This window comes from Rutidosis leptorrhynchoides, chromosome 2, assembly GCF_046630445.1.
Source record: "Rutidosis leptorrhynchoides isolate AG116_Rl617_1_P2 chromosome 2, CSIRO_AGI_Rlap_v1, whole genome shotgun sequence".
In the NCBI taxonomy this organism is placed as follows: Eukaryota; Viridiplantae; Streptophyta; class Magnoliopsida; order Asterales; family Asteraceae; genus Rutidosis; species Rutidosis leptorrhynchoides.
Genome location: NC_092334.1, coordinates 627,135,742 through 627,279,920, shown reverse-complemented (window position 1 = coordinate 627,279,920; position 144,179 = coordinate 627,135,742). Strand labels below are relative to the sequence as shown.

At 32.4% G+C, this 144,179-nt stretch overlaps 3 protein-coding genes across 3 annotated transcripts; all 3 read right to left on the bottom strand.

The window, feature by feature from the left end:
• Nucleotides 1–3,326: 3,326 nt before the first annotated feature.
• Nucleotides 3,327–5,200, bottom strand: LOC139893618 (LOB domain-containing protein 1-like). Its single transcript, XM_071876787.1, has 2 exons — nucleotides 4,934–5,200; nucleotides 3,327–3,662 (listed from the first exon to the last, which is right to left on the bottom strand). The coding sequence occupies exons 1-2, from the start codon at nucleotides 5,198–5,200 to the stop codon at nucleotides 3,327–3,329; spliced, it is 603 nt and encodes a 200-aa protein (XP_071732888.1).
• A 6,512-nt stretch (nucleotides 5,201–11,712) lies between these two features.
• On the bottom strand, nucleotides 11,713–12,598 carry LOC139890076 (uncharacterized). Its single transcript, XM_071872978.1, has 3 exons — nucleotides 12,511–12,598; nucleotides 12,250–12,428; nucleotides 11,713–12,189 (listed from the first exon to the last, which is right to left on the bottom strand). Exons 1-3 carry the CDS (start codon nucleotides 12,596–12,598, stop codon nucleotides 11,713–11,715), a joined length of 744 nt encoding a protein of 247 aa, XP_071729079.1.
• Nucleotides 12,599–23,697: 11,099 nt separating this feature from the next.
• Nucleotides 23,698–117,651, bottom strand: LOC139890075 (secreted RxLR effector protein 161-like). Its single transcript, XM_071872977.1, has 2 exons — nucleotides 117,408–117,651; nucleotides 23,698–24,053 (listed from the first exon to the last, which is right to left on the bottom strand). The coding sequence occupies exons 1-2, from the start codon at nucleotides 117,649–117,651 to the stop codon at nucleotides 23,698–23,700; spliced, it is 600 nt and encodes a 199-aa protein (XP_071729078.1).
• Between the last annotated feature and the right edge of the window lie 26,528 nt (nucleotides 117,652–144,179).

The following is a 144,179-nucleotide window of genomic DNA, read 5'->3' as shown; positions in this document are numbered from 1 at the left end:
AATAGGGGTACTTATTATATAGACGTTAAAGTTTAGTTACCAGGGTGCTCAATCTTGTAGAATATTTTGATAAACGTTTCTGGATAAAACAACTGAAATCTTGTGATCCACCTGTATATACAGATTATGCGCAACATTAAAACTATGAACTCACCAACCTTTGTGTTGACACTTTTAAGCATGTTTATTCTCAGGTTCCAAGAAGTCGTCCGCTGTTTGCTTATATGTTATACAAGCTATGTGCATGGAGTCTTACATGCTTTATTCGTGAAAACTTTGCATTCACAAAATCATCACCATGTATCTTATTTTGACTGCATTGTCAACGGATGTAGTATTGTAAACTATTATTTACGGTGATTGTCTATATGTAGAAATCATCAGACGTCATAAACCTTGAAATTTGATATTCATTTATGGTGTGTCTTTTCAATAGAATGCAATGTTTACAAAACGTATCATGTAGATGTCAGTACCTCACTGTGAAATCGATGAATGATGTATTCGTCCAAATGGATTTGGACAGGTCATCACAAAGTATATTGAACGAGTCATTTCACGATTCAATATGAACAATGCCAAACCTGTTAGCATTCCATTAGCCAATCATTTCAAGTTAAGCAAGAGTTCTTGTCCCTCATCCAAGGAAGAGATTGGGGAGATGTCTTCAGTACCATATTCTTCAGCAGTTGAAAGTTTGATGTATGTGATGGTGTGTACAAGGCCCGATATTGCTCACGCAGTGGGAACGGTGAGTCGCTTTCTCTCCAACCCCGGGAAAGAGCATTTGAATGCGGTAAAATGGATTCTCAGATATCTTAAAGGTACAACGAAGATATGTCTTTGTTACGGGGGAGTTGATCCAATCTTGGAAGGTTATACAGATGCGGATATGGCTAGAGATCCTGATAGTAGAAAATCTTCTTCAGGATTCATTTACACTTTTGCAGGGGGAGCTGTTTCATGGCAGTCAAGACTACAGAAGTGTGTTGCATTATCCACAACTGAAGCAGAGTATATTGCTGCCGCAGAAGCTGGAAAAGAAATGTTGTGGTTAAAGCGTTATCTCCAAGAATTTGGAATCAAGCAAAAGGAGTACAAGGTACATTGTGACAGTCAGAGTGCTCTAGATTTGAGCAAGAACTCCATGTACCATTTTCGTACAAAACATATTGATATTCGCTATCATTGGATACGCGAGGTAATTGATCGACAACTGTTGAGACTAGTCAAGATCCATACAAAGAAGACATAACCGGAATGTTTTGTTTAGATACGTCTGGAGGGGAAGAATTGATGATTTCCAGCCGTAATCTAGTATCTTCTAGATGTCGTGTCATCTAGATGCCTTATTCTAGTTTCTTCTAGATGCCATCATCTCATGTGGAAGAAGAAAACTTGAAAATAATGACGGCTTGCCAACTTTGAACAACTAATATGGAAGAAGCAAAATTGGAAACAATTACGGCTAACCACCATTTTTTGTGTTCACACCATTTCCGTTCACACCTTTCCACCCCCTCAAAGCGTTCTATAAATAGAGGTGCAAACCTCCATTGTATGGCATTCAGAAAAGTGTAATCACACCTAATTAGTGTGTGTGAGTTAAAGTGTAATCATAACCAAGAGTGAATACATCCTAGATAGTGGTGAGATTCCTAGTGTGTTAGTTTAAGAGTTTTTTGTTTTTTGAGCTTTGTAATACTCTGTAATCTATTCTTGTGAGTAATAGAGTTATTTTCTCTTAAAATTTGTGTGTACCAACGTCCAGGGGATCCTCTTATAATCACAACAATTTTAGCTGTTAAAAACTATTATTTTAATATCTAGATGTGTATTAATTAAGTATTCAATCAATACATGTTACAATTACCTTTGCATCTTTACACATATTTGACTTTCAATATTAACAATATAGATACTAGTAAGATCATTCCCAACAGCCCGCCTTCAACCTTTTTTCAGAGGGCGTCGATGGCATTGGTACCACTCTCGGCCGGCCTCCCACGCAGACCAGCTCTTCGCTCTCGAAAATATCATCAAATAGCATGTTGCAGGGCGATGTTTTGTTGTGTAACGGATACATTTTTAATTGCAACGGATATATTTGTTTTAATCATTATATATATATATATATATATACATATACATACATACATACCATATACATAAACAAAACGCTTCAAACTCAAAACACAAAACACTTCAAAATCAAAAACACACACTTTACACACATCTTCAAAAATGTTGACAATGCCCCCGATGATCGTCTCATTCGATGTTTATTACAGCAGTGAATTCGACTATGAATCCAAACTTTACGATTACAAACGTGGTTCAAAAATTTCTTTTGAAGACATTGACATTCAAGACGTTTGTTTAGAAGAGTTGTTTGAATTTTTGAAACAAAATGTATCATTTCAACACACAGACGTGTTATATTATGACGACGACTATATTCTGGAATTGTCCGCTCTCTACCTTCGTACCGAGGATCAATGGTATGGTATGAAAGAAACTTTCGCCTTCCGTTCAAATCGAATTTCTCTGTATTTGGAATTTGATGATGATGTATCTTATGATATGTAAGAAATTCAAAAAGAAGACGATGAAGATGGACAACATAATGTCCCATATGAAGATGATACATCTCATCCAGACTATCGTTGAAAATAAATCGTACGTTTTAAGTTTCAGGAGTTTAATAAAGTAGTAATTGTATTAGGGCTTTTTAATTATTGTAATTTTTAATTTTTTAGGACTTTTAATAAATTGTAATCGTTTTATTTTTTTATTAAATTAAGTGTATTTTTGTTTTAACAATAGTATTATTTGAAAAAATGATTATATTATCAAAATTTAATAATAATAATAAAAATAATAAAATGTGAGGAAGGATGTCATGGTTGACAATGGTGTGTTATGAGAATGTGATTGGAGGAAGTGGTGAGAAAGTGGAGAGAGAAAGTTGATGTGATGCTGAAGTGACAGTAAAAAAGTATGTCATGGTTGGAATTAGTCTAATAACAATTAAAGTGTAGCATATAAATAATAAATAAACAAATGAATAACAAATTGTTATTATTATTTTTAAAAGGTAGATAAATATATATAACTACTTCGAAATTTATAAATAACAGTACTGATGTAGATAATTAAAACTACATAGAAGAATACTAATTTATAGTCATGTGAATTATGATTTAAGTATCATGAATGGACTAATTAAGTATGACAAAATCTAGTACACTACATTTGATCATATATTATGCTAACTTAGTATAGTGCCCCTTGGATCTTGATCATACCACTACTCGTTCTTGAACTCAAGTCCAAAGAGGTTCAAGGCTGCTGAAATTCGCACTATCGTCAAAGAAATTTATGTTCTCATAAAGGTTTTGTAGTTGTAGCGACGATGAGATTGCTGGTGGTGGTGATGGTTGTTCCATTTGCATACGAATCAGGGTTAAAATATTGGTTTGTCGACATTGCAATGTAACCATCTCAGCTTGTGCTTTAGCTAATTCCGCTTGGAGCTCGCTCACTTGCTTTTGAAGTTGACAAATTGTGCCTGCACAACCATAAATCGGATCCCTCAACCTTGCATTCGCTTCATACACCATACTGCTCACTGCGTCGATTCTATGAGACTCGGGAAGTTCCTATAAAATTTGTTGTGTCAACACTTAATATTAACTTATTAAAAAAGACATGCAACATGCAACTACGTGATCATGACTATAATCACATACTTCGAGAAAGATAATACAACATGAAAAATGTAAAACTTATTATTTACAAAATATAGTTTGTATTTATTACTCCATTCATGATACATAAGTGATAACTCTCTACGTCGTATGAAATTTTATGTCCATTCAAATGCTTTTAGCAAAAGAAATTAGACAAAACATGGAATGATTAAATTTTTCTTTAAATAAAATAAAAGTAATGACTAATTCTAAAAGTTAAATAAAGTGGTCAAACATGTAAAGCACGGATATTATTAATTAATTCAAATTTTTATTTTACAAACTTGGAATATGTATTCACACTTCAGAGCTTAATTCCAAATGAACTATTCTACGTGTCTAACAATATATGCCTAAACTTGTACGCTCATGATCATAAATTAATTTTTTCTTTGAACAACCAATTTTATGAACAGCCTCACTCTAGTATAAGTACATGGATTTGATAAACCAAGCATTTCTAGAAATATTACATTTACCTTGCATCTTACCCAAAACAAAGAAAAATTTCGTATCGAATCATCATTACTAGAGTAAGATTATTTTCGCATGACCATACATTATGTGACAATGCATTATATGACATATGGACTATATACTACTTGTTTCTCTTTATAAGGAGTAACCATTTCAACAATTAAACGTGTAAACAAATAAAGTTTTAAGTTATTCATAAAGGAAAAGTAACAAACGGGTAGATAAGCAAAATTTTCAAGGTATTCGAAAAGAAAAATTATTTTTGAATGTATGCGATCTAGCTATGTTATCCCCTAATAAGCTATAATTCACTACTTCGTATAACTAATGAATTTAATCGTGTGTAATCCTATTACCTGTAATTTAATAAATCAATTTGACATATATACCAATGCACACTTTTACCAATAATTTAGGCACATCAAACACTATCCATATAACATTTGTTCAATTTTTCGGATTACCAGTAATTTTTGTTATTCTACTCTTATTTTTTTTATTAATTTTTTTTTATCACCGACTATACTATGTATAAGGGTGCATTTTTTCATAAAACAGCATTTAGGGGCCAATTCTTTTACAATTTACAACTATAGCCCAATTATCTGAGTTATGAACGTACCAAAGTTTTTGGCTACCGCTCTACATTTATTTAGTGTATAATAAACTATTGACTAACCATAAAAGTTGTACCACATATATACCTGCAACAGCTTAATAATGTTACTAGCACCAAATACTCTATGGGCAATTGTGAACTTGTGTGGGTCAGTTGGAGGGAAATAAGGCGCCAACATGCATTTTTCGATACACCGACGTCGAAGGATCTTGCAGGCGGCACAAGGGCTTAGCACCACCGAATGAATCGGAGTTAGCACACTCGTGGGACTAAGTTGCGAGTGCGAGTATTCGGCCTTTTCGGTTAGTGTAGGAATAGTCATTGGTGTGGTGGTTTTAGGGCAACTTTCCATGTTTTTTGTAGAACAAAAAAGGGTTTATAGGAATAGAAGGGAGTAATTATAAGGTGGGTTAGATTTTGTTAAAAGAGAGTGATGGAGTATATATAGAAGTGAAGTGGGGGTGGTTATGACGTCATTGATGGTTCATTGGATGCTATGGTGATGTTATCTAGATTGGAAGGATTTTACTTGATGCGGCGGTTTAAAAGTCAGCTCTATGGACCCCACTTGATAGAAGACCAATTGAAAATGAACCATGGACGTCAAACCTGGTTATATTTTCACACCTTTTTCAATTAATTTACAACACTAGTCTAAATGTTAAAAGTTACAAGTGATTAAACTGATAAGTCTGTAAGGTATAGTACGTGATTTAAAGTTATATTTCTTGAAACTGAGGTGAGTATTGTTATTTTGAGGTGACTAAAAAAGAGGTTAGAATTAATAGGATAACTACTAGTGAGTAATAATTTCCTTCCTCCACTATGACACTGATAGATTTAGGATTGGTAGTCAGTCACCGGCTAAAATCTACAAAAATTTTCTAAAAGATGTCTTATTTTAATGGTGTAACTCAATACACTATCTAATAGTGTCACTAGTTAAAAATTCCAAAAAAAATTCACTACATTGCGTATTTCAGTAGTGTTCGTACAAACACTGGCCAACTGTAGATCTGCCCCTGTAGATCATGAAGTGTCTTTTAATAGATTTTTTTAATAGATTTTACAATTGTTGTATAATACAAAATTACAAATACAAAATTTTATTAAAAACACAAATAATTGATCTAACAAAGTCAACATGCATGCAATTCGCATTTAAAAATAACAAGAAAATAGATAATCAGTTGAAAACACAAATTAATTAATACAGAGTAATAGAATACGTGAATGCCTTCGTCTCTAGTTGCCAAACGTATTTGTTTGAACATATTAAAAAATATGTTTAAACTTTATATATACATACCTAATTATATTGGAGTGTCCTAATTAATTTTCTTAAGTGAAATCTCAATGTAATAGCCCTAAATGAAATATTAGGAGGTATAATATGATTTTTTTTTTAATTAAAACTATCAAATCCTATTACATACTACAATATATTGGTATGTGCATTGTTAGATTTTAAAAATAAAATAAAAAATCAAAAGACTTAGTTACAAGAATAGTGAATGTGATTTATCAAATATTGCAACTTTAGTTATTATGATTTTTTTTCAAGTTTAGTCATTGTGGTTTCAAATAATTGCAATTTTAGTCACTAAATTCACAGCCGTTTATTTGCTCCGTTAAGTATGTGCCTAGCATGTGAGGGTATATTTGTTGTTTTACCTAAACAATTTAACTCTTTATTTTCATAACAAATAATAATAATTTCTTTCTCCTTATTTATGACAAACCTAATCATATTTAACCTTAATTCTCCAAATATCCTCATTTTCTCAACATGCACGTCAAACACCTTCATATGTGCCACCTTCATATTTCATCTCATCAATTACATCTCCAAATTCATATGTCACGCCTTCATATGTAAATCCCTTTAGTCAAATTACATGCTGCCGTCAATGTACTGTATGATCTAACGTCACAAATTACTGGCTCCCCTTCTCAGCTATACTCCGGCCAAACAATCCGACGCTTTTTCAGTCACGTATATATATCGGTCACCTGCAAAAGAGAAAACCTGTCGCCGTTAACGGATGGTCATCGTAAGTCGTCGGTATTTCTGCAAATGGCAACGGTAAAGATAACGGATGGTCATTATGTTACAATCGACGGTGGTTCCGATCTGTTACTTCACAATAGTCATCTGTTGCTTCCGATCTGTTGCTTCACAATATTCATCTACTTGATTTATCGGTCGGAGTGTAGGTATAATCAGGTGAAGTTCCAGCTTATTCCGATATGTTTGTAAGTCATTTGATTTTTGAATGTTTATGTAATTGGAGTATATAACTTCCAAGAGATTCTGCTTCATAAGGTTCACAATTTATTTTGATTATGTATTTTTTAGTGTTTGAAGATGGTTTGTGAGGTTGCTTGAATTTGGGAACAAGATAATTTGTTGGTGGTCGATTTTCTTGAAGATTTTGATGTAATGGACATGGTGATATTTTTAATTTTTTAATGATTGTACAAGTGGCATTGCATATGGTATAAGTTTGTATTTAAACTACATTATTGTAGGTGATGAAGAGGCATGGTAAAAAGATTAAAAATACCCTCACATACTTGTCACATGACGGTTGTGCAACGAACTAAACTAACTTCTGTTAGCTTGAGTGACTAAAGTTGTAAATTTTTAAAACACTAATGACTAAACTTGCAAAAAAAGTCTTAGTTATCAAAGTTTTAAATATTTGACAAGCCACAATGACCATTCATGTAATTAAGTCAAACCAAAATAAACCCTTATGCTATAGTAGACCATTCATAAACACCTAAACCATATGAATATGGTTAGTGGGTTGTGTTAAATTGAATTTGAATGTTTTTCTTTTTGATTTGGATTTACATTGATGTTATAGCCAATGGGGCTTTGCCTCATTGGTAACCATGCTTGCATGGTTTTCGAGGAGACCCGGGTTCGAGTCTCACTAGGGGGTTTTCCCCACCTGCCCGTTTGGATGGTGGCGGTTTCCTCCTGGAAAGTGCGATGCGATGCGATCTAACCACTAACCGTGCGATGAAAACTAACATGCCTTTCAAAAAAAAAAAAAAAAAAAAAAAAAAAAAAAAAACATTGATGTTATAATTTTAAATGCAGCCGGTTTAATTTTGAAGATTAAACATGAAAAAAGAGGATACATATAAATTTACGAAAATACCCTCATGTGCTTGTTACATGCTATGAAAAAGGTATTTTTATCATCATTCTTCACTCAAAACTAACAAATTACAAGGTCCGATCTATTGTGTCATTAGTATATTACAGTAATTAGTATTAGTAATAATATATATAATAAAATATAATATAATAGTTCTAAATGACGTGATGAAATAAACATTATCATTGGCCGGCCTAAATTACTTCTATAGTATCTAATAAATTTTTATAATAATAATGTTATAAATAAAGATTATCCTAACTTCAAAAAAAATTTAAAAATAAAGAAAAAAAATCTAAACTCTTCATGATTATGTCATTAAAATAATTTATTGTATTTAATAAAAATATTAACATATTAATTGTATAATATATGAAATATTATGTACAATCTTATACTACGTAATAAAACACATTCATGATCATATATACAATATTTAAAGTATTATGTAAAACCTTATGGTAAAACACCTCAATGACCATATGTACAATATTTAAAGCATTATGTACAACCTTATGATAGAACACCACATGACCATATGTACAAACTTTAAAATAAATTGTAAAATTCTTTACAAAACACTCCATGAAAATATGTACCAACTGTATTTTAATTTTTAAAAAAATTTCAACAGACATTTGTTATTACTAATAATTATTATTAAAAATATAAATACTTAATTTTTTATTATAATAATTATAATTATTATATTATTATTATTCAATATGGGTCCTATTTACGAAACTAATTACGTTACATATGTATGCGAGATACATGTCTTAATAAAAGGTAGTAATGTAGGCTTTTATGACAAGAAAATAATAATTGTGATGAAAAATTGGAAGAGAGCGGTGAGAGAATAAATATAGTTTATTTATTCTGACCAAGTTAATTACATTAATATGTTTGTAGAAACAACGAGAAGTTTCTTTGTCAGAATCCGTGATTCCACGAGTCATTAAACCAAATGAATTTAACATTTACATTCATTTAATACTTAAAACATATTATTAAAATGTTTCGTTTAAACAAAATCGTGCTCTCACGGGTTAATTCACAAGTTTATTAGTATAATATTAGTCACATATATATAAATATTAAATAATTTATGCTTCGCAAGTGAGAAGGTTTTTTTTATTTCGTTTAACCTTATTTTTTCTGCTTTTTAATTTATTTACTACATTATTATATCAATATTTTGTGTCTAATTTGTTATATTTTATAAAAGAGTGTTACATTTTTTTAAAAGTTTATAATTGTAAATTTTTTCCTCTTATAAGTACATATTCTTTCGGATTTTTCAAACGTTAGCCTATTATATATGGTTAACGTGCATAAATATATAACAACCTAATAACGTGTATTTAATTTGTTACAGTAAATTATATAAAAAAAGTTAAATTATGCGGATATGATAGGTTATATTGAGATTTATTTATTTATTTATTTATTTATTTATTTATTTATTTATTTTTATTTTGTAATTTTGTTATGACATAACCATTTCGCTCGCGATAAGAAGCGGTTATTTGGCCGAGTGAAGCGGCTCTATATACCACTAGTTTGGATCAAAATCTAAAAAACCTACAGTATATTTTAATAACTATAGATCCTTGGGTTCATCATCTCCCTTTTCTAACCTTGCCCAAATTACAAATTATCACACCTACATGTTCATCACAATCATCCAATCTCGATACCATCCCCGTATCACCAACTCTTGCTACTTGCAAGTATTGAAAACCAAAAATTGAAGTCGATTAATCAAATTAGCAGCTTTGAGCTAGTGACAACCCGGAAATTTCCGACCAAATTTAAACTTTATTTTTATATTATTCCGACACGATAAGCAAAGTCTGTAATGTTGAATTCTCAAAAACTTTGAACTATGTTCATGTATTCATTTACCCTTCGACTGCGCTCGACGATTCACGAACATTTATGGGTACATAAATATGTATATATAATATATATTAATTGAAAACATTAACAAAGTATTAGATATATAATACTTTACATGAACGTATTTGTTTCGATATATTTATCGACGGAATTAAGAGATAATATCAAATGATTGAATTATCAGATTCATTATGATATGAATTACGTGTCTCTGTTGAGAGGTCCACTTTAATTTAGGAAACCTTTCCTTTTTAACAATATTTGGAATAATTGAAAAAGTGATTTACAAGTAAAAACAAAAATGTCAATTAATGAGTGTTAGACAAAAATTAGTGGAGATTCCTGTACATGTTACGATAATTCCCTCGTGATTATTGATAAGTTAATTAGAATGTTTGAGAAGTTAATAACGCTAGTACATACATGAATTACATCAATATAAGTTTTAAAGTGTAAACGCTACTTGATATTAAACTTTCTATTATTTAAAAGATTTAGAATTCATATTTTTATAAACTTTAAGTATAATTAGTTTTGAAAAACTATAAATTATATCGTTAGATAAAGATTTTGAGTACATATATATTTGTTATATAAATTTCTAAACGATAAAATGTATATTTTATAAAGACAAAATTTCACCGTTGGTCCTTATGGGTTGCACCAAATTGCACGATTTGACCAATACTTTAAATTCGTTAGCGTTGATCCTTGTGGTTTCAAAATTGAACCCGTTTGGTACATCCAACAAACGGACGTTTAAGTGGACTGTTACCTCAAGTCACATGCTACTCACATGAGGGTATTTAGGTAATATGGCTATGAGAGATGGTTTATAATTACCTCAAGACTAGTCACGTGCTTATAAAAAGCCCCTTTACACCTTTAAACCTGCACCAATTGATAAAAACCCTAATTTTGGAAATAAATCCCTAAACACCTAATTCACGATGGTTAATTGTTGGTGTGGGAAACCTGCTGTTGAACAATGTGCTTGGACAGATCTAAATCCAGGTCGTCGATTTTATGGGTGTAATACGCAGGTAATCAACACCTAATTTTATGGGTTTAATTTCGCTGGTAAGTAAATTAACTACCTTTTTTTGTTTATTAGACAAATTGCAGGTTTTTCTCATGGATTGATCCACCAATGTGCCAACGTGCTACTATTATTATTCCCGGTTTGTTGAGGGCAAAGAATTATTAGGAAAACAAAGCAAAAGAAGAAGCACGTAAAGCAAAAGAAGAAGCACGTAAAGCAAGGAAGATGAAGTTGATGATGGTTATTAGCTGGTTTCTTAGCTTGTTTCTGTTGGTTGTTTGTTTTATCAATAATGATGAATGAATGGTGCTAGTTCTGTTGGTATTTTTTTTTGGTTTCTTTTGGTATTAATGTATGGTTGTTATGTAAGTTATGTTGGTACTAGTTCTGCTGGGTTTCCTTTCAATGTATGAAAAGTATTATGAATGAAAGTAGTTTTGTTTGTCTTAAAGAATTTGTCACATTTGTTTTTGGACATTGTATACAGGTTATTGCAGTCTTGCAGATATGTATCAAAGTAGTAACACAACTACACAAGTTTATACTAAATGCATATGTAACAAAGTAGAAACACAAGTTTATTGATAAAAGACATTAACACAACCAAGTTCAAAAGACAATAACATGTTCAAAAGACAACAACACAACCTAAGATAAAGTACTAGAACAACTAACAAGTAGTTCAAAAGACAATAACAATATTAGACCAACAAACAATTTCAAAAGACATTAATACCCACAAACAAACTACTTGGACTTGTTGACTCTTCCACCTTCACTGCTACTAGCTTTCCTTTTTGTTCCACTGGATTCACCAACTTTCTTACCTGTGCAACCTCTTTTGTTATGACCTTGGTTGCCACATTTTCCACAAGTAACTGTTTTTCCACTCCTTGAAAGTTTAGAACCAGAACCATCATCCATTCTCTCCTTTTCTTGAAACCCTTTCCTTCTAGCTTTCTTTGGTCTTCCAGCAGTAGCAATATATTTTGGTGGTAATAGCATTGTGTTAACAGTTGACTTGGGCCACATGTCTCTTCCATTCACAGGATCAATAGTAAACTCATAGGTTTTTTTCCATGTACTCATCCTATGTACTGGGTCTACCCAATGTTCTGGAGGCCCAACCCTTTCATCATTAATTCCCATATCATGTAAACATGCAACTGCATGCTTACATGGTATGCCAGTGGGTTCCCACCTTCTGCAGGCACAAGCCTTGTTCTGCATATCAACCACCACTTTTTGAGCATCTTTTTTAATGGCTTCAATCTACTTGGTTACAGCTGGTGTCAAGTAACCTTCACTCTTAGCAATGTGGTTGATTACATTTACTATTCTCTTAGTCAAGTACACCCTTACATACTCCAAACAAGTTATGATTAGCTTATCTCTTGCATCCACTAGCCACCTATTAAGCACTTCACACATATTGTTGAGTAGTACATCTGATTTTGCTCTACCTACAAGTAAGTAAAGAACAACAATGATTAATGTTACTATGATGACTAATGTAATAATGACTAAGTAAATAAAAAAACTAACCTGAAAAATGGCTTTTTGCCCAGTGTTTTGGATGGATATCAGATAAGTACTTGTGACAGTCCAAATTAAACTCTTTAAATTCAAGCATGTTTTTTTTTTTCAAAATGTGGGATGGTTGTTGCTCTAGCACACTTCCAGAGTAGTTATTTGTAAGCAAGGCCACTCCAAGTCTTCCTCATATTCTCATACAAATGCCTTAGACAAAATCTATGCTCTGCACTAGGGAAGACTCTTTCAACTGCTTTAATGAGACCCTACAATAGACTGAATGTTATTTACATACTTAAACATAATTAAATTGAAGTGCTAATAATAATGGTACCCATAACTACACTATCTTCATTCCATTCTAATAATAATGGTATCCTTTTCTTTTTCTTTAAAGGTACTGGTGCTCTTGGTTCATCAACTAGTTCCTCTATCACCACACTACTCTTAACTGGACTTGTATAGTTGTTCAACCTATTCTCTAAATGTTCAATGAATACCCATATTTCCTTATGAATACCTAGATACTGCCTTAGATTATTAACATCATTGTCACTGCCAAGTGGTTCTAACCCATAATCAAGATTAGTATCAGGTCTTAAAAAATGGTAATACATTCTAGTAAATCCGTCATGACCCAATTCTTCAACAATATCATTTAACAAAAGCACTGAAAAGGTATCCTCATCAATCAAGTCAATATAAGTAACCTTACCATGATCATATCTTCTATTTGGTCTATCAGTGAAATGTCCTCCATGATGTAATTTCATGCTAAATAACTGAGGATGAGTAGCTGCAAAATTATGAAAATAATAAAAAATTAAAAATCAGTTTCATGCTAAAAAAAACCCTAATTAAATACCCTAAAACATACCGTATACAAATGGAAGATCAATTTCATCTCCTTCAACACGTATATTGTACATAAAAATTACCAGCCATCTTCCTCTGATTTTGATGAACAGACCAATTGTAAAGATGAATATGAGAGGGAACAGACGAAGCGTTCAATAAAAGATGAAATTGAAATTGATTTCAGAAGATTTGGTAGGTATAAACCATCTCTCATAGCCATATTACCTAAATACCCTCATGTGAGTAGCATGCGACTTGAGGTAACGGTCCACTTAAACGTCCGTTTATTGGATGTACCAAACGGGTTCAATTTTGAAACCACAAGGATCAACGCTAACGAATTTAAAGTATTGGTCAAATCGTGCAATTTGGTGCAAACCATAAGGACCAACGGTGCAATTTTGTCTTTTATAAATGACAAAATATAATATTTATTTAGTTATATAACTAATTAATTATATTTATCTTTCTTATAATAAAGATTTTAAATAATATTATTTAATATATTTTAACAACTATCGAGTAGTTGATTTAAAGAAGCAAATGACCAAAACACTTAAATGAATAAGTTACATTTCAATTAGTATAATTATTGGTGAAATAAGTCTAATTATTGATAAAGGTACGTGTCACGAAACGTAAAGTACAAGTTTTCTAAGGGTACGAAAGGACGTTCGAAAAATTGAAACCGATACGTAAGTCGAGCGTCAACGTACAATTCATCGGTGCTAAAATTACAAATCAACTATGCACGAGAATATAATATAATATTTAATTAATTCTAAAGATTAAATATATTATATATTAAATAATATTATTTATATTACTCAAATGAGAAATGAGTGTCGGCAGGCATGTGAATTGTATTTTTAGGCATGCAGCCATATATACAAAATCCCATGTAATCGCATGGGGGGTTAGGTGAGGGGAGGTCCTTCAATTCGCTCGATGTCTGGATTCATGTTTCATTTTCATCATCTATCTATCTCGCACTCCCTCTGTATTTATATATTTATTAATATTATTATTATTATTATTATTATTATTATTATTATTATTATTATTATTATTATTATTATTATTAAGATTTATATTATTATTATTATTATTAGTAGTATTATTATTAGTATTATTATACATAAAATACTACGACGAGGTTCTGCTCGCATATTTTTAAAAACGAGTTTTTCGAGAGGGATAGAGCTAAGTAAATTATGCGTTATAGCTATGGAGGTTATGGGTATGGTTCGGGAGTATAGCTTGGGAGGTCAACCTAGCGTTTATCATCTCTGTTGCGTCTACGTACTTTCTTGCAATATTGAATCATAATATTGATACGTGAGCACTCATATCTTAACTTTTATATATTAATAGTGTATCCCTGACTAGTGCTCGAGTATTTAGGATTATGCATGCTTGTATGCTAAATTTCATCGTTAAATAGTTTATGACAGATCACGAATTTGATACATATGCTACTGATATAAAGTATATGATATGCATGTTTTTGGAAAGCTGGCGAAAAATTATTAACTTTTCATTTAGAAATCGTGTGATTTCGATGAACGGATTAAAAGATATGGTCAACTGAATTATGTTTAACGTTAATTGAAATTGTGTTTGAGACTGTAAATTAATATTTAAATAACTTGTCTATGAGATTGATAAATTGGATTTTTAGATATTACTAATCGAGTAAATGAATCTCTATATAGGGCACGTCTCGTTTTGTTGAACAATTGTCAAAGTTGACTGTCTTATCATGTTTTAAAGCTTTATAAACACTATAATATGATTTTACAAGTATTGGAAAGCTATGTGAAATAATAAAATATTTTCAATTGCCATGATAATTCAAATATAATATAGCTCCTGAAATAAATAATATTTGGAGTTTGATATACTATAAATTCGTTCAATTATCAAGACTTATATTATATTAATAAACATGTATAGATTTAAAGATCATATTGGGTCAGGTTGACTTTTGAGATGACTTTTGTTAACTTTTGCATGTCGGTCTTGAGCATTAGGATTGTGATACACTATGACTCGACCTAGCTTGTTAGACATTTATTGACCAACATATGTTCACTAGGTTGAGATCTATGATTACTTTGCATTCTAAGTTTCAGTCACATTTCGGTGAATGAATTTATGTGCTGCTAAGGTGAGTTTCATTTGCTCCCCTTTTAATTGCTTTTGCAATATATATTTTTGGGCTGAGAATACATGCACTTTATTTTAAACACAATTGATACAAGTACATACTAAATTCTATACTGAGTTTGAACCTAAAATCCTTTAGCTTTGGTAACTAGTAACTGCCAGTTATAAGAACTGGTGGGCGCGAGTAGTAGTATATGGATCCATAGCGCTTGACATCCCCGTCTGTTCCAGGTATAGAAACCCTAGCCTGAACTATAAAACAGACGTATGCTATTTGAGTTTAGTACACGTTGGATTGCGTGTATTGTACATGTTGGTTGCATGTATGTTAAAACAGGGGTACTTATTATAACGTTAAAGTTTAGTTACCAGGGTGCTCAATTTCGTAGAACATTTTGATAAATGTTTTTGGATGAAACAACTGAAATCTTGTGATCCACCTTTATATACAGATTTTGCGCAACACTAAAACTATGAACTCACCAACCTTTGTGTTGACACTTTTAAGCATGTTTATTCTCAGGTTCCTAGAAGTCTTTCGCTATTTGCTTACACGTTATACAAGATATGTGCATGGAGTCATACATGCTTTATTCAAGAAAACTTTGCATTCTCAAAATCATCACCATGTATCTTATTTTGACTGCATTGTCAACGGATGTAGTATTGTAAACTATTATATACGGTAATTGTCTATACGTAGAAATCATCAGATGTCAAAAACCTTGGATTTATATATTCCTTTATGGTGTGCCTTTTCAAAAGAATGCAATGCTTATAAAACGTATCATATAGAGGTCAAAACCTCACTAAGAAATCAATGAATGATGTATTCGTCCAAGTGGATTTGGACGGGTCATCATAGAGCTTCCCATTAACGGCTACAAAAGACTACGGGAACGTTTTCTTTTCAAATTTCATGCCTCATTTACTCAAGGATGGTCCTAGTGTTGGTTGCACACTTGCACTATGATAATTTCTTTATTGTCCCTTGCAATGAACAAACCGGTCAAGAAGAACCTAGCTAGTCATGACTGGGGAAGTAACTCTCAAGGGTCGGATCTTTCTTGTGGGGTGTGTGCTCTTAAATATAGTCCTAATGTTTGAATTTGAAATTCATTATTTAACTGTGTCCATGAACGTTATGATATTTGATTTGGCACATGGTTAAATGTGTACATCATTCTAGCTTTTCAGCCCAGAATCTCGGCGTGAGTCACCATTATCTATATATAAATGAATTAAAAAATACTGTATGTTGATGCATATTTGTATGGCCGTCACTGGGCGAATAACATTTATTATTCTATTGTACACCTATGATTGTATTAAACAAGTAAACTCTAGTCACATGAGCATATGCGACAAAACGTCCTATATAAAGAGTTTCTTGGTTCATTTCTCATTAGAGCACCTCCAAAATATATGTGAGAACTTGAAAGTTAGAGTGAGGTGAGCTCAAGTTTATCATTTTCGAAACCTTTCTTTCATAGTATTCACTAAAGCGTTAATACTTGTAGGATCGTGTAAACAGGACTAAACGACCTAATCTACTATATCGAGTGCGAAAAATCTCGATATAGGGTTTTATACTCAAAACATACAAATATACTTTGATCTTTAGATATAGAACGACTTTAGGGTGTTAAAGATCGACCTAGATGAATGCTAGATGACCAGAGAATCAGTTTAGACATTTTAGTGCAGCTAGGATCGTTAACCTAATCATGAAACCGAAGTTCTCTATATATATACACAGCGTGTGCAACCGTCTCTATATATATACACAGCGTGTGCAACCGTACGGTTGCACCCCTGCAACCGTCCAGTTGCACTGTGTATCCGTACGGATATATTCTGCATCCATACTGTTGCATTCCAAAGGTGAATATTTGACGTTTACGTATTCCAACTGATTGCAATGAACCTGGGGACTATAATGCATCAACAAACTCCCCCTAGGACCCAGTTCATTGACCAGATCAATAAAAAGCTTCACCTGCAAAACAAACCAACCAAACTGCAATCTAGCATACATAATAGTACATAGATAAACATTTAAGTCTAAGTTATTACAACCAAATCAAATAAGAGAATTTAACGTTCAAGTTCAAAGTTCATAGGTTCAAAAGTTCAAGACACCAAGGATAGACATCTAAGCATGAATATCATACACATAGCATGTACGAACAGCACAATTGAACTGAATAGCCTGCTCCGCATTAGGCATTTCATAAAAGATTGGGTGTCTTCGCAGCACCTTGATATCCTCCTTGCACAGATTCCTGATCCACCTTGGATCGATCATCCTAATCTGATCTAAACTTCCATTTGAATTATGCAGCAAAATAACAGCTTCTTCAGTTCACCCATAATAATACCACCATCGAAAATGATCTCCAAAATTTTGTGGCATCTTGCAAACTGGTTCCGCTTCATTGTCCTGGCACGCTTATACTTAACCACTCTTACACTGTTTCCCGTAGATTGATCGGTACGATATGAGACCTTAGGAAACTGCGGCTCCAACACAGACCAGCCGTACTTGAATTCTTTCTTGATCTTGAACTGCATCCACTGCCCCCATTCATCCGATTCATGATATAGTAGAGGCAGTCTAGCGAATTCCATCATTTCAAAATATGGAAGAGTTTTCATATCAACAGCATGCTTGAAGAAATCAACTCCACCTTCTCTTCGTACTGCAAAGCAATTCAGGTCTTTCAAATACGCCCAGCTCAGAATCTTTCCACCTGTAACCTTACCTGTTCTATCATAGAACAGCTTATACTTCGGTTCCAAAGGCGCTTTTGTAAATCAAGCTTTAGTACAAGACTTCTGATACTCTCTCCATTCTTGGTTTTTCTATTTGTTGACCTTATCGATATCCTCACCATCCTTGTTAACACCTGAAGATTCACCTTCTTCAGCAGTTCGCTTCTCATTCATTTTACGATTCAACAGATCATCACTTTGCTCTTTGAACAGATCAGCAAACTCTGGCAAGTTCTCTTCATCAACATTTTCATTCACATCCTCATCATCAGAAGCATCTTCAATAATGACTTCTTCAGCACTATCGTCACCAGTATGTTTATTCTCACGGGTACCAGCAGTATTCGGAGCTTTCTCCGCAGCAATTAACTGTTCAGCCTCTATTCCAAACATCTTTGCTACCTCTTCATCTGTCATTGTATGTACAATTTCCCCCTCCTCCACATTGTAGTTTAGCGAGCTAATCACTGTACCTTGATTGTCCAAAAAATATGTTAACTTGTGAATATCAATAGACAGAGGTTTAGGGAAATGTACCTCCTGAATTTTACATACGTTTTCAGTCCCCTCAGATGAAGAATCTGATGAGTATTCACTTTTGGTAGATAAAAGGTCATCATCACGAGCTCCATTTTCAAACGAATCGTCCCATCCTGGGGATCAGCTTCCAATTTCCTTTTAAACTTTCGATCACGACAATCCAATCGTCTGAACCTTTTAGCCTGTTTCTCTGACAACTGTTTGAGTTCAGCTGCCTCCTTCCTCGATTTTTCAAGTTCTGAGGTCAAGAAATTAACTTTCTCTTTCAAATCATTTACCTCCTTTTTCTTCTCCTTGTTGTTGGAAGTCAAATCATCAACTTTATTAATTAACCCCAATAGTGTAGTCTGAAGATTCACAAAAGCAGGATTAGTAGTGGCAATTGCCAATGAACTGCCTTCATGAGTAGAAGTTGCTGGTGGCAGTAGCGCTTGTCGGGTTGACTGAGTAGATTGCACTGTAGGAGCCTGAGTTTATTGAGTTGTAGTAGTAGTGGCAGCAGCATTACCCGAAGGATCAACAGCTCTTCTCACATGACCTCTTACCCTTTTTGGCTTTCTCAATGGTTCATCTTCAGTAACCTCCTTTTGCTTCAAGGACATCAGTAATTCACCACCTTCAGAGACTTCATCTTCCAAACTATAATTGTCCAAGTCCTCGACTGCACGTCTAGATTGAGAACCAACTTCCACAACCTCTTCTTCATCATCTGACTCAGAGAGATCAGGAACAATATCTTCTTTGTCATAATCACTATCCTCATTCCTCCACATCCTTGGATTTTGAGCTACGTAGTCGACCTTTTTCAAGTGACCAAATAGAGGACGGTTTGGTGGTGCCACTTTTCCTTTGTAATAAATCATTCTCCTCACATGTTCATCCGTCACCACATTCAGCTTGATAAGGTCTTTATCATCCTTGACTAGTTCAGTATGCTGAGAATTTATAACGAGCTGGAGGAAACGAGGATAAAGCAAATAAGGATCCGTCTTGAACTTGCTATTCTCTATCATGTAATTGAATATAACTCCGGAGAAGTTAAACAGAAGATTCAAGATCAAAGCTACCATCATGGACTGCATTACGAAGTTTCACTCATCATGGCCCTCTCTCCTTGAGCTTAAGTAATGAACAAGAACATGAGCCAGGTATTTAAAGGTAGGACAGAATCCTGACTTCAAGACTTTTGACTTTGACAGATCACCAGAGTACTTGCATCTCAGAAAACAACCTTTGACAAGTCCAAAATTCAGTCTTGTTTTCATATCTGCTGCATCATGAAAATTTAAAAGCCTCCTGATGTTCCCTTCAGTAACAACAATGTCCCTACCCTGAACAACGCTGTTTAAAACATCGACTCGACGCTCCCCATCCATAGTCTTTGTCAAAGCAGCATTCTTCCAAAATTCACGCTGATGAGTAACATACGCTGGCACATCAAGAGAGATAGCTGTGAAGATGCGAGATCTCTCAAGGAATTCCATAATTTCATGATAGTCAGACAGATACTCAATCTTGTTCAAATTTACAATCATGTTGTTGTTGGTTCCCACCTGCAATTCATTATTGTGCTCAGTAGCTTTCTTAGATCGGGACTTAATAACCCTTCGAGGTTTGGACTTCTTATTAGCACGTGGTTGACCGGAACCAGAGCCGGTACCCTTTGCAGTAGGAACATTTGAAACTGGAGTCCCGGACATGACGAAATCTGAAACAAACAAGCACAAAATTGCAAATACTAAAACTATTAGTTAAGAAATCACAATTAGGGTTTCTGACGAGTACCGTACGGTTGCAAAGAAGATAGACACGGTTGCATATCAACCGTACGGGTGCAGTCATATTATATACGGATGTACCACCTCAGATATAGAATTTTAATCTGTGGTACAACCGTACGGTTGTACAGAAAAGTATCCGGTTGAATACACAACCGTGCGGTTGCAGTGTGCAACCGTCCGGTTGCATTCATTCGAACAGTTAGGGTTTTTAAAACCCAAATCCAGCGAACCTTGAGTTGATCATTGAAACGATGGTTGATAAAGGTCTAGGGACCTCCGACTAACACGAAACAATCAACAATTTCAGTTTTAAAGTCCTAAATCTAAGTGTATTGATTCAAAGTTTAAGACAAATAGAAAACTAATCAAAACACACAATTTAGTGCACGAAATACGTACCTGTAATGATCAATAGTGTCACACTAATGAGAAGAAGTTGAAAAACACGATCAAAAGCTCGTTATAACACTTTGTAATTTTTCTATGAAATAAGCACTTAGACAAATATGAAAGCACAAGGGTTATACGGTTCAGATTTTGAGTATATATACCCACTTTGCAACCGTGCGGTTGCAATGGTGTAACCGTGCCAAAATTATATAACCGTGCGGATGCATATTGTACTCGTGCAGTTGTACATTAGTTTCACTAACCCTTTAAAAATTACCTATCCGGGCGGTTATATGTTGTAACCGTGCGGTTGCACATTTTAACCGTCCGGATGCATATCAACAATTTCAACAGATTAAAAATTTTACATTTAAAGCCCTTTTGTTCTAGCCTTCGACTCACATCATATACAACGATTTGATCAAACTTGAGTCAACTAATTGTGCTAGAACTCTCTAAATAATCAAACATTTCCAAGATCTCGTTTCTAGTCAAACCAAGTCAAATAACCTAATATCCGACCTATTCAGGTTAAAACAGATCTATCTCCCATGCTTACTCCCCCTGGTCCACACATATGGAGTTTATGAAATAACCACCAACTGTCATGCAATCATGTACAATATTAACATGCTTAACGAAGAAACTAAACAAAATTCTAAAATCTTTTTGGCTTTAACAAATTATCATGCATAGAAACAGAAATAAATGCAGACCTAAATCATCATGACAGAATGAGCTGCTCAATACGACCAGCATGGAAAATTATGCAACCATGAAGATGATGATAAAACATGATTTAATCTACTTAACAAAGAATAGAAATAGCGTCTAAAGAAGCATTAAAACATATTTTTGTGAGAGGATGACTTTGTCAGATTTTTCTTGGGATCAGAAATGAACTATCTTTTGCAGTTTTGACATCGTTAATTCTGTCGAACTGATTAGTTCTGATCCTGTACCTACATACTTAGTCTGTGAAAATCAATAAACTTATTCGATTTTCCTTCCGGACTTTTTGATGATCACGTTAGCGTTTAATTACTTGAACACATTTCTGTGTCTGCTTAAATCTTAGACTCAGTCCTCATATGAGATCGTACAAATTTATTAGGTAGTCAATTGAGCACAAATATATTGAAGTTGTCCACTATCACTTCGATGTTCTTTCGATTTAATCAAACAGAAAGCACCTCACGATGTTTCTAGCAACCCTGGCAGCCATGAGCTTCTACCTTAAACTCATACCTTTCGCTTCGGAGAGCTTTGCTTATTTTATTGCATACTCCGAAAGAACTCAAATACCAGTCGCTATAAACCCCATGCTTGAGCGGAAAGCTAATTCTGATGGAATGATATGATATTTGGAGTGATGGGATTCTAAGTCAGCATATTCTCCAGAATACATCCCCAGCTATCTAGATCAATCAGCACAACCCATATCACAGATAATAGAAGCACCATCTCACCAGATAATAATTTGAGATTCAAATGATTAGAGTTTTCTAGATCTGAATCTATATGACACTTCTCCCCCTCGGATATAGATAGCTTAAATCAATATTGCTCAGCACATAGTGTGTTCTACTGTTTCTTATGTGATGCGTAATCCTTATTGTGATCTTAACATCATATATACATGATCATCCATTTTTTTTTGGATTTTCTGATGTTGCATTTTCGCTATAGCTGACATAAATAGGCTATTCATTGATGATGATGCATCATTTCTATTTTATGGTAGATGAATCACACTGCAGATCTAATCCTAGGAGTTGAAGTAGCTTTCTCAAACCAAAAAAAATGTCTGTGATACAGAATTGCACTTCTCAATCCTTCAAACCAAGAATACCCCCTTTGAATACCTGAATGACCTAATGAAGCGTTTCGGCCCAAGCAATAAAGGTGAATAGAAACAAGTATACATTCTAACAGAGTATACTCAACTTGTTGACTTACATGGCAGTCCTTCACTAGAGTACAAATCATAGTAGGGGAGACCTCAACCGTCTGTTGAGTTCCTGAACGATCGTTTCTCAGTACATTCTCAGTGATAGTTAGGTGACTACCGTCAATCGCTTTAGACCTTTCCATGAATTCCTTGTCAAGATTATTTACTTGATGTTTGTGTGATCATCTCATTCCAAAATTTGATCATCAAAATTTATCAACATTCATCAACTAAACATGTATTACATACGTTGTGCGCAAAACGATAAACATGCAAGTTCAGTAAAACAATCATCTCCCATTTTCACAAAGCACCTACTCATTTTCGAATTTTTCTACTTTTTATGGGATTTTCAACTTTATATTTTTTTTTTAAAAATCGAGTGTTCCCGTTTTCTCAATTAATCTATGAAACAAGCAAATCTTTTTGGGTTTTTCATGTTAAACATGCAGAACATAAATTGATATAGAGATAAACATGCAGGCAGAAGCAGAACTAAGTAACATGCAACAATGATGCAACATGCAGATGCCTATCTACAAATGAAACAGATTGGATGGTTACTCTAATAACTCCTTATCGGATACAACATCTGCTCTCTCTCTCTCACACCCAAAATAAAAACAGGAAATGTGGTCGATCAAAAGCTTTAGTGAACAAGTCAGTACGCTGAGTCTGAGTACCTATCTGAAGAACATCTATTAATCGCTTTTCATAACAGTCCCTAATGAAATGTTACTTGATCCCTATGTGTTTGGTCTTAGAATGATTAACAGGATTCTTAGTTACAGCAATAGCAGCGGTATTATCAACATAGATAGGAGTGTTCAAAATATGTAAACCATAATCCCGCAGCTGCTGTTGAATCCAGACAACCTGAGATGCACAGCTTGCCACAACAATATATTCAGCTTCACACGTGGATTGTGCAACAGCAGTCTGTTTCTTACACTGCCAACTCACAAGTCTGCTACCTAGAAACTGACAGCCTCCAGCGGTAGATTTGAAATCTATTTTGCATCCTCCATAGTCTGAGTCACTGTATGCAGTCAACTCAAATCCGTCCTTCCGTGGATACCCTAAGCCAAACTCTGTGACGACCCGAAAATTTTCGACCAAATTTAAATTTTAATCTTAATATGATTTCGACATGATAAGCAAAGTCAATTAGATTGAAATCTCGAAAAATTTGGAACTATGTTCATATATTCAATTGACCTTTTGACTAGTTTCGACGATTCACGAACCTATAATTGTAAACAGAAATGTAAATATAAATAAATATAGATGTAAATAATTATATATTATAAATTAAATATATTAATAAACTAGTATGTGATTTAGATAGAAAACTTAAAATTGATATTTAAAACATGATTATATATGAAGTAGTGAAATATATAAATGTATAAATATATATACATATATGTATATATATATATATATATATATATATATATATATATATATATATATATATATATATATATATATGATTAATATACATAATTATTAATTGTATGTATATTATAATATATATAAAATGTGAAAATATTAAATATTAAATATTTTCTATTATTTAATATATATTATATTACATAATTAATAATATGTAATATTGATATATCCAATTTAAATTTAATAATAAATATAGTTGTTATACTAATGTTACTATTACTTCATGATTATTAATAGTAATATTAATATCAGTATTATTAGTATTACTACATATAATATATAAATATGAAAGTTTATACATTTAAATTGTTATAATATTATTATTATAAATTAATTATTAAAATTAATTAAAGATAATTAAAATTAATAAATTCGTACAATCTGTTTGTGTCCTTGTCTGTTTTAGTTTTTTTCCTTCATTCCCTGCTACTGATTGAATCATGTCTCAAGTTTGTTACACTTTACATCATATTGTACGAATCTTTATCAATTAGTCATGATATCAAACAAATTCAGTTTCAATCGATTGTAATTATATGAATTTTCTTCTGACAGGATACAGAAAGTGTCGAGTAAATCAAGCTATCAAACAGACGTTAATTTAACTACATTAGCTGTAATTATATCTTAGTATCCATATAAAGATCTACTAATACAAATCAATGGAAAGAAAAACAGAAAAATTACATTAAAACCTTCCAAGTAACATCACCTTAAACCATCTCTTCTCTTTCACTTCACCATCCTCTTGCATTTTTCTTTCTTCTTTCTTGTTTACCAAGCATCAACTAACCACCTTACCACCACCATGTCATTAAGACCGCCACCATCACTTTCGGTTCATAACCTCCATGATACCATCAAACCCTCACTCACTCGCTTGCCTTGTTTTTATGTTTTCTTAATCATTCGAACACCAAAACCACCTTAGATAAACCACCACCGAGTACGATCACTCACTTCAACCCAAACTTGCACCACTACCTGCATCTAAGCCGTCCTCCATCAACAACATATCACCACCACTTTCCTGTTATTATATTATGCGCAACGTAACCATCAACCAACCATGACCCATCGTTACCCACACCAAGATCCATCCTCACCTTCTAACTACCATCTACAAATCGAAACCCATCCCAATACTTGACGAATTGATACTTCTCATCGTTACCAAACTCAGAAGCAAAGAACCTATAACCATCACACTTTGAAAATCGCCTTCATTAAGAATCATCAATTTCCCTCTTCATCTCCATCTCTCTCTTTCCTCTCTCACTTCCATATATTTTATTTACAGACTACCATAAAGACCTTTTGTTTCTCCTGGTTCTTTTCGTTGAAAAACCACCATGACAATAAACTCAATTACCATGACAATAAACTCAATTACAAAGTCTACAACATATGTTAATTATTTTAATAAGGGGTTAGATATTAAAGTTAATGAAGAAGATCTTTATGCGTGATATTTTCCTCTTGATTTGCTATAGGTGGCTGATAGCCTTCACACGTAGAAGACCCACCTCCATCCCACTAGATGACTATTAAATTATTAAAGGGACCGAAATTCTTTGAATTACTTTTAGCTGGAGGACTTAACTATTTAAGTAGGACCGTAAAAGACTTGTCATCATTACTAGGTTGTGTTATGGTTCCTGTTAATGGACAGTGTTTCAAATTCTATTTCCTTGATGGGCCGTAACCCTTGAACCCAACAAAAACATGCTGTTGGACCGTAAATTGGATTTTTGTATCTTGGGCTCCTTTAAACTTAAATAGACTGCCTTCATGGTTGCTGTACGAAACCTGCAGCAAACGAAACCAACATGATGATAATGATGAGGATGATAACGAGTCATGGATAATGATGATAAGGGTCGACGATGAAGATGATGGTAAGCTGTGATGTTAATGATTAAGATGATGTTGTTAGGATTATGATGATTATGACAACGGAACATGAAAAAGATGATATTATGGTGATATATGAGGGTGTATGTTGCTGATGATTACGATGATGGAGTTAGTATTAAGATAATATTAGATGATAATCTTAGGATTTACGATTAGGATGATGATGATTAGTTAAAGGTGACGATTTAGATTCGAGTGATGATGACTAGTGTGATGTAAATTATATGATGAAGATGATAGTATAAAGATGGTGATATTAAGATTTTATGATGATGATCATGTTAGATAAATAAGGATGATGATGGTTATGAAGAAGAAAGGAAACAGCACAACATCGAAACCCTACTTATTCCCCCACTACGGTTATGAATCTATCCATTTTACAGCTTGTGGACTGTTATTGGGCCGATCCTTTTCGTGGTTGGGCCAGAAACGAGGAGTTGGGCCATGTATTAAATCTGTTGGGCCGAGTGATTAAATCAATTGCTACTTGGGCCGAGAGATGGGTTAAATAGTATTAGGCTGGGATTATAATCAGAAAAGCTGGGGTAGAGGAGTGGTGTGGGGTGTTTTCAAATTAATGTAAGGTCGCGGGTTCGAGCCTCGTCTGGGGCAATTCTTTTTAGAAAAAGCTTAGAGAGGGTATACACTTTTATATTTCTATCATTATTATTATTAGTTGTTATTATTATTATTATTATTATTATTATTATTATTATTATTATTATTATTATTATTATTATTATTATTATTATTATTATTATTATTGTCATTAAAATAAGTATTGGTATTATTATTAACATTATTATCATAATTATTATAATCTTTACAAACTAAAAGACATTTATATAAAAATATATTTTTACATCTATACTAATATTAAGTACTATTTTGTTATAATAAAATGTTATTATAATTATGTTACAAATAATATATAAATATATTTTTAAGTTAAATCATATATATAAATATTAATTCTAATACATTTTAAGCATTTATATATAATAACATATATTATATCCTAATTAAAATACTTTAATAGAAATCTGTTATATAAAAATATTAAATATTAATTTATTTAAGAAAATAACATATAAATTATGAATATAAGAAATATATTATTAATATTAATATAAACTTGTTAATTGTTGTTATGTGTTTTAATATATATAACTGGTATAGGTTCGTGAATCCAAGACCAACCCTACACTTGTTCAATGATGTCATATGTATTTTTACTACAAAATACAGTATGGTGAGTTTCATTTGTCTTTTTACCCTTTATATTTTTGGGCTGAGAATACATGCGCAATTTTTATAAATGTTTTACGAAATGGACACAAGTAATCGAAACTACATTATATGGTTGAATGATCGAAGCCGAATATGCCCCTTTTGCTTGGTAGCCTAAGAATTAGTAAACCGGTCTACTAATTGACGCGAATCCTAAAGATAGATCTATTGGGCCTAACAAACCTCATCCATGGTTGCGGATGCTTTAGTACTTCGATGTTGTTTTATCATGTCCAATGGATGTCCCGGAATGATAGGGGATATTCTTATATGCATCTTGTTAATGTCGGTTACCAGGTGTTCAATCCATATGAATGATATTTTTGTCTTTATGCATGGGACGTATATTTATGAGTAATGGAAATGAAAATCTCGTGGTCTATTAAAATGATGAAAATGATCGATTATGATAAACTAATGAACTCACCAACCTTTTGGTTGACACTTTAAAGCATGTTTATTCTCAGGTATTAAAGAAATCTTCTATTGTGCATTTGCTCATTTTAAAGATATTACTTGGAGTCATTCATGACATATTTCAAAAGACGTTGCATTCAAGTCGTTGAGTTCAATAGAGATTATTATTAATTAAATGACGGATTAGATCATTTATAGGTTAGATATTATGAAATGGTATGCATGCCTATCAACTTTCGATGTGAAGAAAGTTTGTCTTTTAAAAACGAATGCAATGTTTGTAAAATGTATCATATAGAGGTCAAGTACCTCGCGATGTAATCAACTATTGTGAATCGTTTATAATGTATATGAACGGGTCTTTTCAGGTGGTATCAGAGTGATGGTCTTAGCGAACCAGGTCTTACATTATTGTGTCTAACTGATAGTTGTTTAGATGCATTAGTAGTCTGGACTTCGACCGTGTCTGCATGTCAAAAGTTTTGCTTATTATTTCGTGTCAAAAATTACCTGCTTATCATTCTTAGGGAATCACTTGCTTATCATTCCTAGTCTAGACACGTCTTACTGCCTCTATTGCATATATAGTGTATAGATAAATTCATATCTTAGCGTATCTGTTACTGTAAACTTTGCCTGACAGCTTCCGTAGATTCCTCCGTAACATATGGGATTTTAGTATTATATATGCATATGTAAATTATGTATTGCAGGGTACTAATCTACATCCTATAATCTATTTCCTAACGAAAATCCTTCATTTGATCGTATGAGATGAATCCCTCAACCAGTTCGAGTCCTTCGAATTCCGATAAGCTATTCCGATAGTCGTTCCGATCGCTATTCTGATATGGATGTTCACCTAAGCTCCGGAAGCAGCGTCACCAGAATGAATCAACCAATCAGCCATCCCCAATTCATCTGATGGGTTCGTAGCCTACTTAATCATTGGAGACAAGAAGAAGGTGATCCCTTCCATCCACCACATTGCCCTCTTGACAAAGAACCTGAAGCACTTACCGGCGAACCTGTCCGAGACACCATTTTCTCTCTCATTTCCAGAGTGTCTCGTTACGATTATATATTATCTCAAATTCTAAACCTTATTCATCCGCTCGTTCCGACCGACAATCATCCCGGAATAATAGAAAAAGTCAACGAACTTCGCACTCGAGTAATCAATTTAGAAAATATGGTGCTGATGTGTGCGAGGTGTACTAGGAAATAGTATTATTTTTACAACGAAATATAATTAAATACGATACAATTTTACACAAGATATTTATTTATTTATAGAATGGATATACCTAAACCTTGCTACAACACTTATAGGCAGTGTACCTAATCGTACAGTAGTGTAGTTTTTAGTAAGTCCGGTTCATTCCACAGGGATACACTTAAACAAAGCTTAACGCTATATTAGTTTAACTTATAAAAATACAAATATATATATAAGTAATATTATTATTATAAAAAGGGGGTTTTTACCGTTTAATGACCGGTTTGTTGATTTTTAAAACTTTAGTCGCAGTTAAAACCTAATGTAAAATATTAAAAATAAATATAACTTAATTTAAAGCGTAAAGTAAATAACTATAATGAAATTGCGATAAATAAAAATACGATAAATAAAAAGTACGACAATTAAAGAGTACGATAATTAAAAGTGCAATTAAATACAATGACAATAAATAAAAGTGCGATAATTAAAAGTGCAACTAAATATGAAAATAAAAGAATTATGCTTATTTAAACTTCCATAATCATGATGTTTGACGTGTTGATTTTTTAGTTTATTCCCATGGGTTAATTGTTCTTTGTCCTGGATTATTCGATATGTCCATACGGATTTGTCCATAATAGTCCATCAGTCATAAATATAAAGTGCGAAAGTCTTCGTCAAATTATTCTTATTCCCGAAGTCAAATATTCCAACTAATTGGGGATTCGAATTGTAACAAGGTTTTAATACTTTGTTTAATGAATACACCAGGTTATCGACTGCGTGTAAACCAAGGTTTTACTACTTTGTTAACAATTACACCAATTACCCTTGAATGTAATCCACCCTTGTTTCAACAAGTCTATTAACTATTAATCCAGTTCCGTGTCCGGTAAAATGAACAATTATTGGTATTTATAGATATCCCGCCCACCGTGCCCAGTCAAGCGTATGTGGTTATATATAAATACGTCAAATTATAAGTCTATATATTAAATTAACGAGGTATCATTTAGTTAATATAAAGCCCATTAATAGCCCATAGTCTAATTTCCACAAGTGTCGTTCTTTTGTCCAAACCCCAATTATGGTACAAAGCCCAATTACCCAATCTTAATATTTTTAGCCTAATATCATGATTACTTCGTCTTAAATAAGCATAATAATAACTTAGCAACGAGACATTACGAGACATTAATTTAAAAATAACATTAACCATAACTTACAGTGATTAAAAATAGCGTAGCGTTACACGGACAAAATTTCAACTTACACCCTTACAACATTCGCTAACATACCCTTGTTATTAGAATTTAAAATTAAAATTAAAATTATAATATAAATATAAATATATTTACGTATAGATAGAGAGATGGATATATGATATATATTGAACCAAAACACGCGAATTTATAGCAATGTGGCCTGTCACCTACCACCATGCTAAGAACTAAAGCTTCCAGGCCATGCGATCGCATGGCCCCTTTTTCCAGCTCACATGATTTTGTTTCTTTGTATGCCGACGGTTTAATATATAAATATAATATATAAATAATTATAAGAATTATTTAAATATTATATTATATTTATGTGCATAGTTGACTTATAATTTTTAGTCCGTTGCGTCGAGCGTTGAGAGTTGACTTTGGTCCCGGTTCCGGATTTTCGAATGTCCTTGCGTAGAATTTAATATCTTGTATTTTCCGTTTTGCACCTTGTATTCTTGTAATTTTGAGACGTTTCTTATCAATAATTGGAACCACTTTGATTATATTTTGTACTTTTGAGCTTTTTGGTCGTTTGCGTCTTCAATTTGTCGAATCTGTCTTTTGTCTTCACCTTTTATTATTTAAACGAATATCACTTGTAAATAGAACAATTGCAACTAAAAGCTTGTCTTTCTTGAGGGATAATGCTATGAAATATATGTTCGTTTTCAGCATTATCAAATATTCCCACACTTGAGCGTTGCTTGTCCTCAAGCAATATAGTCTTGAAATAAAAATACTAGAATCACTTCTTTATTCTTCACACTTTGTATATCAGTGATATCTATACGGCGGTATAAACAATGGTAGTAATGTTGTGGTTTACAGTCTCACATGACTATGAAAATTTAGATCCATTAAGGAAATTGGATCTTTATGAAAACATTTGATCTTTTTAAAATACAATCTAGCTTTTACCCTAGATAAGTTTTCCGGAATAACCCTTCACCGGTGTTTGCAAATTATTTTTGTGGGTTTGGTGGGTTTCAGATTTGAAAATTTTAGCTCAAAACTTGTGGTTTTGTGTCACCCACTTACTAACCTTGTATTGGGAAAGCAACACGTCCAGTATACTTGCTCCGTATACTACCTTTCGGTAAACTACCGTCCGGTTGTAAAGGAAAGCATTGAACAAGCAACTGTTAAGGCAATGTCCCCTGACATGCTTTTAATTATGGTCTATAACGTGTCAGATGCAATTATTATCCTTGGTAGGAGCAATAGTAAAGCTCACCCTTATAATTTTCCGGTCTGGCACAAGGTCCTGTCTTTGACCATGCTATGCAACCACCGTTCTTACGGTTGACACCCGATTTGATTCAGGTGACCTAATGAATTCTAGGTGAATCCCTAGGATTTTACATTCAATGGTAATGAATGCATTAAAAATGGGTTTTTAGAAAACAAATCGGTTTGTAATTTTGATCAAAATATTTTCTCGTTCAAGCTCGAGTTTAGATATCATCGAATTCCATGAGTTTGTAATTCTCAATCTTTAAGATCAATCTCTAGGACTGAGTAATATCAGGCTTAAAAGCTGATTTTTGATCTTTAAGGAGATTATCCTTTTCTGGGGATCTGATTCATTAGTCTTATCAAGCTAATTTGCACGGCGTCCTCCCCATTGTACGAGACAGATCCTCTCATGGTTAGGATAAGTCTGACCACTTGGCGACCTTGTTTGATCCTGAGGTCCGTGGATTTCCTGCTGATTTTAGAGATGACTTTTCTAGATTTTTCGTCAACCTACAGCTGGTCTGGATGACAACTTCTTGACCTGAATCAAGAAGCGCGTGTCTTTTTCGGAAGACTTTACTTCCTTTTAATGATGGAATTGATTCATCGTGTAGATCCATCTTTCTTTCAAATATCTTACAATTTACAGGGTAAAACATTTAATTTTGTCTAAAACAAAAGTATCTTCAATTATTTGTTACAGAAATATGTGATATATGTTTAAAATATCTTGGTAAATTTTTCCACACTTGGCTTTTATTTTCCTTTTTATTGTCCTCTATTCCATTTTAAATGAATTCTAACATTTTGGGTTGTTTCTCAATTTATGTCTTTTCCGAGGTAACAATAATTTCGGTGTTTAACACCTAGTTTTATCGTTCATAAATATGTATAAACATGATTTTGAATTCATTTAATTGAAAATTTTGAAAATTTTACTAGAATCGGGTAGTCATTATATAAGACTAGGGTTGTTCTTTATTATCAGAGAGCACTAGATTCTAATACAACTACTGCGTTACTAGTATTTTTAATGGTAACCAAGTGTTTAAATCAAAAATTTTTAAAATTCCGAAAGAATTTAACCCCTTCCCATACTTAAGATCTTGCAATGCCCTCATTTGCAAGAAATCAGTAACAATTTAAATTATTGAGGGTGATTAGCGTAGAAAAATGATTAAATTTTACCAATGTTTCCAAACATATTGGCGTTTGTTTGCTGAATGATAAATGGTGCACATCATTTGTTCATTTCGTCTTGTTGTTACATCATATTTGTTTTTCGTTTTGTCGTCAAAATTAGTAGCTTTTGCTGAACTTAATGCCAGTCTTTGAAAATGCGCTGTTTTACCCTGTTGTGTACAATTGACAATATACATACATACAAATATAAACAAGCATTGTAATTTGAAATGTGACTTAAAATCTCACTTTCAAATCAAATATGAAATACTAGTACCAAATAATAAAAATATTAAACAATACATTAATGTATCAAAATATAATGTGTTTAAACATAAATAAACCGAAATAATAATAAAAATTAAAAAACATATAAATTACCAACCGGAACTAAATCAATCTGGATAGGGGTTCCAGTTCATGTCATCGTCCGGGTTCCATGGTTGGTGATAGGTGTACTGGTATGCCTGGTTAGGGTCGTAGAGTGTATAAGGTGGTCTCATCTCGGGCTGGTGTTGAGGATAGTAAGCGGGTCGGGTCGGGACGTAGTGATCCTGAGGTGACAGCCGGCTCATAATCTGACGCTGATGATAGTCCTATCTATCATGCTGTCGTTGCCTGGAATGCTCGTAATCATTCCGGGCTTGCCACTGCTCCATCTGATGAAATCTCTCCGCGTTTGTCATGTCTACCTCATCTACACACTGGTAGACATCAGTCATAGCCTCCCGAATGACATCCCTAATGTCATCCGCTTCCTCCATCTCCTCATCTGAGCCTCTCTCTACCTGAGGTTGACTACCTACATAGGGTATTGCCTGGTTGCGTCTACTCTTCAATACCTTAGCACCTGCATAAACTTTCAATCCTAAAAGCTCTACCTGTTCCCTACATTCCATAAGTGGACCCCCTTGGTCCTTATCTACACCCAAATACTCTCCAATGAGAGTAACATAAATACCTCCTCCAATTATCCCCCCTTCCTGTATTCCTTCAACCATCTTAGATAAATAAAAACCAACACAGTAGGGGATATTAACAAAACCTCTTGGATCTCGAATACACTTTAGGTAAAATAAATCATGTAAGGTCAATTTTTCCTTGTTGTGACCTCTCTGTGTAATCGAGTTAGCCAAAAATCTATGAATTATACGAAGCTCGGCTTTCTTAATATGTAAGTAGGTATGTGTTCCTCCCCGCTCAAAAACATTATAATCTGACATACGCCTCCAGACGGCGTTCGCGTCAAAATTCCTATCTACTCTTTCACCACGATAAATCAAATTCATACAATCGGGTAGTAGCAATTCAGCGGGCGTATATATCTGTAATGCCCTAGCCATGTCCAGCATGGACATCCTGTACATCCTACCGCCAAGTATAAACCTAAGAAAACTTCTATCATCTAATCTATCTACGTCTACATTTAACGCTATAGTACTCATAAGTTTTACACACCATTCCTTATATACAGGTCTACGAATGGTGAATAATCGTTCCCAATCTGTAAAAGAAGAACTACCATACCTTTGTATCAAATGCTCCCTAACACGGTCAGCAAGTTGGACCCTTTCCAAAGGATCCCAATTAATTACCCTAGGCACCTCCACATCTTTCGTTATTAATTTGAATTTATTACTTTGATATGCCGGATAATCTCTCCACCGTCTATCGAATCTCAGATTAGGATGCAATGTGTGTTCAGGAATAGTTGGGTATTCTACAGGCGGATGCATCAGAAATACTATGAATTCAGTAAGAAACTGTAGCGGATCATAATAAGGTATATGTTGATCAGGCTGTTGTTGTGGTTCCTGTTGTGGTTCTTGTTCGGGTTCATATTGCATCTCTAGTTCAGGTTCTGGAGCTGGTCGTCTAGATGATGACGATGATGAACCTCCAGTATCGGCTCTCTGCAAAACACATTAAACACAAAATTTGTGCATCCAAATATGCATTAGTGTTAGCAAAGTAACAACTTAAAACGATCACAATAACATGTTCAATCAAAATTAAACTTATACACATTTTCACAATTTTTTTTTACAATTTTACACTTTTTCAAATAAGCACATATGAAAATGTATACAAAGTTCATAAGCATTTAACTCAAATAACATGTTAAAACAACCTTTACTAACAATTAAACAAGTCTCAAATGGCAATTATATCAAATTAATCAAGTTCATGAATTTTGCACCAAAAAAGTCCACTTTACTCTTCAAAAATCATGTTTAGGATTAAAGTTTGGATCATTTAGCTACCTAAACATGTTACACTACTCAATTTGGCAATAATTCATGACAAAAATCGGCCATAACCTGTTTATATCAAAAAGCCCCAAATTGCTCAAAAACACAAACCCTAGATTTCTAAAAAATTTTAAGTTTTTGGCTTCAAATCATGTTAAATAGCATCAATCTAGGTTATACATGCATAAAATACTAACAATTTAACTCTAATCACACTAGAAATTAACAAAATCAAATTAGAAAAAATATAGCTCAAGAACACTAAAAATTAAATTTAAAGATATTTAGGGGTGAAATTGTTACCCTTTTTGATAAACTCCTTATCAAATTCATGTTTAGAGCGGATTGTAGCGAGAAATTTGGTTGAATTTGGTGAAAATTTGATGAAAATTGAGAGGTTTTGGGGTGTTTGTTCGTGTATATGTGTGTGTTTTGTGTGAAGAATAGACTCGCTGGTCTATTTGTTTCTGGCCAAAAATCCAGGGCCATGCGATCGCATGGCTGCAAAGGCCAAACTCCATGCGATCGCATGGAGTCCGGGTACAGTGACTTTAGCTTCTTTTTTTTTTTTATAAAAATCTTATACTTAATAAAACAAAAACTTAATAAAATTTTAAAAATTTGTTTCTTTTTAGGATGAGGGCGTTTCAGATCATTGTCCTAGTCCGTCCCTCGAAATTTTTTTAAAAATTTGTCAATTTAAATCGTGGTTTTAAAATAAAGATTTTTGGGGTTTTTAAATGTTTTTGGCAAACTTTAGTTCAATAAGATTAAAAATAATGATAATAAAAGTTCTCGTCCCTCCCTTGGGTAGAGCAATTTCGGTTCAACGACCTAGTCTTCAACTCACGATGAATTTTAAAAATCAAATTTTTAACTTAACGAAATAAAGTAAATTTTTGTTTTTAAATTCACACCAAACTTAAATATAAAATGCATAAAATTAAAAATTCATATTAAAAATTCACGCCAAACTTAAATTATATATATATATATATATATATATATATATATATATATATATATATATATATATATATATATATATATATATATATATATTTTATACATCAAACTTATATTAAAAATATTAATTTTTCAAATATTTACAATTTTAAATATATTAATTTAAAAAGTTTACAATATTATTTTAATATTAATTTTAAAACAAAGTAAAAATAAAATTAAAAATCTTTTTGGTCTTTTATCCCACTTTAATCAATCAAATATTATCAAAAATACACGCCCCTCTTTTCGGTAAAGTAATTTCGGCTATTTTACCTAGTTTTACTCCTGACGAATTTCTGAAATATTTTGGGTTGATTGATTAAAGATATTTATACCTTAAGAATAAACGGTAAATTTCGCAGTGATGTAATAAATTTTTATACGATATCAATAATTTCGGTCACGCATACCTAATTTTATCGAATACCAATTTAATACTTTATAGCGAACAAATTAGTGTTTATTATCAAAAGGTTAAAAATAAAAATAAAAACTGTACATACTTACCTGTGAGATAGTATTCTTAGTGATATGCTTTAGCCCACTCATAAGATAGTCGGACTAATTGATTTTCCATAGCTACATAGGCGTAACCTCGAGCATTTAACGTTTTTTCTTCTAAACTTATGAACGGTCCATCTCTGCATAAAGTAACAAATTCGGTATTGGAATATGTCTGATTCGTCGAACATTTTCCTTCGTGCAACCATTTTCCGCATTTGTGACATCTTTCAAAGTGTCGTGCTCTTCTTTTCGCTGCGAATTTCGATTTTCCTTTACCAAACTGTAACTTATTATTTCTGTTCCTGAATTCTTTTCTTACTCCGTCCAATTTACATCTGATTAATGATACCAATTCACTTGGAAGGGTGTCATTATTACGTTTAGTGATCAAAGCGTGTAGCATTAGACCATGGTTTAGTTCACAGGAAGTCATCATCTCGTAAAACCTAAAAAAAATAAAAATTCAGAATGGGGGGAGAAGACTAGTTCTTTAGGGTCTGCTAGGGAAAGACCATTCAGATTCCATTCTCGAGAACTACACGAAAACAGAATATCTAACTCTAACAGAAATACATATTACCCTAAAAAGATTCGATTCTCCCCACACTTAGTTGAAATTGTGATTAACTTCGTTGTCAACTTCCATCGGACCATGTATGTAATGTTTAATTCTGTGACCATTAACCTTAAATTCAATCCCATTTGAATTTATTAACTCTATCGTTCCGTATGGGAAAACTCTTTTGACTATAAATGGTCCAGACCATCTTGATTTCAATTTTCCAGGAAATAGCTTGAATCGTGAATTGAAAAGAAGAACTCTGTCTCCTTCTTTAAATTCTTTTGAACTTATGATTCTTTTATCATGCCATTTCTTCGTTCTTTCTTTATAGATTAACGAATTTTCGTATGCTTCATGTCTTAATTCTTCTAATTCGTTTAGTTGACTTAATCGTAGACGTCCGGCTTCATGTAAATCAAGATTACATGTCTTTAAAGCCCAAAATGCTTTGTGTTCAATTTCTACTGGAAGATGACATGCTTTTCCGTAAACGAGTTTAAAAGGTGTGGTTCCAATTGGAGTTTTTTAGGCTGTTCTAAAAACCCAGAGTGCATCCTCCAATTTCATGGACCATTCCTTCGGATTTGATCCTACGGTTTTCTCTAAAATACGTTTCAAAGCTCGGTTGGTATTTTCAACTTGTCCACTTTTTTGTGGATGATAAGCAGTAGAGATTTTATGAGTTACTCCATATCTTTTAAGAACTTTCTCAAGTTGATTATTACAAAAATGAGTACCCCGATCACTTATTAAAGCTTTCGGTGTTCCGAACCTTGCAAAAAGATGTTTTAAAAAGTTGACTACAACTCGTGCATCGTTAGTTGGGAGGGCTTGTGCATCCGCCCATTTAGATACATAAACAATGGCAACGAGAATGTAGAGATTATTATGAGATTTTAGAAATGGACCCATAAAGTCAATACCCCAAATGTCAAATACTTCACATACTTGAATGACATTTTGTGGCATTTCATCACGTTGACTTATTTTTTCGGCCCTTTGACAAGCATCACAAGATTTGCAAAGAAGGTGTGCGTCTTTGAAAATTGTAGGCCAATAGAATCCAGTATCGTAAACTTTTCTTGCTGTTAGTTGAGGCCTGATAATGCTAAAAACGAACATATATTTCATAGCATTATTCCTCAAGAAAGACAAGCTTTTAGTTGCAACTGTTCTATTTACAAGTGATATTCATTTAAATAATAAAAGGTGAAGACAAAAGACAGATTCGACGAATTGAAGACGCAAACGACCAAAAAGCTCAAAAGTACAAAATACAATCAATGAGGTTCCAATTATTGATAAGAAACGTCTCAAAATTACAAGAGTACAAGATTCAAAATGCAAAGTACAAGATATTAAATTGCACGCAAGGACGTTCAAAAATCCGGAACCAGGACCAGAGTCAACTCTCAACGCTCGACGCAACGGACTAAAAATTACAAGTTAACTATGTATATAAATATAATATAATATATAATTAATTCTTAAAATTAATATATATATTATAATATATTTATAAAACGTCGGCAAATTAAAAGACAAACCTTTGTGAGCTGGGATTACGAACTCCGCGAGTTGCGGAGTATGGAGGCTAAAAATGCCGCGACTCGCGGAGCAGCCAAATACGAAAATCCCTATAAAACCCAACGAATTCTGATCATTTTTATCATCCAATATATCAATCTCTCTATATCTATATACGTAATATTTATATTTATAATTTATATTTTAATTTTAATTTTAAATTTAATCCTAATAATAAGGGTATGTTAGCGAATGTTGTAAGGGTGTAAGTCGAAATTCTGTCCGTGTAACGCTACGCTATTTTTAATCATTGTAAGTTATGTTCAACCTTTTTAATTTAATGTCTCGTAGCTAAGTTATTATTATGCTTATTTAAAACGAAGTAATCATGATGTTGGGCTAATTACTAAAATTGGGTAATTGGGCTTTGTACCATAATTGGGGTTTGGACAAAAGAACGACACTTGTGGAAATTAAACTATGTGCTATTAATGGGCTTTATATTTGTTTAACTAAATGATAGTTTGTTAATTTTAATATAAAGATTTACAATTGGACTGATGTGCAGCCGGGTGTATATAAAATAGTTATTAATTTTAGCAGAAAATACTATTAAATACGATACAATTTTACACAAGATATTTATTTATTTAGAGAATGGATATACTTAAACCTTGCTACAACACTTATAGGCAGTGTACCTAATCGTACAGTAGTGTAGTTTTTAGTAAGTCCGGTTCGTTCCACAGGGAAATCTTTAAACAAAGCTTAACGCTATATTAGTTTACTTTTATAAAAATACAAATACATATATATAAGTAATATTATTATTATAAAGGGGGGTTTTTACCGTTTAATGACCGGTTTGTCGATTTTAAAACTTTAGTCGCAGTTAAAACCAAATGTAAAATAATAAATAAATACAAGACTTAATTTTAAGCGTAAAGTAAATAACGATAATGAAATTGCGAATAATAAAAGTGCGATAAAATAAAAATGCGATAATTAGAAGTGCAATTAAATATAAAATAAAGGAAATTAAATATGAAATAAAAGAATTATGCTTATTTAAACTTCCGTAATCATGATGTTTGACGTGTTGATTTTTGTTTTATGCCCATGGGTTAATTGTCCTTTGTCCTGGATTATTTAATATGTCCGTCTGGTTTTTGTCCATAACAGTCCATCAGTCATAAATATAAAATGCGAGTGTCCTCGTCAAATTATCCTTATACCTGAAGTTAAATATTCCAACTAATTGGGGACTTAAACTGTAACAAGATTTTAATACTTTGTTTAATAATTACACCAGGATGTCGACTGAGTGTAACCCAAGGTTTTAATATTTTGTTATCAATTATACCAAGTGTCCTTGTACATAATTTCACCCCTGTTTTAATTATTGTAGTGGCTATTAATCCATTCCCGTGTCCGGTTAAATGAACGATTATTCGTACATATAAATACCCCGCCCATCGTGTCCGATTGAGTGTATATGGTAATTTATAGGGACGTCCAATTGTAAATCTTTATATTAACATTAACAAACTATCATTTAGTTAAACAAATATAAAGCCCATTAATAGCCCATAGTCTAATTTCCACAAGTGTCGTTCTTTTGTCCAAACCCCAATTATGGTACAAAGCCCAATTACCCAATTTTAGTAATTAGCCCAACATCATGATTACTTCGTTTTAAATAAGCATAATAATAACTTAGCTACGAGACATTAATGTAAAAAGGTTGAACATAACTTACAATGATTAAAAATAGCGTAGCGTTACACGGACAGAATTTCGACTTACACCCTTACAACATTTGCTAACATACCCTTATTATTAGAATTATAATTAAAATTAAAATTAAAATATAAATTATAAATATAAATATATCGTATGAATGAGGAGAAAAAAGATGATGATTTGCGATCAGAATTCGGTTGCTTTTATAGGAAAAGTTGACTTTTGGGGCTCCGCGACTCGCGGCATTTTTGCCTTCAAACTCCGCGAGCCGCGGAGAATGAAATTACAGCTCAGTCCCTTTGGAGTCTTTCTTGCCGACGGTTTTTATTATTTATTATAATATATAAATAATTATAAGAATTATTTAAATATTATATTATATTTATGTGCATAGTTGACTTGTAATTTTTAGTCCGTTGCGTCGAGCGTTGAGAGTTGACTCTGGTCCCGGTTCCGGATTTTCGAACGTCCTTGCGTACAATTTAATATCTTGTACTTTGCGTTTTGAATCTTGTACTCTTGTAATTTCGAGACGTTTCTTATCAATAATTGGAACCTCTTTGATTGTCTTTTGTACTTTTGAGCTTTTTGGTCGTTTGCATCTTCAATTCGTCGAATCTGTCTTTTGTCTTCACCTTTTATTATTTAAACGAATATCACTTGTAAATAGAACAATTGTAACTAAAAGCTTGTCTTTCTTGAGGAATAATGCTATGAAATATATGTTCGTTTTTAGCATTATCAAATATTCCCACACTTGAGCGTTGCTTGTCCTCAAGCAATATCGTCTTGAAATACTAGAATCACTTCTTTATTCTTCACACTTTGTACATCAGTGATTTCTATACGGCGGTATAAACAATGGTAGTAACGATATGGTTTACAGTCCCACATGACTATAAAAATTTAGATCCATTAAGGAAATTGGATCTTTATGAAAACATTTGATCTTTTGAAAATTAAATCTAGTTTTTACCCTAGATAAGTTTTCCGGAATAACCCTTTACCGGTGTTTGCAAAATATTTTTGTGGGTTTGGTGGGTTTCAGATTTGAAAATTTTAGCTCAAAACTTGTGGTTTTGTGTCACCCACTTGCTAACCTTGTATTTGGAAAGCAACACGTCCAGTTTACTTGTCCCGTATATTACCTTTCGGTAAACTACCGTCCGGTTATAAAGGAAAGCGTTGAACAAGCAACTGTTAAGGCAATGTCCCCTGACATGCTTTTAATTATGGTCTATAACGTGTCGGACGCAATTACTATCCTTGGTAGGAGCAATAGTAAAGCTCACCCTTATAATTTTTCGGTATGGCACAAGGTCCTGTCTTTGACCACTATGCAACCACCGTTCTTACGGTTGACACCCGATTTAGTTCAGGTGACCTAATGAATTCCAGGTGAATTCCTAGGATTTTACGTTCAATGGTAATGAACGCATTAAAAATAGGGTTTTCAGAAAAAAATCGGTTTGTAATTTTGATCAAAATATTTTCTCGTTCAAGCTCGAGTTTAGATATCATTGAATTCCATGAGTTTGAATTCTCAATCTTTAAGGTCAATCTCTAGGATTGAGTAATATCAGTCTTAAAAGCTGATTTTTAATCTTTAAGGAGATTATCCTTTCTGGGGATCTGATTCATTAGTCTTATCCAGCTAATTTGCATGGTGCCCCCCCATTGTACAAGATAAATCCTTCTCATGGTTAGGATAAATCTGACCAATTGGCGACCCTATTTAATGCTGAGGTCCGTGGATTTCCTGCTGATTTTAGTGATGACTTTTCTAGATTTTTCGTCAACCTACAGCTGGTTTGGACGACAACTTCATGACCTAAATCAAGAAGCGCGTGTCTTTTTCGGAAGACTTTACTTCCTTTTAATGATGGAATTGATTCATCGTGTAGATCCATCTCTTCTTTTCTTTCATCGGGTAAAACAGTTTAGTTTAGTCCAAAGCAAAAGTATTTTCAGTTATTTGTTACAGATATATGTGACATATGTTTAAGATAACTTGGTAAATTTTCCCACACTTGGCTTTTATTTTCCTTTTTATCGTCCTCTATTCCATTTTAAATGAATTTTAACATTTTGGTTTGTTTCTCAATTTATGTCCTTTCCTAGGTAACAATAATTTCGGTGTTAAAACCTAGTTTTATCGTTCATAAATATGTATAAACATGATTTTGAGTTCATTTAATTAAAAATTTTGAAAATTTTTACTAGAATTGGGTAGTCAGTATATAAGACTAGGGCTGTTCTTTATTATCAGAGAGCACTAGATTCTAATACAACTACTGCTTTACTAGTATTTTTAATGGTAACCAAGTGTATAAAGTAAAAATTTTTAAAATCCGAAAGAATTTAACCCCTTCCCACACTTAAGATCTTGCAATGCCCTCATTTGCAAGAAATCAGTAACAATTTAAATTATTGAGGGTGATTTGTGTGAAAATGATTAAATTTTACCAAACTTTCCAAATATATTGGCGTTTGTTTGCTGAATGATAAATGGTGCACATCATTTGTTCATTCCGTCTTGTTGTTATTTCACATATATTTTGCATCTTGTCGTCAAAATTAGTTGCTTTTGCTGAACTTAATGCCAGTCTTTGAAAATGCGTTGTTTTACCCTGTTGTGTACATAAGATAAACTGCAAACATATATACATATTTTTGAAGTTTGGTATATTACCCCACATTCAAAAATTATTAAAATCTAAGAATAAAAGTTAGATAATTATAAAAATGATTACAATATTAACAAAAGTATTAAACGTATCAATAATTACAAATTACAAAAAAAAAAAACTAAGTATACTAGGGATGATACTGGTACCAATAGGGGTTCCAGGCATAACCATAGGTGCTATAGAATGCTTCGGCAGGGTTATACGTAGGATACGGTGGTTGCATCTCTATAGTCCAGGGAGGGAAGATGGGTTTCGGTGTAGGAATATAGTTTCTACCTATATGTTGGCAATGAGCTATGATTTGGTTCTGATGAACTTGCCAATCTTCAAATGCTCTCTGTCTAGCATTTTCGTATTCCTGAGAAGCTATAAACCTTTGCATTTCTTGCATCTCATTCCCCCCTCCTACATTACCTTGCTGTTGGTTTTTCTCAACCTGTGGATGTCTACCATGGTATTGTACTGCGGCGTTATTTCGACTCTTCAAAACTTTTGCACCATGGTATACATTTAAACCTATAGTATCGCGGGGTTCTGGTTCTTCTACTAATAATCCCCCCGACTTATATTCACACCGAGATATTCACCAATCAAAGTAATAAAAATACCACCTCCTATTATGCTATGCGGTCTCATCCCCCGAACCATAGCTGATAAATAATAACCCACACAATATGGTATACTTACAGTGCTTTGTGGGTCTCGAATACACATATGGTAAAACAAATCTTGTTCATTTACCTTTTCCTTGTTCTTACCCCTTTGTGTAATCGAATTAGCTAAAAACCTATGTATCACTCTTAATTCGGCTCTATCTATATCCAAATAAGAGTAATTTCCCCCTTTGAAACGGTGATGGCTTGTCATTTGACTCCACACACCGTGTGTATCAAAATTTTCATCTATCTTTCTACCGTTTAGTATCAATCCTCTACAATCGGCAGACGCTAACTCCTCAGGCGTATATATACGTAAAGCCTGAGCCATGTCCAGTAAAGACATGTGGCGCATCGAACCGCCTAACAAAAATCTTATAAAAGAACGATCGGTTAAACTAGCTACCTGATCATTCAACTCTATACTACATAACAATTCTTCACACCATACTTTATATTCAGGTCTACGCATGGTGAATAAACGTACCCAGTCATTAAAAGAAGAATTACCATACCTCTGTACAAGTAATTCCCTAATTGGCTCGGCCAATTCTACAGCTTCTAAGGGTCCCCATTCTATGACCCTCGGTACCTCAACAACCTTAGAATGAAGAGTATGCAAACCCCTTTGATATTTTGGATAATCTATCCAAAGTCTGTCAAATCTCAGGTTCGGGTGCAACTCTTCCAAGTGCATATCGGAAAAGGTCATGACTGGATGAGGTATATCCTGCTTGTAGTAGTTATCCACCTCCTGTTGTTCCGCATTCTCAGCAGGAGCATTGCGGGCTTGGGATGAAGATTCACCCCTTTCAGTCTGCAAAACACATCAAACACAAATTTTGTGCATCCAAATATGCATTAGTGTCAGCAAAATCATCAATCAAAATAATTACAATGACATTATCAATTTATATCAAACATAAGCTTATTTTCATATTTTCATCAAATCTACACTTTTTCAAATAAGCATATACGAAAATGTTCGCCAAGTTCATAATCATTCAACTCAAATAACATGTCAAAATAATCATTACTAGCAATTAAACAAGTCTCAAATGGCATTATCTTTCAAAAATCAAGTTCATGAATTTTTAGACTTGAAAAAGTCCACTTTAATTCTCAAAATCATGTTTAGGCTCAAAGTTTGGATCATTTAACTACCTAGACATGTTACACTACTCAATTTAGCAACAATTCATGACAAAAATCGGCCATAACCTGTTTATATCAAAAAGCCCCAAATTTGCTCAAGAACACAAACCCTAGATTACTCAAAATTTGAAGTTTAAGGCTTCTAATCATGTTAAACAGCATCAATCTAGGTTATACAAGCATAATACATAAACAATTTAAGCATAATTACACTAAAAAGCATCAAAATTAAATTGGGGAAAAAATGGCTCAAGAACACTAATTTCGGATTAAATGGTGTTTAGGTGTAGAAATTTACCGTTTTTCTTGAGTAATTCCTAGATAGCATCCTTCTCAACATGATTTTAGTAAAAAATTTGGTGATTAACGGTTAAAAATTGTAATTTTGGGGTGTATTTTTCGGGTTTTTCGCGCAGGTTTTCGCAGTGTTTTCTTTTTTTTTTTCTGTGTTGGGACTGATCAGTTCGGGTGTTTATATTTTTTTCTGATTTTTCGACCCCTCCGGGACTCGCGGTGAATAACCCTTCAAACTCCGCGAGTCGCGGAGTTTGATATTATTTTTTTTTTTTTTATAATCAATAACTTATAAAACAATTAAGTACTTAATTTTAAAATTTTGTTTCCTTTGTTATTTAGGACGAGGTCGTTTCGGATCGATGTCCTAGTCCGTCCTTCGACAAAATTTTAAAATTTGTCTTTTTGTAGCGATTGTTTTAAAAGCTAAGATTTTTGGGTTTTTTCAATGTTTTTGGCATACTTTAATTCAATAAGATTAAAAATAATGATAATAAAAGTTCTCGTCCCTCCCTCGGGTAAAGCAATTTCGGTTCAAAGACCTAGTCTTCAACTTACGACGAATTTTAAAAATCATATTTTTAACTTAATGAGATAAAGTAAATTTTTGTTTTTAAATTCACACAACTTAAATATAAAATTCAAAATTAATATTAAAAATTCACACCAAACTTAAAATTTGAAATGCATAAAATTAAAAATTTATATTTTAAAAATTAAAAATTCACACCAAACTTAATTTAAAAATTCATATTATAAATTCATACCAAACTTATATTAATTTTTCAAATATTTACAATTTTAAATATATTGTTTTTACAAAGTTTACAATATTAATTTAAGATTTAAATATTAATTTTAAAAACATGGTAAAAATAAAATTAAAAATCTTTTTGACTTTTTATCCCACTTTACTCAATCAAATATTATCAAAAATATGCGCCCCTCTTTTTGGTAAAGTAATTTCGGTTCCAAGACCTAATTTAACTCATGACGAATTTTTAAAATATTTTGGGTTGATTGATTAAAGATATTTATACCTTAAGAATAAACGTTAAATTTCGCAGTGATGTAATAAATTTTTGAATGATATCAATAATTTCGGTCGCCAAACCTAATTTTATTCAATACCAATTTAATACTTTTTAGCGAACAAATTAGCGTTTATTATCAAAAGGTTAAAAATAAAAATAAAATAAAAACTGTACAGACATACCTGTGAAATAGATTTCTTAGTTATATGATCTATCCCATTCATAAGATAGTCGGTTTAATTGGTTTTCCATGGCTACATAGGCGTAACCTCGAGCATTCAGTGTCTTTTCTTCTAAACATATGAACGGTCCGTCTCTACATAAAGTAACAAATTCGGTATTTGAATAGGTTTGATTATTTGAACATTTACCTCCATGTGACCATTTTCCGCATTTGTGACATCTTTCTAGGTGTCGTGCTCTTCTTTTCGCTGCGGATTTTGATTTTCCTTTACCAAATTGTAACTTATTATCTTCGCATCTGGATTCTTTTCTAACTCCGTCCATTCTTTCTCTGATTACTGATACTATTTCACTTGGTAGTATGTCATTATTTCTTTTAGTGATCAAAGCGTGTAGCATTAGACCATGGTTTAGTTCACAGGCAGTCTTCATTTTGTAAAAACCTAAAAAAAAATAAAAATTCAGAATGGGGGGAGAAGACTAGTTCTTTAGGGTCTGCTAGGGAAAGACCATTCGGGTTCCATTTTCGAGAACTACACGAAAACAGACAATCTAACTCTAACAGAAATATATATTATCCTTTAAAGACTTGATTCTCCCCACACTTAGTTAGCTGTGGTGTCGAAATTGTGATTAACTTCGTTGTCGACTTCCATCGGACCATGTATGTAATGTTTAATTCTGTGACCATTAACTTTAAATTCAATCCCATTTGAATTTATCAATTCTATCGTTCCGTATGGGAAAACTCTTTTGATTATGAATGGTCCAGACCATCTTGATTTCAATTTTCCAGGAAATAGCTTGAATCTTGAATTGAAAAGAAGAACTCTGTCTCCTTCTTTAAATTCTTTTGAACTTCTGATTCTTTTATCATGCCATTTCTTCGTTCTTTCCTTATAGATTAACGAATTTTCGTATGCTTCATGTCTTAATTCTTCTAATTCGTTTAGTTGACTTAACCGTAGACGTCCAGCTTCATGTAAATCAAGATTACATGATTTCAAAGCCTAAAATGCTTTGTGTTCAATTTCTACTGGAAGATGACATGCTTTTCCATAAATAAGTCTAAAAGGTGTGGTTCCAATTGGAGTTTTGTAGGCTGTTCTAAAAGCCCAGAGTGCATCCTCCAATTTAATGGACCATTCCTTCGAATTTGATCCTACGGTTTTCTCTAGAATACGTTTTAAAGCTCGGTTGGTATTTTCAACTTGTCCACTTGTTTGTGGATGATATGCGGTGGAGATTTTATGAGTTACTCCATATCTTTTAAGAACTTTCTCAAGTTGATTATTACAGAAATGAGTACCCCGATCACTTATTAAAGCTTTCGGTGTTCCAAACCTTGCAAAAAGACGTTTTAAAAAGTTGACTACAACTCGTGCATCGTTAGTTGGGAGAGCTTGTGCTTCCGCCCATTTAGATACATAATCAATGGCTACGAGTATATATAGATTATTATGAGATTTTGGAAATGGACCCATAAAGTCAATACCCCAAATGTCAAATACTTCACATACTTGGATGATATTTTGTGGCATTTCATCACGTTGACTTATTTTTCCGGCCCTTTGACATGAATCACAGGATTTGCAAAGAAGGTGTGCGTCTTTGTAAATTGTTGGCCAATAGAATCCAGCATCATAAACTTTTCTTGCTGTTAGTTGAGGCCCATAATGCCCTCCTGTTGGTCCTGTGTGACAATGGTTTAATATTTTACTAGCTTCATCTTCAAATACACATCGGCGTATTATTCCATCGGGACAACTTTTAAACAGATGTGGATCTTCCCAGAAATAGTGTTTTATATCACTGAAGAATTTCTTTCGTCTTTGGTACGATAATCCTTTTTCAAGGAATCCACAAACTAAGTAGTTTGCATAGTCTGCAAACCATGGGATTTCATTATAATCTATCTTCAATAGATATTCATCAGGAAAGTTGTCTTGTATGGCCGATTCATTTAGAACTTCTAATTCGGGATTTTCAAGACGAGAAAGATGATCAGCGGCGAGATTTTCTGCTCCTCTTTTATCTCGGATTTCAATATCAAACTCTTGTAAGAGTAAGATCCAACGGATTAATCTTGGTTTAGCATCTTGTTTTGAAAATAGGTATCTAAGAGCAGAATGGTCGGTATAGACCACTGTTTTTGCTAGAACGAGATATGATCAAAATTTGTCAAAAGCAAAGACAATAGCAAGGAGTTCTTTTCAGTAGTTGTATAGTTCGTTTGTGCTCCTTGTAATGTCTTACTAGCATAATATATAGGTTGAAATCGTTTTTCAATCCTTTGTCCTAAAACGGCTCCCATTGCAAAATCACTTGCATCGCACATTAGTTCAAATGGTAGATTCCAATTTGGTGTTATCATGATCGGTGCATTAGTGAGTTTCTCTTTAAGAATATTAAAAGATTTGATACACTCATCTGAAAAGATGAATGGAGCATCCTTTTCTAGGAGTTTATTCATAGGAGTGGCAATTTTAGAAAAATCTTTTATGAAACGTCGGTAAAAACCGGCATGCCCTAGAAAACTCCTAACTCCTCTAACATTGGTGGGATGTGGAAGTTTAGCAATTACATCTACTTTAGCTCTATCCACTTCAATTCCTTCTTTTGAAATTTTATGTCCAAGAACGATGCCTTCTTTAATCATGAAATGGCATTTCTCCCAATTAAGTACTAGATTGGATTGTTCGCATCTAAGAAGCATTCGTTCCAGATTAACTAGACATGATTCAAATGTATCACCAAAGACTGAAAAGTCATCCATGAAAACTTCCATGCATTCTTCTATCATGTCATGAAAAATCGCCATCATACACCTTTGAAAGGTTGCAGGGGCGTTGCAAAGTCCAAATGGCATGCGTTTGTAAGCAAAAGTACCATAAGGGCACGTGAATGTGGTTTTCTCTTGATCTTCGGGTGCTATTGGAATTTGAAAATATCCGGAAAATCCATCTAGAAAACAATAGTAACTATTTCCGGTTAATCTTTCCAACATTTGATCTATGAAAGGTAAGGGAAAGTGATCTTTTCTGGTGGCGTCATTTAATTTTCTATAATCAATACATACACGCCATCCTGTTACAGTCCTAGTAGGAATAAGCTCATCTTTTTCATTTGTGATGACAGTCATGCCACCCTTCTTAGGCACGCATTGAACTGGGCTTACCCATGGACTATCAGAGATTGGATAAATTAAACCTGCATCTAGCAGTTTAATAATTTCTTTCTTAACTACATCTTGCATATTAGGATTTAGTCTTTATTGGCGTTGCACATACGTTTTATGACCTTCTTCCATAAGGATTTTATGTGTGCAATACGAAGGACTTATTCCTTTAATATCATGAATTTTCCATGCAATGGCTGGTTTATGAGCTTTCAACACAGAAATGAGTTGTGATTTCTCATTTTCAGTAAGAGAAGACGATATTATTACAGGTAATTCAGATTCACCATGTAAATAAGCGTATTCCAAATGGTTTGGAAGTGGCTTTAACTCTAATTTCGGAGGTTCTTCTATCGATGATTTATATCGATATCTGTCTTCTTCTTTTAGCATTTGAATTTCTTCTGTTGTTGGTTCATATCCATTAGCTATAAGTGTAGCTAACATTTCAGCTTCATCAATTGGTTCATTACCTTCTCCTAAAGAACATTCTACTGTTCCTTGTAATTCTGGAAATTCTTCTAATAATTCTGCATGTGCATCTATAGTTTGAATATAATAACATGTATCATCTGCAAATTGTGGTTGTTGCATTGCTCTATCAACTGAAAAGGTAACACTCTCATCCTCTATACTTAGGGTCAGTTTCTTACCGAACACGTCTATCATTGCTTTAGCCGTGTTTAAGAATGGTCTTCCTAATATGAGAGGAACTTGAGAATCTTCTTCCATGTCCAGAACAACAAAATCTACTGGAAATACTAAAGTACCAACTTTAACTAGCATGTTCTCCATTATCCCTCTAGGATATTTTATTGATCTATCGGCTAGTTGTATGCTTATTCTTGTTGGTTTCAATTCTCCAAGGTCTAGTTTAGTGTATAGTGAATACGGCATTAGATTTATACTAGCACCTAAGTCTGCCAATGCTTCTATTGAACTAAGACTACCCAGAAAACATGGAATTGTGAAACTTCCTGGATCAGATAGTTTTTCTGGTATCTTATTCAACAGCACTGCTGAACAATTAGCATTCATAGTAACAGCCGAGAGTTCTTCCATTTTCTTTCTATTTGAGATTAGATCTTTCAAGAATTTAGCATATCTAGGCATTCCTGAAATCACATCAATGAAAGGAAGATTTACATTTATCTGTTTAAACATATCCAAGAATTTGGATTGCTCGGCTTCAAGTTTCTCTTTCTTCATTTTACTCGGGTAAGGAAGTGGTGGTTGGTATGGTTTAACATAAGGTTTAGCCTTAACTATGTTATCTTCATTAACCTTTTCAACTACCGGTTCTTTTTCCTTATCTTGATCAGGTTGTGGTTCTTGTGGAGTAGGAAAAGTTTCATCAGAAGTTACAGGTATTTCCGGTGGTTTAAGTGTTGTACCACTTCTTGTGGTAATAGCTTTAGCTGTTTCATTCCGGGGGTTAGCATTTGTATCACTAGGTAGACTTCCCGGTTTTCTTTCACCTATTAACCTTGCTAGGTTACTCACTTCTTGTTCCAGATTTTGAATAGAAGCTTGTTGATTTCTAAATGCTTGAGCATTTTGTTCATTGGTTTGTTTCTGAGATGTGAAAAACTGCGTTTGAGTTTCAACTAGCTTCGTCATCATATCTTCTAAATTTGGCTTTTTATCATCGGTTTGTTGTGGTGGTTTGTTTTGAAAATTAGGTCTTTGCTGATTATAAGTATTATTGGATACTTGTTGATTGCTAGGACCTTGTTGGTTGTTGTATGGAATATTTATGTTATAATTCTGGTTTTGATTGTAAATCGGTCTTGGCGGTTGATAATTATTCTGATAATTATTTCCAGGCCTTTGGTTTATGTATGAAATATTCTCTCTTTGTTCCATTGTTAATTCAATACTGAGACAATCTTTTGTCAAATGTGGTCCTCCACACTGCTCACAACTAATTCGTATTGAGTGAATATCTTTAGTCATCTTTTCCATTCGTCTCTCCACAGCATCTATCTTTGCGGAAATGGAATCTAAGTCATGGCTAGAATCGGCTCTAGCTGCTTTAGATGATCTAACGATGTCTTTTTCTTGGTGCCACTCATGTGAGTGGGAAGCAGTATTATCAATAATTTTGTAAGCATCAGTTTCGGTTTTCTTCATAATAGAACCACCAGCTGCTATATCTATGTCTTTTCTTGTAGTGATGTCGAATCCTTGGTAGAATATTTGTACTATTTGACAGGTGTCTAAACCATGTTGCGGACATCCTCTTAATAACTTTCCATATCTAGTCCACGCCTCATATAGAGTTTCATTTGGTTTCTGTGTAAACGTAACAATTTCTGCTTGAAGTCTTACGGCTTTAGATGCAGGAAAGAATTGTTTAAGAAATTTGTCAACTAAAACGTCCCATGTATCGATCGCCCCTTCAGGTAACGATTCCAACCAATCTTTGGCTTCTCCCTTTAAAGTCCAGGGAAATAACATGAGATATATCTGTTCATCCTCCACTTCTCGGATTTTAAATAGTGTGCAGATCCTATTAAAGGTACGTAGATGTTCATTTGGATCTTCCTTCGGCGCACCACTAAATTGGCATTGATTAGTCACCATGTGTAGAATTTGTCCTTTGATTTCATAATCTGGCGCATTAATGTCAGGATGAGTAATTGCGTGACCTTGGCCAGTGCGTTTAGCTCTCATTCGGTCTTCCATACTTAAAGGTTCCAGATTCTCCATAATTGAATTTGTTGAATCGGAATCACTAGATGATTCTGATTTAATGGTTCGTTCCTCAACAATCTCTGTTTGAATGATTGGTGGTTCCGGAGGAAAGTTTAGTGGTTCAGGATCTACGAACCGTTCCTGAATATTTTTCGGATTCTCAATTGTGAGGTCGGGTTCAAAAAATGGATTATCGGAAATTTGAACTGAAGTACTTGGTCTACTGGATGACGATTCTAAAGAAAAATCAACGGCGGTTATATTTGCTAAATGTCTTGATCTAGTTACAGGTGGTGAACGTACAAAAGGTGATGAACGTCTTGCTCGGTGCATTCACTGAATATCCTATTAGTTTTAAAAAGGAAAGAAAAGTTATAATAAGTTATCCAATTAATAGACTTTTCTGATTTTGCCCACGTTTCGAATAGCCAAAAGATGCAGCAGAGGGGCAGGATTCGTTTGGTCTCAATATAATTGAGGACTGTTTGGCTCCAATAACCCGGTCCACGTACAAATCCAACTATTACTACGAACCAGAAAATTTTGATGTCTATCAATTTAACCACTTAAAATAAATTTTCGTAATTTTAAGAAATTTAGATAAGAAGTAGAATAAAAATCTATGTCCTAAAAACTAGAATAGCGAGAAATAAGAAAGAAAAAGAGTTCGTCGGAAAAAGGTTGAAAAAGAAAAATGGTTGAAAAAATAAAAGGTGACGAAAAAATAAAAGAAACTTATAAAACTTAAAAATACTTGACTAACCTAACCTTATTACTACAACTAACTTAAAATTATAATCGCAAATTGAGATTACTAATTGGAATGATAATTGATACATAGGTAAAAGTCGTCTAAAAATATTAAAGCTTACAAGAAAAACTAAATCCCAAATGGAAATAACTTAAAAAGAAACTAAAACTTAAAAAGATGTCGCAAAATTCTAAAGTACCTAAATCTTAGTCTAAAGAAAAAGCACTTAAGGAATTCTACGGCAAAGCCTAAAAATCTAGGAGTAAAAATGACTATGGCAAAAACTAAGTTTAAAATTAAATATGAGCGAAAAATACAAATATTACGTTAAAACGATTGAAAAGGGACAAAATATAAAAATATACAAAAAGTTGTAAAAAGTACAATTTTTATAAAAATATTATTTTTATATTATTTATTTAATAAAACTACTAATTTTACAATTTAATTAAACTAATTTAACTAAAATATAAATTAAATAAAACTTAAATTAAAAATAAACTTAATTATAATAATAATAATAATTAGGGTTAATAATAATAATAATTAATAATAATCCGTAATAAATGCAGGATTAGGGCTTCCTGTTCGTGTGTCAGGTCCCCTCCGCGACTTGCGGTATTCAAAGCTTCAAACCCCGCGACTCGCGGGGTTCAGAAATTCAGATGACAGGTTTAATCTTCGACGCGTTTTTCTTTATTTTTTTTTTATTTTTTTTTTTCTGTTTTCTGTTTTTATATAAATAAAAGATATATTTAAATAAAACTTATATTTTTATAAACTAAAATAAAAATAAAGAAACTTATAAAACTTAAATATTTAACAAAATCTTAAAAATACTTATATTTTTGTTTTTCTTTTTATATTTTCGAATAATTAAAATGTTTTTTTTTATATTAGCGTTGCGCTTCCGGCGTTTAGAAAGTTTCCCCGGCAGCGGCGCCAAAAATACTTGATGTGCAGCGGGGTGTATATAAAATAGTTATTAATTTTAGCAGGAAATACTATTAAATACGATACAATTTTACACAAGATATTTATTTATCTAGAGAATGGATATACTTAAACCTTGCTACAACACTTATAGGCAGTGTACCTAATCGTACAGTAGTGTAGTTTTTAGTAAGTCCGGTTCGTTCCACAGGGAAATCTTTAAACAAAGCTTAACGCTATATTAGTTTACTTTTATAAAAATACAAATACATATATATAAGTAATATTATTATTATAAAGGGGGGTTTTTACCGTTTAATGACCGGTTTGTCGATTTTAAAACTTTAGTCGCAGTTAAAACCAAATGTAAAATAATAAATAAATACAAGACTTAATTTTAAGCGTAAAGTAAATAACGATAATGAAATTGCGAATAATAAAAGTGCGATAAAATAAAAATGCGATAATTAGAAGTGCAATTAAATATAAAATAAAGGAAATTAAATATGAAATAAAAGAATTATGCTTATTTAAACTTCCGTAATCATGATGTTTGACGTGTTGATTTTTGTTTTATGCCCATGGGTTAATTGACCTTTGTCCTGGATTATTTAATATGTCCGTCTGGTTTTTGTCCATAACAGTCCATCAGTCATAAATATAAAATGCGAGTGTCCTCGTCAAATTATCCTTATACCCGAAGTTAAATATTCCAACTAATTGGGGACTTAAACTGTAACAAGATTTTAATACTTTGTTTAATAATTACACCAGGATGTTGACTGAGTGTAACCCAAGGTTTTAATATTTTGTTATCAATTATACCAAGTGTCCTTGTACATAGTTTCACCCCTGTTTTAATTATTCTAGTGGCTATTAATCCATTCCCGTGTCCGGTTAAATGAACGATTATTCGTACATATAAATACCCCGCCCATCGTGTCCGATTGAGTGTATATGGTAATTTATAGGGACGTCCAATTATAAATCTTTATATTAACATTAACAAACTATCATTTAGTTAAACAAATATAAAGCCCATTAATAGCCCATAGTCTAATTTCCACAAGTGTCGCTCTTTTGTCCAAACCCCAATTATGGTACAAAGCCCAATTACCCAATTTTAGTAATTAGCACAACATCATGATTACTTCGTTTTAAATAAGCATAATAATAACTTAGCTACGAGACATTAATGTAAAAAGGTTGAACATAACTTACAATGATTAAAAATAGCGTAGCGTTACACGGACAGAATTTCGACTTACACCCTTACAACATTTGCTAACATACCCTTATTATTAGAATTATAATTAAAATTAAAATTAAAATATAAATTATAAATATAAATATATCGTATGAATGAGGAGAAAAAAGATGATGATTTGCGATCAGAATTCGGTTGCTTTTATAGGAAAAGTCGACTTTTGGGGCTCCGCGACTCGCGGCATTTTTGCCTTCAAACTCCGCGAGTCGCGGAGAATGAAATTACAGCTCAGTCCCTTTGGAGTCTTTCTTGCCGACAGTTTTTATTATTTATTATAATATATAAATAATTATAAGAATTATTTAAATATTATATTATATTTATGTGCATAGTTGACTTGTAATTTTTAGTCCGTTGCGTCGAGCGTTGAGAGTTGACTCTGGTCTCGGTTCCGGATTTTCGAACGTCCTTGCGTACAATTTAATATCTTGTACTTTGCGTTTTGAATCTTGTACTCTTGTAATTTCCAGACGTTTCTTATCAATAATTGGAACCTCTTTGATTGTCTTTTGTACTTTTGAGCTTTTTGGTCGTTTGCGTCTTCAATTCATCGAATTTGTCTTTTGTCTTCACCTTTTATTATTTAAACGAATATCACTTGCAAATAGAACAATTATAACTAAAAGCTTGTCTTTCTTGAGGAATAATGCTATGAAATATATGTTCGTTTTTAGCATTATCATGGACGTACCTATAAATAACCACATACACTCGATCGGACACGATGGGCGGGGTATTTATATGTACGAATAATCGTTCATTTAACCGGACACGGGAATGGATTAATAGTCACTAGAATTATTAAAACAGGGGTGAAATTATGTACAAGGACACTTGGCATAATTGTTAACAAAGTATTAAAACCTTGGGTTACACTCAGTCGACATCCTGGTGTAATTATTAAACAAAGTATTAAAATCTTGTTACAGTTTAAGTCCCCAATTAGTTGGAATATTTAACTTCGGGTATAAGGATAATTTGACGAGGACACTCGCACTTTATATTTATGACTGATGGACTGTTATGGACAAAAACTAGACGGACATATTAAATAATCCAGGACAAAAGACAATTAACCCATGGGCATAAAACTAAAATCAACACGTCAAACATCATGATTACGGAAGTTTAAATAAGCATAATTCTTTTATTTCATATTTAATTTCCTTTATTTTATATTTAATTGCACTTCTAATTATCGCATTTTTATTGTTATTGTATTTAATTGCACTTTTAATTATCGTACTTTTTAATTATCGCAAGTTTATTTTATCGCACTTTCATTTATCGCAATTTCATTATCGTTATTTACTTTACGCTTTAAATTAAGTCTTGTATTTATTTATTATTTTACATTTGGTTTTAACTACGACTAAAGTTTTAAAATTGACAAACCGGTCATTAAACGGTAAAAACCCTCTTTATAATAATAATATTACTTATATATATATATATATATATATATATATATATATATATATATATATATATATATATATATATATATATATTGTATTTTTATAAAAGTAAACTAATATAGCGTTAAGCTTTGTTTAAAGATTTTTCCTGTGGAACGAACCGGACTTACTAAAAACTACACTACTGTACGATTAGGTACACTGCCTATAAGTGTTGTAGCAAGGTTTAAGTATATCCATTCTATAAATAAATAAATATCTTGTGTAAAATTGTATCGTATTTAATAGTATTTCCTTGTAAAATATAAAGCTATTTTATATACACCTAGCACGACATCAAGTATATTTTTGGCGCCGCTGCCGGGGAACAATCTAGCTTAAAAGCCGGAAGCGTAACGCTAAATTTAAAAAAAAAAAAAGATTTTTATTTTTAGTTTACTTTTATTAAAATTCACTTTTGTAAAAATACGTTTTTAATTATTCAAAAATATAAAAAGAAAACAAAAATTTATATATTTTTTAAGATTTTATTAAATATTTAAGTTTTATAAATTTTCTTTATTTTTATTTTATAAAAATATAAGTTTTATTTAAATATTTTTATTTAAAACATAAAAAAAAAGAAAAAAATTTTAATATATATATAAATCTATTTTTAAGATATTTTTAAAATTATAAAGTAGTTCTATTTTTATTTTAGTTTTTAAATATAAGTTTTTATTATATAAATATTTTTATTTAAACAGAAAATATAAAAAGAATATAAAAAAAAACGCGTCGAATTTTAATCAACCTGTCATCTGAAAATTGGAACCCCGCGACTCGCGGAGTTTGAAGCTTCGAATACCGCGACTCGCGGAGACACTCTGACACGCCGACAGAAACCCTAATCAGGCATTAAATACGGGGTAATTATTAATTATTATTATTATTAACCCTAATTACTTATTTTTATTATAATTAGTTTTAAGTTTCTTTTTATTTAATTTATATATTTAGTTAAATTAGTTTAATTAATGTAAAATTACTAGTTTTAATAAATAAATAATATAAAAATAATATTTTTATAAAAATTGTACTTTTTACAACTTTTTGTATATTTTTATATTTTCTCCCTTTTTAATTGTTTTAGCGTAATATTTGTATTTTTCGTTAATTTTTAGTTTTAAACTAAGTTATTGCCATAATTATTTTTTACTTCTAGATTTTTAGACTTTGCCGTAAAATTCCTTAAGTGCTTTTTCTTTAGACTAAGATTTAGGTGCTTTAGAATTTTGCGACACCTTTTTAAGTTTTAGTTTCTTTTTAAGTTATTGCCATTTGGGATATAGTTTTACTTGTAAGCTTTAATATTTTTAGACACATTTTACCTATGTATCAATTATCATTCCAATTAGTAATCTCAATTTGCGATTATAATTTTAAGTTAGTGATAGTAATAAGGTTGGGTTAAAGTTCTATAAGCCACTCTTTTTCTTTCTTATTTTTATTTTTCGACCTTTTTCCGACACACTCTTTTTCTTTCTTATTTCTCGTCATTCTAGTTTTAGGACATAGATTTTTTATTCTACTTCTTATCTAAATTTCTTAAAATTACGAAAATTTATTTTAAGTGGTTAAATTAATAGACATCAAAATTTTCTGGTTCGTAGTAATAGTTGGATTTGTACGTGGACCGGGTTATTGGAGCCAAACAGTCCTCAATTATATTGAGACCAAACGAATCCTGCCCCTCTGCTGCATCTTTTGGCTATTCGAAACGTGGGCAAAATCAGAAAAGTCTATTAATTGGTTAACTTATATAATTTTTCTTTCTTTTTAAAAACTAATAGGATATTCAGTGAATGCACCGAGCAAGACGTTCACCACCTTTTGTACGTTCACCACCTGTAACTAGATCAAGACATTTAGCAAATATTACCGCCGTTGATTTTTCTTTAGAATCGTCATCCAGTCGACCAAGTACTCCAGTTCAAATTTCCGATAATCCTTTTTTTGAACCCGACCTCACAATTGAGAATCCGGAGAATATTCAGGGACGATTCATAGATCCTGAACCATTAAATTTTTCTCCGGAACCACCAATCATTCAAACAGAGATTGTTGAGGAACGAACCATTAAATCAGAATCCTCTAGTGATTCGGATTCAACAAATTCAATTATGGAGAATCTGGAACCTTTAAGTATGGAAGACCGAATGAGAGCTAAACGCACTGGCCAATGTCACGCAATTACTCATCCAGACATTAATGCGCCAGATTATGAAATCAAAGGACAAATTCTACACATGGTGACTAATCAATGCCAATTTAGTGGTGCGCCGAAGGAAGATCCAAATGAACATCTTCGTACCTTTAATAGGATCTGCACACTATTTAAAATAAGAGAAGTGGAGAATGAACAGATATATCTCATGTTATTTCCCTGGACTTTAAAGGGAGAAGCCAAAGATTGGTTGGAATCGTTACCTGAAGGGGCGATTGATACATGGGACGTTTTAGTTGAAAATTTTCTTAAACAATTCTTTCCGGCATCTAAAGCCGTAAGACTTCAAGGAGAAATTGTTACGTTCACACAGAAGCCAAATGAAACTCTATATGAGGAGTGGACAAGATTTGGAAAGTTATTAAGAGGATGTCCGCAACATAGTTTAGACACCTGTCAAATAGTACAAATATTCTACCAAGGATGCGACATCACTACAAGAAAAGACATCGATATAGCAGCTGGTGGTTCTATTATGAAGAAAACAGAAACTGATGCTTATAAAATTATTGATAACACTGCTTCCCACTCACATGAGTGGCACCAAGAAAAAGATATCGTTAGATCATCTAAAGCAGCTAGAGCCGATTCTAGCCATGACTTAGATTCCATTTCCGCAAAGATAGATGCTGTCGAGAGACGAATGGAAAAGATGACTAAAGATATACACTCAATACGAATTAGTTGTGAGCAGTGTGGAGGACCACATTTGACAAAAGATTGTCTTAGTATTGAATTAACAATGGAACAAAGAGAGAATATTTCATACATAAACCAAAGGCCTGGAAATAATTATCAGAATAATTATCAACCGCCAAGACCGATCTACAATCAAAACCAGAATTATAACAGAAATATTCCATACAACAACCAACAAGGTCCTAGCAATCAACAAGTGTCCAACAATAATAAAATCAGCAAAGACCTAATTTTCAAAATAAACCACCACAATAAACCGATGATAAAAAGCCGAATTTAGAAGATATGATGACGAAGCTAGTTGAAACTCAAACGCAGTTTTTCACATCTCAAAAACAAACAAATGAACAAAATTCTCAAGCATTTAGAAATCAACAAGCTTCTATTCAAAATTTGGAACAAGAAGTAAGTAACCTATCAAGGTTAATAGGTGAAAGAAAATCGGGAAGTTTACCTAGTGATACAAATGCTAACCCCCAGAATGAAACAGCTAAAGCTATTACCACAAGAAGTGGTACAACACTTAAACCACCTGAAATACCTGTAACTTCTGATGAAGCTATTCATACTCCACAAGAACCACAACCTGATCAAGATAAGGAAAAAGAACCGGTAGTTGAAAAGGTTAATGAAGATAACACAGTTAAGGCTAAACCTTATGTTAAACCATACCAACCATTACTTCCTTACCCGAGTAAAATGAAGAAAGAGAAACTTGAAGCCGAGCAATCCAAATTCTTGGATATGTTTAAACAGATAAATGTAAATCTTCTTTTCATTGATGTGATTTCAGGAATGCCTAGATATGCTAAATTCTTGAAAGATCTAATCTCAAATAGAAAGAAAATGGAAGAACTCTCGGCCGTTACTATGAACGCTAATTGTTCAGCAGTGCTGTTGAATAAGATACCAGAAAAACTATCTATCCAGGAAGTTTCACAATTCCATGTTTTCTGGGTAGTCTTAGTTCAATAGAAGCATTGGCAGAGTTAGGTGCTAGTATAAATTTAATACCGTATTCACTATACGCTAAACTAGACCTTGGAGAATTGAAACCAACCAGAATAAGCATACAGCTAGCCGATCGATCAATAAAATATCCTAGAGGGATAATGGAGAACATGTTAGTTAAAGTTGGTACTTTAGTATTTCCAGTAGATTTTGTTGTTCTGGACATGGAAGAAGATTCTCAAGTTCCTCTCATATTAGGAAGACCATTCTTAAACACGGCTAAAGCAATGATAGACGTGTTCGGTAAGAAATTGACCCTAAGTATAGAGGACGAGAGTGTTACCTTTTCAGTTGATAGAGCAATGCAACAACCACAATCTGCAGATGATACATGTTATTATATTCAAACTATAGATGCACATGCAGAATTATTAGAAGAATTTCTAGAATTACAAGGAACAGGAGAATGTTCTTTAGGAGAAGGAACTGAACCAATTAATGAAGCTGAAATATTAGCTACACTTATAGCTAATGGATATGAACCAACAACAGAAGAAATTCAAATGCTAAAAGAAGAAGACAGATATCGATATAAATCATCGATAGAAGAACCTCCGAAATTAGAGTTAAAGCCACTTCCAAACCATTTGGAATACGCTTATTTACATGGTGATCTGAATTACCTGTAATAATATCGTCTTCTCTTACTGAAAATGAGAAATCACAACTCATTTCTGTGTTGAAAGCTCATAAACCAGCCATTGCATGGAAGATTCATGATATTAAAGGAATAAGTCCTTCGTATTGCACACATAAAATCCTTATGGAAGAAGGTCATAAAACGTATGTGCAACGCCAACGAAGACTAAATCCTAATATGCAAGATGTAGTAAAGAAAGAAATTATTAAACTGCTAGATGCAGCTTTAATATATCCAATTTCTGATAGTCCATGGGTAAGCCCAGTTCAATGCGTACCTAAGAAGGGTGGCATGACTGTTATCACAAATGAGAAAAATGAGCTTATTCCTACTAGGACTGTAACAGGATGGCGTGTGTGTATTGATTATAGAAAATTAAATGACGCCACCAGAAAAGATCACTTTCCCTTACCTTTCATTGATCTAATGTTAGAAAGATTAGCCGGAAATAGTTACTATTGTTTTCTAGATGGATTTTTCGGATATTTTCAAATTCCAATAGCACCCGAAGATCAAGAGAAAACCACATTCACGTGCCCTTATGGTACTTTTGCTTACAAACGCATGCCATTTGGACTTTGCAACGCCCCTGCAACCTTTCAAAGGTGTATGATGGCGATTTTTCACGACATGATAGAAGAATGCATGGAAGTTTTCATGGATGACTTTTCAGTCTTCGGTGATACATTTGAATCATGTCTAGTTAATCTGGAACGAATGCTTATTAGATGCGAACAATCAAATCTAGTTCTTAATTGGGAGAAATGCCATTTCATGGTTAAAGAAGGCATCGTTCTTGGACATAAAATCTCAAAGGAAGGAATTGAAGTGGATAGAGCTAAAGTAGATGTAATTGCTAAACTTCCACATCCCACCAATGTTAGAGGAGTTAGGAGTTTTCTAGGGCATGCCGGTTTTTACCGACGTTTCATAAAAGATTTTTCTAAAATTGCCACTCCTATGAATAAACTCCTAGAAAAGGATGCTCCATTCATCTTTTCAGATGAATGTATCAAATCTTTTAATATTCTTAAAGAGAAACTCACTAATGCGCCGATCATTATAACACCAAATTGGAATCTACCGTTTGAATTAATGTGTGATGCAAGTGATTTTGCAATGGGAGCCGTTTTAGGACAAAGGATTGAAAAACGATTTCATCCTATATATTATGCTAGTAAGACGTTACAAGGAGCACAAACAAATTATACAACTACTGAAAAAGAACTCCTTGCTATTGTCTTTGCTTTTTACAAATTTCAATCATATCTCGTTCTAGCTAAAACGGTGGTCTATACCGACCATTCTGCTCTTAGATACCTATTTTCGAAACAAGATGCTAAACCAAGATTAATCCGCTGGATCTTACTCTTACAAAAATTCGATATTGAAATCCGAGATAAAAGAGGAGCATAAAATCTCGCCGCTGATCATCTTTCTCGTCTTGAAAATCCCAAATTAGAAGTTCTAAATGAATCGGCCATACAAGACAACTTTCCTGATGAATATCTATTGAAGATAGATTATAATGAAATTCCATGGTTTGCAGACTATGCAAACTATTTAGTATGTGGATTCCTTGAAAAAGGATTATCGTACCAAAAACGAAAGAAATTCTTCAGTGATATAAAACACTATTTCTGGGAAGATCCACATCTGTTTAAAAGTTGTCCCGATGGAATAATACTCCGATGTGTATTCGGAGATGAAGCTAGTAAAATTTTAAACCATTGTCACACAGGACCAACAGGAGGGCATTATGGGCCTCAACTAACAGCAAGAAAAGTTTATGAAGCTGGATTCTATTGGCCTACAATTTACAAAGCCGCACACCTTCTTTGCAAATCCTGTGATGCATGTCAAAGGGCCGGAAAAATAAGTCAACGTGATGAAATGCCACAAAATGTCATACAAGTATGTGAAGTATTTGACATTTGGGGTATTGACTTTATGGGTCCATTTCCAAAATCTCATAATAATCTCTACATTCTCGTTGCCATTGATTATGTATCTAAATGGGCGGAAGCACAAGCTCTCCCAACTAACGATGCACGAGTTGTAGTCAACTTTTTAAAACGTCTTTTTGCAAGGTTTGGAACACCGAAAGCTTTAATAAGTGATCGGGGTACTCATTTCTATAATAATCAACTTGAGAAAGTTCTCAAAAGATATGGAGTAACTCATAAAATCTCCACTGCTTATCATCCACAAACAAGTGGACAAGTTGAAAATACCAACCGAGCTTTAAAACGTATTCTAGAGAAAACCGTAGGATCAAATCCGAAGGAATGGTCCATTAAATTTGAGGATGCACTCTGGGCTTTTAGAACAGCCTACAAAACTCCAATTGGAACCACACCTTTTAGACTTGTTTTTGGAAAAGCATGTCATCTTCTAGTAGAAATTGAACACAAAGCATTTTGGGCTTTGAAGACATGTAATCTTGATTTACATGAAGCTGGACGTCTACGATTAAGTTAACTAAACGAATTAGAAGAATTAAGACATGAAGCATACGAAAATTCGTTAATCTATAAGGAAAGAACGAAGAAATGGCATGATAAAAGAATCAGAAGTTTAAAAGAATTTAAAGAAGGAGACAGAGTTCTTCTTTTCAATTCACGATTCAAGCTATTTCCTAGAAAATTGAAATCAAGATGGTCTGGACCATTCATAGTCAAAAGAGTTTTCCCATACGGAATGATAGAATTAATAAATTCAAATGGGATTGAATTTAAAGTTAATGGTAACAGAGTTAAACACTACATAGATAGTCCAATGGAAGTTGACAACGAAGTTAATCACAATTTCGATACCACAGCTAACTAAGTGTAGGGAGAATCAAGTCTTTAAAGGATAATATGTATTTCTGTTAGAGTTAGATTGTCTGTTTTCATGTAGTTCTCGAAAATGGAACCCGAATGGTCTTTCCCTAGCAGACCCTAAAGAACTAGTCTTCTCCCCCCATTCTGATTTTTTATTTTTTTTAGGAAATGAAGACTGCCTGTGAACTAAACCATGGTCTAATGCTACACGCTTTGATCACTAAACGTAATAATGACACACTTCCGAGTGAAATAGTATCAGTAATCAGAGAAAGATTGGACGGAGTAAGAAAAGAATCCAGATGCGAAGATAATAAGTCACAATTTGGTAAAGGAAAATCAAAATTCGTAGCGAAAAGAAGAGCACGACACCTAGAAAGATGTCACAAATGCGGAAAATGGTCACATGGAGGTAAATGTTCAAATAATCAAACCTATTCAAATACCGAATTTGTTACTTTATGCAGAGACGGACCGTTCATATGTTTAGAAGAAAAAACACTGAATGCTCGAGGTTACGCCTATGTAGCCATGGAAAACCAATTAAACCGACTATCTTATGAATGGGATAGATCATATAACTAAGAATACTATCTCACAGGTAAGTCTGTACAGTTTTTATTTTTATTTTTATTTTTAACCTTTTGATAATAAACGCTAATTTGTTCGCTATAAAGTATTAAATTGGTATTGAATAAAATTAGGTTTGGCGACCGAAATTATTGATATCATTCAAAAATTTATTACATCACGACGAAATTTAACGTTTATTCTTAAGGTATAACTATCTTTAATCAATCAACCCAAAATATTTCAAAAATTCGTCATGAGTTAAATTAGGTCATGGAACCGAAATTACTTTACCGAAAAGAGGGGCGCATATTTTTGATAATATTTGATTGATTAAAGTGGGATAAAAAGCCAAAAAGATTTTTAATTTTATTTTTACCATGTTTTTAAAATTAATATATAAATCTTAAATTAATATTGTAAACTTTGTAAAAACAATATATTTAAAATTGTAAATATTTGAAAAATATAATATAAGTTTGGTGTGATTTTATAATATGAATTTTTAAATTAAGTTTGGTGTGAATTTTTAATTTTTAAAATATGAATTTTATTTTTATGCATTTTAAATTTTAAGTTTGGTGTGAATTTTTAATATTAATTTTGAATTTTATATTTAAGTTGTGTGAATTTAAAAACAAAAATTTACTTTATGTCGCTAAGTTAAAAATATGATTTTTAAAATTCGTCGTAAGTTGAAGACTAAGTCTTTGAACTGAAATTGCTTTACCCGAGGGAGGGACGAGAACTTTTATTATCATTATTTTTAATCTTATTGAATTAAAGTATGCCAAAAACATTAAAAAAACTAAAAATCTTAGCTTTTAAAACAATCGCTACAAAAAGACAAATTTTAAAATTTTGTCGAAGGACGGACTAGGACATCGATCCGAAACGACCTCATCCTAAATAACAAGGGAAACAAAATTTTAAAATTAATTACTTAATTGTTTTAATTAGTATAAGATGTTTAAAAAAAATAAAAAAAATACAAACTCCGCGACTCGCGGAGTTTGAAAGGTCAAACACCGCGACTCGCGGAGGGACAAAACCCAGAAAAAAATAAAAACGTAATCAGCTCAGTCCACACACCACAAAAACAAAAATACTGCGAAATAACACCCGAAAATACACGAAAAAGACCTCCCAAATTCACAATTTTTCACCGTTAATCATCAAATCTTTTACTAAAATCATGTTGAGAAGGATGCTATCAAGGAATTACTCAAGAAAAACGGTAAATTTCTACACCTAAACACCATTTAATCCGAAAATTGGTGTTCTTGAGCAATTTTATACCCAATTCGATTTTGTTGCTTTTTAGTGTAATTATGCTTAAATTGCTTATGTATTATGCTTGTATAACCTAGATTGATGCTATTTAACATGATTAGGAGCCTTAAACTTCAAATTTTGAGTAATCTAGGGTTTGTGTTCTTGAGCAATTTGGGGCTTTTTGATATAAATAGGTTATGGCCGATTTTTGTCATGAATTGTTGCTAAATTAAGTAGTGTAACATGTTTAGGTAGTTAAATGATCCAAACTTTGAGCCTAAACATGATTTTGAGAATTAAAGTGGACTTTTTCAAGACTAAAATTCATGAACTTGATTTTTGAGAGATAATGCCATTTGAAACTTGTTTAATTACTAGTGATGATTATTTTGACATGTTATTTGAGTTGAATGCTTATGAACTTGGCGAACATTTTCGTATATGCTTATTTGAAAAAGTGTAGATTTGATGAAAATATGAAAATGAACTTAAGTTTGATATAAATTAAACATGTCATTGTAATTATTTTGATTGATGATTTTGCTGACACTAATGCATATTTGGATGCACAAAAATTGTGTTTGATGTGTTTTGCAGACTGAAAGGGGTGAATCTTCATCCCAAGCTCGCAATGCTCCTGCTGAGAATACGAAACAACAGGAGGTGGATAACTACTACAAACAAGATATACCTCATCCAGTCATGACATTTTCTGATATGCACTTGGAAGATTTGCACCCGAACCTGAGATTTGACAGACTTTGGATAGATTATCCAAAATACCAAAGGGGTTTGCATACTCTTCATTCTAATGCTGTTGAAGTACCTAGGGTCATAGAATGGGGACCATTAGAAGCTGTAGAATTGGCCGGGCCAATTAGGGAATTACTTGCACAGAGGTATGGTAATTCTACTTTTAATGATTGGGTACGGTTATTCAACATGCGTAGACCTGTATATAAATTATGGTGTGAAGAATTATTGTGTAGTATAGAATTAAATGATCGGGTAGCTAGTTTAACCGATCGATCTTTTATTAGATTTTTGTTAGGAGGTTCGATGCGCCACATGTCTTTACTAGACATGGCTCAGGCTTTACGTATATATACGCCTGAGGAGTTAGCATCTGCCGATTGTAGAGGGTTGATATTGAACGGTAGGAAGATAGACGAAAATTTTGATACGCATGGTGTATGGAGTCAAATGACTAGCCATCACCGATTTAAAGGGGGAAATTACTCTTATTTGGATATAGATAGAGCTGAATTAAGAGTAATTCATAGGTTTTTAGCCAATTCGATTACACAACGAGGTAAGAACAAGGAAAAGGTAAATGAACAGGATTTGTTTTACCACATGTGTATTCGAGACTCACAAAGCGCTGTAAGTATACCTTATTGTGTGGGTTATTATTTATCAGCTATAGTTAGGGGGATGAGACCGCATAGCATAATAGGAGGTGGTATATTTATTACTTTGATTGCTGAATATCTCGGTGTGGATATAAGTTGGGGGGATTACTAATCGAAGAACCAGAACCCCGAGATACAATAGGTTTAAATGTATACCATGGTGCGAAAGTTTTGAAGAGGCGAAATAACGCCGCAGCACGATATAATGGTAGACATCCACAGGTTGAGAGAAACCAACAGCAAGGTAATGTAGGAGGGAGAAATGAAATGGCAGAAATGCAAAGGTTTATAGCTTCACAAGAGTATGAAAATGCTAGACATAGAGCATTTGAAGATTGGCAAGTTCATCAAAACCAAATCATAGCTTATTGCCAACATATAGGTAGAAACTATATTCCTACTCCATCGCCCATATTCCCTCCCTGGTCTATAGAGATCCAACTACCGTATCCTACGTATAACCCAGCCGAAGCATTTTATAACACATATGGTTATGCATGGAACCCCTACTGGTATCAGTATCATCCCTAGTCTACTTAGTTTTATTTATTTTATAATTTGTAATGTTGATACATTTAATACTTATGTTGGATTTGTATTAGTTTTTATAATTTTCTAAATTTTATTATTAGATTTTAATAATTTTTGAATGTGGGGTAATATACCAAACTTCAAAAATATGTATATATGTTTGCAGTTTATTTTATGTACATAACAGGGTAAAACAACGCATTTTCAAAGACTGGCATTAAGTTCAGCAAAAGCAACTAATTTTGACGACAAGATGCAAAATAAATGTGATATAAAAACAAGACGGAATGAACAAATGATATGTACCATTTATCATTCAGCAAACAAATGCCAATATGTTTGGAAACTTTGGTAAAATTTAATCATTTTCACACAAATCACCCTCAATAATTTAAATTGTTACTGATTTCTTGCAAATGAGGGCATTGCAAGATCTTAAGTGTGGGAAGGGGTTAAATTCTTTCTGATTTTAAAATTTTTACTTTATACACTTGGTTACCATTAGAAATACTAGTAAAGTAGTAGTTGTATTAGAATCTGGTGCTCTCTGATAATAAAGAACAGCCCTAGTCTTATATACTGACTACCCAATTCTAGTAAAAAAATTTCAAAATTTTCAATTAAATGAACTCAAAATCATGTTTATACATATTTATGAACGATAAAACTAGGTGTTAACACCGAAATTATTGTTACCTTGGAAAGGACATAAATTGAGAAACAAACCAAAATGTTAGAATTCATTTAAAATGGAATAGAGGACAATAAAAAAGAAAATAAAAGCCAAGTGTGGGAAAAATTACCAAGTTATCTTAAACATATGTCACATATTTCTGTAACAAATAACTGAAAATACTTTTACTTTGGACTAATCTAAACTGTTTTACCCGATGAAAGAAAAGAAAAGATGGATCTACACGATGAATCTATTCCATCATTAAAAGGAAGTAAAGTCTTCCGAAAAAGAAACGCGCTTCTTGATTTAGGTCAGGAAGTTGTCGTCCAAACCAGCTTTAGGTTGACGAAAAATCTAGAAAAGTCATCACTAAAATTAGCAGGAAATCCACGAACCTCAGCATCAAACAGGGTCACCATGTGGTCAGACTTATCCTAACCATGAGAGGATCTGTCTCGTAAAATGGGGAGGGCGCCATGCAAATTAGCTTGATAAGACTAATGAATCAGATCCCCAGAAAGGATAATCTCCTTTTAAAGATTAAAAATCAGCTTTTAAGACTGATATTACTCAATCCTTGAGATTGACCTTAAAGATTGAGAATTCAAACTCATGGAATTCAATGATATCTAAACTCGAGCTTGAACGAGAAAATATTTTGATCAAATTATAAACCGATTTGTTTTCTGAAAACCCATTTTCAATGCGTTCATTACCATTGAACGTAAAATCCTAGGAATTCACCTGGAATTCATTAGGTCACCTGAACCAAATCAGGTGTCAACCGTAAGAACGGTGGTTGCATAGCATGGTCAAAGACAAGACCTTGTGCCAGACCGAAAAATCATAAGGGTGAGCTTTACTATTGCTCCTACAAAGGATAGTAATTGCGTCCGACACGTTATAGACCATAATTAAAAGCATGTCAGGGGACATTGCCTTAACAGTTGCTTGTTCAACGCTTTCCTTTACAACCGGATGGTAGTTTACCGAAAGGTAATATACGGGACAAGTAAACTGGACGTGTTGCTTTTCTAATACAAGGTTAGCATGTGGGTGACACAAAACCACAGTTTTGAGCTAAAATTTTCAAATCTGAAACCCACCAAACCCACAAAAATATTTTGCAAACACCGGTGAAGGGTTATTCCGGAAAACTTATCTAGGGTAAAAACTAGATTTAATTTTCAAAAGATCAAATGTTTTCATAAAGATCCAATTTCCTTAAAGGATCTAAATTTTATAGTCATGTGGGACTGTAAACCACATCGTTACTACCATTGTTTATACCGCCGTATTGAAATCACTGATGTACAAAGTGTGAAGAATAAAGAAGTGTTTCTAGTATTTCAAGACTATATTGCTTGAGGACAAGCAACGCTCAAGTGTGAGAATATTTGATAATGCTAAAAACGAACATATATTTCATAGCATTATTCCTCAAGAAAGACAAGCTTTTAGTTGCAACTGTTCTATTTACAAGTGATATTCATTTAAATAATAAAAGGTGAAGACAAAAGACAGATTTGACGAATTGAAGACGCAAACGACCAAAAAGCTCAAAAGTACAAAATACAATCAATGAGGTTCCAATTATTGATAAGAAACGTCTCAAAATTACAAGAGTACAAGATTCAAAACGCAAAGTACAAGATATTAAATTGCACGCAAGGACGTTCGAAAATCCGGAACCGGGACCAGAGTCAACTCTCAACGCTCGACGCAACGGACTAAAAATTACAAGTTAACTATGTATATAAATATAATATAATATATAATTAATTCTTAAAATTAATATATATATTATAATATATTTATAAAACGTCGGCAAATTAAAAGACAAACCTTTGTGAGCTAGAATTACGAACTCCGCGAGTTGCGGAGTATGGAGGCCAAAAATGTCGCGACTCGCGGAGCAGCCAAATACGAAAATCCCTATAAAACCCAACGAATTCTGATCATTTTTATCATCCAATATATCAATCTCTCTATATCTATATACGTAATATTTATATTTATAATTTATATTTTAATTTTAATTTTAATTTTAATCCTAATAATAAGGATATGTTAGCGAATGTTGTAAGGGTGTAAGTCGAAATTCTGTCCGTGTAACGCTACGCTATTTTTAATCATTGTAAGTTATGTTCAACCTTTTTAATTTAATGTCTCGTAGCTAAGTTATTATTATGCTTATTTAAAACGAAGTAATCATGATGTTGGGCTAATTACTAAAATTGGGTAATTGGGCTTTGTACCATAATTGGGGTTTGGACAAAAGAGCGACACTTGTGGAAATTAGACTATGGGCTATTAATGGGCTTTATATTTGTTTAACTAAATGATAGTTTGTTAATTTTAATATAAAGATTTACAATTGGACGTACCTATAAATAACCACATACACTCGATCGGACATGATGGGCGGGGTATTTATATGTACGAATAATCTTTCATTTAACCGGACACGGGAATGGATTAATAGTCACTAGAATTATTAAAACAGGGGTGAAATTATGTACAAGGACACTTGGCATAATTGTTAACAAAGTATTAAAACCTTAGGTTACACTCAGACGGACATATTGAATAATCCAGGACAAAGGACAATTAACCCATGGGCATAAAACTAAAATCAACACGTCAAACATCATGATTACGGAAGTTTAAATAAGCATAATTCTTTTATTTCATATTTAATTTCCTTTATTTTATATTTAATTGCACTTCTAATTATCGCATTTTTTATTGTTATTGTATTTAATTGCACTTTTAATTATCGTACTTTTTAATTATCGCAAGTTTATTTTATCGCACTTTCATTTATCGCAATTTCATTATCGTTATTTACTTTACGCTTTAAATTAAGTCTTGTATTTATTTATTATTTTACATTTGGTTTTAACTGCGACTAAAGTTTTAAAATCGACAAACCGGTCATTAAACGATAAAAACCCCCCTTTATAATTATATATATATATATATATATATATATATATATATATATATATATATATATATATTTTTGTATTTTTATAAAAGTAAACTAATATAGCGTTAAGCTTTGTTTAAAGATTTTCCCTGTGGAACGAACCGGACTTACTAAAAACTACACTACTGTACGATTAGGTACACTGCCTATAAGTGTTGTAGCAAGGTTTAAGTATATCCATTCTATAAATAAATAAATATCTTGTGTAAAATTGTATCGTATTTAATAGTATTTCCTTGTAAAATATAAAGCTATTTTATATACACCTCGCACGACATCAAGGCCCATAATGCCCTCCTGTTGGTCCTGTGTGACAATGGTTTAAGATTTGACTAGCTTCATCTCCGAATACACGTCGGCGTATTATTCCATCGGGACAACTTTTAAACAAATGTGGATCTTCGCAGAAATAGTGTTTTATATCACTAAAGAATTTCTTTCGTTTTTGGTACGATAATCTTTTTTTAAGGAATCCACATACTAAGTAGTTTGCATAGTCTGCAAACCATGGAATTTCATTATAATCTATCTACAATAGATATTCATCAGGAAAGTTGTCTTGTATGGCTGATTCATTTAGAACTTCTAATTCGGGATTTTCAAGACGAGAAAGATGATCAGCGGCGAGATTTTCTGCTCCCTTTTTATCTCGGATTTCAATATCAAACTCTTGTAAGAGTGAGATCCAACGGATTAATCGTGGTTTGGCATCTTGTTTTGAAAATAGGTATCTAAGAGCAGAATGGTCGGTATAGACCACCGTTTTAGCTAGAACGAGATATGAACGAAATTTGTCAAAAGCAAAGACAATAGCAATGAGTTCTTTTTCAGTAGTTATATAATTTTTTTGTGCTCCTTGTAACGTCTTACTAGCATAATATATAGGTTGAAATCGTTTTTCAATCCTTTGTCCTAAAACGGCTCCCATTGCAAAATCACTTGCATCGCACATAAGTTCAAACGGTAGATTCCAATTTAGGGTTATCATGATCGGCGCATTAGTGAGTTTATCTTTAAGAATATTAAAATATTTGATGCATTCATCTGAAAAGATGAATGGAGCATCCTTTTCTAGGAGTTTATTCATAGGAGTGGCAATTTTAGAAAAATCTTTTATAAAGCGTCGGTAAAAACCGGCATGCCCTAGAAAACTCCTAACTTCTCTAACATTGGTGGGATGTGGAAGTTTAGCAATTACATCTGCTTTAGCTCTATCCACTTCAATTCCTTCCTTTGAAATTTTATGACCAAGAACGATGCCTTCTTTAACCATGAAATGGCATTTCTCCCAATTAAGTACTAGATTTGATTGTTCGCATCTAATAAGCATTCGTTCAAGATTAACTAGACATGTTTCAAATGTATCACCGAAGACTGAAAAGTCATCCATGAAAACTTCCATGCATTCTTCTATCATGTCATGAAAGATCGCCATCATGCACCTTTGAAAGGTTGCAGGGGCGTTGCAATGTCCAAATTGCATGCGTTTGTAAGCAAAAGTACCATAAGGTCATGTGAACGTGGTTTTCTCTTGGTCCTCGGGTGCTATTGGAATTTGAAAGTATCTGGAAAAATCGTCAAGAAAACAATAGTAACTATTTTCGGCTAATCTTTCCAACATTTGATCAATAAAAGGTAAGGGAAAGTGATCTTTTCTGGTGGCGTCATTTAATTTTCTATAATCAATACAAACACGCCATCCTGTTACAGTCCTAGTAGGAATAAGCTCATTTTTCTCATTTGTAATGACAGTCATGCCACCCTTCTTAGGTACGCATTGAACTGGGCTTACCCATGGACTATCAGAGATTGGATAAATTAAACCTGCATCTAGCAGTTTAATAATTTCTTTCTTAACAACATCTTGCATATTAGGATTTAGTCTTCGTTGGCATTGCACATACGTTTTATGACCTTCTTCCATAAGGATTTTATGTGTGCAATACGAAGGACTTATTCCTTTAATATCATGAATCTTCCATGCAATAGCTGGTTTATGAGCCTTTAGCACAGAAATGAGTTGAGATTTTTCATTTTTAGTAAGAGAAGACGATATTATTACAGGTAATTCAGACTCACCATGTAAATAAGCGTATTCCAAATGGTTTGGAAGTGGCTTTAACTCTAATATCGGTGGTTCTTCTATCGATGATTTATATCGATATCTGTCTTCCTCTTTTAGCATTTGAATTTCTTCTGTTGTTGGTTTATATCCATTAGCCATAAGTGTAGCTATCATTTTAGTTTCATCAATTGGTTCAGTTTCTTCTCCTAAAGAACATTCTCCTGTTCCTTGTAATTCTGGAAATTCTTTTAACAATTCTGCATGTGATTCTATAGTTTGAATATAATAAAATGTATCATCTGCAGATTGCGGTTGTTACATTGCTCTATCAACTGAAAAGGTAACACTCTCGTCCTCTATACTTAGGGTCAGTTTTTTTTACCAAACACGTCTATTATTGCTTTAGCCGTGTTTAAGAATGGTCTTCCTAATATGAGAGGAACTCGAGAATCTTCTTCCATATCCAAAATAACAAAATCTACTGGAAATACTAAAGTACCAACTTTAACTAGCATGTTCTCCATTATCCCTCTAGGATATTTTACTGATCGATCGGCTAGTTGTATGCTTATTCGTGTTGGTTTCAATTCTCCAAAGTCTAGTTTAGCGTATAATGAATACGGCATTAAATTTATACTAGCACCTAAGTCTGCCAATGTTTCTATTGAACTAAGACTACCCAGAAAACATGGAATTGTGAAACTTCCTGGATCTGATAATTTTTCTGGTATCTTATTCAATAGCACTGCAGAACAATTAGCATTAATAGTAACAGCCGAGAGTTCTTCCATTTTCTTTCTATTTGTGATTAGATCTTTCAGAAATTTAGCATATCTAGGCATTCCTGAAATCACATCAATGAAAGGAAGATTTACATTTATTTGTTTAAACATATCCAAGAATTTGGATTGCTCGGCTTCAAGTCTCTCTTTTCTCATTTTACTCGGGTAAGGAAGTGGTGGTTGGTATGGTTTAACATAAGGTTTAGCCTTAATTGTGTTATCTTCATTAACCTTTTCAACTACCGGTTCTTTTTCCTTATCTTGTTCAGATTGTGGTTCTTGTAGAGTAGGAATAGCTTCATAAGAAATTACAGGCATTTCAGGTGGTTTAAGTGTAATACCACTTCTTGTGGTAATGGCTTTAGCTGTTTCATTCCGAGGGTTAGCATTTGTATCACTAGGTAGACTTCCCGGTTTTCTTTCACCTATCAACCTTGCTAGGTTGCTTACTTCTTGTTTCAAATTTAGAATAGAAGCTTGTTTATTTCTAAATGCTTGAGCATTTTGTTCATTGGTTGGTTTCTGAGATGTGAAAAATTGAGTTTGAGAATCAACTAGCTTCGACATCATATCTTCTAAATTTGGATTTTTATCATCGGTTTGTGGTGGTTTATTTTGAAAATTAGGTCTTTGCTGGTTGTAAGTATTGTTGGATACTTGTTGATTACTAGGACCTTGTGTAGTGACCCGAACTTTTCCATGTTTATATATATTAATTGAGATTGATATTTACATGATTAAATGTTTCCAACATGTTAAGCAATCAAACTTGTTAAGACTTGATTAATTGAAATATGTTTCATATAGACAATTGACCACCCAAGTTGACCGGTGATTCACGAACGTTAAAACTTGTAAAAACTATATGATGACATATATATAGATATATATATATATATATATAGTTAACATGATACTATGATAAGTAAATATATCATTAAGTATATTAACAATGAACTACATATGTAAAAACAAGACTACTAACTTAATGATTTTTAAACGAGACATATATGTAACGATTATCGTTGTAAAGACATTTAATGTATATATATCATATTAAGAGATATTCATACATGATAATATCATGATAATATAATAATTTAAAATCTCATTTGATATTATAAACATTGGGTTAACAACATTTAACAAGATCGTTAACCTAAAGGTTTCAAAACAACACTTACATGTAACGACTAACGATGATTTAACGACTCAGTTAAAATGTATATACATGTAGTGTTTTAATATGTATTTATACACTTTTGAAAGACTTCAATACACTTATCAAAATACTTCTACTTAACAAAAATGCTTACAATTACATCCTCGTTCAGTTTCATCAACAATTCTACTCGTATGCACCCGTATTCGTACTCGTACAATACACAGCTTTTAGATGTATGTACTATTGGTATATACACTCCAATGATCAGCTCTTAACAGCACATGTGAGTCACCTAACACATGTGGGAACCATCATTTGGCAACTAGCATGAAATATCTCATAAAATTACAAAAATATGAGTAATCATTCATGACTTATTTACATGAAAACAAAATTACATATCCTTTATATCTAATCCATACACCAACGACCAAAAACACCTACAAACACTTTCATTCTTCAATTTTCTTCATCTAATTGATCTCTCTCAAGTTCTATCTTCAAGTTCTAAGTGTTCTTCATAAATTCCAAAAGTTCTAGTTTCATAAAATCAAGAATACTTTCAAGTTTGCTAGCTCACTTCCAATCTTGTAAGGTGATCATCCAACCTCAAGAAATCTTTGTTTCTTACAGTAGGTTATCATTCTAATACAAGGTAATAATCATATTCAAACTTTGGTTCAATTTCTATAACTATAACAATCTTATTTCAAGTGATGATCTTACTTGAACTTGTTTTCGTGTCATGATTCTGCTTCAAGAACTTCGAGCCATCCAAGGATCCATTGAAGCTAGATCCATTTTTCTCTTTTCCAGTAGGTTTATCCAAGGAACTTAAGGTAATAATGATGTTCATAACATCATTCGATTCATACATATAAAGCTATCTTATTCGAAGGTTTAAATTTGTAATCACTAGAACATAGTTTAGTTAATTCTAAACTTGTACGCAAACAAAAGTTAATCCTTCTAACTTGACTTTTAAAATCAACTAAACACATGTTCTATATCTATATGATATGCTAACTTAATGATTTAAAACCTGGAAACACGAAAAACACCGTAAAACCGGATTTACGCCGTCGTAGTAACACCGCGGGCTGTTTTGGGTTAGTTAATTAAAAACTATGATAAACTTTGATTTTAAAGTTGTTATTCTGAGAAAATGATTTTTATTATGAACATGAAACTATATCCAAAAATTATGATTAAACTCAAAGTGGAAGTATGTTTTCTAAAATGGTCATCTAGACGTCGTTTTTTCGACTAAAATGACTACCTTTACAAAAACGACTTGTAACTTATTTTTTCGACTATAAACCTATACTTTTATGTTTAGATTCATAAAATAGAGTTCAATATGAAACCATAGCAATTTGATTCACTCAAAACGGATTTAAAATGAAGAAGTTATGGGTAAAACAAGATTGGATAATTTTTCTCATTTTAGCTACGTGAAAATTGGTAACAAATCTATTCCAACCATAACTTAATCAACTTGTATTGTATATTATGTAATCTTGAGATACCATAGACACGTATACAATGTTTCGACCTATCATGTCGACACATCTATATATATTTCGGAACAACCATAGACACTCTATATGTGAATGTTGGAGTTAGCTATACAGGGTTGAGGTTGATTCCAAAATATATATAGTTTGAGTTGTGATCAATACTGAGATACGTATACACTGGGTCGTGGATTGATTCAAGATAATATTTATCGATTTATTTCTGTACATCTAACTGTGGGCAACTAGTTGTAGGTTATTAACGAGGACAGCTGACTAAATAAACTTAAAACATCAAAATATATTAAAAGTGTTGTAAATATATTTTGAACATACTTTGATATACATGTATATATTGTTATAGGTTCGTGAATCAACCAGTGGCCAAGTCTTACTTCCCGACGAAGTAAAAATCTGTGAAAGTGAGTTATAGTCTCACTTTTAAAATCTAATATTTTTGGGATGAGAATACATGCAGGTTTTATAAATGATTTACAAAATAGACACAAGTACGTGAAACTACATTCTATGGTTGAATTATCGAAATCGAATATGCCCCTTTTTATTAAGTGTGGTAATCTAAGAATTAGGGAACAGACACCCTAATTGACGCGAATCCTAAAGATAGATCTATCGAGCCTAACAAGCCCCATCCAAAGTACCGGATGCTTTAGTACTTCGAAATTTATATCATATCCGAAGGGTGTCCCGGAATGATGGGGATATTCTTATATATGCATCTTGTTAATGTCGGTTACCAGGTGTTCACCATATGAATGATTTTTATCTCTATGTATGGGATGTGTATTAAAATATGAAATCTTGTGGTCTATTGTTACGATTTGATATATATAGGTTAAACCTATAACTCACCAACATTTTTGTTGACGTTTAAAGCATGTTTATTCTCAGGTGAATATTAAGAGCTTCCGCTGTTGCATACTAAAATAAGGACAAGATTTGGAGTCCATGTTTGTATGATATTGTGTAAAAATTGCATTCAAGAAACTGATTTCGATGTAACATATTTGTATTGTAAACCATTATGTAATGGTCGTGTGTAAACAGGATATTTTAGATTATCATTATTTGATAATCTACGTAAAGCTTTTTAAACCTTTATTTATGAAATAAAGGTTATAGTTTGTTTTAAAAATGAATGCAGTCTTTGAAAAACGACTCATATAGAGGTCAAAACCTCGCAACGAAATCAATTAATATGGAACGTTTTTAATCAATAAGAACGGGACATTTCAGTTGGTATCAGAGCGTTGGTCTTAGAGAACCAGAATTTTTCATTAGTGTGTCTTATCGAGTTTGTTAGGATGCATTAGTGAGTCTGGACTTCGACCGTGTTTACTTGAAAAATGATTGCTTAACAAATTTTGTTGGAAACTATATATTTTTAACATGTGAATATTATGTGATATATTAATCTCTTAACGCGTTTGATATTATGTGATAGATGTCTACCTCTAGAACAAGTCCCATTGACTCACCTAATAATAATGAAGAGTCAAATGTAAATTGGAATGATTCGTGGACTGATTCACAAGTTCCCGAAGAGGAACCGGAAGAAGAGTCGGAACCGGAAGAAGAATCGGAACCGGAAGAAGAATCGGAACCGGATGAAGAAATAGAACCGGTGGGGGAAATAATAAAACGGTTAAGTAAAAGAAAATCCTCAACCAACCGACCAAGGTTAATTATGGTCAATGGTGTTTCCGCCAAGGAAGCAAAATATTGGGAGGATTACCAATTCTCCGATGAATCGGATTCCGACGAGAATTCCGATGATGTTATAGAAATTACCCCAACTGAATTTAAAAAGGCAAAAGAAAATAATAAGGGAAAGGGCATAAAAATAGAGAAATCTAATTCCAACCCCGATGAACTTTATATGTATCGTCAACGCCCGAAGTCCTTAAGTTGTAACAATGACCCGGGAACCTCTAAACCACCAGGTTTTTCTAAACCAATGTGGACAACGACGGTTCGTATTAGGGGAACATCATATATCCCTAGAAACTTGGCAAAACGAACCAAAACCGAAGAAGAAGAAACGAGCGAGTCGGAATAAGATAGTTGTATTCGTGTGGTGTAATATATGTAATATAGTGTTCTTATGCTTTATGATATATGTAAAAATTGCTTGTATTAATAAGTATTTTTTTATGAATCTAACTCTTGTCTATTTTACAGTTTAAAAACACAAAATGGATAGACAACCCAATATTTTAAGAGACCTACCCGGAGACATGATTGATGAAATCTTGTCTAGAGTCGGCCAGAATTCCTTGGCACAACTATTTAAGGCGAGATCAGTTTGTAAGACATTCGAAGAACGTTCCAAGAATGTCTTGGTTTATAAGAGACTTTCGTTTGAAAGATGGGGGATATCACATTGGGAAACCCATAAGTTACGATGTGTTTACTTTGACGCATATATTGCGGGGAACCCAAATGCTATTTTACGCAACGGGTTAAGAAATTATTTTGACTCAATATATCCGAATATTGGACTTCGTGATTTAGAAAAAGCGGCTAACATGCAACATAAAGAAGCATGTTATGCTTACGGATTAGTAATGTTCGCTTCTCACCAAAGTGAGAACAAGAACATCGGGCTACAACTATTAAAAAAAACGTTTCCACAAGTGACGGAGTCGGTAATTGGGGTAAGAAATGAGGTTTTTAGATTATTACGGGACTGTTGGACATTACGTAACCCTCGTCCCTTTGACGACGTTACAACACGCTGTCTTATCAACGGCCATAACGGTTATGTTGCACAAGACCAAGGATGGGAAGTAGTCCTAGTAAAACCAGAATGCATGACTTATTTCTGGACGTATGAATTACGTGTCTTTATTGCCTTTGCTGAACGACTTGTGTACTAGCTAGAATTATCTTCACAACTATCTTGTATCAAAGTTATTGTGTGCTATATTTCATGCTTTATGTAAAATAAGCGGTATTGTAAGTTTGTAAAATATTGTATAAAAGTTTGAACGCGAAATATTATTATAATCAGTTTTTCATATAGAATTGTAGTAGTTGAATTGTATATTAGCTACTAAGTATGAACTTAACGGGTAGGTACTACCCGAATTTAAACTTATAAAACGCTAATATGAAGAAAAAGCTTTTATAAATGAGTTCATATTATGCTACGAAATACTATTAACTACTCTTAATATTCTGTATGATTAACTTGTTCCATTTAACTATTTTGAAGGAAATGGCACCGACTACTCGACACACCGTGAATATGAATGAAGAGGAATTCCGTACTTTTCTAGCTTCAAACATCGCCGCAGTACAGGCTGCGCTACATACCAACAATAACCTTGGATCTAGCAGTACAGGAAATCGTGTAGGATGCACCTACAAAGAATTCACTGCCTGCAAACCTTTGGAATTTGATGGAACCGAAGGACCGATCGGATTGAAACTGTGGACCGAGAAGGTCGAATCGGTGTTTGCCATAAGTAAGTGTACTGAAGAGGACAAAGTAAAGTACGCTACGCATACCTTCACAGGTTCTGCGTTAACATGGTGGAATACCTATCTAGAGCAAGTGGGACAAGACGATGCGTACGCACTACCGTGGTCAGCATTCAAGCACTTGATGAACGAGAAGTACCGTCCCAGAACCGAGGTCAATAAGCTCAAGACAGAACTTAGAGGGTTACGAACCCAAGGATTTGATATTACCACGTACGAAAGACGATTCACAGAATTGTGCCTATTGTGTCCGGGAGCATTCGAAGATGAGGAAGAGAAGATCGACGCGTTTGTGAAAGGATTACCGGAAAGAATCCAAGAAGATATAAGTTCACACGAGCCCGCCTCCATACAACAGGCATGTAGAATGGCTCACAAACTAGTGAACCAGATTGAAGAAAGAATTAAAGAACAGACGGCTGAAGAGGCCAATGTGAAGCAAGTCAAAAGAAAGTGGGAGGAAAATGGTGATAAGAATCACCAATACAACAACAACAATTACAACAATAATCGCAACAACTATCCTAACAATCGCAACATCAATCGCAACTACAACAAACGGCCCAACAACAACAACAACAACAACAACAACAACAACAGCAACTACAACAATCATCACAACAACAATAATAACCGCAACAACAACAACAATCAGAAGCAGCTATGCCAAAGGTGTGAAAAGAATCACTCGGGGTTCTGCACCAAATTTTGCAACAAGTGTAAAAGAAATGGTCATAGCGCGGCGAAGTGTGAGGTCTACGGACCAGGGGTTAATAGAACGAAAGGAACAAATGGTGTCGGAACGAGTAATGGCGGAGCAAGTAGTGTCGGAGCAAGTTATGCCAATGTAGTTTGTTATAAATGTGGAAAACCGGGCCACATTATTAGAAATTGCCCGAACCAGGAGAACACGAATGGACAAGGCCGTGGAAGAGTTTTCAATATTAATGCGGCAGAGGCACAGGAAGACCCGGAGCTTGTTACGGGTACGTTTCTTATTGACAATAAATCTGCTTACGTTTTATTTGATTCGGGTGCGGATAGAAGCTATATGAGTAGAGATTTTTGTGCTAAATTAAGTTGTCCATTGACGCCTTTGGATAGTAAATTTTTACTCGAATTAGCAAATGGTAAATTAATTTCAGCAGATAATATATGTCGGAATCGAGAAATTAAACTGGTTAGCGAAACATTTAAGATTGATTTGATACCAGTAGAGTTAGGGAGTTTTGATGTGATAATCGGTATGGACTGGTTGAAAGAAGTGAAAGCGGAGATCGTTTGTTACAAAAATGCAATTCGCATTATACGAGAAAAAGGAAAACCCTTAATGGTGTACGGAGAAAAGGGCAACACGAAGCTACATCTTATTAGTAATTTGAAGGCACAAAAACTAATAAGAAAAGGTTGCTATGCTGTTCTAGCACACGTCGAGAAAGTACAAACTGAAGAAAAGAGCATCAATGATGTTCCCGTCGCAAAAGAATTTCCTGATGTATTTCCGAAAGAATTACCGGGATTACCCCCACATCGATCCGTTGAATTTCAAATAGATCTTGTACCAGGAGCTGCACCAATAGCTCGTGCTCCTTACAGACTCGCACCCAGCGAGATGAAAGAACTACACAGCCAATTACAAGAACTTTTAGAGCGTGGTTTCATTCGACCAAGCACATCACCGTGGGGAGCTCCTGTTTTGTTTGTCAAGAAGAAAGATGGTACATTCAGGTTGTGTATCGACTACCGAGAGTTGAACAAACTTACCATCAAGAACCGCTACCCACTACCGAGAATCGACGACTTATTTGATCAACTACAAGGCTCGTCTGTTTATTCAAAGATTGACTTACGTTCCGGGTATCATCAAATGCGGGTGAAAGAAGATGATATTCCAAATACTGCTTTCCGAACACGTTACGGTCATTACGAGTTTATGGTCATGCCGTTTGGTTTAACTAATGCACCAGCTGTGTTCATGGACCTTATGAACCGAGTGTGTGGACCATACCTTGACAAGTTTGTCATTGTTTTCATTGATGACATACTTATTTACTCAAAGAATGACTAAGAACATGGTGAACATTTGATAAAGGTGTTAGAAGTATTGAGGAAGGAAGAATTGTACGCTAAGTTTTCAAAGTGTGCATTTTGGTTGGAAGAAGTTCAATTCCTCGGTCACATAGTGAACAAAGAAGGTATTAAGGTGGATCCGGCAAAGATAGAAACTGTTGAAAAGTGGGAAACCCCGAAAACTCCGAAACACATACGCCAGTTTTTAGGACTAGCTGGTTACTACAGAAGGTTCATCCAAGACTTTTCCAGAATAGCAAAACCCTTGACTGCGTTAACGCATAAAGGGAAGAAATTTGAATGGAATGATGAACAAGAGAAAGCGTTTCAGTTATTGAAGAAAAAGCTAACTACGGCACCTATATTGTCATTGCCTGAAGGGAATGATGATTTTGTGATTTATTGTGATGCATCAAAGCAAGGTCTCGGTTGTGTATTAATGCAACGAACGAAGGTGATTGCTTATGCGTCTAGACAATTGAAGATTCACGAACAAAATTATACGACGCATGATTTGGAATTAGGCGCGGTTGTTTTTGCATTAAAGACTTGGAGGCACTACTTATATGGGGTCAAAAGTATTATATATACCGACCACAAAAGTCTTCAACACATATTTAATCAGAAACAACTGAATATGAGGCAGCGTAGGTGGATTGAATTATTGAATGATTACGACTTTGAGATTCGTTACCACCCGAGGAAGGCAAATGTGGTAGCCGATGCCTTGAGCAGGAAGGACAGAGAACCCATTCGAGTAAAATCTATGAATATAATGATTCATAATAACATTACTACTCAAATAAAGGAGGCGCAACAAGGAGTTTTAAAAGAGGGAAATTTAAAGGATGAAATACCCAAAGGATCGGAGAAGCATCTTAATATTCGGGAAGACGGAACCCGGTATAGGGCTGAAAGGATTTGGGTACCAAAATTTAGAGATATGAGAGAAATGGTACTTAGAGAAGCTCATAAAACCAGATACTCAATACATCCTGGAACGGGGAAGATGTACAAGGATCTCAAGAAACATTTTTGGTGGCCGGGTATGAAAGCCGGTGTTGCTAAATACATAGGAGAATGTTTGACGTGTTCTAAGGTCAAAGCTGAGCATCAGAAACCATCAGGTCTACTTCAACAACCCGAAATCCCGAAATGGAAATGGGAAAACATTACCATGGATTTTATCACTAAATTGCCAAGGACTGCAAGTGGTTTTGATACTATTTGTGTAATAGTTGATCGTCTCACCAAATCAGCACACTTCCTACCAATAAGAGAAGATGACAAGATGGAAAAGTTAGCACGACTGTATTTGAAGGAAGTCGTCTCCAGACATGGAATACCAATCTCTATTATCTCTGATAGGGATGGCAGATTTATTTCAAGATTTTGGCAGACATTACAGCAAGCATTAGGAACTCGTCTAGACATGAGTACTGCCTATCATCCACAAACTGATGGGCAGAGCGAAAGGACGATACAAACGCTTGAAGACATGCTACGAGCATGTGTTATTGATTTCGGAAACAGTTGGGATCGACATCTACCGTTAGCAGAATTTTTCTACAACAACAGCTACCATTCAAGCATTGAGATGGCGCCGTTTGAAGCACTTTATGGTAGAAAGTGCAGGTCTCCGATTTGTTGAAGTGAAGTGGGGGATAGACAGATTACGGGTCCGGAGATTATACAAGAAACTACCGAGAAGATCATCCAAATTCAACAACGGTTGAAAACCGCCCAAAGTCGACAAAAGAGCTACGCTGACATTAAAAGAAAAGATATAGAATTTGAAATTGGAGAGATGGTCATGCTTAAAGTTGAACCTTGGAAAGGCGTTGTTCGATTTGGTAAACGAGGGAAATTAAATCCAAGGTATATTGGACCATTCAAGATTATTGATCGTGTCGGACCAGTAGCTTACCGACTAGAGTTACCTCAATAACTCGCGGCTGTACATAACACTTTCCACGTCTCAAATTTGAAGAAATGTTTTGCTAAAGAAGATCTCACTATTCCGTTAGATGAAATCCAAATCAACGAAAAACTTCAATTCATCGAAGAACCCGTCGAAATAATGGATCGTGAGGTTAAAAGACTTAAGCAAAACAAGATACCAATTGTTAAGGTTCGATGGAATGCTCGTAGAGGACCCGAGTTCACCTGGGAGCGTGAAGATCAGATGAAGAAGAAATACCCGCATCTATTTCCAGAAGATTCGTCAACACCTTCAACAGCTTAAAATTTCGGGACGAAATTTATTTAACGGGTAGGTACTGTAGTGACCCGAACTTTTCCATGTTTATATATATTAATTGAGATTGATATTTACATGATTAAATGTTTCCAACATGTTAAGCAATCAAACTTGTTAAGACTTGATTAATTGAAATATGTTTCATATAGACAATTGACCACCCAAGTTGACCGGTGATTCACGAACATTAAAACTTGTAAAAACTATATGATGACATATATATGGATATATATATATAGTTAACATGATACTATGATAAGTAAATATATCATTAAGTATATTAACAATGAACTACATATGTAAAAACAAGACTACTAACTTAATGATTTTTAAACGAGACATATATGTAACGATTATCGTTGTAAAGACATTTAATGTATATATATCATATTAAGAGATATTCATACATGATAATATCATGATAATATAATAATTTAAAATCTCATTTGATATTATAAACATTGGGTTAACAACATTTAACAAGATCGTTAACCTAAAGGTTTCAAAACAACACTTACATGTAACGACTAACGATGATTTAACGACTCAGTTAAAATGTATATACATGTAGTGTTTTAATATGTATTTATACACTTTTGAAAGACTTCAATACACTTATCAAAATACTTCTACTTAACAAAAATGCTTACAATTACATCCTCGTTCAGTTTCATCAACAATTCTACTCGTATGCACCCGTATTCGTACTCGTACAATACACAGCTTTTAGATGTATGTACTATTGGTATATACACTCCAATTATCAGCTCTTAGCAGCCCATGTGAGTCACCTAACACATGTGGGAACCATCATTTGGCAACTAGCATGAAATATCTCATAAAATTACAAAAATATGAGTAATCATTCATGACTTATTTACATGAAAACAAAATTACATATCCTTTATATCTAATCCATACACCAACGACCAAAAACACCTACAAACACTTTCATTCTTCAATTTTCTTCATCTAATTGATCTCTCTCAAGTTCTATCTTCAAGTTCTAAGTGTTCTTCATAAATTCCAAAAGTTCTAGTTTCATAAAATCAAGAATACTTTCAAGTTTGCTAGCTCACTTCCAATCTTGTAAGGTGATCATCCAACCTCAAGAAATCTTTGTTTCTTACAGTAGGTTATCATTCTAATACAAGGTAATAATCATATTCAAACTTTGGTTCAATTTCTATAACTATAACAATCTTATTTCAAGTGATGATCTTACTTGAACTTGTTTTCGTGTCATGATTCTGCTTCAAGAACTTCGAGCCATCCAAGGATCCATTGAAGCTAGATCCATTTTTCTCTTTTCCAGTAGGTTTATCCAAGGAACTTAAGGTAATAATGATGTTCATAACATCATTCGATTCATACATATAAAGCTATCTTATTCGAAGGTTTAAATTTGTAATCACTAGAACATAGTTTAGTTAATTCTAAACTTGTTCGCAAACAAAAGTTAATCCTTCTAACTTGACTTTTAAAATCAACTAAACACATGTTCTATATCTATATGATATGCTAACTTAATGATTTAAAACCTGGAAACACGAAAAACACCGTAAAACCGAATTTACGCCGTCGTAGTAACACCGCGGGCTGTTTTGGGTTAGTTAATTAAAAACTATGACAAACTTTGATTTTAAAGTTGTTATTCTGAGAAAATGATTTTTATTATGAACATGAAACTATATCCAAAAATTATGATTAAACTCAAAGTGGAAGTACGTTTTCTAAAATGGTCATCTAGACGTCGTTCTTTCGACTGAAATGACTACCTTTACAAAAACGACTTGTAACTTATTTTTCCGACTATAAACCTATACTTTTCTGTGTAGATTCATAAAATAGAGTTCAATATGAAACTATAGCAATTTGATTCACTCAAAACGGATTTAAAATGAAGAAGTTATGGGTAAAACAAGATTGGATAATTTTTCTCATTTTAGCTACGTGAAAATTGGTAACAAATCTATTCCAACCATAACTTAATCAACTTGTATTGTATATTATGTAATCTTGAGATACCATAGACACGTATACAATGTTTCTACCTATCATGTCGACACATCTATATATATTTCGGAACAACCATAGACACTCTATATGTGAATGTTGGAGTTAGCTATACAGGGTTGAGGTTGATTCCAAAATATATATAGTTTGAGTTGTGATCAATACTGAGATACGTATACACTGGGTCGTGGATTGATTCAAGATAATATTTATCGATTTATTTCTGTACATCTAACTGTGGACAACTAGTTGTAGGTTATTAACGAGGACAGCTGACTAAATAAACTTAAAACATCAAAATATATTAAAAGTGTTGTAAATATATTTTGAACATACTTTGATATACATGTATATATTGTTATAGGTTCGTGAATCAACCAGTGGCCAAGTCTTACTTCCCGACGAAGTAAAAATCTGTGAAAGTGAGTTATAGTCCCACTTTTAAAATCTAATATTTTTGGGATGAGAATACATGCAGGTTTTATAAATGATTTACAAAATAGACACAAGTACGTGAAACTACATTCTATGGTTGAATTATCAAAATCGAATATGCCCCTTTTTATTAAGTCTGGTAATCTAAGAATTAGGGAACAGACACCCTAATTGACGCGAATCCTAAAGATAGATCTATCGGGCCCAACAAGCCCCATCCAAAGTACCGGATGCTTTAGTACTTCGAAATTTATATCATATCCGAAGGGTGTCCCGGAATGATGGGGATATTCTTATATATGCATCTTTTTAATGTCGGTTACCAGGTGTTCACCATATGAATGATTTTTATCTCTATGTATGGGATGTGTATTAAAATATGAAATCTTGTGGTCTATTGTTACGATTTGATATATATAGGTTAAACCTATAACTCACCAACATTTTTGTTGACGTTTAAAGCATGTTTATTCTCAGGTGAATATTAAGAGCTTCCGCTGTTGCATACTAAAATAAGGACAAGATTTGAAGTCCATGTTTGTATGATATTGTGTAAAAACTGCATTCAAGAAACTGATTTCGATGTAACATATTTGTATTGTAAACCATTATGTAATGGTCGTGTGTAAACAGGATATTTTAGATTATCATTATTTGATAATCTACGTAAAGCTTTTTAAACCTTTATTTATGAAATAAAGGTTATGGTTTGTTTTAAAAATGAATGCAGTCTTTGAAAAACGTCTCATATAGAGGTCAAAACCTCGCAACGAAATCAATTAATATGGAACGTTTTTAATCAATAAGAACGGGACATTTCACCTTGTTGATTGTTGTATGGAACATTTTGGTTATAATTCTGGTTTTGATTGTAGATCGGTCTTGGCGGTTGATAATTATTCTGATAATTATTTCCAGGCCTTTGGTTTATGTATGAAACATTCTCTCTTTGTTCCATTATTAGTTCAATACTGAGACAATCTTTTGTCAAATGTGGTCCTCCACACTGCTCACAACTAATTCGTATTGAGTGTATATCCTTAGTCATCTTTTCCATTCGTCTCTCGACAGCATCTATCTTTGCGGAAATGGAATCTAAATCATGGCTAGAATTGGCTCTAGCTGCTTTAGATGATCTAACAATATCTTTTTCTTGGTGCCACTCATGTGAGTGGGAAGCAGTGTTATCAATAATATTGTAAGCATCAGTTGCGGCTTTCTTCATAATTGAACCACCAGCTGCTATATCGATGTCTTTTCTTGTAGTGATGTCGCATCCTTAGTAGAATATTTGTACTATTTGACAGGTGTCTAAACCATGTTGCGGACATCCTCTCAATAACTTTCCAAATCTTGTCCACGCCTCATATAGAGTTTCGTTTGGCTTTTGTGTGAACGTAACAATTTCTCCTTGAAGTCTCACGGCTTTAGATGCTGGAAAGAATTGTTTAAGAAATTTTTCAACTAAAACATCCCATGTATCAATCGCCCCTTCAGGTAACGATTCCAACCAATCTTTGGCTTCTTCCTTTAAAGTCCAGGGAAATAACATGAGATATATCTGTTCATCTTCAACTTCTCTTATTTTAAATAGAGTGCAGATTCTATTAAAGGTACGAAGATGTTCATTTGGATCTTCCTTCGGCGCACCACTAAATTGGCATTGATTAGTTACCATGTGTAGGATTTGTCCTTTGATTTCATAATCTGGCGCATTAATGTCAAGTTGAGTAATTGCATGACCTTGGCTAGTGTGTTTAGCTCTCATTCAGTCTTCCATACTTAGAGGTTCCAGATTCTCCATAATTGAATTTGTTAAATCTGAATCACTAATGGATTCTGATTTAATTTTTAGTTCCTCAATAATCTCTGTTTGAATGATTGGTGGTTTCGGAGGAAAGATTAATGGTTCAGGATCTCTGAATTGTCCCTGAAGATTCTCCGGATTCTCAATTGTGAGGTCGGGTTCAAAAAATGGATTATCGGAAATTTGAATTGGAGTACTTTGTTGATAGGATGACGATTCTAAAGAAAAATCAACGGCGACAATATTTGCTAGATGTCTAGATCGAGTTACAGGTGGTGAACGTACAAAAGGTGGTGAACGTTTTGCTCGGTGCATTCACTGAATATCCTATTAGTTATAAAAATAAGAAAAATTATACAAGTTATCAAATTAATAGACTTTTCTGATTTTGCCCACGTTTCGAATAGCCAAAAGATGCAGCAGAGGGGCAGGATTCATTTGGTCTCAATATAATTGAGTACTGTTTGGCTCCAATAACCCGGTCCACGTACAAATCCAACTATTACTACGAACTAGAAAATTTTGATGTCTATCAATTTAACCGCATAAAATAATTTTTCGTAATTTAAAGAAATTTTAGAGAAGAAATAGAAAAAAAAATCTAATTCCTAAAACTAGAATGTCGAGAAATAAGAAAGAAAAAGAATGCGTCGAAAAATGTCGAAAAATAAAAGGTCGAATAATAATAGGCGTCGAAAAATAAAAATAAGAAAGTAGCGCGTCGTAACTTAAAAGGCACTAAAAACTAAGAATTAAAAGTTGCGTCTAAAAATATTAAAGCTTAAAAGAAATATTATATCCCAAATGGAAATAACTTAAAAAGGTACTAAAACTTAAAAACGGCGTCGCAAAATTCTGAAGCACTTAAATCTTAGTCTAAAGAAAAAGCACTTAAGAGATTTTACGGCAAAGCCTAAAAATCTAGAAATAAAAATAAATATGGCAAAAACTATATCTTAAAATTAAATACGAGCGAAAAATACAAATATTACGCTAAAACGAATAAAATGAAACAAAATATAAAAATATACTTAAAGTTGTAAAAAGTACAATTTTATAAAAATATTATTTTTATATTATTTATTTTATAAAACTATTAATTTTATAATTTAATTATACTAAATAAACTAAATAATATAAATTAAATAATAAAAACTAAACTAAATAATAAATTAATTATAACCTAATTAGGGTTTTATAATAATAATAATTAAATATACTCCGTAATTAATGCTGAATTAGGTCAAATCCTGGCATGTCAGGTACCCTCATGCGATTGCATGATTTTTTACCTTCGGGCTCATGCGATCGCATGAGCTAGGTTTTCGGGCCAGTAAATGGGCTGCTACAGTACGGGCCGAGTAGTTTTTATATATTTTTTTTTCTGTTTTTCTGTTTTAAATATATAGAATATTTATATAAAACTTATATTTTTAAAAAAATAAAGAAACTTTATAAAACTTATATATTTAACAAACTCTTAAAAATATTTATATTTTTTTTTCTTTTTATATTTTCGGTTTTTAAAATTTAAAACGTATATTTTTTTACAAAAGCGTATTTTTATAAAAGTAAACTAAAAATTAATAAAAATCTTTTTTTTTTTCTATAGCGTTGCGCTTCCGGCGTTTAAGCAGAATTGTCCCCGGCAGCGGCGCCAAAAATACTTGATGTGTGCGAGGTGTACTAGGAAATAGTATTATTTTTACAACGAAATACTATTAAATACGATACAATTTTACACAAGATATTTATTTATTTATAGAATGGATATACCTAAACCTTGCTACAACACTTATAGGCAGTGTACCTAATCGTACAGTAGTGTAGTTTTTAGTAAGTCCGGTTCGTTCCATAGGGATACACTTAAACAAAGCTTAACGCTATATTAGTTTAACTTATAAAAATACAAATATATATATATAAGTAATATTATTATTATTATAAAAAGGGGGTTTTTACCGTTTAATGACCGGTTTGTCGATTTTTAAAACTTTAGTCGCAGTTAAAACCTAATGTAAAATATTAAAAATAAATATAACTTAATTTAAAGCGTAAAGTAAATAACGATAATGAAATTGCGATAAATAAAAATGCGATAAATAAAAAGTACGACAATTAAAGAGTACGATAATTAAAAGTGCAATTAAATACAATGACAATAAATAAAAGTACGATAATTAAAAGTGCAATTAAATATGAAAATAGAAGAATTATGCTTATTTAAACTTCCATAATCATGATGTTTGACGTGTTGATTTTTTAGTTTATTCCCATGGGTTAATTGTTCTTTGTCCTGGATTATTCGATATGTCCATACGGATTTGTCCATAATAGTCCATCAGTCATAAATATAAAGTGCGAAAGTCTTCGTAAAATTATTCTTATTCCCGAAGTCAAATATTCCAACTAATTGGGGATTCGAATTGTAACAAGGTTTTAATACTTTGTTTAATGAATACACCAGGTTATCGACTGCGTGTAAACCAAGATTTTACTACTTTGTTAACAATTACACCAATTACCCTTGAATGTAATCCACCCCTGTTTCAACAAGTCTATTAACTATTAATCCAGTTCCGTGTTCGGTAAAATGAACAATTATTGGTATTTATAGATATCCCGCCCACCGTGCCCAGTCAAGCGTATGTGGTTATATATAAATACGTCAAATTATAAGTCTATATATTAAATTAACGAGGTATCATTTAGTTAATATAAAGCCCATTAATAGCCCATAGTCTAATTTCCACAAGTGTCGTTCTTTTGTCCAAACCCCAATTATGGTACATAGCCCAATTACCCAATCTTAATATTTTTAGCGTAACATCATGATTACTTCATCTTAAATAAGCATAATAATAACTTAGCTACGAGACATTAATTTAAAAATAACATTAACCATAACTTACAGTGATTAAAAATAGCGTAGCGTTACACGGACAGAATTTCGACTTACACCCTTACAACATTCGCTAACATACCCTTATTATTAGAATTTAAAATTAAAATTAAAATTATAATATAAATATAAATATATTTACGTATAGATAGAGAGATGGATATATGATATATATTGAACCAAAACACGCAAATTTATAGCAATGTGGCTTGTCACCTACCACCATGCGATCGCATGGAACTAAAGCTTCCAGGCCATGCGATCGCATGGCCCCTTTTTCCAGCTCACATGAGTTTGTTTCTTTGTATGCTGACGGTTTAATATATAAATATAATATTAATATATAAATAATTATAAGAATTATTTAAATATTATATTATATTTATGTGCACAGTTGACTTGTAATTTTTAGTCCGTTGCGTCGAGCGTTGAGAGTTGACTTTGGTCCCTGTTCCGGATTTTCGAACGTCCTTGCGTACAATTTAATATCTTGTATTTTGCATTTTGCACCTTGTACTCTTGTAATTTTGAGACATTTCTTATCAATAATTGGAACCACTTTAATTGTATTTTGTACTTTTGAGCTTTTTGGTCATTTGCGTCTTCAATTTGTCGAATCTGTCTTTTGTCTTCACCTTTTATTATTTAAACGAATATCACTTGTAAATAGAACAATTGCAACTAAAAGCTTGTCTTTCTTGAGGGATAATGCTATGAAATATATGTTCGTTTTCAGCATTATCAGGTGCAAAATTTACCAGCTTCAGCAACATCATCGGCACCAACAGTACCATCAATAACAACACCAGTATCATCAACAATCCATGCCTCAATATCTCATTTTGTACCTCGAGTATAATCATCGTTCTACGTATCATTCTATATCAATTATCTTCATTCTTCATGACGATTCTGTAATCTCTAATGTTTTAGAGGTTATGTGTTCTAGTTCTAACGGTAAATCAAATGAGTTTAATATTATATTGACTCATTAAATCCATGGTTACATCTGAAGAAAATATATATGTATATATGTTTTCATAAAGATTGTAATTAAAAATTCTTTTGTACAAACTGTTAATGGTGAAAATATTTTAACGGGTAGGTAATACCCGAGGAATATTTAGATTTCACTTTAATAAGTTATACTGTACATTCTTCGAATCTGATTCAACATTCATTTACTATCCTACTTACATCTACATAGATACGAATCCGTTCAACGCAGAATCACCATTTTCATTCAATTTCATATTTAGATTTTGACCTATCAGAATCCAATAAGTGGCATAATGAAGAAACATTGGACGAAATAAAAACTTGTTAGAAACAAACGAATTAACTATGAGAAATTCTATTAAGAATCCACGCTAACAAAAATTCTAGCTAACTGTTCCTAGCTAACTGATTACATTTTGTTTATCGCGGTTTATTTATCACAATTTAATTATCGCAATTTTATTTATCGTCATTTAATTTCTGTTATTTACTTTACGCACTTTATTTATCGTCATTTAATTTCTGTTATTTATTCTACGCACTTTAAATATCGGGACACGTATACAAGGTTTTGACATATCATATCGACGCATCTATATATATTATTTGGAATAACCATAGACACTCTATTTGCAGTAATGCTGGAGTTAGCTATACAGGGTTGAGGTTAATTCTATAATAATATATATACTTTGAGTTGTGATCGAGTCTGAGACATGTACACGGGTCACGATACCTATTAATTAATTTAAATATTATATATTAAACTATATATGAATTATTAGACTGTTAACTGTGGACAATTGACTGTAGACTAATAACATTGGACAATTAAAATGAATTAAAATATTGATTATAACATATGAAACAAAATAATTCTTCAAGTTTGCCACTTGATTTCATCCTAAACCTCATTTATATCTTGATGATTACAATCTGCATTCAAACCTTTCATTTTTCTTGAAAACACCTCGGTCGAGAAGATGAACCAACCGCACTTCATCTACAGAAGAAAAGATTGATTGCATATAGTTATGCACCTGAAAACACTCAGAACCTGAGTAAACGTTTAACACATATCTGTGATAGCTCTTTTGGCGTTGTTATTACCAAAAATAATTTTTACAATTCCTCTCCAAATTAGCCAATTTTGTCACAGCTCCAGCAAATCAACTTCAACTTTTCGTTCAAAACAACCTTATTATAACCTTGATATATACGTTGTCTTTTCGCCTTCATTACCGGAGAACCGTTTATATTCCACCACATTAGCAGTAAACTTACCAGCAACTTCATTACTCATCGGCTTAAGTCTCTCCGAAGAACCATTATATTTGTTTGTTAAAACCTATTCATATACTCATCGACATCTTGTAACGATTGTTGCCATACCAAATACCGGGAATCATTAATCAGTAATTTGAATCTCGCAGCGTTTCTACATCAGCAGTTATATGTATACATATAACATTTAACTCTTAGAATTATGATCTTTCATTCTGAAATTTTAAAAAGCACCCAGTCTAGAATCAATACTCGGAATGTTGAAAAAGCTCAAAGATTTTGATACTGAAAAATGAATTGAGCAAATCATGAAGGAGACTCTGACAAAATTACAAGGACTAAACTTGTACATAAAGGATTCAGATGATTCTGTTTCTGATGAAATCTTTAGCGAATACCTTGCTCCTTAATCGCTCTAAATCATCGTGAATGAATTTCTTCATCACAATTTGATTCTAAAATTCTAAGGTATTATCGTATCTTTCATTATTAATATCCTAAATATTTCTGAAGATATCTTCATAAATATTGTTATCCGATATTATTTATCTCTCCGCGTTATCTGTATTACATCATAGAAGAAACTGTTTCAGTTTCTAAAATTTCTGAAACTTTCGAGTTTAAAATATGAATGTTTTGAAGTAGTGTTGGGAACTGAAGCATGAGTTAGTATAATATAATGACACTTTATCAACGTGATTATATTACAGTAAGTCATGCTGAATTTCTAATGAAACGTGATGATGATTCACAGTAGATCATACCGTTATCATGTGTCATGTTACATAACTCTTTCATTCTACTTAACTTATAAACATATCAAGAAGATATATTCTTGATAGTTCTATCTTCTGTAACTCTGGTAATTTAATCAATCAAATCGTGCTATTACAATTCTTCTGCTTAGTATATTATGATCATTCAAAATTTCATACATATGAATTCTGGACCATTATTCGCTTGACTTGGAGTCGGGAAGAGAAAACAAGAGCATGGAGCTCCGAAAAAAATAAAAGAAAATATAAAGCCGATCACAAACACAGGAATTACAAACCGTGTATATCAATGTTTGACGCAACATAAAGACACGGGAGAATTAAAAACACTATAACCCCAAGGGCGAAGTAGAAGAAAACAGATTCCTCCGGTGGAAGTTGGAAAAGGAGAATGAATGTTGCTATAATAAGGATAAGGACAAGGATTAGAACTGGATTAAGTATTTTCACAATCTTTTGAAATTGGGAATTGAGTATAGAAGTGGTGAAAACTAATGGGTCGAAAAAGGTAAATTTATAATGAAAATAGCAGACGTAGTAATCCGGACAGATCATCGCATTTAATTAAAGAAATCCTAATTCCCTTAAATCTCGAGAATCAGATCCTATAGATTTCTATGATTTTCTGTAGAATCCCTTGAATTCCGGAATTCAACCAAGACAACGTCAAAAGTTAAGACGCACCTTATTTTCTAAATTCAATCGTGACTACGTCAAAAGTTAAATCTCTATCTCAATTTTTTTTTTGTGATAGCTTCATTCGTACTCTTCGAATAATTGAATTATTTTATCTATATTACTCAACGATGATAAAACTCTATTTATCAGCTCATATTCATCATGAAGGCATTTTTATGGTTAACCATGACGGCCTTACTCAAATTTCGGTACGAAATTTCTTTAACGGGTAGGTACTGTGACGACCCGAAAATTTCCGACCAAATTTAAATTTTAATCTTAATATGATTTCGACATGATAAGCAAAGTCAATTAGATTGAAATCTCGAAAAATTTGGAACTATGTTCATATATTCAATTGACCTTTTGACTAGTTTCGACGATTCACGAACCTATAATTGTGAACAAAAATGTAAATATAAATAAATATAGATGTAAATAATTATATATTATAAATTAAATATATTAATAAACTAGTATGTGATTTAGATAGAAAACTTAAAATTGATATTTAAAACATGATTATATATGAAGTAGTAAAATATATAAATGTATGTATGTATATATATATATATATATATAATTAATATACATAATTATTAATTGTATGTATATTAAAATATATATAAAATGTGAAAATATTAAATATTTGCTATTATTTAATATATATTATATTACATAATTAATAATATGTAATATTGATATATCTAATTTAAATTTAATAATAAATATAGTTGTTATACTAATGTTACTATTACTTCATGATTATTAATAGTAATATTAATATTAATATCAGTATTATTAGTATTACTACATATAATATATAAATATGAAAGTTTATACATTTAAATTGTTATAATATTATTATTATAAATTAATTATTAAAATTAATTAAAGATAATTAAAATCAATAAATTCGTACAATCTGTTTGTGTCCGTGTCTGTTTTAGTTTTTTTCCTTCATTCCCTGCTACTGATTGAATCATGTCTCAAGTTTGTTACACTTTACATCATATTGTACGAATCTTTATCAATTAGTCATGATATCAAACAAATTCAGTTTCAATCGATTGTAATTATATGAATTTTCTTCTGACAGGATACAGAAAGTGTCGAGTAAATCAAGCTATCAAACAGATGTTAATTTAACTACATTAGCTGTAATTATATCTTAGTATCCATATAAAGATCTACTAATACAAATCAATGGAAAGAAAAACAAAAAAATTACATTAAAACCTTCCAAGTAACATCACCTTAAACCATTTCTTCTCTTTCACTTCACCATCCTCTTGCATTTTTCTTTCTTCTTTCTTGTTTACCTGCATCAACTAACCACCTTACCACCACCATGTCATTAAGACCGCCACCATCACTTTCGGTTCATAACCTCCACGATACCATCAAACCCCCACTCACTCGCTTGCCTTATTTTTCTGTTTTCTTAATCATTCGAACACCAAAACCACCTTAGATAAACCACCACCGAGCACGATCACTCACTTCAACCCAAACTTGCACCACTACCTGCATCTAAGCCGTCCTCCATCAACAACATATCACCACCACTTTCCTGTTATTATATTATGCCCAACGTAACCATCAACCAACCATGACCCATCGCCACCCACACCAAGAACCATCCTCACCTTCTAACTACCATCTACAAATCGAAACCCATCCCAATACTTGACGAATTGATACTTCTCATCATTACCAAAATCAGAAGCAAAGAACCTATAACCATCACACTTTGAAAATCGCCTTCATTAAGAATCATCAATTTCCCTCTTCATCTCCCTCTCTCTCTTTCCTCTCTCACTTCCATATATTTTCTTTACAGACTACCATAAAGACCTTTTGTTTCTCCTGTTCTTTTTATTGAAAAACCACCATGACAATAAACTCAATTGCAAAGTCTACAACATATGTTAGTTATTTTAATAAGGGGTTAGATATTAACGTTAATGAAGAAACCTTTATGCGTGATATTTTCCTCTTGATTTGCTTTAAGTGGCCGACAGCCTTTACACGTAGAAGACCCACCTCCATCCCACTAGATGACTATTAAATTATTAAACGGACCGAAATTCTTTGACTTACTTTCAGCTGGACGACTTAATTGTTTAAGTAGGACCGTAAAAGACTTGTCATCATTACTAGGTTGTGTTACGGTTCCTGTTAATGGACCGTGTTTCAAATTCTGTTTCCTTGTTGGGCCGTAACCCTTGAACCCAACAAAAACATGCTGTTGGACCGTAAATTAGATTTTTGTATCTTGGGCTCCTTTAAACTTAAATAGACTGCCTTCATGGTTGCTGTACGAAACCTGCAGCAAACGAAACCAACATGATGATAATGATGAGGATGATAACGAGTCATGGATAATGATGATAAGGCTCGACGATGAAGATGATGGTAAGCTGTGATGTTAATGATTAAGATGATGTTGTTAGGATTATGATGATTATGATAACGGAACATGAAAAAGATGATATTATGGTGATATATGAGGGTGTATGTTGCTGATGATCACGATGATGGAGTTAGTATTAAGATAATATTAGATGATAATCTTAGGATTTACGATTAGGATGATGATGATTAGTTAAAGGTGACGATTTAGATTCGAGTGATGATGACTAGTGTGATGTAAATTATATGATGAAGATGACAGTATAAAGATGGTGATATTAAGATTTTATGATGATGATCATGTTAGATAAATAAGGATGATGATGGTTATGAAGAAGAAAGGAAATAGCACAACATCGAAACCCTACTTGTTCCCCTACTACGGTTATGAATCTGGCCATTTTACAGCTTGTGAACTGTTATTGGGCTGATCCTTTTCGTGGTTGGGCCAGAAACGAGGAGTTGAGCCGTGTATTAAATCTGTTGGGCCGAGTGATTAAATCAATTGCTACTTGGGTCGAGAGATGGGTTAAATAGTATTAGGCTGGGATTATAATCAGAAAAGCTGGGGTAGAGGAGTGGTGTGGGGTGTTTTCAGATTAATGTGAGGTCGCGGGTTCGAGCCTCGTCTGGGGCAGTTCTTTTTAGAAAAAGCTTAGAGAGGGTATACACTTTTATATTTCTATCATTATTATTATTAGTTATTATTATTATTATTATTATTATTATTATTATTATTATTATTATTATTATTATTATTATTATTATTATTATTGTCATTAAAATAAGTATTGGTATTATTATTATCATAATTATTATAATCTTTACAAACTAAAAGACATTTATATAAAAATATATTTTTACATCTATACTAATATTAAGTACTATTTTGTTATAATAAAATGTTATTATAATTATGTTACAAATAATATATAAATATATTTTTAAGTTAAATCATATATATAAATATTATTTCTAATACATTTTAAGCATTTATATATAATAACATATATTACATCCTAATTAAAATACTTTAATAGAAATCTGTTATATAAAAATATTAAATATTAATTTATTTACCAAAATAACATATAAATTATGAATATAAGAAATATATTATTAATATTAATATGAACTTTTTAATTGTTATTATGTGTTTTAATATATATAACTGGTATAGGTTCGTGAATCTGAGACCAACCCTACACTTGTTCAATGATGTCATATCTATTTTTACTACAAAATACAGTATGGTGAGTTTCATTTGTCCTTTATATTTTTGGGCTGAGAATACATGTGCAATTTTTATAAATGTTTTACGAAATGGACACAAGTAATCGAAACTACATTATATGGTTGAATGATCGAAGCCGAATACACCCCTTTTCTTGGTATCCTAAGAATTAGTAAACCGATCTACTAATTGACACGAATCCTAAAGATAGATCTATTGGGCTTAACAAACCCCATCCATGGTTGCGGATGCTTTAGTACTTCGATGTTGTTTTATCATGTCCGATGGATGTCCCGGAATGATAGGGGATATTCTTATATGCATCTTGTTAATGTCGGTTACCAGATGTTCAATCCATATGAATGATATTTTTGTCTCTATGCATGGGACGTATATTTATAAGTAATGGAAATGAAAATCTTGTGGTCTATTAAAATGATGAAAATGATCGATTATGATAAACCAATGAACTCACCAACCTTTTGGTTGACACTTTAAAGCATGTTTATTCTCAGGTATTAAAGAAATCTTCCGCTGTGCATTTGCTCATTTTAAAGATATTACTTGGAGTCATTCATGGAATATTTCAAAAGACGTTGCATTCAAGTCATTGAGTTCAATAGAGATTATTATTAATTAAATGACGGATTAGGTCATTTATAGGTTGGATATTATGAAATGGTATGCATGTGATAATGCTAAAAACGAACATATATTTCATAGCATTATTCCCCAAGAAAGACAAGCTTTTAGTTGCAATTTTTCTATTTACAAGTGATATTCGTTTAAATATTAAAAGGTGAAGACAAAAGACAGATTCGACGAATTGAAGACGCAAATGACCAAAAAGCTCAAAAGTACAAAATACAATCAAAGAGGTTCCAATTATTGATAAGAAACGTCTCGAAATTACAAGAGTACAAGATTCAAAACACAAAGTACAAGATATTAAATTGTACGCAAGGACGTTCGAAAATCCGGAACCGGGACCAGAGTCAACTCTCAACGCTCGACGCAACGGACTAAAAATTACAAGTCAACTATGCATATAAATATAATATAATATTTAAATAATTCTTATAATTATTTAAATATTATAATATATTAAAAATTCGTCGGCAAAGAAAGACTCCAAAGTTGGTGAGCTGGAAAATCAAACTCCGCGACTCGCGGAGTTTGAAGGCAAAAATTGCCGCGAGTCGCGGAGCCCCAAATTCTGAAACCGCCTATAAAAGCAAACGCAGTTTGATCGCAAAAATATCAATATATATCCATCCATCTATCTATACGTAATATTTATATTTATATTTATAATTTATATTTTAATTTTAATTTTAATTTTAATCCTAATAATAAGGATATGTTAGCGAATATTGTAAGGGTGTAAGTCGAAATTCTGTCCGTGTAACGCTACGCTATTTTTAATCATTGTAAGTTATGTTCAACCTTTTTACATTAATGTCTCGTAGCTAAGTTATTATTATGCTTATTTAAAACGAAGTAATCATGATATTGGGCTAATTACTAAAATTGGGTAATTGGGCTTTGTACCATAATTGGGGTTTGGACAAAAGAACGACACTTGTGGAAATTAGACTATGGGCTATTAATAGGCTTTATATTTGTTTAACTAAATGATAGTTTGTTAATTTTAATATAAAGATTTACAATTGGGCGTCCCTATAAATAACCATTTACACTCGATCGGACACGATGGGCGGGATATTTATATGTACGAATAATCGTTCATTTAACCGGACACGGGAATGGATTAATAGCCACTAGAATTAATAAAACAGGGGTGAAATTATGTACAAGGACACTTGGCATAATTGATAACAGAGTATTACAACCTTGGGTTAAACGCAGTCGATAACCTAGTGTAATTATTAAACAAAGTATTAAAATCTTGTTACAGTTTAAGTCCCCAATTAGTTGGAATATTTGACTTCGGGTATAAGAATAATTTGACGAGGACACTCGCACTTTATATTTATGACTGATGGACTGTTATGGACAAAAACCAGACGGACATATTAAATAATCCAGGACAAAGGACAATTAACCCATGGGCATAAAACTAAAATCAACACGTCAAACATCATGATTACGGAAGTTTAAATAAGCATAATTCTTTTATTTCATATTTAATTCCCTTTATTTTATATTTAATTGCACTTCTAATTATCGCATTTTTATTGTTATTGTATTTAAATGCACTTTTAATTATCGTACTTTTTAATTATCGCAAGTTTATTTTATCGCACTTTTATTATTCGCAATTTCATTATCGTTATTTACTTTATGCTTTAAATTAAGTCTTTTATTTATTTAATATTTTACATTTTGTTTTAACTGCGACTAAAGTTTTAAAATTGACAAACCGGTCATTAAACGGTAAAAACCCCCCTTTATAATAATAATATTATATATATATATATATATATATATATATATATATATATATATATATATATATATATATATATATATATATATATATATATATATATATATATATATATATATATATATATATATTTGTATTTTTATAAAAGTAAACGAATATAGCGTTAAGCTTTGTTTAAAGATTTTTCCTGTGGAACGAACCGGACTTACTAAAAACTACACTACTGTACGATTAGGTACACTGTCTATAAGTGTTGTAGCAAGGTTTAAGTATATCCATTCTATAAATAAATAAATATCTTGTGTAAAATTGTATCGTATTTAATAGTATTTCCTTGTAAAATATAAAGCTATTTTATATACACCTCGCATAACATCAAGTATATTTTTGGCGCTGCTGCCGGGGATAATCAAACTTAAAAGCCGGAAGCGCAACGCTAAATAAATAAATAAATAAAAGATTTTTATTTTTAGTTTACTTTTATTAAAATTCACTTTTGTAAAAATACGTTTTTAATTATTCGAAAACATAAAAAGATAACAAAAATATAAATATTTTTAAGAATTTGTTAAATATTTAAGTTTTGTAAAGTTTCTTTATTTTTATTTTATAAAAATATAAGTTTTATTTAAATATTTTGTTTTTATTAAAACATATAAAAAAAATGTCGAATTAAATCCTGTACCTGAGTTGAATTTTGGAACCCCGCGACTCGCGGAGTTTGCAGCTTCGAATACCGCAACTCGCGGAGCCGTCTGACACGGGCCACACAGGAACCCTAATCAGCATTAATTACGGAGTAATTATTAATTATTATTATTATTAACCCTAAATTACTTATTATTATAATTAGTTTTAAGTTTCTTTTTATTTAATTTATATATTTAGTTAAATTAGTTTAATTAATGTAAAATTAATAGTTTTAATAAATAAATAATATAAAAATAATATTTTTATAAAAATTGTAATTTTCACAACTTTTAGTATATTTTTATATTTTTTTTCCCTTTTTAATTGTTTTAGCGTAATATTTGTATTTTTTGCTAGTTTTTAGTTTTAAACTTAGTTTTTGACATAGTTATATTTTTATTTCTAGATTTTTAGGCTTTGCCGTGATATCCCTTAAGTACTTTTTCTTTAGACTAAGATTTAGGTGCTTTAGAATTTTGCGACGCCTTTTTAAGTTTTAGTACCTCTTTTTAAGACATTGCCATTTGGGATATAGTTTTACTTGTAAGCTTTAATATTTTTAGACGCCTTTTACCTATGTATCAATTATCATTCCAATTAGTAATCTCAATTTGCGATTATAATTTTAAGTTAGTGATAGTAATAAGGTTGGGTTAGTCGAGTGTTTTTAAGTTCTATAAGTTACTTTTTTTTTCTTTCTTATTTTTATTTTTCGACTTTTTTCGACACACTCTTTTTCTTTCTTATTTCTCGCAATTCTAGTTTTAGGACATAGATTTTTATTCTACTTCTTATCTAAATTTCTTAAAATTACGAAAATTTATTTTAAGTGGTTAAATTGATAGACATCAAAATTTTCTGGTTCGTAGTAATAGTTGAATTTGTACGTGGACCGGGTTATTGGAGCCAAACTGTCCTCAATTATATTGAGACCAAACGAATCCTGCCCCTCTGCTTCATCTTTTGGCTATTCGAAACGTGGGAAAAATCAGAAAAGTCTATTAATTGGATAACTTATATAATTTTTCTTTCCTTTTTAAAAAAACTAATAGGATATTCAGTGAATGCACCGAGCAAGACGTTCACCACCTTTTGTACGTTCACCACCTGTAACTAGATCAAGACATTTAGCAAATATTACTGCCGTTGATTTTTCTTTAGAATTGTCATCCAGTCGACCAAGTACTCCAGTTCAAATTTCCAATAATCCATTTTTTGAACCCGACCTCACAATTGAGAATCCGGAGAATATTTAGGGACGATTCATAGATCCTGAACCACTAAACTTTCCTCCGGAACCACCAATCATTCAAACAGAGATTGTTGAGGAATGAACCATTAAATCAGAATCCTCTAGTGATTCCGATTCAACAAATTCAATTATGGAGAATCTGAAACCTTTAAGTATGGAAGACCGAATGAGAGCTAAACGCACTGGCCAAGGTCACGCAATTACTCATCCTGACATTAATGCACCAGATTATGAAATCAAAGGACAAATTCTACACATGGTGACTAATCAATGCCAATTTAGTGGTGCGCCGAAGGAAGATCCAAATGAACATCTTCGTACCTTTAATAGGATCTACACTCTATTTAAAATAAGAGAAGTGGAGGATGAACAGATATATCTCATGTTATTTCCCTGGACTTTAAAAGGAGAAGCCAAAGATTGGTTGGAATCGTTACCTGAAGGGGCGATTGATACATGGGACGTTTTAGTTGAAAATTTTCTTAAACAATTCTTTCCGGCATCTAAAGCCGTAAGACTTCAAGGAGAAATTGTTACGTTCACACAGAAGCCGAATGAAACTCTATATGAGGCGTGGACAAGATTTGGAAAGTTATTAAGAGGATGTCCGCAACATGGTTTAGACACCTGTCAAATAGTACAAATATTCTACCAAGGATGCGACATCACTACAAGAAAAGACATCGATATAGCAGCTGGTGGTTCCATTATGAAGAAAACCGAAACTGATGTTTATAAAATTATTGATAACACTGCTTCCCACTCACATGAGTGGCACCAAGAAAAAGATATCATTAGATCATCTAAAGCAGCTAGAGCCGATTCTAGCCATGACTTAGATTCCATTTCCGCAAAGATAGATGCTGTCAAGAGACGAATAGAAAAGATGACTAAGGATATACACTCAATACGAATTAGTTGTGAGCAGTGAGGAGGACCACATTTGACAAAAGATTGTCTCAGTATTGAATTAACAATGGAACAAAGAGAGAATATTTCATACATAAACCAAAGGCCTGGAAATAATTATCAGAATAATTATCAACCGCCAAGACCGATCTACAATCAAAACCAGAATTATAACAGAAATATTCCATACAACAACCAACAAGGTCCTAGCAATCAACAAGTGTCCAACAATAATTACAATCAGCAAAGACCTAATTTTCAAAACAAACCACCACAATAAACCGATGATAAAAAGCCGAATTTAGAAGATATGATGACGAAGCTAGTTGAAACTCAAACGCAGTTTTTCACATCTCAAAAACAAACAAATGAACAAAATGCTCAAGCATTTAGAAATCAACAAGCTTCTATTCAAAATTTGGAACAAGAAGTAAGTAACCTAGCAAGGTTAATAGGTGAAAGAAAATCGGGAAGTTTACCTAGTGATACAAATGCTAACCCCCAGAATGAAACAGCTAAAGCTATTACCACAAGAAGTGGTACAACACTTAAACCACCTGAAATACCTGTAACTTCTGATGAAGCTATTCATACTCCACAAGAACCACAACCTGATCAAGATAAGGAAAAAGAACCGGTAGTTGAAAAGGTTAATGAAGATAACACAGTTAAGGCTAAACCTTATGTTAAACCATACCAACCACTACTTCCTTACCCAAGTAAAATGAAGAAAGAGAAACTTGAAGCCGAGCAATCCAAATTCTTGGATATGTTTAAACAGATAAATGTAAATCTTCCTTTCATTGATGTGATTTCAGGAATGCCTAGATATGCTAAATTCTTGAAAGATCTAATCTCAAATAGAAAGAAAATGGAAGAACTCACGGCCGTTACTATGAATGCTAATTGTTCAGCAGTGCTGTTGAATAAGATACCAGAAAAATTATCTGATCCAGGAAGTTTCACAATTCCATATTTTCTGAGTAGTCTTAGTTCAATAGAAGCATTGACAGACCTAGGTGCTAGTATAAATTTAATGCCGTATTCAATATATGCTAAACTAGACCTTGGAGAATTGAAACCAACCAGAATAAGTATACAACTAGCCAATCGATCAATAAAATATCCTAGAGGGATAATGGAGAATATGCTAGTTAAAGTTGGTACTTTAGTATTTCCAGTAGATTTTGTTGTTCTGGACATGGAAGAAGATTCTCAAGTTCCTCTCTTATTAGGAAGACCATTCTTAAACACGGCTAAAGCAATGATAGACGTATTCGGTAAGAAATTGACCCTAAGTATAGAGGACGAGAGTGTTACCTTTTCAGTTGATAGAGCAATGCAACAACCACAATCTGCAGATGATACATGTTATTATATTCAAACTATAGATGCACATGCAGAATTATTAGAAGAATTTCCAGAATTACAAGGAACAGGAGAATGTTCTTTAGGAGAAGGAACTGAACAAATTGATGAAGCTGAAATGCTAGCTACACTTATGGCTAATGGATATGAACCAACAACAGAAGAAATTCAAATGCTAAAAGAAGAAGACAGATATCGATATAAATCATCAATAGAAGAACCTCCGAAATTAGAGTTAAAGCCACTTCCAAACCATTTGGAATACGCTTATTTACATGGTGAATCTGAATTACCTGTAATAATATCATCTTCTCTTACTAAAAATGAGAAATCACAACACATTTCTGTGTTAAAAGCTCATAAACCAGCTATTGCATGGAAGATTCATGATATTAAAGGAATAAGTCCTTCGTATTGCACACATAAAATCCTTATGGAAGAAGGTCATAAAACGTATGTGCAACGCCAACGAAGACTAAATCCTAATATGCAAGATGTAGTTAAGAAAGAGATTATTAAACTGCTAGACGCAGGTCTAATTTATCCAATCTCTAATAGTCCATGGGTAAGCCCAGTTCAATGCGTGCCTAAGAAGGGTGGCATGACTGTCATTACAAATGAAAAAAATGAGCTTATTCCTACAAGGACTGTAACAGGATGGCGTGTATGTATTAATTATAGAAAATTAAATGACGCCACCAGAAAAGATCACTTTTCCTTACCTTTCATTGATCAAATATTGGAAAGGCTAGCCGGAAATAGTTATTATTGTTTTCTTGATGGATTTTCCGGATATTTTCAAATTCCAATAGCACCCGAGGACCAAGAGAAAACCACGTTCACGTGCCCTTATGGTACTTTTGCTTACAAACGCATGCCATTTGGACTTTGTAACGCCCCTGCAACCTTTCAAAGGTGTATGATGGCGATTTTTCACGACATGATAGAAGAATGCATGGAAGTTTTCATGGATGACTTTTCAGTCTTCGGTGATACATTTGAATCATGTCTAGCTAATCTTGAACGAATGCTTATTAGATGCGAACAATCAAATCTAGTTCTTAATTGGGAGAAATGCCATTTCAAGGTTAAAGAAGTCATCGTTCTTGGTCATAAAATTTCGAAGGAAGGAATTGAAGTGGATAGAGCTAGAGTAGATGTAATTGCTAAACTTCCACATCCCACCAATGTTAGAGGAGTTAGGAGTTTTCTAGGGCATGCCGGTTTTTACCGACGTTTCATAAAAGATTTTTCTAAAATTGCCACTCCTATGAATAAACTCCTAGAAAAGGATGCTCCATTCATCTTTTCAGATGAATGTATCAAATCTTTTAATATTCTTAAAGAGAAACTCACTAATGCGCCGATCATGATAACACCAAATTGGAATCTACCATTTGAACTAATGTGCGATGCAAGTGATTTTGCAATGGGAGCCGTTTTAGGACAAAGGATTGAAAAACGATTTCAACCTATATATTATGCTAGTAAGACGTTACAAGGAGCACAAACAAATTACACAACTACTGAAAAAGAACTCCTTGCTATTGTCTTTGCTTTTGACAAATTTCGATCATATCTCGTTCTAGCAAAAACGGTGGTCTATACCGACCATTCTGCTCTTAGATACCTATTTTCGAAACAAGATGCTAAACCAAGATTAATCTGTTGGATCTTACTCTTACAAGAGTTCGATATTGAAATCCGAGATAAAAAAGGAGCAGAAAATCTCGCCGCTGATCATCTTTCTCGTCTTGAAAATCACGAACTAGAAGTTCTAAATGAATCGGCCATACAAGACAACTTTCCTGATGAATATCTATTGAAGATAGATTATAATGAAATCCCATGGTTTGCAGACTATGCAAACTACTTAGTTTGTGGATTCCTTGAAAAAGGATTATCGTACCAAAAACGAAAGAAATTCTTCAGTGATAAAAAACACTATTTCTGGGAAGATCCACATCTATTTAAAAGTTGTCCAGATGGAATAATACGCCGATGTGTATTCGGAGATGAAGCTAGTAAAATTTTAAACCATTGTCACACATGACCAACACGAGGGCATTATGGGCCTCAATTAACAGCAAGAAAAGTTTATGAAGCTGGATTCTATTAGCCTACAATTTACAAAGACGCACACCTTCTTTGCAAATCCTGTGATGCATGTCAAAGGGCCGGAAAAATAAGTCAACGTGATGAAATGCCACAAAATGTCATACAAGTATGTGAAGTATTTGACATTTGGGGTATTGACTTTATGGGTCCATTTCCAAAATCTCATAATAATCTCTATATTCTCGTAGCCATTGATTATGTATCTAAATGGGCGGAAGCACAAGCTCTCCCAACTAACGATGCACGAGTTGTAGTCAACTTTTTAAAACGTCTTTTTGCAAGGTTTGGAACACCGAAAGCTTTAATAAGTGATCGGGGTACTCATTTCTGTAATAATCAACTTGAGAAAGTTCTTAAAAGATATGGAGTAACTCATAAAATCTCCACCGCATATCATCCACAAACAAGTGGACAAGTTGAAAATACCAACCGAGCTTTAAAACGTATTCTAGAGAAAACCGTAGGATCAAATCCGAAGGAATGGTCCATTAAATTGGAGGATGCACTCTGGGCTTTTAGAACAGCCTAGAAAACTCCAATTGGAACCACACCTTTTAGACTTGTTTATGGAAAAGCATGTCATCTTCCAGTAGAAATTGAACACAAAGCATTTTGGGCTTTGAAGACATGTAATCTTGATATACATGAAGCTGGACGTCTACGATTAAGTCAACTAAATGAATTAGAAGAATTAAGACATGAAGCATACAAAAATTCATTAATCTATAAAGAAAGAACGAAGAAATGGCATGATAAAAGAATCAGAAGTTTAAAAGAATTTAAAGAAGGAGACAGAGTTCTTCTTTTCAATTCACGATTCAAGCTATCTCCTGGAAAATTGAAATCAAGATGGTCTGGACCATTCATAGTCAAAAGAGTTTTCCCATACAGAACGATAGAATTAATAAATTCAAATGGGATTGAATTTAAAGTTAATGGTCACAGAGTTAAACACTACATAGATAGTCCGATGGAATTCGACAATGAAGTTAATCACAATTTCGATACCACAGCTAACTAAGTGTGGGGAGAATCAAATCTTTAAAGGATTTTATGTATTTCTGTTAGTGTTAGATTGTCTATTTTCGTGTAGTTCTCGAAAATGGAACCCGAATGGTCTTTCTCTAGCAGACCCTAAAGAACTAGTTTTCTCCCCCCATTCTGAATTTTTATTTTTTTTAGAAAATGAAGACTGCCTGTGAACTAAACCATGGTCTAATGCTACACGCTTTGATCACTAAACATAATAATGACACACTACCGAGTGAAATAGTATCAGTAATCAGAGAAAGATTGGACGGAGTAAGAAAAAAATCCAGATGCGAAGATAATAAGTTACAATTTGGTAAAGGAAAATCAAAATCTGCAGTGAAAAGAAGAGCACAACACCTAGAAAGATGTCACAAATGCGGAAAATGGTCACATGGTGGTAAATGTTCAAATAATCAAACCTATTCAAATACCGAATTTTTTACTTTATGCAGAGACGGACCGTTCATATGTTTAGAAGAAAAAACACTGAATGCTCGAGGTTACGCCTATGTAGCTATGGAAAACCAATTAAACCGACTATCTTATGAATGGGATAGATCATATAACTAAGAATACTATCTCACAGGTAAGTCTGTACAGTTTTTATTTTTATTTTTATTTTTAACCTTTTGATAATAAACGCTAATTTGTTCGCTATAAAGTATTAAATTGGTATTGAATAAAATTAGGTTTGGCGACCGAAATTATTGATATCATTCAAAAATTTATTACATCACGACGAAATTTAACGTTTATTCTTAAGGTATAACTATCTTTAATCAATCAACCCAAAATATTTCAAAAATTCGTCATGAGTTAAATTAGGTCATGGAACCGAAATTACTTTACCGAAAAGAGGGGCGCATATTTTTGATAATATTTGATTGATTAAAGTGGGATAAAAAGCCAAAAAGATTTTTAATTTTATTTTTACCATGTTTTTAAAATTAATATATAAATCTTAAATTAATATTGTAAACTTTGTAAAAACAATATATTTAAAATTGTAAATATTTAAAAAATATAATATAAGTTTGGTGTGATTTTATAATATGAATTTTTAAATTAAGTTTGGTGTGAATTTTTAATTTTTAAAATAAGAATTTTTAATTTTATGCATTTCAAATTTTAAGTTTGGTGTGAATTTTTAATATTAATTTTGAATTTTATGTATTTTTATTTTAAGTTTGGTGTGAATTTAAAAACAAAAATTTACTTTATCTCATTAAGTTAAAAATATGATTTTTAAAATTCGTCGTAAGTTGAAGACTAGGTCATTGAACCGAAATTGCTTTACCCGAGGGAGGGACGAGAACTTTTATTATCATTATTTTTAATCTTATTGAATTAAAGTATGCCAAAAACATAAAAAAAAAACCCAAAAATCTTAGCTTTTAAAACAATCGCTACAAAAAGACAAATTTTAAAATTTTGTCGAAGGACGGACTAGGACATCGATCCGAAACGACCTCATCCTAAAAAACAAGGGAAACAAAATTTTAAAATTAATTACTTAATTGTTTCATAAGTTAAGGTTTATTAAAAAAAAAAAAAAAAAAAAAAAACACCGCGACTCGCGGAGTTTGCAATGGCAAAATGCCGCGACTCGCGGAGTTCCAAAAATACAGAAAAAAATAAAAGGGCCGAACAGATCAGTCTGCACACTACCACACCCATTTTTCTGCGAAAATACACGAAAAATAACTCCCAAATCGATTTTTTTCACCGAAAATCATCAAATCTTTTACTAAAATCATGTTGAGAATGATGCTATCAAGGAATTACTCAAGAAAAACGGTAAATTTCTACACCTAAACACCATTTAATCCGAAAATTGGTGTTCTTGAGCAATTTTATACCAAATTCGATTTTGATGCTTTTTAGTGTAATTATGCTTAAATTGCTTATGTATTATGCTTGTATAACCTAGATTGATGCTATTTAACATGATTAGGACTTACGAGCCTTAAACTTCAAATTTTGAGTAATCTAGGGATTGTGTTCTAGAGCAATTTGGGGCTTTTTGATATAAACAGGTTATGGCCGATTTTTGTCATGAATTGTTGCTAAATTAAGTAGTGTAACATGTTTAGGTAGTTAAATGATCCAAACTTTGAGCTTAAACATGATTTTGAGAATTAAAGTGGACTTTTTCAAGTCTAAAATTCATGAACTTGATTTTTGAGAGATAATGCCATTTGAAACTTGTTTAATTGCTAGTAATGATTATTTTGACATGTTATTTGAGTTGAATGCTTATGAACTTGGCGAACATTTTCGTATATGCTTATTTGAAAAAGTGTAGATTTGATGAAAATATGAAAATGAGCTTAAGTTTGATATAAATTAAACATGTCATTGTAATTATTTTGATTGATGATTTTGCTGACACTAATGCATATTTGGATGCACAAAAATTGTGTTTGATGTGTTTTGCAGACTGAAATGGGTGAATCTTCATCCCAAGCTCGCAATGCTCCTGCTGAGAATACGGAACAATAGGAGGTGGATAACTACTACAAACAAGATATACCTCATCCAGTCATGACATTTTCTGATATGCACTTGGAAGATTTGCACCCGAACCTGAGATTTGACAGACTTTGGATAGATTATCCAAAATACCAAAGGGGTTTGCATACTCTTCATTCTAAAGCTGTTGAAGTACCTAGGGTCATAGAATGGGGACCATTAGAAGCTGTAGAATTGGCCGGGCCAATTAGGGAATTACTTGCACAGAGGTATGGCAATTCTACTTTTAACGATTGGGTACGGTTATTCAACATGAGTAGACCGGTATATAAAGTATGGTGTGAAGAATTGTTGTGTAGTATAGAATTAAATGATCTGGTAGCTAGTTTAACCGATCGATCTTTTATTAGATTTTTGTTAGGAGGTTCGATGCGCCACATGTCTTTACTAGACATGGCTCAGGCTTTACGTATATATACGCCTGAGGAGTTAGCATCTGCCGATTGTAGAGGGTTGATATTAAATGGTAGAAAGATAGACGAAAATTTTGATACACATGGTGTATGGAGTCAAATGACTAGCCATCACCGATTTAAAGGGGGAAATTACTCTTATTTGGATATAGATAGAGCAGAGTTAAGAGTAATTCATAGGTTTTTAGCTAATTCGATTACACAAAGAGGTAAGAATAAGGAAAAGGTAAATGAACAGGATTTGTTTTACCATATGTGTATTCGAGACCCACAAAGCGCTGTAAGTATACCTTATTGTGTGGGTTATTATTTATCAGCTATGGTTAGGGGGATGAGACCGCATAGCATAATAGGAGGTGGTATATTTATTACTTTGATTGCTGAATATCTCGGTGTGGATATAAGTCGGGGGGGATTATTAGTCGAAGAACCAGAACCCCGCGATACAATAGGTTTAAATGTATACCATGGTACGAAGGTTTTGAAGAGGCGAAATAACGCCGCAGTACGATATAATGGTAGACATCCACAGGTTGAGAGAAACCAACAGCAAGGTAATGTAGGAGGGGGAAATGAAATGGCAGAAATGCAAAGGTTTATAGCTTCACAAGAGTATCAAAATGCTAGACATCGAGCATTTGAAGATTGGCAAGTTCATCAAAACCAAATCATAGCTTATTGCCAACAAATAGGTAGAAACTATATTCCTACTCAATCGCCCGTATTTCCTCCCTGGTCTATAGAGATTCAACCACCGTATCCTACGTATAACCCAGCCGAAGCATTTTATAACACCTATGGTTATGCATGGAACCCCTACTGGTATCAGTATCATCCCTAGTCTACTTAGTTTTATTTATTTTATAATTTGTAATGTTGATACATTTAATACTTATGTTAATATTGTAATAGTTTTTATAATTTTCTAACTTTTATTATTAGATTTTAATAATTTTTGAATGTGGGGTAATATACCAAACTTCAAAAATATGTATATATGTTTGCAGTTTATCTTATGTACACAACAGGGTAAAACAACGCATTTTCAAAGACTGACATTAAGTTCAGCAAAAGCAACTAATTTTGACGACAAGATGCATAATATATGTGAAATAACAACAAGACAGAATGAACAAATGATATGCACCATTTATCATTCAGCAAGCAAACACAAATATGTTTGGAAACTTTGGTAAAATTTAATCATTTTCACACAAATCACCCTCAATAATTTAAATTGTTACTGATTTCTTGCAAATGAGGGCATTGCAAGATCTTAAGTGTGGGAAGGGGTTAAATTCTTTCGGATTTTTAAAATTTTTATCTTAAACACTTGGTTACCATTAAAAATACTAGTAAAGCAGTAGTTGTATTAGAATCTAGTGCTCTCTGATAATAAAGAACAGCCCTAGTCTTATATACTGACTACCCAATTCTAGTAAAAATTTTCAAAATTTTCAATTAAATGAACTCAAAATCATGTTTATACATATTTATGAACGATAAAACTAGGTGTTAACACCGAAATTATTATTACCTTGGAAAGGACATAAATTGAGAAACAAACCAAAATGTTAGAATTCATTTAAAATGGAATAGAGGACAATAAAAAGGAAAATAAAAGCCAAGTGTGGGAAAATTTACCAAGATATTTTAAACATATGTCACATATTTCTGTAACAAATAATTGAAAATACTTTTGTTTTGAACGATAATTAATTGTTTTACCCGATTTACTGTAAGAAAGATGGATCTACACGATGAATCAATTCCATCATTAAAAGGAAGTAAAGTCTTCCGAAAAAGAAACGCGCTTCTTGATTTAGGTCAGGAAGTTGTCGTCCAGACCAGCTGTAGGTTGACGAAAAATCTAGAAAAGTTATCACTAAAATCGGCAGGAAATCCACGGACCTCAGCATAAAACAGGGTCGCCAAGTGGTCAGATTTATCCTAACCATGAGAAGGATTTATCTCGTAAAATGGGGGGGGGCACCGTGCAAATTAGCTGGATAAGACTAATGAATCAAATCCCCAGAAAGGATAATCTCCTTTTAAAGATTAAAAATCAGCTTTTAAGACTGATATTACTCAATCCTTGAGATTGACCTTAAAGATTGAGAATTAAAAACTCATGGAATTCAATGATATCTAAACTCGAGCTTGAACGAGAAAATATTTTGATCAAAAATACAAACCGATTTGTTTTCTGAAAAACCATTTTCAATGCGTTCATTACCATTGAACGTAAAATCCTAGGAATTCACCTGGAATTCATTAGGTCACCTGAACCAAATCGGGTGTCAACCGTAAGAACGGTGGTTGCATAGCATGGTCAAAGACAGGACCTTGTGCCAGACCGAAAAATCATAAGGGTGAGCTTTACTATTGCTCTTACCAAGGATAGTAATTGCATCCGACACGTTATAGACCATAATTAAAAGCATGTCAGGGGACATTGCCTTAACAGTTGCTTGTTCAACGCTTTCCTTTACAACCGGACGGTAGTTTACCGAAAGGTAATATACGGGACAAGTAAACTGGACGTGTTGCTTTCCTAATACAAGGTTAGCAAGTGGGTGACACAAAACCGCAAGTTTTCAGCTAAAATTTTCAAATCTGAAACCCACCAAACCCACAAAAAGAATTCGCAAACACCGGTGAAGGGTTATTCCGGAAAACTTATCTAGGGTAAAAGCTAGATTCAATTTTCAAAAGATCAAATGTTTTCATAAAGATCCAATTTCCTTAATGGATCTAAATTTTATAGTCATGTGGGACTGTAAACCATATCGTTACTACCATTGTTTATACCGCCGTATAGAATTCACTGATGTACAAAGTGTGAAGAATAAAGAAGTGATTCTGGTATTTCAAGACTATATTGCTTGAGGACAAGCAACGCTCAAGTGTGGGAATATTTGATAATGCTAAAAACGAACATATATTTCATAGCATTATTCCCCAAGAAAGACAAGCTTTTAGTTGCAATTGTTCTATTTACAAGTAATATTCGTTTAAATATTAAAAGGTGAAGACAAAAGACAGATTCGACGAATTGAAGACGCAAACGACCAAAAAGCTCAAAAGTACAAAATACAATCAAAGAGGTTCCAATTATTGATAAGAAACGTCTCGAAATTACAAGAGTGCAAGATTCAAAACGCAAAGTACAAGATATTAAATTGTACGCAAGGACGTTCGAAAATCCGGAATAGGGACCAGAGTCAACTCTCAACGCTCGACGCAACGGACTAAAAATTACAAGTCAACTATGCACATAAATATAATATAATATTTAAATAATTCTTATAATTATTTAAATATTATAATATATTAAAAATTCGTCGGCAAAGAAAGACTCCAAAGTTGGTGAGCTGGAAAATCAAACTCCGCGACTCGCGGAGTTTGAAGGCAAAAATTGCCGCGAGTCGCGGAGCCCCAAATTCTGAAACCGCCTATAAAAGCAAACGCAGTTTGATCGCAAAAATATCAATATATATCCATCCATCTATCTATACGTAATATTTATATTTATAATTTATATTTTAATTTTAATTTTAATTTTAATTTTAATCCTAATAATAAGGATATGTTAGCGAATATTGTAAGGGTGTAAGTCGATATTCTGTCCGTGTAAAGCTACGCTATTTTTAATCATTGTAAGTTATGTTCAACCTTTTTACATTAATGTCTCGTAGCTAAGTTATTATTATGCTTATTTAAAACGAAGTAATCATGATGTTGGGCTAATTACTAAAATTGGGTAATTGGGCTTTGTACCATAATTGGGGTTTGGACAAAAGAACGACACTTGTGAAAATTAGACTATGGGCTATTAATAGGCTTTATATTTGTTTAACTAAATGATAGTTTGTTAATTTTAATATAAAGATTTACAATTGGGCGTCCCTATAAATAACCATTTACACTCGATCGGACACGATGGGCGGGATATTTATATGTACGAATAATCGTTCATTTAACCGGACACGGGAATGGATTAATAGCCACTAGAATTATTAAAACAGGGGTGAAATTATGTACAAGGACACTTGGCATAATTGATAACAGAGTATTAAAACCTTGGGTTACACGCAGTCGATAACCTGGTCTAATTATTAAACAAAGTATTAAAATCTTGTTACAGTTTAAGTCCCCAATTAGTTGGAATATTTGACTTCGGGTATAAGAATAATTTGACGAGGACACTCGCACTTTATATTTATGACTGATGGACTGTTATGGACAAAAACCAGACGGACATATTAAATAATCCAGGACAAAGGACAATTAACCCATGGGCATAAAACTAAAATCAACACGTCAAACATCATGATTACGGAAGTTTAAATAAGCATAATTCTTTTATTTCATATTTAATTCCCTTTATTTTATATTTAATTGCACTTCTAATTATCGCATTTTTATTGTTATTGTATTTAAATGCACTTTTAATTATCGTACTTTTTAATTATCGCAAGTTTATTTTATCGCACTTTTATTATTCGCAATTTCATTATCGTTATTTACTTTATGCTTTAAATTAAGTCTTTTATTTATTTAATATTTTACATTTTGTTTTAACTGCGACTAAAGTTTTAAAATCGACAAACCGGTCATTAAACGGTAAAAACCCCCCTTTATAATAATAATATTACTTATATATATATTTGTATTTTTATAAAAGTAAACGAATATAGCGTTAAGCTTTGTTTAAAGATTTTTCCTGTGGAACGAACCGGACTTACTAAAAACTACACTACTGTACGATTAGGTACACTGCCTATAAGTGTTGTAGCAAGGTTTAAGTATATCCATTCTATAAATAAATAAATATCTTGTGTAAAATTGTATCGTATTTAATAGTATTTCCTTGTAAAATATAAAGCTATTTTATATACACCTCGCATAACATCAGCATGCCTGTCAACTTTCGATGTGAAGAAAGTTTTTCTTTTAAAAACGAATGCAATGTTTGTAAAATGTATCATATAGAGGTCAAGTACCTCGCGATGTAACCAAATGTAATGTATTCATCCAGATGGATTAGGACCGGTCATTATAAACTTGGAGTCCCTTTGAGATACCGCATGATCTTCTTTGCAGTGAGCATATGATTCACATTAGGTTGTGCTTGATAACGTGCACACAAGCATGTAGCGAACATGATATCCGGTCGAGATTCTGTAAGGTACATCAAGGAACCAATAATAGCCCTGTAAAGAGTCAGATTGACCTTTGCCCCTGTATTTTTTGGTGTAATCCCGTGATTCACCGATAGAGGATTCTTGGCAACTCGTTCATTCTCCATCTTGAATCGGCTCAATAAGTCAGCTACATTCTTCGATTGATGTAGAAAGATGCCTTTTTCGTTTGATCAACCTAAAATACTAAAAAGAAGTTAATGGCTCCCAGTGAACTCATCTTGAATCGTTTCTGCATAACCTCTTCAAACTCATCAACCATCTTCTGATCGGTAGATCCAAAGATGATGTCGTCCACATAAACCTCTACCAGCATGATATCGTCACCTCTTTCTTTGATAAATAGAGTCTGATCGATGACTCCCCTTCTAAAACCATTTTCTATATTAGTAGTTTGATAGAGTCGCATACCAAGTTCTCGGGGCTTGATGAAGACCATATAGCGCTTTCTCCAGGAGAAACACCTTTTTCGGATGATTTGGATCAACAAAGCCCAGTGGCTGAGTCACATACACTGTTTCCTGGATATTTCCGTATAAGAACGCACTCTTCACATCCATCTGATAGACCTTAAATCCTTTGAACGAAGCAAAAGCCAAGAACATTCGAATTGCCTCCAGTCTTGCAACTGGTGCATACACCTCATCGTAGTCTATTTCTGGAATCTGCTGATATCCTCTGACAACCAATCGTGCTTTGTTCCGGATCACAATACCTTGATCATCGTTCTTGATTTTCAGAACCCGCTTCAAAACATAAGGTTTACAGCCTGAAGGAGGAATTACCAAACGCCAAACACCTAAATGATTAAATTTTTGAAGTTCTTACTACATAGCTGAAACCCACTCATCATACTGAAATGCATCTTTGACATCTTCAGGTTCGATTTGCGACACAAAGCAGCAGTGTGCATTTCTAAAGATTCTTCCGGTCTGATTCAATTGAGTATAAAAAGCGGTAACAACATTAGCAGAGGGTGTTACTCGATTATCTGAAGTAGAAGATCCACCTGGCTGAGCACCTAAAACACCTGCAGGGTTAACTATAAAGTTATCAAAATGTTTAGGAAGAGATACTATTCGACTTGACCATCGTGGTCCGTCATTTTTTGTAGATTCACCAGTCGTGTTCTGAAAGGGTTCCTGATCAGTTGGTTGAATAAGCACCTCATCCACCAAATCATCAAACACTTCATCGATATCATCATCCTCCTCTGCAGATTGAAATGTAGCCTCTTCTTTTTGAGGAATTGAATTATCAGAATCTTAATCATCATTTGTTCTTGTCACTGGTGCACTATCCTCAGCTTCTAAAGGTATGTTAGTCTGCACACGCACATCAGACATGCGTTCAGCGAAGATATGCATGTTATACATCATTTGTGCTGCAAGCTCTTCATCCTCAGGGTTATCTACTGGAAGATGGAAAGATTCAAACAACTCATCGTAATCAAACTGCCACGTAAACCCTTTACCAGCTGGAATGCATGCATGTCTTTGTACATCGATTTTAGTACGTTCTTCAACACACCGAGAATCCAAGTTGTATACCCTTTTACACGCATTTCCATAACCCAATAATCTTCCCGTAACAGCTTTCGAATTAAACTTTCCACCAGTATCCTGAACCATAATGGTACAAAGAGACCCAAACGGTTCAAGATGTTTGATATTAGGTTTTCTTTTAAACAGCAGCCCATAACTTGTCTTGCCATGACGTTTCATAACAAGAACTCTATTCATTGTATAGCATGCATTAGAAACTGCTTCACTCCAAAAGGTAACTGGAAGTTCTGAATCTACCAACATGGTTCTTGCAGTCTCGATTAAAGTTTTATTCTTTCTTTCAGCAACCCCATTCATCTGCGGCGTGTATGGTGAGCTGAATTGTTGTTGAATTCCTCTTTCATTACAAAATTCTTCCATCTTCTGATTCTTGAATTCCGTGCCGTTGTCCGTTCAGATCCTTCTAACCCTCAGTTTATACAACGTTTCCAGTCTCGTGATCAGCACCTTGATTTGTTCAAAAGTATCAGCTTTACTTTTCAGCATCACAACCCATGTGAAACGCGAATATTCATCCGTAACCACTAAGCAATAAGAATGTCCAGTAACACTCTTCTTGTTGATTAGACCAAAAATATCCATATGAAGAAGTTCTAGAGGAGTATTAATGGAATGATGTTTCTTCACAGCATGCGATTTCTTTGCTTGCTTCCCTTTCTTACACGGCACACACCCGTCAGGAATATTAAACCCTTTGACATTAACGCCTTCTACTAAGTTGTTGTGAACTAAGTGATTCATTTTCCTAAAGCTCAGATGACCCATCTTTCATGACCCGTCCTAATCCATCTGGACGAATACATTACATTTGGTTACATCGCGAGGTACCTGACCTCTATATGCTACATTTTACAAACATTGCATTCGTTTTTAAAAGACAAACTTTCATTACATCAACAGTTGATGGCATGCATACCATTTCATAATATATCCAACTATAATTGACTTAGTAATAATCTTGATGAACTCGACGACTCGAATACAATGTCTTTTGAAATATGTCATGAATGACTCCAAGAAATATTTCTAAAATGAGCAAATGCATAGCGGAAGATTTCTTTCATACCTGAGAATAAACATGCTTTAAAGTGTTAACTAAAAGGTTGGTGAGTTCATTAGTTTATCATAATCGATCATTTTCATCATTTTAATAGACCACAAGATTTCCATTACCATTTCTCATAAATATACGTCCCATGCATAGAGACAAAAATCATTCATATGGATTGAACACCTGGTAACCGACATTAACAAGATGCATATAAGAATATCCCCTATCATTTCGGGACATCCATCGGACATGATAAAAACGAATTCGAAGTACTAAAGCATTCGGTACTTTGGATGGGGTTTGTTAGGCCCAATAGATCTATCTTTAGGATTCGTGTCAATTAGTAGATCGGTTTACTAATTCTTAGGCTACCAAGCAAAAGGGGCATATTCGGCTTCGATCATTCAACCATATAATGTAGTTTCGATTACTTGTGTCTATTTCGTAAAACATTTATAAAAGCGCATGTATTCTCAGTCCCAAAAATATATATTGCAAAAGCATTTAAAAAGGGAGTAATGAAACTCACAATACTGTATTTTGTAGTAAAAATACATATGACGATATTGAACAACTGAACAATGCAGGGTTGGCCTCAGATTCATGAACCTATATCATTTGTATATATATTAAAATATATAATGGAAATTATATAATTTTATTTATTAATATATATTATTTATTTACATTTGTAGTTATATAGGATTTATATTAAATTCTATTTTAAAAACATATACTTATATTATATCTTAAATTATATGTTATATATATTTACTTTGTATATAAATATATCTTAAAGTGATTGATATCTATTCATTCATTTATTTATATTAATATATATATATATATATATATATATATATATATATATATATATATATATATATATATATTTATTATTATGTTTGAAATTCAATAATTGGTTACATGTAAATATTTATCTAGGTAATGTTAATATATAGTTATATAAAATATTAAAATAGTTATAGTATATGTACTAAATACATTTTATACATAAAATTATTTATTTGTAAAAATAAAAATAAGAGTTTTTGATATTAGTGAGTTACTAACAATAATAGCTTTATTAATAATGATCATACTAATAATAATAATGATAACCTTATTAAAAATGATAATATTAATAATACTACTTATGGTGTTAATACTAATAATAATCATAACACTGATAATAATACTAAAATGGTAAAATTAATAATCGTAATGATATTAGTAATATTCATAATAATACTAATAATAATATTAAGAATAATACTACTTAATAATAATACTTGTAGTGATAATAATATATACTATATTAATGATAATAATTTTAATAATCATGTTGTTAATAACAATTTTGATAATAACTAACAATACCATAATACTAATACTAATACTAATAATAATAATAATAATAATAATAATAATAATAATAATAATAATCCTAACTAATAATACTTGATAATGATAATAATATTAGTAATAACAATGTTATTATTAATTATAATTACTATAATTGTAATAATAATAATAATAAATGATAATGGTAATAACAATAATAATAATAATAATAATAATAATAATAATAATAATAATAATAATAATAATAATAATAATAATAATAATAATAATAATAATAATAATAATAGCAATAACAATAATAATCATAGTAATAACAATAATAATATTAATAATAATAATCATAATAATTAATAATAATAATAATAGAAAAAAAGTAGCTGTGTATACCGTTAAAGCTTTGTCTAAAAAGAATACTCCAGACGGGACTCGAACCCGCGACCTCTCACTCCCCCGTTAACATCCTCAACCGTTGAACCATCTGCCATTTTTCTGTTATACTACTCCACCTAAATCTATATATCTAATACCTATCTGTGAGATCTTCTTCTTCCTTTTTCTTTTTAACTTAAACGAACCACGACTCAAATCTACCTAGTAACTAAAATTATTTGTTTGATCTAAGACTTGTATTTGAAAAAGAAACGTTCTTATGATTGTTTGACTTAAACGAAAAAAAAATACAGCCTGCTGCTATCGACGGTTTGGAGGAAAAAAATAATGATTTCATGATTTGTACGTTTTGAGACCTTGATGTCTAAATGAAAAAGTTTTTAAATCATCCATGTAATGTACTGGAATCCTTAATTGAAATAGAAACACAAAAACAAACTTGAATTTCATGAAGAACAAAAGTGTTGACTTTTTAGAAATAAAGTTTGACTCGAAAATTCGAAATCGTTTTTAGGAATTGAAGGCTGTAATTTTGCAGAAAGTTTGATTACAACATTCCTAACAAAACTACATTAAAGGATTTTGCAATTTGATTCGTTTTTGAACTTTTTGAAAAATGGAACAAGAACAGAGGAGTTTATCGGTTTTCTTTAATTTTCATTTTAAGTCTTCAGTTTACAAGAGTGGATAGCCTGTATATACAGATGGAATTTGAATAATTTGAGTTAGTACTAATGATTTGGACGTCTAACAAGAAGTTGACAGGAAATTCAATAAAGAAGTAAAATAAATAAATAAAAATAGAAGCAGATGGGGATACAATTTGTATTATAGTTAAAAAGGAATTCGATAATTAACAGGTGTAGTACCAATCAGGAACAGAATTTAAACTAAATTGATTGATGGTTGAATATTACGTGCTATAACAGTATCATATATATATCTGTATGTTTATAACCGGATTTAGTTATTTATCTGCTATATAATTATACGTATCTGTGATATATATATCTAATATAACTGTAATTAATTATTTATCTGTTATACATATCTATATTTGTTTATATCTGTATTTCTAAAATATATAATCAATATTAATAATAATTATATATATAAGTAATAATAATAATCATATTTTAATAAAAATTATATTTATAATATTTATTATTAATTATAGAAATAGAATACTAATAATAATAACTATATAAATACTTATAAAACTAATAAAAGTAAATATAATAATAATAATATTAACAATAATCTATTAATTTATACATATTTGATTTCATATTTATATCATACAATTATTAATACTGATATTAATATTATTATGTTTATTTTTATAATAATACAAAGAGTAATAAAATTATAACAACTATATTTTAACTTGTACATAATATTATACCTTATTATTTATGTTATATTTACTAATTATATAATATATTCATTTTATTAATAATTCAATTATTTTATTCATTACTTTAAATTTTCAATTCAATTTAAATGATTTATTTGTATTATTTTAATTTAATTTAATCTATACACTTATAATTTTATATATATATATATATATATATATATATATATACATACATACATACATACATACATACATACATACATACATACATACATACATACATACATACATACATATTAGTTTACAATAATTGTTCGTGAATCGTCGGTAGTGGTCGAAAGGTAATTGAATATATGAACATCGTTCCAAAATTATCAAGACTCAACATTATAGTCTTTGCTTATCGTGTCGAAATCATATAAATATTAAGTTTAAATTTGGTCGAAAATTTCTGGGTCGTCACAGTACCTACCCGTTAAAGAAATTTCGTCACGAAATTTGAGTGGGGTCGTCATGGCTAACAATAAAAATGTTTTCATGACGAATATGAGTTGATAAATAGAGTTTTATCATCATTGAGTAATATGAATAAGACAATTCGATTACTCGAAGAGTACGAGTGAAGCTATCACAAAATAGTGAACTGAGGAAAATAAAATCCTTCTTGACTTTTGAAATAATCAGGGTTGAGTTCCGGAATTTAAGGAATTTAAAGAAAATCTTTGAAATCTATATAAGATTTGATTCTTCGGCGAATGAAGAAATTAGAATCCTCTTTGGTTATATGCGATGATCTGTTTTGATTGCCCTGTCGGATATTTCACTATAAATCTACTTCCTTAGTTTCTTTTATATTTTGGAGTTCCATACCTTTGTTTTCTCTTCCCGACTTCAAGTCGAGCGAATAATGGCCCAGAGTTTGTAGGTATGAAATTCGAATGAACATGACTGATGTTCTAAGAGAGAGATTGTAATAGCACGATCTTGATTGGTTGAATTACCAGAATTCAAGAGAAAAGATAGAACTATTAAGAAGATATATTCTCGATATGTTTGGAGATTAAGTAGAATGTAAGAGTTGTGTAGAATGGCACATGATAACGTTATAATCTGTGAATCATCACATTCCATTAGAAACTCAGCATGACTTACTGTAATATAATCACGTTGATCAAGTGTCATTATATTATACTAACTCATGCTTCAGTTCCCAATACTACTTCAATATCATTCATATTTTAAGTTCGAATATTTCAGAATTTAGAAACTAAAACAGTTTTCTTTCTGATGTAACACTGATATTACGAAAAGATAAATGTTTTCAGATAAGAATAGTTATGAAAAATATCTTCAGAGATATTGAGGATATTTATATTGAAAGATATGATGATATCTTAGAATTTTAGAATTAAATTGTGATGAAGAAATTCATTCACAATGATTTAGAACAATTAAGGAGTAAGGTATTCGTTGAAGATTTCATCAAAAGCGGAATCATCAGGATTCTTTATGTACGAGTTTAGTCCTTGTGATTTCTCCACAGCCTCCTTCATGGTTTGCTAAATCCGTTTTTCAATATCCGTTTTTCAATACCAAGATTTTTCTGAGTTTTGCCAACATGCTATTCTTTATCATCAAACTTCCGACTGTTACAGTCGTTTACAGTTTTTGTTGCTTCTTTCAGCATTTTCAAAATTCAGATATTGATTCGTAGACTGGGTGCTTTTCAGAATTGAAGATCAAAATTCTAAGAGATAAATGTTATATGCATACATATAACTATTGATGTAGACATGCTGCGAGATTTCAAAAGACTGATTGCTAATCATCGGTAATTGATGTAGTAATTCTCGTTATAAGATACGGATGAGTATATGAATAGGTTTTAACGAACAAATATGATGGTTCTTCGGAGAGACTCAAGCCAATGAGTAATGACGTTGCTGATAAGTTTACTGCTAATGTGGTGGAATATAGACGGTTCTCCGGTAACGATGATGAAGGGGTAATCTTTATAATAAGGTTTATTCGAATAAAAAATTGAAGCTGATTTGCTGGAGCTGTGACAAAATTGGCTAATTTGAAAAAGAATTGCAATGTTATTTTCGATAATAGCAATTCCAAAGGAGCTAGCACAGATATGTGTTAAACGTTTACTCAGGTGCTGAGTGTTTTCAGGTGCATAACTATATGCATCAATCTTTTCTTTCGTAGACGAAGTGCGGTTGGTTCATCCTCTCGATTGAGGTGTTTTCAAGAATCATGAAAGGTTTGAACGCAAATTGTAATTGTCAAGTTACAAATGAGGTTTAAGATGAACTCAAGTGGCAAACTTGAAGAAATGTTTAGTTTCATATGTTATAATCAATATTTTATTTCATTTTAATTGTCCAATGTTGGCAGTCCACAGTTAGCAGTCCACAATTAGTAATTCAATAATTCATATATAGTTTAATATATAATATTCGAATTAATTAATACGTATCGTTACCCATTGTATACATGTCTCAGACTCGATCACAACTCAAAGTATATATATTATTATAGAATCAACCTCAACCCTGTATAGCTAACTCAATCGTTACTGCATATAAAGTGTCTATGGTTATTCCAAATAATATATATAGATGCGTCGATATGATATGTCAAAACATTGTATACGTGTCCCGATATTTAAAATGCGTAAATAACAGTATTTAAATGACGATAAATAAAGTGCGTAAAATAAATAACAGAAATTAAATGACGATAAATAAAATTGCGAGAATATAAATTGCGATAAATAAACTGCGATAAATAAATTGCGATAATAAAATGTAATAAGGAATTAACAGTTAGCTAGGAACAGTTAGCTATGATTTTGTTAGCGTGGATTCTTAACAAAATTTTCTCATGGTTAATTTGTTTGTTTCTAACAAATTTTATTTTTGTCCAATGTTTTCTTCATTATGCTACTTGTTGGATTCTGATAGATCAAAATTTAAATATGAAATTGAATGAAAAGGGTTATTCTACGGTGAACGGATACGTATATCGGTGGTTGTAAATAGGATAGTAAATGAATGTTGAATTAGATTTGAAAGAATGTACAGTGTACTAATTAATGTGAAATCTAAATATTCCTCGGGTATTACCTACCCGTTAAAATATTTTCACCATTAACAGTTTGTACGAAAGAATTTTTAATTACAATCTTTATGAAAATATATATACATATATATTTTCTTCAGATGTAATCATGAATTTAATGAGTTAATATGATATTAAACTCATTTGATTTACCGTTAGAACAAGAATATATAATCTCTAAAACATTAGAGATTACATAATTGCCATGTCGAACGAAGATAAATGATGTAGAACGATTCGCAGATTGATGATTATGCTCGAGGTACATAATAAGATGTTGAGGTGTGTGATGTTGAACTTGGGTTGTTGGTGGTACTGGTATTGATGTTGCTGAAACTGGTAAATTTTGCATCATATTCTCCAAAATCACTACTCGAGCGCGAAATTCGTTGACTTCTTCTATTATTCCGGGATGATTGTCGGTTGGAACGAGCGGATGAATAAGGTTTAGAATTTTAGATAGAATATAATTGTGGCAAGATATTCAGAAAATGAGAGTGAAAATGGTGTTTCGGATTGGTTCGCCGGTGAATGCTTCGGGTTCTTCGCCCAGAGGACAATATGGTGGATGAAAGAGATCGCCTTCTTCTTGTCTCCAATGACTAAGTAGGCTACGAACCCAGCCCCAATTCATCCAGGATAGATGATGGCTGATTGGTTGGCCCATTCCAGTCACACTGCTTTCAAAGCTTGAGTGGAACTCCATGTCGGAATCCGAGGGACTTGAACTAGTGGCGATTTCCATTTCGTACGATTGAATAAAGAATTTTTCGATATGAAATGATTTTCGGATATCGGATGATATTCTTTTTACATATAATACCTATATATAGTACAAAAGACCCCGTAGATTACGGAGGAATTTATGAAATATGTCAGGCAAGTTTACAGTAACAGATACGCTAAGATATGTGTAACGACCCTACTTGTTCCGTTATCTTTTACCGTTAATTATTTAACGACCGTTAATTATTATTCGTGTCACGTCATTTCTATGATCTATATTATTATTTTAGTAATAATATATTAATTATTATGTGTTATATGAATATTTGTATTCATATTTCAAGTTATACGTTTCTACGTGTCGCAGATTTCTATCCGGCGAATCTTTTCAGTTTTCAAACCAACGGTCAAGATTTTAGGATTTTTAAGTCCTAATTATTTTAAATATGATATTTTAATGTCATATGGTTATATATAGTGTTTATATATATTTTTCGTCGCGTGTTTGTTATCTCTCCGAATTTTCAATCTCGTAGGCGTGTTTTCGCGTTTTGGGCTTCGATCGGACGTTCGGGCTAAAATCAATTTATCAAAATTCAATTTTGGACGAAGGGGGTCCACCCCATACCCTCCATTCAGCCAAAATCCCCTTAGGTGGGGTGGTTTGTGATTTTTTTTACATTATTCTTATTTTCATTTTTCATTACTAGCCTTTTTTCTCTCAAACCTAATATTCCCATTTCACTTTCTCCTCTCCCTTTTTCCTCCTTGGAGCCGTCGCCAACCATCACAAAAATCATCATCATCTTCATCAATTGGTTGATCATTTCAAAGGGATTTTAGTGTAATCGGATTCACCGCATCATTCTCTACGCGTCTACATTAATCAATTATTGATTAGGGTATAAACACTAACCCTAGATTTTTAATTTTTCTTATATTTTCTGTATTTTGATGTTATATTGATAGTATGATGATTACATGTTATTGTATTGATGATTGTATGCGTAGAAATGCTCAAATATATATGTTTTCGGTTTGATTGAATTGGGACAGCAGCATTTTCATTCATTTCTGATATTTTAACTATTATAAAAGTGAAATTAAAGTATCTAGATTAGTTCCTCACATCAAGACATTAATTTTAGACTCCGAATTCATGTCATTTCGATTCCCGGAACTCTAGATAGGATTAAAATGGTGTTTTGTTAAGATTAAATTGTGAAAACGAATTGGTACAGGTATGATCCGACTTTGTGATCATTTTTAAAGTCTTTAGGGTGTACTAGTGTGTTAGGAAAGATGATGGGATGAACTTTCATGTTCGGGCCATCGAAATCCGAGCCACGGATCACCCGTTATGACTAAAACACTTTTTTGAGCGGATTGAAGATCCAAACTGATTAGTGGCTGTAAGTCACGACTTTTTTGCTGTTCTTGGGGTGTTTTTGAGCACACTAAGGTGTCGGGTGAGTTGGTTAGGCGAAGATATATATAAGACTCGCCGAAAACTGATTCCCGGGGCTCAAGTTATGACCCGATGAACTTTTAATTAAAACTTATGGTTATTAATTATGACTTATGATAAAAATAATGATTTTCATTATTAATAAATTACTTATAATATAAAAAGTAATTAATTTAATTTAAGACTTATGATATATATTTATTATATCATTTATTAATTACTTATGATTTAATTAAACATTTAATTAAACTTATGATTAATAATACTTTTATTATAAATGAAAAAATACTTATGGTACGTATTAAACTTATATTATGAGATTATTATAATAAGACTTATAATAAGGGTTAATTAATTTTTTAATTATTATAGGGCTTAGTTATTATTTAATTATAATTTAATTATTAAATATTTATGATTTAATAATTAAAATTAGAAACTTATGATATGATTAATAATTCATTATTAATTAATAATACTTATGATATGACTTAAAATTTATTATTAATTAATAATACTTATATTATGATTAATATTTAATTAATTAATTAAATACTTATGTTATATTAATTATATCATTTAAACTTATGTTAACTTTAATAATTCATTTTAATTTAATTAAACTTATGTTATAACATAATTATACATATTTAACTTTAATTAACATTATAACTTATATTATTATTACAACTTACACTTTTAAAACTAATGTTGACTATGTTTGACCAAGGTTGACTTTTGAGTTGACTTTCGGTCGACTTTGACTTTCAGTTGACTTTTGTTGACTTTCTAATTAAGGAAACTTTCCTAACTTAAAAACTTTCTAAAAATAGAAACTTTCTAAATTTAGAAACTTTCCAAAAATAGAAACTTTCCTAAAATAGAAACTTTCCTAAAATAGAAACTTTCCAAAAATAGAAACTTTCTAAAAATAGAAAGTGTGTGTCCGAACGCTATTCCGATCAACCCGATGCATGTTGAGTGTTGTTCTATGTCTACTTGCAACATGTACAATAGCTATCATACTAAGACTTGACCTAAGTTAGTTACTAATATCGACCTGCTTTATTTATAGGATGTCTACTTGCAACATGTACAATAGCTATCATACTAAGACTTGATCTAAGTTAGTTACTTATATCGACCTGCTTTATTTATAGGTCGGCGTTGTGATCATTCCTGATCACTTTACTTCTTTTGCTGTTCGCGTATTTGTGTAGTTACTTCGTTTGCTATTAAGGTGAGTTATAGTCCCATTTTTCTATTTTAAATCTTCTGGGATGAGAATACATGCAATTTATTTTATATTTTCGATATATGTGGAAGTTGGTTTAAATTATTCATTGTGAGTTGAACAAAAATATTCTCTAGTCTGGTAACTGTAATCACTGGTTTCTACTGGTGAACGCGAATCCTACGGATAGATCTATCGGGTTTGACAACCCCATTTCGAGCTAGTCGCGCTAGCAATTTATAATCGGAATGTTTAGTACTTCGTATTTAGTTGAAGATACACTTGTTCGGTGTATATTATTTATTGTGTTTGGCAAGGGTAAATAAATGGTTAAGTGATTACCGGGTGGCTCACGAAAAATGGAATAATGTTTTATTATATGTTTTCTAGCATATAATTTTATGGTCCAAAAAGGAGTTTTTATGTTTTCAAACATAAATTTTTATTGTTTAAATTAAATATTGTTTGCAAAATTAAACCTATAATTCACTCAACATTTTTGTTGACAGTTACTCGCATGTTTTATTCTCAGGTTCATGATAGATTGCTTCCGCTGTGCTTAGAGAGTCTGCATATTTATGATGACAACTTTTGTTAAACATTAACTTGCATTCTATTTTGATACATTTAATAGTGGATGTTGTTGACTTGTTTTGGTCAACTTTTGGTTAAGTAATAATGTATGATTTTTCTAAACTTACATATTTTGGTAGGTTTCCTTTATAGGAAATCATTTTTAAATAAAGAACGCAAGGTTATTTATCAAATTCATATAGAGTTATGATCAAGCTGTGGGACCAAGATAACGATGGTCGTCAAGTGTACTTTGACGGATCATTAAAGTTGGTATTAGAGCGTTGGTTGTAGGGAATTAGTCTGCATTGATGTCATTACCCGAGTCAATAGGGTGCATTAGTGAGTCTAGTCTACAGCCCGGCCGATAATATATTATTATATGTGATTATTTGTATCATATTAGTATGTATATAGTTTTCATATACGTACATCTCCTTCATATGTTCTGAATCCGGGAGGAACTCTCATTCCGATTTAAACGTATCCTCCGACTAATGCGAGTTTATGTTTTATAAGAACACGTCGGTTAGTGAAACCGAGGAATGCCATTCTTGACTTATGGAATTTTCGACACTTCTATGTCATCTATTATGGTTATGTATATAACGTTTGAATTATATTACACGAGATGTCATTCTTGACGTCTAAAGGCTTGGCATTTCAATGTCAGCTATTATGTTTAGGTATATAACATTCTTGTTATATTACGTGCCTTTGTGCCGTTGTGCCTATGTGCTTTGGTTTTTGAACCGGAAGACGTCATTCTTGACTTTTAGAGATTTTTGGCACTTCGAAGACAAATCTATGTCATCGTTACTCCTATTTGTTACTTATGATGTTTTGTCTCTTGTGCTATCCTTAGCACATTGTTTAAGAAATTGTTTTAGAGAACTTGTGTGGAAATCCGAGGTTGATCGTGTGTCCTGACCTCATGTAGTGCTATTGGAATGGAACTATGAATTAGTGAAATATAATAGCGTCAGGCCAACGTGATTATATTACGTTAATTCATAAAGAAGTCCCAATATTGTGACATAAGGAGTAGAAAGCGAGTCAAAGAAAATTTTTACACTACTCATTTAGAAATTCCGATGTATTACATGGGTAGGGGAAAATATTCATTATCTTATTTGTTGATATACGAGGAGCTCGTCTTAACTAGAGTATCTATCTCATGCTCTACCCTTTCATAACTCGCTTGTTAGCAACAGCTTCGCTTGGGAACAGTTTTGGCCCAAGGACTTATGTCCTGATAATAGTCAAAACAACATTTAACTCATTGGTTCTCATGACCTCGTAACATTTGTTGGTCAAATGTTGCACGACGATTCAAGTCATTTACTCGATCTTTCACAATCTTACTTCAACTTGTAACCTCTGAAATACAGATACTCTGTTTATCATCGGGAGTTTTACACATTTGTTTAATTGGGTGGTTCTCACGGATTTATGGGCGAATAGAAGTAATGAAATATTTTGTCATGTATACAATTTATAAAATCATATATGTACGTATGGATTCAAATGAATAAGTTTACCTTAACCTATTTTGATTAGTACATACTAAATTATACCTTCAAAATTATTTTAAAACCACACATTTATTGAGTTGTTTAATTAAGTCAAATTATTTTATATAAAATGGTACACATTGTACATACTACTAAATTACTAAGAACTTCGTTCCGTTTATGTTGTCACATCAAATGTTTAAAGCTTTTTCAAAACTCCTTTGATTAATTTTATCAAATTTTTTCATTACCCTACAGAGTGTCTGGATCACAGTTCTTCTCAACCTCCGTTTAAGGATGAAACTTACCATTAAGTTCATTGATAGAAACTCTTACGCCACTTTGGATGCCGGTTTTATAAAATTTGTTGGAAAGTCCTTGCGCTCGTAAAATTTACCCTCTTATGGTTGGACATGGCCAAAACGCGAACCGATAAATCAATTTTCTGGGGTACACTCGGTGGTCACCCTACTGTAGGAAAGGCGCTAGGTGGGTTTCTACCCCAACTGTTGTTATAGTGGGTATCATGGATATATATTACACTAGACCGTTTGAAGAGTTTCTACTCTCAATATTTGCTGTCAACCGCAACACCCTCGTAAACATCAATCCTAGGATTCAATACTTTGAGGTGCACGAAATTATTTTTGGAGATTCATATCACCTAGAGTCGGCCATTCTTTATAACCCATGATTCGCGTTCTTTTCATCTGCACATAAATTTAAGAATATGGATGAATCCTAGATTTCCTCGCTCATTGAGCAAGGGAGTTCACTCTCGTTGAAATATCACAACTTTCGTACGTCTTCCTTTCAGAAATATAATGAAAATTTACTTTGAAATCCATGATCCTCGTTATCTCCTTTGAGAGAATTGCCTTAAATATCTATGCCACTTATATGACTACTCCATCTATTTCTTCCTTCATTGTTGCAACTATATTTCATTCGTCCCAGTTCGTCCCCTTGGGGAGCTTCTGTTTTGGTTGTTAAGAAGAAAGGTGGTTCGTTCCGATGGTGTATTGATTATCGCAAGTTGAACAAGCTTACGGTTAAAAACCGTTACCCTCTTCCGAGAATTGATGATCTGTTCGATCAACTCCAAGGTTCGTCCATTTATTCTAAGATTGACCTTCGTTCCGGTTATCACCAACTGCGGGCTAAAGAAACTGATATTCCAAAAACCGCTTTCCGTACCCATTGTGGTCACTGTGAATTTCTTGTTATGCCGTCCGGATTGACTAACACACCTGCTATGTTCATGGACCTCATGAACCCCGTGTGTAGCCCATATCTGGATAAATTCGTTAACATTTTCATCGATGATATCCTTATCTATTCCAAGAAGTGATCAAGAGCACGAAGATAAGTACTTGATTTGTTAAGAAAAGAAGAGCTGTATGCTGAATTTTTCTAAATGGTAGCTCTGGTTGAAAGAAGTTCAATTCCTTGGGCACGTTGTTAATAAACAGGGGATTCAAGTTGATCCTGCTAAGATTGAGGCAATTGGGAAGTGGGAAATTTCAAAAAACTCCTACTCAGATTCGTCAGTTCCTAGGTTTGGAAGGCTATTATAGAAGGTTCATTCAAGATTTTTCACGAGTAGCGAAACCTCTGACTGCTTTAACGCATAAGGGGAAGAAGTACGAGTGGAAGAGTGAACAAGAATCTGCTTTCCAAACTCTGAAGAAAAAGTTAATTTCTGCACCGATATTATCACTACCCGAGGGTAATGATGATTTTGTTATCTATTATGATGCTTCGTGTCAAGACTTTGATTGTGTTTTGATGCAGCGAAAGAAAGTCATTGCTTACGCATCACGTCAGTTGAAGATTCACGAGCAGAATTATACGACCCATGATTTAGAATTGGGAGCTGTTGTGTTGGCGCTTAAGATATGGAGACATTATCTATATGAGGTCAAAATTACAGTGTACACTGATCACAAAAGTGTTCAACATATCCTTGATCAGAAACAGTTGAATATGAGGCAGCGACGATGGGTTGAGATGTTAAATGATTATGATTGCAAACTATTATATCATTCGGGGAAGGCCAATGTGGTGGCCGATGCATTAAGTCGTAAAGAGAGGGCCGAACCTCGTAGGTTTAGAGCCTTGAATATGACAATACGAACTAACCTCGCTAGGCAGGTTCTTGAGGCACAACAAGAAGCCTTGAAGGAGGAGAATTTCGTAACGGGAAGGTCAGAGGCATGAGTAAGAAATTTGTGGTACGAGCAGATGGCACGCGGTATTTTGCGGGACGTCTTTGGGTTCCAAAATTTGGTGATTTGCGACAACTTGTGTTAGATGAGGGCATAAGGCTCATAAGTCTAGGTACTCTATTCATCCTGGTTCAGGAAAGATGTATCATGATCTTAAGGAGCTGTATTGGTGGTCTAATTTGAAAGCTGATGTGGCTACGTATGTGGCTAAGTGTTTGACCTGTGCCAAGGTTAAAGCTGAACATCAAAAACCGTCTGGACTTTTGGTGCAACCAGAGATTCCCGAGTAGAAGTGGGAAGGTATTACAACAGATTTTATTACAAAGTTGCTGAGAGTTGTGGGTGGTTATGATACCATTTGGGTGATTATTAACCGACTCACAAAATCAGCTCATTTCTTACCGATTTAGGAAACAGATTCGAAGGAGAAGCATACTCGGTTGTATTTGAAGGAGATTGTTTCTTAACATGGTGTTCCCGTATCTATTATTTCGGACTGAGACAGTTAATTTACATCGAGGTTTTGGCAGTCCTTACAAGATGCTTTGGGAACTAAATTGGATATGAACACTGCTTATCATCCATGGTCAGATGGACGGAGTGAAAGGACCATTCAAACGTTGAAAGACATGTTACGAGCATGCATCATTGATTTTGGTAATGGTTGGGATAAGTACTTACTACTGGCTGAATTTTCCTATAATAACAGCTATCATGCAAGTATTAAGCCGCACCTTTTGAAGCGCTGTATGGTAGAAAGTGTATGTCTACTGTTTGCTGGAATGAGGTTGGGGATGCTCAACTCACAGGTCCAGGAATTATTCATGAGACTACTGAGAAGATCGTACAGATTAAGGAAAGTTTAAGAACCGCCAGAAGTCGGCAAAAGATCTATGTCAATAAGAGAAGGAACAATATTGAATTTCAAGTCGGTGATCTTGTTATGTTGAAGGTATCACCTTGGAAGGGTGTGATACGTTTTGGTAAAAGGGAAAAGTTGAGTCCTCGTTTTGTTAGACTGTTTGAGATTATTGAGAGAGTTGGACCCGTGGCTTATCGTTTGAAGTTGCCACAAGAACTTGGTGCTGTTCACGACGTTTTTCGCGTGTCGAATTTGGAGAAGTGTTTGGCCGAGGCCGATGACACTATTCCACTGGAGGAACTTCATGTTGATAAGAAACTTTATTTTATTAAGGAACCTGTTGAATTATGGATAGAGAGGTTAAGACTCTTAAGCAGATTAGAATTCCTATTGTTCGAGTTAGATGGAACGCCAGACGCGGTCCCGAGTTCACTTGGGAGCGTGAAGATCATATGAAGCAGAAGTACCCGCATTTGTTCCCAGATGTTGAGTCAACCCCTGTACCTGCTTAAATTTCGGGACGAAATTTCCGTAACGGGAAGGTACTATAACGACCCTACTTTTTCCGTTATCTTTTACCGTTAATTATTTAATGACTGTTAATTATTATTCGTGCCACGTCATTTCTATGATCTATAATATTATTTTAGTAATAATATATTAATTATTATGTGTTATATGAATATTTGTATTCATATTTCAAGTTATACGTTTCTACATGTCGCAGATTTCTATCCGGCGAATCTTTTCGGTTTTCAAACCAACGGTCAAGATTTTGGGATTTTTAAGTCCTAATTATTTTAAATATGATATTTTAATGTCATATGGTTATATATAGTGTTTATATATATTTTTCGTCGCGTGTTTGTTATCTCTCCGAATTTTCAATCGCGTATGCGTGTTTTCGCGTTTCGGGCTTCGATCGGACGTTCGGGCTAAAAGCAATTTATCAAAATTCAATTTTGGACCAAGGGGGCCCACCCCATACCCTCCATTCAGCCGAAATCCCCTTAGGTGGGGTGGTTTGTGAGTTTTTTTTACATTATTCTTATTTTCATTTTTCATTACTAGCCTTTTTTCTCTCAAACCTAATATTCCCATTTCACTTTCTCCTCTCCCTTTTTCCTCCTTGGAGCCGTCGCCAACCATCACAAAAATCATCATCATCTTCATCAATTGGTTGATCATTTCAAAGGGCTTTTAGTGTAATCGGATTCACCGCATCATTCTCTACGCGTCTACATTAATCAATTATTGATTAGGGTATAAACACTAACCCTAGATTTTTAAATTTTCTTATATTTTCTGTATTTTGATGTTATATTGATAGTATGATGATTACATGTTATTGTATTGATGATTGTATGCGTAGAAATGCTCAAATATATATGTTTTCGGTTTGATTGAATTGGGACAGCAGCATTTTCGTTCATTTCTGATATTTTAAATGTTATAAAAGTGAAATTAAAGTATCTAGATGAGTTTCTCTCATCAAGACATTAATTTTAGACTCCGGATTCATGTCATTTCGATTCCCGGAACTCTAGATAGGATTAAAATGGTGTTTTGTTAAGATTAAATTGTGAAAACGAATTGGTACAGGTATGATCCGACTTTGTGATCATTTTTAGAGTCTTTAGGGTGTACTAGTGTGTTAGGAAAGATGATGGGATGAACTTTAATGTTTGGGCCATCGAAATCCGAGCCACGGATCACCCGTTATGACTAAAACACGTTTTTGAGCGGATTGAAGATCCAAACTGATTAGTGGCTGTAAGTCACTACTTGTTTGCTTTTATTGGGGTTTTCTTGAGCACACTAAGGTTTCGGGTGAGTTGGTTAGGCGAAGATATATATAAGACTCGCCGAAAACTGATTCCCGGGGCTCAAGTTATGACCCGATGAACTTTTAATTAAAACTTATGGTTATTAATTATGACTTATGATAAAAATAATGATTTTCATTATTAATAAATTACTTATGATATAAAAAGTAATTAATTTAATTTAAGACTTATGATATATATTTATTATATCATTTATTAATTACTTATGATTTAATTAAACATTTAATTAAACTTATGATTAATAATACTTTTATTATTAATAAAAAAATACTTATGGTAAGTATTAAACTTATATTATGAGATTATTATAATAAGACTTATAATAAGGATTAACTAATTGTTTAATTATTATAGGGCTTAGTTATTATTTAATTATAATTTAATTATTAAATATTTATGATTTAATAATTAAAATTAGAAACTTATGATATGATTAATAATTCATTATTAATTAATAATACTTATGATATGACTTAAAATTTATTATTAATTAATAATACTTATATTATGACTAATATTTAATTAATTAATTAAATACTTATGTTATATTAATTATATCATTTAAACTTATGTTAACTTTAATAATTCATTTTAATTTAATTAAACTTATGTTATAACATAATTATACATATTTAACTTTAAATAACATTATAACTTATATTATTATTACAACTTACAATTTTAAAACTAATGTTGACTATGTTTGACCAAGGTTGCTTTTAAGTTGACTTTCGGTCGACTTTGACTTTCAGTTGACTTTTGTTGACTTTCTAATTAAGGAAACTTTCCTAACTTAAAAACTTTCTAAAAATAGAAACTTTCTAAATTTAGAAACTTTCCAAAAATAGAAACTTTCCTAAAATAGAAACTTTCCTAAAATAGAAACTTTTCTAAAATAGAAACTTTCCAAAAATGGAAACTTGCTAAAAATAGAAACTTTCTAAAAATAGAAAGTGTGTGTCCGCACGCTATTCCGATCAAACCGATGCATGTTGAGTGTTGTTCTATGTCTACTTGCAACATGTACAATAGCTATCATACTAAGACTTGACCTAAGTTAGTTACTTATATCGACCTGCTTTATTTATAGGTCGGCGTTGTGATCATTCCTGATCACTTTACTTCTTTTGCTGTTCGCATATTTGTGTGGTTACTTCGTTTGCTATTAAGGTGAGTTATAGTCCCATTTTTCTATTTTAAATCTTCTGGGATGAGAATACATTCAATTTATTTTATATTTTGGACACATGTGGAAGTTGGTTTAAATTATTCATTGTGAGTTGAACAAAAATATTCCCTAGTCCGGTAACTGTAATCACTGGTTTCTACTGGTGAACGCGAATCCTACGGATAGATCTATCGGGTTTGACAACCCCATTTCGAGCTAGTCGCGCTAGCAATTTATAATCGGAATGTTTAGTACTTCGTATTTAGTTGAAGATACACTTGTTCGGTGTATATTATTTATTGTGTTTGGCAAGGGTAAGTAAATGGTTAAGTGGTTACCAGGTGACTCACAGAAAATGGAATAATGTTTTATTATATGTTTTCTAGCATATAATTTTATGGTCCAAAAAGGAGTTTTTATGTTTTCAAACATAAATTTTTATTGTTTAAATTAAATATTATTTGCAAAATTAAACCTATAATTCACTCAACATTTTTGTTGACAGTTACTCGCATGTTTTATTCTCAGGTTCATGATAGATTGCTTCCGCTGTACTTAGAGAGTCTGCATATTTATGATGGCAGCTTTTGTTAAACATTAACTTGCATTCTATTTTGATACATTTAATAGTGGCTGTTGTTGACTTGTTTTGGTCAACTTTTGGTTAAGTAATAATGTATGGTTTTTCTAAACTTACATATTTTGGTAGGTTTCCTTTATAGGAAATCATTTTTAAATAAAGAATGCAAGGTTATTTATCAAATTCATATAGAGTTATGATCAAGCTGTGGGACCAAGATAACGATGGTCGTCAAGTGTACTTTGACGGGTCGTTAAAATATGAATTAGCAGATACGCTAAGATAAGAATTTTGTCTATACACTATTCATGCAATCAATGCAGTAAGACGTGTCTAGACTAAGAATGATAAGCAAGTGATTCCCTAAGAATGATAAGCAGGTAATTTTTGACACGAAATGATAAGCAAAACTTTTGACATGCAGACACGGTCGAAGTCCAGACTCACTAATGCATCCTAACAACTATCAGTTAGACACACTAATGCAAGACCTGGTTCGCTAAGACCACCGCTCTGATACCAACTTTCATGACCCGTCCTAATCCATCTAGACGAATACATTACATTTGGTTACATCGCGAGGTACTTGACCTCTATATGCTACATTTTACAAACATTGCATTTGTTTTTAAAAGACAAACTTTCATTACATCGACAGTTGACGGCATGCATACCATTTCATAATATATCCAACTATAATTGACTTAGTAATAATCTTGATGAACTCAACGACTCGAATGCAACGTCTTTTGAAATATGTCATGAATGACTCCAAGTAATATCTCTAAAATGAGCAAATGCACAGCGGAAGATTTCTTTCATACCTGAGAATAAACATGCTTTAAAGTATCAACCAAAAGGTTGGTGAGTTCATTAGTTTATCATAATCGATCATAGAGACAAAAATCATTCATATGGATTGAACACCTGATAACCGACATTAACAAGATGCATATAAGAATATCCCCTATCATTCCGGAACATCCATCGGACATGATAAAAATGAATTCGAAGTACTAAAGCATCCGGTACTTTGGATGGGGTTTGTTAGGCCCAATAGATCTATCTTTAGGATTCGCGTCAATTAGTAGATCGGTTTACTAATTCTTAGGCTACCAAGCAAAAGGGGCATATTCGGCTTCGATCATTCAACCATATAATGTAGTTTCGATTACTTGTGTCTATTTCATAAAACATTTATAAAAGCGCATGTATTCTCAGTCCCAAAAATATATATTGCAAAAGCATTTAAAAAGGGAGTAATGAAACTCACAATACTGTATTTTGTAGTAAAAATACATATGACGATATTGAACAACTGATCAATGCAGGGTTGGCCTCGGATTCACGAACCTATATCATTTGTATATATATTAAAATATATAATGGAAATCGCATAATTTTATTTATTAATATATATTATTTATTTACATTTGTAGTTATATAGGATTTATATTAAATTCTATTTTAAAAACATATACTTATATTATATCTTAAATTATATGTTATATATATTTACTTTGCATATAAATATATCTTAAAGTGATTGATATCTATTCATTTATTTATATTAATATATATATATATATATATATATATATATATATATATATATATATATATATATATATATATATATGTGTGTGTGTGTGTGTGTGTGTGTATGTGTGTGTGTGTGTATACATATTTATTATTATGTTTGAAATTCAATAGTTGGTTACATGTAAATATTTATCTAGGTAATGTTAATATATAGTTATATAAAATATTAAAATAGTTATAGTATATGTACTAAATACATTTTATACATAAAATTATTTATTTGTAAAAATAAAAATGATAGTTTTTGATATTAGTGAGTTACTAACAATAATAGCTTTATTAATAATGATCATACTAATAATAATAATGATAACCTTATTAAAAATGATAATATTAATAATACTACTTATGGTGTCAATACTAATAATAATCATAACACTGATAAAAATACTAAAATGGTAAAATTAATAATCGTAATGATATTAGTAATATTCATAATAATACTAATAATAATATTAAGAATAATACTACTTAATAATAATACTAGTAGTGATAATAATATATACTATATTAATGATAATAATTTTAATAATCATGTTATTAATAACAATTTTGATAATAACTAACAATACCATAATACTAATAATTAATAATAATAATAATAATAATAATAATAATAATAATAATAATAATAATAATAATAATAACAATAATCCTAACTAATAATACTTGAAAATGATAATAATATTAGTAATAACAATGTTATTAGTAATTATAATTACTATAATTGTAATAATAATAATAATAATAATAATAATAATAAATGATAATGGTAATAACAATAATAATAATAGCAATAACAATAATAATCATAGTAATAACAATAATAATATTAATAATAATAATCATAATAATTAATAATAATAATAAAAATAAAAGTAGTTGTGTATACCCTTAAAGCTTTGTCTAAAAAGAATACTCCAGACGGGACTCGAACCCGCGACCTCTCACTCCCCCGTTAACATCCTCAACCGTTGAACCATCTGCCATTTTTCTGTTATAATACTCCACCTAAATCTATATATCTAATACCTATCTGTGAGATCTTCTTCTTCCTTTTTCTTTTTAACTCAAACGAACCACGACTCAAATCTACCTAGTAACTAAAATTATTTGTTTGATCTAAGACTTGTATTTGAAATAGAAACGTTCTTATGATTGTTTGACTTAAAGGAAAAAAAATACAGCCTGCTGCTATCGACGGTTTGGAGGAAAAAATAATGATTTCATGATTTGTACGTTTTGAGACCTTGATGTCTAAATAAAAAAGTTTTTAAATCATCCATGTAATGTACTGGAATCCTCAATTGAAACAGAAACACAAAAATAAGCTTGAATTTCATGAAGAACAAAAGTGTTGACTTTTTAGAAATAAAGTTTGACTCAAAAATTCGAAATCGTTTTTAGGAATTGAAGGCTGTAATTTTGCAGAAAGTTTGATTACAACATTCCTAACAAAACTACATTAAAGGATTTTTCAATTTGATTCGTTTTTTAACTTTTTGAAAAATGGAACAAGAACAGAGGAGTTTATCGGTTTTCTTTAATTTTCGTTTTAAGTTTCAGTTTACAAGAGTGGATAGCCTGTATATACAGATGGAATTCGAATAATTTGAGTTAGTACTAATGATTTGGACGTCTAACAAGAAGTAGACATGAAATTCAATAAAGAAGTAAAATAAATAAATAAAAATAGAAGCAGATGGGGATACAATTTTTTTTATAGTTAAAAAGGAATTCGATAATTAACAGGTGTAGTACCAATCAGGAACAGAATTTAAACTAAATTGATTGATGGTTGAATATTACGTGCTATAACATTATCATATATATATATATATATATATATATATATATATATATATATATATATATATATATATATATATATATATATATATATATATATATATATATATATATATATATGTTTATAACTGGATTTAGTTATTTATCTGCTATATAATTATACGTATCTGTGATATATATATCTAATATAACTGTAATTAATTATTTATCTGTTATACATATCTGTATTTGTTTATATCTGTGTTTCTAAAATATATAATCAATATTAATAATAATTATATATATAAGTAATAATAATAATCATATTTTAATAAAAATTATATTTACAATATTTATTATTAATTATAGAAATAGAATACTAATAATAATAACTATAGAAATACTTATAAAACTAATAAAATTAAATATAATAATAATATTAACAATAATCTATTAATTTGTACATATTTGGTTTCATATTTATATCATACAATTATTAATACTGATATTAATATTATTATGTTTATGTTTATAATAATACTAAGAGTAATAAAATTATAACAACTATATTTTAAATTGTACATAATATTATACCTTATTATTTATGTTATATTTACTAATTATATAATATATTCATTTTATTAATAATTCAATTATTTTATTCATTACTTTAAATTTTCAATTCAATTTAAATGATTTATTTGTATTATTTTAATTTAATTTAATATATACACTTATAATTATATTTATATATATATATATATATATATATATATATATATATATATATATATATATATATATATATATATATATATATATATATGTATATATATATATACATACATACATATTACGGAGTAGTTTACAACAATTGTTCGTGAATCGTCGGTAGTGGTCGAAAGGTAATTGAATATATGAACATCGTTTCAAAATTATCAAGACTCAACATTATAGACTTTGCTTATCGTGTCGAAATCATATAAATATTAAGTTTAAATTTGGTTGAAAATTTCCAGGTCGTCACACCATCCGTTTAAGTCATAAGATAGGCTCCTGCTCAGTAGCCTTGGACACGAAAGCTTATTGTCCAGTAGCTGCCTTAACATAAGCCTTTGACATATCTAGATTATATAGGTCTTGACATCTTGGCGCCGTCATAAGAATCATATTCTCTGAAATTTCATAATCTTTCCTCATAATATAACACTGCTGCTCGTCAAAAAGAACTTTATGCCGTTTATCACACACTTGAGAAACGGACAGCAGGTTATTCGACATTTCCTTAACAAAACTAACTTTATCAAAACTGACAGATGAATTTGAGATCATTCCCTGAGCCATAATAAATCCTCCTTGATCACCAGCAAAAGAAACCGGTCCACCTTTTATAGATTTAACATCATGAAGTATGGACATGTTCCCGTCATGTGCCTGGACGCCCCACTATCCACAATCCATGTATTTTAGTATGGACTGTAGGCGACCTGCACAGATATAGAGAAATAATTAGTTTACGGGGGATACCCATGCCTCGTCAGCAATGGGTTTCCCGTTAACAATGGTAGTTTTCTCCTCATCCCTGTCACTAACAGTATCTGAGCTGCACTCCCCTTTTAATTCTTCTTTTTTGGTTATCTATTTTTGATTTTTAAGTAACGGTTTCTTGAAATAAACATTATGCTGAACCACCTTTGTCTCATTTGAAGGATTTAAAGAAGTTTTAGGAATACTATGTTTTTAAGACCTTCCAGTGGCAAATTTGTAAGGCATACGATTCCTTGGAGGAGAGTTTGACTTAAATATGTAAAAACTCTTAGGGGGACTCATTTGAATTCTCCTCCTGGGTGCTACAAACCTCTTGCGACAGTCAATTGCCCTGTGACCTCCCATCCCACAATTGAAACATGAAGCACGATCATTTCTATAGTAGGAGTTAAACCTAGGGTTGTACTCATGTGGAGATCTAGGTCTTCGATGTCCGGGTGGTGACCTAGTCTGTGCTCGTGACCTATCAGGAGTTCTATCTGGAGACCTTATGGGCAGAGGAACATATTTTGGCGGTGAATTACAAGCGGGTTTCAAGAAGTCTTCCTCCTCAAAGCTAGGACCTTTAACGAACTTAATCGGAGATCGGTTCCTAATTCTGATTGGTCTCTGATTGGCCGGGTTTTTCAAAATTTTG

What these genes read in the sequence shown, in the direction of transcription:
- LOC139893618 (XM_071876787.1), bottom strand. Translation starts at nt 5,200, where the DNA reads ATGGAAAGTTGCCCTAAAACCACCACACCAATGACTATTCCTACACTA. An exon ending in ACATTATTAAGCTGTTGCAG is followed by an intron (nt 3,663 to 4,933) that starts GTATATATGTGG and finishes CAAATTTTATAG; the next exon opens with GAACTTCCCGAGTCTCATAG.
- LOC139890076 (XM_071872978.1), bottom strand. Translation starts at nt 12,598, where the DNA reads ATGCTTGAATTTAAAGAGTTTAATTTGGACTGTCACAAGTACTTATCT. An exon ending in GGCAAAAAGCCATTTTTCAG is followed by an intron (nt 12,429 to 12,510) that starts GTTAGTTTTTTT and finishes ACTTACTTGTAG; the next exon opens with GTAGAGCAAAATCAGATGTA. An exon ending in AAGGTTACTTGACACCAGCT is followed by an intron (nt 12,190 to 12,249) that starts GTAACCAAGTAG and finishes GTTGATATGCAG; the next exon opens with AACAAGGCTTGTGCCTGCAG.
- LOC139890075 (XM_071872977.1), bottom strand. Translation starts at nt 117,651, where the DNA reads ATGGAGAATGAACGAGTTGCCAAGAATCCTCTATCGGTGAATCACGGG. An exon ending in GTATCTCAAAGGGACTCCAA is followed by an intron (nt 24,054 to 117,407) that starts GTTTATAATGAC and finishes GGGTCGTCACAG; the next exon opens with AGTTTGGCTTAGGGTATCCA.